The following is a 144,179-nucleotide window of genomic DNA, read 5'->3' on the forward strand; positions in this document are numbered from 1 at the left end:
TAGGTCTTACTTCAAAAGTCTATATGCCACAAAGTTGGAAAATATAAAAGAAATGGACTTGTTTTTTACATAAATACCATATATCAAAATTGAGTCAAGACTAGGTGAACAATCTAAATAGACCTATAAATCATGAGGAAATAACATCTGTCATAAAAAAAAACCTCCCAACCAAAACAAGCTGAGGATCAGATGGTTGTAATTCTACCAGAACGTGCAAGAGGAGATGATACCTATACTCCTTAATGTGTTTCACATAATAGAAATGGAAGAGTCATTGCCAAACTCTTTTTTTATGAAGCTAAAGTTACCCTGATACCAAAGCCAAACAAAGACTAAACCAAGAAAGAGAATTACAGACCAATCTTGCTCATGAACATCGATGCAAAAACCCTTAATAAAATACTGGCAAGCCAAATTCAAGAACACTTAAAAAAATATTCATTATGATCAAGTAGGCTTCATTCCAGAGATGCAGGGCTGGTTAAACATATGAAAATCTATCAATGTAATCCGTCATATAAATAAAGTGAAAGAAAAAATACATAAAATCATTTCATTAGGTGCTGAAAAAGCATTTGACAAATTTCAACACCCCTTCATAATAAAGGTCTTGGAGAGGTTAGAGATACAAGGACCATATCTAAATATAATAAAAACAGTATACAGCAAGCAAACAGCAAATATCAAATTAAATGGAGGGAAACTCAAAATCCTTCCACTAAAATCAGGAACAAGACAAGGCTGTACACTCTCACCTTATCTCTTCAACATAGTGCTTGAAGTTCTACAATATCAATAAGACAACACAAGGAGATCAAGGAGATTTGAATTGGAAAGGAAGAAGTCAAACTTTTGTTATTTGCTGATGATATAATAGTGTACATCAGTGATGCCAAAAACGCTACCAAAGATCTCCTACAGCTAATAAATACCTTCAGCGATGTGGCAGGATACAAGATCAACTCAAAAAAAATCGACTTCCTGTACAGAAAAGATAGAGAAACAGACAGAGAGATCTTTCTAGCCACCAAGAACTAAATATTCACAAAGAAAGTATACTAAATATAACACTCTTTGGCCAATGTGTCAGGCATGTTTTTGGATAGCTCTTACATCTTAAATAACCCTATTTATTAGTCTATGTTTTGCCACATGGCCACGGAGTTACTTCATTTTCTACATGTCTTGTTTCCTTGGCTCCTGGCTGGTGTCTGCTTAACTCTCCCTACACTCTCTATCTCTGTTCAGTTTTCCTGCTTGAAATTACTCTGTGAAACCTTTGGTCAAAACAGCTTTATTCATCAACCAATAAAAGTAACACATACAGAAGGACATCCCATGTTTCCTCACCGCTTGTGAATGTGAATGTTTTGTTCTTAAATTTACTGTCTGATATCTGGTGGTGACAACATCTTTACAGAATCCTTACCAAAAAAATATTGGGGTAAATTGTCAAATCCTGAAGAATGAGCTGTTTTGTTTGTTGTTCACTTTCTGTGTAATGGGAGAGTGCAGGGTTTATCTTATGTTCTGGCTAGAGTAATCCGTGAGACTGGGTCATATCAGCTAGCCACCTTGAAATCCTGCGGATCAATTTACATTTCAAATCCTATCTTAAGGTAGTGTTTTTTTTCTGGTTAGTGGTGTTAGTCCTGGTGGTATCATTATTGTGGAGACCCACCTTCTTTTTGGAGACTTTAAGTTTACTGTTAGGCATGGACATGATTCACTGCAGAAATTTTGATATCATGAAGAGGAAGGCAGATGAAGTGTTTTCCTAGAATAGGTTAGCCTTCAATATGACCATTAATATTATGACAAAAAGTTTAAAACATGTATGTGTGTGTGTGTGTGTGTGTACATTAGTCTCATCAATTTTGAGATATTTATCCCTTAAGAACTGCTTTAACTAGGTAAAATAAAATCAGAATCATAAAATTAGTGTCAATAAGATAATACATAAATTTTCATTTTCTTCTATCCCATGTCTTACCTCTGTCTATTTTACTTTTGTTCACACACTGATCTTCAGGCAAGTTTTATTTCATAGATCATGAAGAAAATATAATTTTGTGTTATTTTACTTTGAAAATGTAAAATAATTTAGAAATCTTCAATACACAATCTCTACTATGTTCTCTCTCACAAACAAAGCTTGTTATTATTGTTTTATTATTTATATTCTATATTATTTATACTATTATTTATTATTGTTAATAAATATTCACTGATCTTTTATGTTTTCAGTCTGAAATATTTACTATATCTGGAATTTTTCATGTGCATAAATTTATACTTGTTTTTATTTACTCTTTGAAGACCCACACCCAGTTCCCAAATAAATACACAGAGACTTATTTTTAATTATGTATTTCCAGCATTAACTTGGTTTGTTAGTAGGCAAATTTTCTAAACTAAATTATCCCATTTCTTTTTAACTACATTTTACCTTTGAGATGTTTTACTTTTACTTTTTTAATATATCTCTTTCCTTCTAACTCTGTAGCTGACTGGAAGGCTGAATAGCTTGCTCATGGACTCTTATTCTCCTTCATTTCTCACTCCTCTGCCTTTTTAGATAAATCTTCCTCTTTATTTTCTCTGCCCACTAACCCCACATATTTTTCTCTCTTATCTAGCTATTGGCTACTAAGCTCTATATTTGATTAATCAGGTGTTTTAGGCAGGCACATAGAACTTTATAGTGTTAAACAAACTTAAAAAATGAATGCAATACATCTTTGCATCACTGAACAAACATTTCACAGCATAAATGCATGTAGCACATCTCAAAATTATATTCCATTACATAAATGAATTCATCGTATACTGTAAGCAAGATCTGTGATTTCCATAAACTTTAGAGTAACTGAGCTCTGCCTATGTAAAGATACATACGTCTTACTGTGATTTGAAAATCAGAGTCTCCAGTCCCCCTCCCCCCACAAAAAAAACCCAAGGCCAAATGAGTTCAGAGCAGAATTCTACCAGAATTTCAAAGAAGAGTCAACACCTATACTGCTCAAATTGACTTGGTAGATCAAGGAATATATTTTGGGAGGGGATAGGAGCCCATGGCATTCAATCTGAGTATTCATTGAGACAGGATTATGCCCACTTTTATCTGAGGATTCAGTAGGCATAAAAGATCTTTATAGTGTTTGACCACTTTACGTCTCTGATCTTCAGAATTCATCTCAATATCTGACTCTGTCTTTTTATAATTAAGAACAATTATTCTTTGTACTACAGTGATATGTAAAATAAATTTCATTAAACCATTTATTTTCAAAAATCCCACAAAAGTTTCTTGTGTATATACTTTTTTTGGAGTCTACATCATTATTAACACTTACTTTGAGAGTATTTTATTCCAATTTTATACCTTCAGGTTTAGCAACTGAAGCATGCACATATACCTCTGAAAATACATTAAGTATGGATAATACTAGCATGAGACCTCCATTTAGAAACTAATGGTAAATTTCATTCTGTATGTTAAATGTATTTATTTTTACGTTATGTACATTCCTGATTTGCATTCTTGGATGTCTGTGTGACAGTGCTATGTTCTCTAGAACTGGAGCTATAGACAGTTGTGAGCTTCCATGTGGGTGCTGAGAATTGAGCCAAGTTTCTCTAGAAGAGCAAGCAGTGCTCTTAACCACAGTACCATCTCTCCAGTGACATCATTCAAGTACAATTCTAAATGTGGCTTTAGAACTGGAGACAGAGTTTACTTTCCCATTCTTTGGTGGTATGAACTTTGATGGTGGTATTTTCCTTTTAAACATGAATTTACTTAATTTTTGAATTTTAGTAAACTTAAGGAATGTGCGACTGCAAGAATAAACTAATAGATAAACAGCTTTCTGCTAACAAGTACCCATCAACTTGATTGAAACAAATAACCAAATCTTGCCATGGATCTAATGCCTCATACTGTTTTATATTTTTTGTCAGAAGTAGCACTCAATCCTTTGCTTCACTGTTTCACATATTTTTATCTTATTGCAGTATAAAGGGTTATTATCTTAAAATGTTTGTAATGTGATACTAAACTTTTTGCTAAAAGTATTTCTGATGTGTAGTTTGAGCATTAGCAGAAAAATTAGAAACTAAAATTTTAAATTTTTAATTGAATGAAAATCACAGTCAGGGTTCTCTAGGGTCATAGAACTCATGGACTAAGTCTCTCTCCATTGATCTATGTATGTATGTATGTATGTATGTATGTATGTATCTCTCTCTCTATCTACAAATCTGTCTATCTCTAGTCCAAAACTTCTCTGTCAGTGAATGGAAAGTTCAAGAATCTAGCTCAGACCCACCAGACTGGGTATCTCAGCTGTTTTGTGTATATGCTGGAATCCCAAAGAAGTAGAGTTCAAAGACAATAAACGAATATCTGTGCTGACAAGGTGAGGGAATGCGGGGATGTTGGAACCCACACAACTATACAGTGAATGCACAGCTGACAGAGCACTAGGCAGATTCACAGGAAGTGTATACATCCACCTCTACATGGAGCAACCCATTTTGCTCCACTGGGGGAACACTTCTCTTTTGGAAAAATCACTGTCGTACCTGTGTTAACTTTGTGAAGCCATGATTCTTCCCTTTGAAATGGGATTTGTTCCCAAAACACCTCAGCAGTGTGACTTCTGCAGGGCAATGGTGTGACCTTGCTTCCCAACACCAGGGGGCTTTAGAGTGATACTATTCATTCCTTTTTCTAACAGTCAAATTTACATTTGTCAATCCAACAAAGAAATTTCTATAAAAGACAGGCACTGAGCAGTAAGGCAGCATGCCCCACCTTTGCTATAAAACAAATCTTGACATTCCTAAAACTGGTTATAACAAAGAGATTAGATAAGGAGAATGGGTGAATCCAGGACTCAGGTGTGTTTATTAATGTTTTCTAATGGTTTGGAATGTCAGGTACTTCCCCTTGAATGCTGGTTTTTTCCTGGGTCAGGTCACCTGTTCAGGAGTACTGCTTTGTTTGGTTCTACCTGCCTGTTTTTGTCATTCTGACATGCCTATTATCATTGTCCTTGCCTGTGGAATATTCCTACTATGTCAGTAAAAACTAGAAACCTCCTGGAGATAGGTTCTTATTGTTCCCTTCTCACTACTTCTATTTCTTCCCCTTACTCTCCTTTGTTCTACATTTTCTTCCACTTAGTCTCTTCCACTCCTCCTTCTTCTCTGTGATCCTTCACTTTATTTCTTTCCCCTTGCATGAAAAATAAAGAAGATGCAGGGGTAATGTACTTTTTAACTTTATACTAAGATCCTTGCCTGCTGTAGATGTCCAATTTTGAGCACTGAGGGGGTACTGAGGCTGGTACTCAAGGTGCCCCGGTAGAGAGAAATACTACCCCATCTTTCTTCTTCCATTGTCCTTCCAGCACAAGGTGTGCCACAAATTAAAGCTGTGCTTTCTAGCTTCAAGGTCTAGATCAAAGTCGAGTGTCACCCGTTCTTACTATTTGGATCAATGGCATGTTGTCCTCTTCCCTGAAGGTCCAGATCACAACTGTGCCCTCCAATTTTGAATTATAGTTCATTCCTTATATAATAAAGTTGACAACCAAGATCAACTATCACAATCAATCCATTGTTAACTTGGCATACAATCATATCACCTTATTAATTTCCAAATGAAAATCAATAAGTGGGTTGCAATTATGAGTAAACATGACATAAGTATGTCAAATACAAATGACTGTATATTTAGAATATTGGCAACATCTCTTGGAGGATATCTTTCTAGTATCTCAAACTTACTTCTGATAACCGCAAATATCCTCTTAATTAATGTTGCAACATGCGATGAGGAAATTTAAAGGGCATAGAAATAACTTTACATACAGATTTTCAATAAAACACAACAGAAGCACTCATATCCATTAGAGTTCTCATTGCTGCAATAGTCACATGGCCTTAGATGGTATTTAGAACTGCCATACACTGCTGCCCATTCTGTATTTCTCACAACCTTTGCAAGCACTTCACAAGATCTTGGGTATATTCCTAGAGAAGTGACACATGCCTTCATTCCTGATGGATATGTGACCTTTGTCATACTTATTGGATTATACTGTTCTTCTTTCTCATTTATCTTAATGACAAGACCTGTTATCACAAGCAGATGCCCTAAAAGATCTCCTGCATTCCAGACATATTATACTTCTTATCTCTATACTGAAATACCATCCAATTTCCCCATGATAATCTGGATATATCACCCTGCCTAAGGTTGTTATTCTTTCTTTAGTCTGTTGAAAAATGTCCTTTTAGTCAATGAAGTTTTCCAATGTAGTCAACCTGCCAGTAGGATGGTGGCTGGTGATTCTAGTAATGGTGTCATATATGGGGCTAAGTTTTGGTCTCTGCTGGTGGGTGATATGGTAACTCAGCAGAAGTTGTAGCCAAGTCAGCCATGATGAGAGCAACTCCATGTTGTTGAACCCATGCCTATCTCCTATTTTGGTAATATGGCCACTTTTGTCATGGGCCCATTGGACACTGACAGGAATAACTGGGAAAAGAGGCTGACTGTACACAGAAGCACAGAAGAGTCACCCTGTCTACTTGAGTACTGAACTCCTCCTCAGCTGAATTCACCTTTCGATCAGCATTTACATGAAATACAAGGATCTTTATCCTCTTTTCCCATTTACAGAGATTATTCACATTTTCCTACCTCAGATGTCTTTTTTTTAAAGATTTATTTATTTATTATGTATACAACATTCCTTTCCTTCCATGTATGCTTGCATGCCAGAAGAGGGCCCCAGATCTCATTGTAGATGGCTGTGAGCCACCATGTGGTTGCTGGGAATTGAACTCATGACCTCTGGAAGAACAGTCAGCGCTCTTAACCTCTGAGCCATCTCTCCAGCTCCCTACCTCAGATGTCTTATCTCACCAATTTTCTAATCATGGCGTTTACTAGTCCCTCAGCATCCAGTCAAACCACTGGATAAAGTTCATCAATCAGTGCATTGCTAGTTGTAGATTAGGCCATTTCTCCTTCCAAATAAACCACATTAAAATGTTTATTGTTTGAATTTCAGCCCACTGTGAGCACTTCCTTTCACAAGCATTTTTCATGGTTGTCCCAGACAGGGATTGTAATCCTGCAGCTGCCTAATTCTGGGTGGTTCATGCATGATGTATTGAACCAACAGCCAGGGCCTACTCATCTCTTTTTCATTCAACCAATCACAGGGAATAGACTATAAGTGTATGCTTGACAGCAGAAGGCATTGTAACAGGAGCAGAAACTATTGGAAGTTGGCCATTTCTTCATGTAGCTTCCTTTTGTCTTCAGGACCTACATGGTCCTGATCTCTAATATACCACTTCCATTTGATAACAGGTTGCAGCTGTAAATGTTCTACTTTATAACTTGATAAATCCAGTAATACCCAGCTCATAATGGACATTTCACATCACTTGGTAAGGTGGTGACTGTAATGATTTAAGGCACATATGGTTGATACTCCTAGGTTCTAGGGGTCATGCAGGGGCAGACAAACACTCAGGCACCCGGGGATGTTAAAAGCACACTCCTGAATGATCTGTATATGTCTCAGCTAAGGCCTTGTCTGCTTGCATGAGCCCCATCTGCATGTGATGTAGCCATGTCAACCCCTGTGTGCATGCACTAGGCAGCTTTTAAAAGCTTGGTGAACCATCTTCCTCCTTTTCTCTGCACACTGACCTTCCAGGCCTGTGCACACCCCCTCTAATAAACTCCTAAGAGTGTTTGTTTTGTATTCTGTGTTTCTTTCTTGTTAAGAAAAAAAATCCCAAGAATGCGCAGCTCTGTCAGAAAAGAGTCCAATTAGGTGAAATCAAACCAAATCAAAAAAAAAAAAACAACAAAATTCCCATCATTTTATTAAGTAGAACACTATCTGGTTTCAGATCCCATGTGGGGGCGAGAGGACAGCAGAGAGCCCATGCAAATCCAGAACAACCTGTTTCTCCTCTAGGATCCCACCTAAATAAGCTGTGGAGGGGGGTCAGGACCTGGCATGCTGGTATTTGGAGTCCAGGCTAATGCAACTCCCAGGCCCAGGGGACTGGGATGGATGCCAGGGGCTGTAGGCTAAGCTCCAGACTTAACACTTGTCTCTTGTACCAAGTAATTTCAGTGACCCACTGTCAAATCTTCAGTTTTCCCAGTGAATTGAATTAATAGCATGTGCTTGCATTTTTTTATTGATATTTATTGAGCTCTACATTTTTCTCTGCTCCTCTTCCTGCCTCTCCCCACCACCTCCAAGCCTCCCCTCAAGGTCCCCATGCTCCCAATTTACACAAAAGATTTTTTCTTTTTATACTTTCTGCTTCCCATGTAGATTATATCTATGTAAGTCTCTTTTAGCATCCATGTTTTTGTCTAAGTTCTCTGGGATTGTGGTTTGTAGGCTGGTTTTCTTTGCTTTATTTTTAAAACCACCTATGAGTGAGTACATGTGAAACTCTTCCTGTGTCTTCCTATGTCTGGGTATGTTATTCAGATTTCTTATTTTCCTGAGTTGTGTGATTTTGTTTTGTTTGTGGACTATGTGGCAGCTGTGGTCTTCTGCCTAGTCAGCCTGCTCAGAGCAAATGCAGCTTGGTCTGAGATTAATAGAGATCATCATAACTGTTCCTCCAGAAGCACTGTATAGAGGGCTGTTAGGTGACTTTTCCTTGAAGTTTTCTGGTTTTGTGTTCTCTATCTTTTGTGTTTGTGAAAATTATGGTGCTGGTAAAGTTATCTTTTAGAATAAGCATCAAGTTTGATAATTGACTTTTCACAGTGTCATCTACTTGATTTTCAAGCAAGACCTTATGGTACAATATGAACATGCCAGGGGCATTTCTTTCCAACATTTGTCTAATTTACATTTGTTCCTACATAATTTTGAGGTGAGAATGTCCCTAAATGTCATTGTGGTTAGAAGTGAATTTGTTAATTGAGCATGCTTATGGAAAGAGAGAACATGGCATGAGCATGTTCAGACTCCCTATGTAAAATCTCCATGCTTCCATTGTTGAGGTAAAACACTGTTTTGAAAACAACTCCCATGTTTTTTGTATCTCCTGCAGGAAAGAAATTTTTTTCACATTCTTCTGCCTTGACTGTTGAAATGGCTATTTTTGGTAGTCAAAACTGACTACCTCTGGGATCATCTAGTACACAAAGAATTGTTTATACCTGAGAGAGATTTTACTTAAAGGTTTTGAAATGGGAAAATCCACCATTAATCTCTATAATTTGAGATGATCAGACCCATCTTATACTGCTTGGTGTCTGTGCACACTTATAACACCATCACTAATAAGCAGATGTGAGATTTTTTGAGGTTGAGACCAGTCTGGCCTACAAAATGTGTTCCACAACTACACAGAAAAATTCTGTCTTGAAATCTCCAAAAAAATCTAAATCAAACAATGACTATGAACCAACTTTAATCAGCATCTTGCATTCTGGTAGCAGCAGTCACATATAAAGTATTTTGAAGAAGAAAAGTCTCTTTTTGCTCTAGCATGCGCATTTTCAGACACCCTAAGTAAAATCCCATTCTTCCTTTGTTTACAGAAAACACTGCTTTGAAAATTTCTTCCTGCATTCCGTGCCTCCTGCAAGCAATAATTTTTTCTCATTTCTTTTGTCTTGGCTGTTGAAATGGCTATTTTTGGTAGTCAGACTGACTACCTCTGGGATTAACTAATACACAAAGCATACCTGAGAGAGATTTCACTTAAAGGTTTTGAAATGGGAAAATCTTCCATTAATCTGGATAGTTTGAGATAATAGGACCCACCTTTAGCTGCACATGCACACTTTTAACACTGTGACTCAACAGCCAGAGGTATGGAATCCTCACCCCTTATTCTCAAAGGGGCAAGAAGAAATTTCTTAGCAGAATGTTTTCCCGGAAGATAGTGGCCTTCCCCTCTCCCACCAAAGAGATTCCGATCGCAAGGTCACTTAGTTCAACCCAGCCAGCCACCTGGTACAGGCTGATAAAGATGGCCTAACTCAAGAACAGAATGGGAGGGAGCAAAAGTCCTTGTACCCATGCCAAAATAGCTTCAAAGATTCTCTTTGTTGTTACGTCTTTAAAGGTTACCCCAAGAGGATGTACAACTCCTCTCTACCTTGCTGTAAGGGGGATGGAGATGAGTTCCAAACATGTTTGTATTATGCTGATTAAACCTTGCTGATTACAGTCTGGGCCTCTCTAGTGGTCTCTCTCTGGGGATCATAATCTGGGCACAACAAGAGGCACTGGGGTTTTCTGAGTTTGAGACCAGTCTGGCCGACAGAATGAGTTCCACAACTACACAGAATAATCCAGTCTTGAAATCACCAAAACAAGAAAATCTGAATCAAACAAGACTATGATCTAACTTTAATTTTCTTACCTTCTGGCAGCAGCACTTACATATAAAGTATATTGAAGTAGAAAAGTCTCCTTTTTGTCACCTTGCTCTGCCTACCAAGCTCATTCCTTTATGAGTACTAGAGACTACTTCTTTGAAACTTTGGTGAATACTTAAAACCAGCTGAGACATCAAGCCTTGTGAGCTGAAAAACTACTGAATTCTTCTCTTGATCTTTGGGAAAAGGCTGAGAAACAATCTACTGGATTCTTCAATTGTCATTTAAAAGAAGATGTTTTTAGACAACCTGAAACACAGCTTGTGAGACATAATAATAAGCTCACTTTTTACATACATGTTGAGATTCATTCTACCTCTCCTGTTCATGTATAGAATCTTGAATACTGCAGTTGTATGTTTTATTCACCTGACCATGGAGAAAGATGTGCTGGCTAACAGTAGTGCTCATGAAGATATTCCTTCTAGCTCCATTATTCTCTACATATTCACATTTCCATGAACACTACTATTTTTATTATTATTCATTTTCCTGAAGTTTGCTTCGAATTTCAGTAATAAAACCCACAAAGCAAAGGAGCCATCATCCAGCCTTCTGATGGAGGAAAGACCAATATTCTTGTTTGAGATCTGGCTCCTGCTTTTCTCTTTTCTGTTGTGTGAAATCTCTGTGAAAACCTTGTAAAAAGTACCTTCAGTTCATCTGACCTTAGCATGAAGCCACAGCACAAACATCTTCTTTTGTGACCTCAAAATTGTCTTTAGCTGTTAATATTCTGGGCATTCTTTCCCCTGTGGGACAGGGAATCCCTGCACCCACCTAGGACAGCACAGTGCACAGTACAAGCTAGCTGGCCACGTTGTGTCCTGGAGGAATAAGGGAAAGTTCCTATGGAGTGCAGGATTTTGATGGCTTCTGCTTTGTAGCCAGGGGCAAGTGCTATTGAAATGCATATCTCAGCCAATCAAAAAAAGATCTTTGACTCAGGTGGACGAGTCAAACCTCTGTGCTGTCTCTTTTTTTTAAGTAATTTTATTAAATTATAAAAGTTTCCATTTATGCCCCTCTTCCCAACACCTTCCCACTCCCCCCCTCCCTCTCCTCCTCCCTCTTTGTCCCTAAGGTCAGTCAGGGTTTCAAGCCCTGTGGGAAGTTCAAGATTGTCCCCCCTCCCTCCAGGTCCAGGAAGGTGAGTATCCAAACAGACTGGATCCCAAAAATCCAGTATATGCAGAGGAAACTAGTCCCAGTGACATTGTCAATGGCTTCTCAGAAAGACTCCGGGCCAGCCACATTCAGAAAATCCGGCGACATTCAGAGAATCTGGTTGGATCACGTGCTCGTTCAGTCGCAGTCCAACTGCCCTTGGTAAACTCTCATTAGATCCGACCCCTTGTATCAGTGGGTGATAGCATCCCTCGCAGTCCTTCGTCATTTTCTTCGTCCTTCTGCTCCTCATTTGGACCTTGGGGGGCTCAGTCCGGTGCTCCAATGTGGGTCTCCGTCTGTATCGCCATCCATCGCCAGATGAAGGATCTATGGTGATAAGCAAAATATTCATCAGTATGGTTATGGGCCAAGGCTGGTTCAGGCACCCTCTCCTCTGTCCAGAGAACAATCTGGGGATCTCTCCTTGGACCTGGGATCCCATATATAATCAAGTTGCTGTCTCTTTAACTAGACTTCAGCCCTACGGAGTTGTTCTTGTCACTCAGGCTGCACTAGCCAATCAGGCCCTCCAGGTGACCTGCCAGTCAGAAGTCACGCAGGGCTCTTCCGGGCTTCCGCATTCAGACCGGACTTTGCAGAGGAGTTGGCGCCAGTGGTTTCGTGTGCTGCCGTGAAGTTATTGCTGCAGGGAGATGATGAACTGAGAGTTTTGGCAAGATGAGGAACCACAGCTTGGTGATCGTGGGGAATGCTGTCTCCAGATGGGGAGGAGCAGAGGGTGAGGTGCGGGAGACAGGATTTTGTGTCCTTTTGGGATCCATGTGGGAAACTGCCGCCAGATTCCCTGCATTGTAAAGTCCCTTGTGGTCCTGTTAATTCCTCGACCTAGGGACAGGCCTCTGAATAACTTTGCGCTTTTGGCTTAATCGGCTTAGAGAATTGGGAGCAGGGTGCTGTGTGTACAAACGTCTTTCTTCTCAACTACAACATGCCAAAGTCGCAGAAGTCTAGTTTATACAAGTTTATATACACTTCTCGATATTGAGCACTTTGCATTTAACCTTACGTACAATCTCCATTTATCTTTAACTATGTGGATGATATCAAGGCATCTCACCTGTTGGGTAGCACAGCACTTCTAAGCTGCAACATAGAAGAGTAGAATTGCTGATACAAAGGATTTGCCAATGCCTTGGAAAGAGTTCATTCTCACAAAGTAGAATTTAGCTGAGGAAGGACTGCCTCTAAATCACCCAAAAGTTAAATGTATTTTAATCAGGGCTGTTAGAGTTTAGGATGCTAGGGTACACATTGTTCAACTGGATTGTTCAGATACTTGGCCCCAAACCATTACAAAGAAGCCACCACTGATTTAAAACCAGACACCAGGCACATCCCCGTATCAAAGAACAACCTCAAGCAAGCCTTTCAAGGAGGCATTACAGGTTGGCATCCTAAGTGTGTGAAGTGATTTCTCAATGGAAAGGTATATTAATTCTAGAACAGTTGTATTTCCATCCTGTTAAAAAAAATAGTTTCTGAGACAAGTTCTCTTATGTTGACTCAAGTGGCCTTGCTCTGTTGCTGTCCATGGCAATGATCTTGCTGTCCTGTACATTACACTTTCAAAATTCCACAAAAAATATGATATTACCACCTCACAGTTTTAAAATTATGCATTTGAGTCATGTAGTTAACTATGCAATGCAGTTGCAGGGAAAGGATTTGCATATGGAGAATTCCTTCTATCTTCAGACCACAATAGGAGGAAGACTTTATTGAAGCTGGTGGAGACACAGTGCAAAAAGGAGAGGCTGGACTGAGGATAAAAACTTTTCCCCTTCAACAGTAGTTGAAGTTAGCTATGTGGAATCAGGTAGTTAATTGTAGATGCTCTATCAGTGTCCTGATTGACCACTGTTTGCAGTCCACAGACCAGCGCAACAAGGAATCTGGGAAAGGGACTGACCTTATCTTTAAACCTAATTGTTATATTTATAGTAGTTCATCTTAAATAGAAGTTGTGGCGCTGCTTAACAGGACTTTTCTCTATTAAGACATTGATCTTTAGAGAAAATACATGAGAAATTTTTAATGTGCTCTAATACAAATCCCTATTCTCTGGAGTACATGACCCTAAAGTCTATTTTAAGTTTTCAAAGTAGTTTTTGAGATAACAACTACATCATATTTACATTCTCCTTGCTGCCTCCATGCCCTAATATGCCTGGATTGTTTTATAATTCCTGATCTGTTTTTCATTAACAACCGTTACAAAGTAACCATAGTTACACAGTAACAGTAGTTACTATATGAATGTGACCTGTGTCTTTAGGATTTCCCATCTCTGAGCCAATGAATGACTGCACTGGAAAGTAACTATGTAACAGAATGTGCACACAGAGGACCCTGTGCTTTAGATGAGGAAGAGGATGTGCTCTAGGAGAGTGGGAAAATGTGTACTAAATACAAACTGTCTAAACTGGGGCCCTGTCTGCTGGGCTGGAAGGGCAGACATGGAAGGCCTGTGCTGTCTGAGTCATTTGATCTCTGATCCTCCTGTAGAGGAGCTACTAATATTGAGAGACCCAGCTTGGTGTCCCTTGCCAATGAGGGATTCTGGGAAGGGTTAGCAATCAAGAGTACTAGTGGCAGACAGTTTGTGAGTTCTTTTCATAATTCTCTTCTGTCTCTGCTGTAGGGAGTGGTAAGGAAGACCATAAGCTATCCCGTAACGAGTGGGGGGTGTTCAGAGCAGGTCTGTTGAACTGTCATTTCTGGTGGGACTTGGAAGTACCATGAGCTAGACTGTAGTTATGTTGGTCCATGTGGTTCATGTTGGCAGTGGCCCTTATTCTCTGAGCTTCTTTGTGTATGGAAATATTGGGGAAGGGGAGACTCTGAAGGCCTGGAATGGAAGGATATGATGCTGGATGTATCTGTCCAGAGTACACACACAGGCACTGCTTTTGTTGTACAGTGGGAAGAGAGATTAGAAAACTGAGGGTTTAGTTTCTAGAACTTCTGAATACTGCATTCCTATTATTTGTGTTATAAAGATTACAAATAATTTAGGACCTGGTAGAGCGATAGTTGAGTAGAATGCTTTTAACCTGGTGCTGCCACTAGCTGCAATGGTGTGATCCAGTGAAGCTCAGTTCCAGCGGACAAAAGGAGTTTCTGATGTACATAGATTTCTCAGGTGTGCATTGTGTTAGAAGGTAGATAGGGCACAATCCACATGTTCTGCTCTATGCCATGTAGCAGGAAGCAGATGTTAAATCATGTTATAGGTTGTTTTGGGCTTGAAAAAGATTAATTAGATTAACCCTTCATCAGGCATCATAAAATATATGCTCAGTTAGCAAAAAGGGGTATTAAGGCTTGCAGAGATATGTTACAGAATAGATTATTAACTCTTAAATTTTTAAATGCTAATAAAAAGGAAACAACAGGTGTGGGTAAACACTAGATAATAAAAAAGCCCTGCTAAATTAAACCAACCTGTATGTCTTAAAGATACATTCCATTCTGAATAAAAACCAAGATATGTATTAAGTTGGGGAATAAAGTTATAGAGACCACTTAAATCCTTAAAGATTAGTTTCAAACAAAAACATCTCTTGAGTAAAAGAGACAATAGTTCATCAGAGAGTATTATCATTCAATCTTTACTAATTCATAAGACTAGCAGATGTTTTCCTTTTGATTAAATATAATTTCCAAAAATAAAATTCCATAAAGTTAGGGTTAATGAAGAGTTTTGTGTTGTCTTTACAAAAGTATGAAAACATTGAACTAAGGAATCTAAAAACCACTAGACAACTGAGATATTTAAAAAATAACCCATCATCCAAATAAAATATCCCCGTCCAAAAGAATAAATTGGCCTAACTGTCAATTATTATAATCATGCTAGTTGTGTTTTCAAGGTGAAACAGAAAGACATTTTCTTTTCTTTTTTTTTTTTTAAAGACAGATTCCTCTGTGTTCCTTTGGCTTTCCTGGAACTCACTTTGTAGAACAGGCTGGCCTCAAACACAGTGAGATATATCTGCCTCTGCAATGAAAGTGCTGGGATTAATGGCATGCACCACTACAGCCTGGCAAAATTTATTTTAAGTAGAGAGGTGGTGTTGTTTTTTCATTTTAAATGTTGTTTGCTTTATACTTCCTGTTTACTCAGGTAATATTATATCCTTCTGGGTTCTCTGATGGAGCTAAAGATTCGATAATTGTAATTATGCATGTTAACAAATTTAAACAAATGACATAAAATGTATAAAGTATATAAGGCTAAGAGACATAGAAAGATTATTTAAGGTTGGTAAGTTTAGGATAAAAAGTATTTAATGTACAACACCTTGGGCTTACTAAGATAGGATAGATGATCAAACATTTTCTCTAAATTTACCAAATGCAAATGGATTGGACATTGTTAGTATAATTCTTCAATGTATATATTATATATAGTTATTTTATTTAGTGTATATAGCTTTACTGTGTTAGTTAAAGCCTTCACTTTTTAATTAGACAAATAGGGAAATGTGTGATATTTTGATTATATTCTGATAATAAAGCTTGCTTAGAGTCACAGCATAGTTAATTGCTACCTGACCAAAAATTACCATAGAGGTTTGGAGGACTCCGGACAGATAGGAGTCAGGACTACTAAGGCAGGCCTGGGAGGACATTAACACTTTACTAACATGGAGAAATTGAAGAGGTGGTAGTCACTATTTGCTGGTCAACTGCTTCTCTGATCTTTCAGTTTCTCACCCTGCTGTCTGACTCCTGATTTCTCATATTTAATGTCAGTTGTATTAATGCTTCAGCATGAATAGAACTTTCTAAGCCCTTTGAAAATGAAGCCCATGTACCTGAGATAGAGCCACAGGATTTGTCATTTTACCCTGCTGAATTTTCATCTTTTCTTGATCCAATCTTCCCTCAGTTTTTCTCATTTCTCTCTTTCATTTGCCTTTTATTTATTCTTCTTTCATACTGACTGCAGTGTTTCCTCCCAGCTTTGCTCTCTGTCCCAACCTTCCCCCAAATCTCTCTTCTTTGTTTAACTTTTGAGAAGAGCAGGTCTCTCTTACATATCAACCAAACATGGTGTCTTAATTAGGGTTTCTTTTGTTGTGATGAAACACGATGGTCTATACGCAAGATTGGGAGAAAAGGATTAATTTGGCTTATACTGCCACATTGTTGTTCACTATTTCAGGATGTCAGCGAAGGAACTTAAAGAGGGCAGGATCCTTAATAGATTTTTGTATGTTGATCCATCCTTGCATCTATGGGATGAAGCTGGCTTCATCATGGTAGATGATTTTTTTGATGTGTTCTTGGATTTGATTTGCTGGTATTTTATTGAGTATTTTTTCATCTATGTTCATCAGTAAGATGGGTCTGGAATTCTCTTTCTTGGTTGAATCTTTGTGTGGTTTGGTATAAGGGTAACTGTAGCTTCATAAAAGGGGTTTGGCAATCTTACTTCTGTTTCCATTATGTGGAACCCTTTGAGGAGTATAGTTATTAGTTCTTAGTTCTGAAAGAATTCTGAACTGAAACTCTTTTGCCATAGGCTTTTTTAGTTGGTAGGCATCTGATGACTTCTTCTCTTTCCTTGCTAAATAAAGCTGATTTGAATTATTCATCTGGTCGTGATTTAATTTTGGTATTTTATTGACTTCTGCCCTCAATTTGATTATTTCCTATGCTCTACTCCTCCTGGGTGAGTCAGCTTGTTTTTGTTCTAGAGCTTTCAGGTGTGCTGTTTAAGTCACTGGTGTGAGTTTCCTCCACTTTCTTTATGTAGGCACTTAGTGCTGTGAACTTTCATCCTAGCACTGCTTTCATAGTGTCTCATAGATTTGAGTATTCTGTGCCATCATTTTTGTTGAATTCTACAAAGTCTTTAATTTCTTTCTTTATTTCTTCCTTGACCTAGGGGTGGTTTAATAGAGCACTGTTCAATTTCCATGAGATTTTAGGCTTTCTGTGATTAGTGCTGTTAAATCCTAACTTTAAAACATGGTGACCTGATCAGACACAGGGCGTTATTCCATTTCTTTGTGTGTGTCTAGGTTTGCTTTGTTACCACGTGTGTGGTCCATTTTAGAGAAGGTTCCACGAGGTGCTGAGAAGAAGGTATATTCTTCTGTGTTTGGGTGGAATGATCTGTAGATGTCTGTTGAGTCTATTTAAATCAAGACATCTGTTAGTTTTCTCATTTCTCTGTTAAGTTTCTGTCTGGATGACCTGTTCACTGGGGAGAGTGGGACATTGAAGTCTCCTACTATTCTTGTATGGAATTTGATGTGCAATTTAAGCTTTAGTAATGTTTCTTTTACATGTGTGGGTATTCTTATATTATGGGCTTAGATGTTCAGGATTGATACTTCATCTTGATGTATTGTTTCTGTTATGGGTATGAAGTGTCCTTCTTCATCTATTCTGATTGGTTTTACTTTGAAGTCTATTTTGTTCGCTATTAGGATACCTACACTTGTGTGCTGCTTAGGTCCATTTGATTTGAAAATCTTTTTCCAACACTTTATTCTTCAGCAATGTTTGTCTTTGAGGTTTAGGTGTGTTTCTTTTATAAAGCAAAAGGATGGATCCTGCTTTTGTATCCATTTTCTTAGCTTGTGCCATTTTATAGGTTAATCGAGTCTGTTGATATTAAGAGATGTAAATAACGAGTGATTGCTAGTTCCTGGTATTTTTCAGAAGTGGTGTTTGTGTGTTTCCCTTCTTTAGGGTTTGTGGGTGTGGAGATATCTCTTGCCTGTGTTTACAGTTAGCTTCCTTGGGTTGAAGTTTTCCCTCTAGTACTTTCTGTATGACTGGATTTGTGGATAGGTATTGTTTAAATCTGGTTTTGCCATGGAATATCTTGTTTTCTCCATTGATGGTGGTTGAAAGCTTTGGTGGATCTGGTGTTTGTGTCTTTTTTTTGTCTCCAGCACATATGTCCAGGGCATTCTTGGTTTCATGGTTTCCATGGAGAATTCGGGTGTTATTCTGATAGGTCTGCCTTCATATTATACTTGATCATTATCTTTTTCAGCTCTTAATATTCTTTCTTCATTCTCTATGTTTTGCATTTTGATCATTATATGTTCGGGGTGGGGGCTTCTTTTTGGTCCAGTCTATTTGGTGTTCTCTAAGCTTCTTGTACCTTCATAAGGATATTCTTTTTTGGTTTGGGAAAGTTTTTTTCTATGATTTTTTTAGTTTCTGTGCCTTTGAGTTGCTGTTGTTCTCTTTCTTCTATCCCTGTTATTCTTAGGGTTTAATGGTTTTCATGGTGTCCCAGATTTCCAGGATGTTTTGTGTAATGAATTTGTTGGAGTTATTGTTTTCTTTCACCAATGAATCTCTTTCCTCTATAGTATAATCAGCATCTGAGATCCTCTCTTCTATCTCTTGTATTCTGTTGGTTACACTTCCTGCTGTAGTTCCCGTTCGTTTACCCAGATTTTCCATATACAGAATTCTCTTCATTTGTGTTTACTTTATTGCCTCTATTTCAGTCAAGTCTTGAGCTGTTTGAATCATCTGTTTGATTGTTTTTTCTTGTTTTCTTTGAGAGATTTATTGATGTCTTCCAATTTTTTGTTTGTTTTTTCCTTGCTTTCATTAAGGGAATTTTTATTTCCTTCATCATCCTCCTATAGTTACATTGGGGACCCCATCATCCTCACAAAGTTACATTGAAAATCATTTTCTTTTGCTTCTCCAGGGTTAGGATGATTAAGTCTTCCTGTTGTTTGATCACTGGGTTCTGGTGTTACCATATTGCTTTCTATGTTGTTGGATGACTTCTTGCATTGACACCTACCCATCTCATCCTTCAATTGGTGACAGCAGTGTCTTTGCCTCTTGGTCCAATCCTTAACATGGTTGTTTGTGTCTTTGTGACCTGTTCTTGACCAACTCTGTGTTTCAGAGAGCCATGCCACTGAGGTCTGTCTTTGCACTCTCTCTTAGTCTGCACTTAGTCCAGTCTGTGAAGTTACATCTTGTGCTTCAGGGTCCCTGTCTTGGTCCACCCTGTGAAGCTGGATCTTGTGTTTTAATGTTCCTCTGAAGTTGCAAGGGGCTGGGAGGTAGCATGGGAGGTTTTGGTGGTGGAGTGAGGCTTGTTGCTTTCAGGGTCTGATGGATGGTGTGGGAGTGTTTGAGCAGCATACCTGGAGAAACTTGCCTGTTGGCAGGTAGTGTTTGTGCCCAGAGTTTTGACCCTGTATGGAGGTCCTAGAGAGGTTGTCTTGCTGGGCGGGTCATCACTCACCCCTTGGTCCTTTCTGTGTAATTGCAGGCTGTGTTTCAGAGTTCCATTGAGGTTGTGTCAGGGCTTAGTAGGGGTGTAATAGGAGATTTGGGGCAGAGTAGGACTTGTAGAATTCAGGGTCCAATGGATCATGAGTATATTTCTTAAATTTCAGTTTTTAAATTTCTTCACTAATTGTTTGTTTGCTTTCCAGTTTCTCAAGACAGGGATTTTCTGTATTTTTGAAGTCTTTTTGTTTTGTTGGGTCTTTTTTTGTTTTTTTTGGGGGGGGGATTTTCAAAACAGGTTTCAGGTAGTTTTACAGCCTGGCCTGGAACTAGCTCTTGTAGACCAGGTTGGCTTCAAACTCAAAGAGATCCACCTGTCTCTGCCTCCCAAGTGCTGGGATGAAAGGTGTACATCACCCTTCTCTGGCCAACAAGACTTTAGTGTGTTTTTCAAGAGAAGGTTTCTCTATATATATCTGGCTCTGCTGGGACTTAAACTATACAGCAGGTTGTTCTCAAACTCACAGAGATCTGCCTGTTTCTTTCTTCCAGGTGCAGGAGTTTAAAGCATGCACCACCACTTCCTGGCCAAACTTGCATTTCTTTATATCTTTTTTATTGTGGGAAAATATGGTAATATTTTATTGTGTGATTTCATACAATAGAAACTGTCTTTACACTTGCATAACCACACAGGAGAAATGGGGACAGTAAGTACTAGATATTCTAAGAAATTTATTCTGAATTAAAGGAGGATTGTTTTAACTGACTGAGTATTCAGATGTAATATTGCATTAGTTAGAATCAGTGTGTTCTCTTAAACTTCTGTATGAAACACAAAATCTAGGGAGAGTTGATGCATTGGTACTAGATTTGAAGAAAGTTTACAAACTTCCCATTCATTTCCTGTCTTTGCTGTCTCTGTCCCCTTCTATCACCCTGGTGAATTCCTCTCAGCTGCCATATCATTTTCAAAGGAAATTTCAGGTAAAACTGTGTGTCTTCTATGGAAAAGGACATATGGACATTCCCAATTTTTAAAATGTGTTTCTTTTTTTTGGCATAATAGACAAAAATACTAATAAGAGTTTAAACACCAAAATTCTGGTCTCTTTGAATCAAGAAGTATGATTAATTTACCAGGTCCCTTCAGGGACTATTATTTATACTTCTCTTGCTACCTTTTCTTCTAGACTGAAATCAGGTACAAATCTTTGATCATGTAATTTTGCTCCTTTTGAACTGTTCCTTACCTATTCTTTTTGATTTTAAACTAGAGGAAGTTTGCTGTGGGACAATGGTCATGAACTTTTTTAAAGATTTGTCAATTGTATTGTTTTAACAAAATGCTCATTGGCCAGTGGCCATGCGGGAAGTATACGCTGGATGACCAAGCAGGAAGTATAGGCAGGGCTGATCAGAGCAGGAGAATTCTGGGAAGAGGAAAGGTTCAGTTATCACCCAGAGGCAGAGGACATAAATGAGATTGCCTTGCTGATAAAAGGTACCAAGCCATGTGATGGACACAGACAAGACTTATGGGTGATTGTAGTGTGTAAGGGTTAACAGGAAGCATGAGCTAATAATAGACACACCAGTTTATAATCAATGTAGACCTCTGTTTGTTTTTTTGGGTCTAAATGTCTACTGGGCCAAGTGAAACTGAAACCTCTGTTAACAAATGTCAACATGGATAATTAAATCCAATTTAAACCTGAGAGAGCTTGGAAATTAATTCGAGACACAAAAGAACAGAGTTAAGCTTGGTTTCTTGGTATCAGCATTTTCCAAGCTGGGCTCTGTTTGATAGAGGCAAGTGTTTCTCAATTAAGAGAAGCTTCCTGAGTCAGTTTTTGCTGTAAAAACCTTGCAGCCCTTTTAAGGAGCACCACACCAAACACTTAAATGGTGTCTATGTACAGTCACCATCATGCTTCTTGGTGGTGCGAAGGACCTTGAAACTCCACAGAATTGTGGCAGTAAACATGGCTCCTGCCAGTACCTCAACCATGAGGCTAGACTCTCAGAAAGCTAAAGAATCAGGTGGATCCAGCTTTCAAAGCCAAGTCTTTATCCATAGCAATATTGCTTAGCAAATTATAGGGGTAAAGAGAAGATTCAATAATCTACACTTTTATCCTATCAATTCTTTGGGTGCCTTTTTTAGGTGGATATTCTGCTCCACCAAAAACTCTCAAATACACAGCAGCCACCTCATAACCAATTGACCCAGAAGCTTAATACAACTTATTAATGCTTGAATCATAGCTTAGGATTATTACTAACTCACTCTTAGACTGAATATTGACATTCATCAAAGCAATTATGCTACCCTTCAAAGCTTATTTTATTCTTTTTTTACTCTCATTCAATGATATGTCCTTTAAAATATATATTTCAGCTGGAATTATAGGTGTACGGCTCTAATCACTGTACACAGGAATGTGGGTGGGACCAATTTCAGTGAGTTTGAGAGTTTAAGACCAGCTTGTTCCCCATAATAAATTCCTGGCATCCATGTTTATGTAGACATATCCTGTCTCAAAAAAGTCCCAGAAGAAAGTCTACTTCAAATTATGGAACTATTCCTAATAAAATTTGCCTGGACTTAGACTGAATTCAACCATCCTTTTTTTAATATTTACTCACATAGAGAGAGCTGTCTTAACAATGAAAATAAGAAGGAATATACAAATTCCATTCACATTCTGTCCATTGGATCCTTTGACAACCATCCAGAGATGACTTTATATTTCTTTCTTTCTTTCTTTCTTTCTTTCTTCCTTTCTTTCTTTCTTTCTTTCTATTTTATATACATTGGTGTTTTGCCATCAGTGTTGGGTCTCCTGGAACTAGAATTATAGACAGTTGTGAGCTGCCATGTGGGTGCTGGGAATTGAACCCGGGTCCTCTGGAAGATCAGTCAGTGCTCTTAACCACCGAGCCATCTCCCCAGCCCCCAACTTTATCTTTCAAGTGATAAAAGACAGAAGGAAGAGTGGGTCACCTTTACCTTCAGCATTGTAATGACATATGTGGGACCCTGAAAGTTGTCTCACGAGTACTGGTCCTCTTGGGTACCCAAGTTTGATTCCTAGCACACACACCAGATGGGTCATGAAGGCGTAAGTCACAGACAATCCCACACCAGTTTGGAATTATGATTAATAGAATGGTTATTTATTCAAAGGGGAAAAAACTTACAGATTACCGTCCCAGACAACAGCCCCTCCGCGCGAACAGGAAAGGAGTCCAGGGGCCGGAAACGGAGCCGGAAGACAAAGACAGAGTGGAGGACAACCGTTGCTTTTTTTAAAGGGAGAGAGACCACGCCCCAATGGGCTGGTAACTCAGCGGCGATTGGCTGAAGGAGCTGAAGGAACTCCCACAGCATCTCCCCCTTTTGTTTAAGTAAGAGAGTTCTAAGCCTACTACACAATTATATACAATAAGTAAAAACCTACGAAATTATATACAATAAATACAAATATCCTATTCTAACTAGCTTAAGTCTTGTATAACAAATAACTTGGCCAAGTCATGAAAGGAAAGTAACTACATTTATATAATCTTCAATCCCATCGAAGATCTGAGAAGGGAAATAATGTTATCTGAGTAATTAGGAAGTGCAATCAAACAACTTCCAGAACATGTAACAAATTGCAGAGACAACTGGCTACCTGGACAAACACCCAAAGTCACATTTGCAGCGTTGAAGCAACCAACTTTGGCTAAGGCCTGATGTAACTGACATACCATTTTCAAAGGCAAGAAACTTCAAAACTATCTTACCCTGTCTTGGCAGGATATGACAGTCTTGTTTTATCCATTTACGGATATTCTGTAACTCTGTCAGTAGTTGAGGTATGAGCATTTCTTTACCCAAAGGCCAGTTCTGCCAAGAAGAAAGGCTCCAGGTGGAGTGTCTTTGGTGCTCAACATTCTCTCGGGCATAGATCAGTGTTGCCAGGAGTGATTGTGTCTCCCTACCATAGAACTCTGAATTAGATTAAAGGCCATTTTCTACAGCTCTTTGAAGAGGTTGAAGATTATCTATCTATACTGAATATAATCTCTATATATCTAAAGAACCTGATTAGTCTAATTATAAATGACAAACTTAGATGACTGTTGATCTATATAATTCTCAATATCTATCTAACTTAAAGACTGAGATAATAAACAACTGTGCAATAAATGAGGACAATGTGACCTCCAAATATAAACAATGTGCAAGTATACATTGCAATATGGTAAATATATATATCAATACATAAACAATATATAAGTATCTTAATCAGAGGTAGAAGTGTACAATGCAATATGGTAAATATACATATATCAATACAATATATATATATACAAATACATAAAAATGTTTTAAACAGAGGTAGAAGCGTGAAGCATGCATGCATAAAATAGTCAACATAATTTAACTTTGTATCAATATATAAGAATCGATACCAATATGTTTGTCTAAAAGCAATAACTCACAAGTACAAATCTATTTATCCCATAATCCAATTATCCCTCTTTTTTTTTAAGATTCCTGTGCTTATAAAATTCCTCCCCCAACCCTCAACCGTATACTAATTATAACCAACCCCTAAATGATGTCCCTAAACCCAAGGACAAACTTTATTGGGAGAGGGGACGTCGTTCTCTAGAATTACTTCCAGCTGTCATGGGGGCGACGTTCTTTCTGGGGGATCCTGTGAAAGTAAAATGATGGTTAAATTTCAAGATCAATGTCTTTTAAAATTGCAAATAGTCTCTGAGTATTTTGTGGAGGTCTGGCCAGAATGTTGTACAAGATGTGCACCATTTCAGCACGTTGGAACCGTCTTGTGCAGCTGGTACCCAAAACAGGTCTTGTAGTAGCGCTATCAGTATTATGACGTCATATCAACCAGGTGGAGTTGTTGTTATGGGGCCCCATCTTCTTCCTGGAAACTTCAAATGTCACTGTAGGAAAAACTCATTGTTCATTGTGGAAAACTTAAACATTAATTATATAGACATATACATGAATACCTATATTCAATGAGAGACATGATAGATATATTTAATGAAGGTATGATAGATATGAAGAAAAGTAAAGATGTTTTCTAAACTCATATCTCTTTCTGTCCCATATCATGGCTCTTGACATGAGACAGAAACTCCAGAAACTCTGGGTTTTTCTGTAAACAACAGGCTTGGAATTAGAGAGGGACTGAGCCAGAGTCCAACTCTAAAACCAGCTCTATAAATTTAGAAATATGATTTAGTATATGGTACTTACAGAACCTATTCAGTTTTCTTGATAGTCCCTATTGGGCCGTTATTTTCCATCTGTCAGTATTCAAATATCCAGGGTCCCTTGAACTTTTCAAAGATCAGTGTTTTCCTGTGGAGATAAGAACAGAACCCTGCCCCCATTCTATATGCTTTTCTTACCACCTGTATGGTTATCATCATTGTAGATGCTGTCATTTCTCCTTTCCAAGAGGTTTCTCCTCTTCAAATCAAACCTTTATTAATTTTGATGGTATCCACAATTTTTCTTCTCCTGTGGAAACAAGAGCAAAACCCCTTCCCCAACGTAGCACATCTCCTGGCTTCCATTGAGAGGTCAGCACGTCTTTGAAATAAACAGGTTGGTTTAGTTCAGAAGTTTTTTCCATTATCCAATGCCTCTCTGCTGCTGTTGTTCCTTTCTCATTAGCATTAAGAAAATTCAAGGTTAATAAAGCATTATGCAATCTATTTCTGGGGGTATCTTTCGTCCCTTTCTGTTTGTTTAGCATATCCTTTATAGTACAATTTGATCTTTCTATAACTGCCTGACCTGTAGGATTATTTGGTATACCTGTAACGTGTTTTATATTATAATAAGCAAAGAAGCGTTTCATTTTCTTAGATACATATGCTGGACCATTGTCTGTCTTTATTTGTGCAGGTATACCCATGATGGCCATAACTTCCAATAAATGTGTGATTACCGAATCAGCCTTTTCTGAGCTCAGGGCAGTTGCCCATTGAAAACCTGAATACGTGTCTATGGTGTGGTGTACATATTTTAATTTACCAAATTCCATAAAGTGGAACACATCCATCTGCCAGATTTCATTCCTTTGAGTACCCTTTGGGTTACTCCCTGCAGGCAACGGTGTTTGATTATAGAAAGAACAAGTAGGACATCTCTTTATAATGTCCTTAGCTTGTTGCCATGTAATGGAAAACTCTTTCTTTAAGCCTTTACTATTGACATGATGTTTTTTATGAAATTCTGAGGCCTGCAGAATGCTTCCAATCAATAATTGGTCAATTTCAGCTTTACCTTGTGCTAGAGGCCCAGGCAGACTGGTATGGGACCGGATGTGTGTTATGTACATTGGACAAAGCCTATTCCTAATTATGTCCTGTACCTCGATAAACAATGAAGTCAACTCTGTGTCATCTGGTATGAATTCAGCGGTTTCAATATGCAAGATAACTCTTTCTGCATATTGTGAATCTGTAACTATATTAAGAGGTTCTTTAAAATCCCTTAGCACCATAAGAATGGCATATAATTCTGCCTTCTGGACAGAATTATAAGGGCTTTGTTCCACCTTACTCAATTCTTCCGATTTATAACCTGCTTTCCCTGATTTATTTGCATCGGTATAAAATGTCCGAGCTCCAGTTATTGGAGCATCACGTACAATTCTAGGAAGAATCCAAGAAGTTCTCTTTATGAGGTTAAGTCTATCACTTTTGGGATAGTTGCGGCTAATTTCTCCCAAAAAATTAGCACAAGCTCTTTGCCATGGTTCATTATCTTCCCGTAACTTTCTTATTTCCTCAGTAGTAAAAGGCACTATAATTTCTGCTGGGTCTATACCTGCTAGTTGACGAAGTCTCAGTTTACCTTTTATAATTAATTCTGAAACCTTTTCTACATAAGTTTTTAATTTTTTACTTGGTTTATGAGGTATAAATATCCACTCTAAAATAATATCTTCCCTCTGCATTAAAATCCCTGTGGGAGAAATTCTGGAAGGCAGTATGACTAGGATGGAACTAAGATTCGGGTTGACCCTATCCACATGTGCCTCCTGTAATTTTTCCTCAATCATTGTCAGTTCCTTTTCTGCTTCAACTGTCAATTTTCTGGGACTATTCAAATCCTTATCACCATCTAAGGTTTTGTTTAAATGAACTATTAGATCAGGTGTTATCCCAACAGCTGGTCGTAGACTGGAAATATCTCCTAACAATCTTTGGAAGTCATTAAGAGTCCGTAACCGGTCTCTCCTAATTTGTGCCTTTTGTGTTCGAATTTTCTCTAACCCTATTCTGTAGCCTAGGTAATTAATAGAATCTCCTCTTTGAATCTTTTCAGGGGCAATTTGTAATCCCCACCTAGGCAAGACTTTCTTTACTTCTTCAAACATACTTTCCAAAATATCTTTATTTGAATCAGATAATAAAATGTCATCCATGTAATGATAAATTATGGACTTGGGAAATTGCTTACGAATTATTTCCAGTGGCTTATTAACAAAATATTGACACAATGTGGGACTATTGAGCATCCCCTGTGGGAGGACAGTCCATTGATATCTTCTAGTAGGCTGAGAATTATTATAAGTAGGCACTGTGAAGGCAAATTTTTCTCTATCCATTTTTTGCAAAGGTATAGTGAAAAAACAATCTTTCAAATCAATAACTATAAGAGGCCATCCTCTTGGTAATAGAGAAGGCAAAGGAATTCCAGATTGTAGCGGACCCATAGGCTGAATTACCTTGTTGACAGCTCTTAGATCTGTCACCATTCTCCATTTACCAGATTTCTTTTTTACAACAAACACAGGAGAATTCCAAGGGCTGGTTGATTCTTCAATATGGTTAGCATCTAGTTGCTCTTGTACCAGCTGTTCCAAAGCCTGTAACTTATCTTCAGCTAGAGGCCACTGCTTGATCCATATTGGCTTCTCAGTTAGCCATTTTAAAGGTAGGGCTGTTGGTACCTCTAAAGGTTTGCTATTGGCTGTGTGTTCTTGTACAGCCTGAATGGCTGGTGACCTTTTTCCATAATACCTCATTATATCCTTTCCAGAATTGTGAGTTCCTGGAACTACAGGAATGTTAATCTGGGTATTCCATTGCTGTAGCAGGTCACGGCCCCATAAATTTATTGCAATATTTGCTATATATGGCCTTAATCTTCCTATTTGCCCTTCAGGCCCTATGCATTCCACCCATCTTGTGCTTTGTTTTACACGAGATAGGGTTCCAATTCCCAGGAACTGAACATCTACCTCATGAAGAGGCCAATTCGGATGCCAGGATTCTGGAGTAATTATACTTACATCCGCACCTGTGTCTAATAAACCTTCAATAAAAATGCCATTTATACAGACTCTTAGCTTTGGTCTTTGATCGTTAATATACGTTTGCCAAAATATACGTTTACTCTGTCCTCCTGAATTTTTTGACTCATTCTCCACATGTAATTCATCATTTAGACCAGTATTACTTTTTACGGCAGACATTGGAGTTTTTAATTTTCTTGGTGAGACACATTTTCGACTGTAACTGGGAATGACTGGGCCACTTTTGGCTTGGGGGCCTGCGAGAGGCCCCTCAAGGAGTTTCCCGATGGTTCGGGTTGCCTTGTCTGTCTGTTGTTGACCTGCATTCGTTGGACCAATGTCGGCCTTTACCGCATCTCCTGCATATACCTGAAGGCTGAGATCTCCTACTTTTGTCATTCCCAGAGGAGATATTATTCCTAGGATTTCTTTGCCTGCAATCCCTTTTCAGATGTCCTAATTTACCACAATTAAAACACCTGGTAGTTTGATGTCTCCTCATAGCTTTGGAAATCGCTTCTCCTACCCAGGATTCATCATTATAGCTAAACATCTCAACATTCATTGTATGCTGTATCCATTCTTCCATTGGTGCTGATCTAGATCTTAAAGGCCCAATTATCTTTTTACATTCAGTATTTGCATTTTCAAAAGCTAGAGATTCAAGAAGTATTCGTCTAGCTTCTGGGTCTGTTACCCCTATGTCCAGAGCCTTAATTAATCTTTGCACAAAGTCAGTAAAGGGTTCTCTCTGTCCCTGCCTAACCCTGGTATATGATTCGACCCTTTTTGCTGGATCTTGTATTCTATTCAAAGCATTCAAGGCTGCTTTGTGACATAAGGACAGCACTTCTTCATCATAAAGAGCTTGGACCTGTGGATCAGCATATGCTCCTACACCAAGAATTTGATCTTGGGAAACCTCCACACCTTTTGCTCTTCCTTGCTGTTCCATATGTTTGGATTCTTCTCTGAAATAAATTCCAAACATCAAGGAAGGCCCATCATCTAAAACTGCAGACACTAGCTGAGAGAAATCATGGGGGGTAGCTCTGACATTAGAAGCCCAAGTCCTTATCATTTCCTTAACAAATGCAGAGTGCAAGCCAAAGTTAACGACAGCTTGCTTAATTTCTTTTAAATCATTCATTGCTATTGGTGTCCATCTAGCTTCTTTAACTCCCTTTGAGCCTTTGGAAGTTAACCCTTTGTCAGAATAAATTACAGGGTATGTTGTTAGGACCCTGAGTAAGCCAGTTCTAACAGCTGGTGGTGGCATTGTATCCTGTCCTTGTGCCTTCTTACTCTGTTCACCAGCTCCAATAGTTTCTTCAATCATTTCTAATCTTTTTATCATTGTATCCCTTAAATCCTGAATCTCCTGACCTACCCGTGTTTCTAGTAATTTCACTAAGGTATCAGTTTTTTGGTTCCCATTCTGGAGGTTCATTCTATCTGTTACCTTATCAAAACTTTGTGGTAACGTCTGAACGTCAAATTCAACAGCCTGTACCCTTTCAGGTAACTTCCTAGTACCCTTGGACATGGAGTCAATTTTGTCTATCATAGTATCCACTTGTTCAGATAACCCCTGATTTTCAATAATTTTAATCCTTTCAACTAGTTGTTCAATATTAGTCCGTAAAAATCGTATCTTTCTTAATGATAAAATATTGAAAAGAAAACTGAAACCTAGTAACAAGTAAATTAATATATTCCCATAGTCATATAAACCTTGCATGACATAATCCATTGTATTAATAAAGAAAACAGTAAAATTGGCGTTGGAAACAAAAACTGCCATATTACCTCTTGTCTAGTTGGCGGCGCTGTTGCCAAGTTGTGACTAGAACCACTGCAAAGGTGACTTAAACAGGTCCTGTTTCAGTGTCTGCCTTAGTATTTGTTAAAAACTAGGAAATATAAGTTGCTCAAGAAAGAAAGTTTAATTAAATCAATTCCATACATGGAACCAGAAACCCAGAATCCAGGGGTAGAAAAGAGCAACCCGGAAGCCGCATATGCCTCCACATGACCGAGTCATTCTGATTCACGCCACTAAAGCACCGCACTTACAAGGGAAATTTAAAAACAACTCAGAAAAGAGCAAACCAGGCTTGCAGAGATTGTCCCGAGCCTGTGGAGCTTGGGAGGCGTGGGGTTTAATTGAACTGCTGGCTCCACATACAGGGCACAGGCCGCAGCTGAGGGAGGTCTCGTGACTAGCCGAGCTGGTAGCAAGCAGTTGAGTGGGGGGGAAGGGGGGGTTCTACAACCAAACGTGGGGCGCCAGATGAAGGCGTAAGTCACAGACAATCCCACACCAGTTTGGAATTATGATTAATAGAATGGTTATTTATTCAAAGGGGAAAAAACTTACAGATTACCGTCCCAGACAACAGCCCCTCTGCGCGAACAGGAAAGGAGTCCAGGGGCCGGAAACGGAGCCGGAAGACAAAGACAGAGTGGAGGACAGCCGTTGCTTTTTTTAAAGGGAGAGAGACCACGCCCCAATGGGCTGGTAACTCAGCGGCGATTGGCTGAAGGAGCTGAAGGAACTCCCACAGCAGGATCAGTCCTCCCTGTAATTGTAGGTTCTGTAGATCTGGTGCATTCTTCTGGCCTTAGGGCACCAGATTGGCAAATGTTGAAGAAAAAGGTATGTAGGTGACTCTATGTTTTAAATAGGTTTTCTTCATGTTTACATATTCTTAATAATATTAAAAATACATAAATATTATTAAATACCCATAACATAGTTTTAATAATGTTTTCTGTCAAAGGCAGATCAGAATCATGTTGCTCAATAACAAGTAAATCTTTACTGCAAGTGGGTGAATTAGCTTCAGACATGGATGATCTTCGTATTTGCGTGTTCAAATGAGCATGTTCAGTCCTGAAACCTTAACACACAAGAAACAGAAATGGACCCAGCAGATTCTATTCACATATTTGTCCTTACTTATTAGTACATACTTAACAATGACGGAATTGGAAGAGAAATATTTGGAAAGGAATAGAGAGAGGACATGAGGGGAAAAGAGATGTAATATATTTTAATTAAAATGTGTAAAAATAAATTTTTAATAATGTGGCTTGAGAGATAGCTTAGAAATTAAAAGCAGTGGTTGTTTTTGAAGATGGCAGAGGTTATGTTGCTAGAACAGTACTGTTCATGGAAATTTGGATACATAGAGAATAATAGAGCTAGGAAGAATGTCTTCATGAGTACTATTTATTGTCAGCCAGCACATCCCCTATATACAACTGCAGTATTCAAGATTCTCTACATGAAGAGGACAAGTAGAATAAATCTCATTATTTATATAAAAAGTGGGCTTAGGGGCTGGAGAAATGGCTCAGTGGTTAAGAGCACTGACTGCTCTTCCAGAGGACCCGGGTTCAATTCCCAGCATCCATATGACAGCTCACAACTGTCTGAAAATCTGGTTCCAGGGGACATGACACCTTCACACCAATGCACATAAAATAAAAGATAAATAAACCATAAAACTTTTTTAAACAGTGGGCTTATTAGATTGTCTTACAAGCTGTGGTCCAGGTCATCTAAAAATAACAGCCTACCAATGGGAATTGAAGAATCCAATAGATTTCTTCTCAGCCTTTTCCCAAAGATCAAGAGAAGAATCCAGTAGTTGTTCAGCCCATAAGACTCAATGTCTCAGATTGCCCCGCCAGCACAGCCCTAAAGTCCAAGAATCGCAGCGGAGGGTCTCCAGGTTGAATGAATACACAGAGCATGAAGTTGAGGTGTAACAACTTCTTTATTGTTCTGCTGGGTGGGGCTGGCTTTTATACCATGGCCCCAAATGAGGAGGGGCCTGCGAAGGGACTGTAACGTGATCCCAGGAGGAATCAAAGAATAGCCATCCTGCACTTAAAATTCCTTCCCCCACTCCAGGAGCAGAGGGTATTCAAACATGTTTTCTTTGCAGATAAGCACCTCAAATGGGAGCAGGGATATTTTAACTCAGGGCTGCTGTTCCCACAGCAGATGGTTTTAAGTATTCACCAAAATTTCAAAGAAGTAGATTCTAATTCTGGTAAAGGAATGAGCTTGGTAGCCAGAGCTAGAGCAACGAGGCAAAAAAAGCAGACTTTTCTTCTTCAATATACTTTCTACATAACTGCTGCTATCAGAATGTAAGATCCTGGTTAAAGTTAGATCATAATTTCCGTTTGATTCAGATTTTTTTTCGGGGGGTAGTGATTTCAAGACTGGAGTTATCTGTGTAGTTGTGGAACTCATTCTGTAAGCCAGACTGATCTCAAACTCAGAAAAACCCACTGCTTCTGCCTCTTCAGTCACAATGTTAAAAGTGTGCACTGACAAACAGCTAAAGGTCGTTCCTGTTATCTGAAACTATCCAGATTAATGGAGGGTTTTCCCATTTCAAAACCTTTAAGTAAAATCTCTCTCAGATATAATCAATTCTGTGTGTATTAGTTAATCCTAGAGGTAGTCAGTTTGACTACCAAAAATAGCATCTCAAAAGCCAAGACAAACAAAATGAGAAAAAATTATTGCTTGTAGGAGCTCAACGTGCATGGGAGTAATTTTCAAAACAGTGGTTGTTGTCAACAAAGGAAGACTGGGGATTTTACTTGGGATGTCTGAACATGCTCATGGAATGTTTTCCCTTTTCTTAAGCATGCTCAGTTAATAAATCCACTACTGAACATGAGCACAATGTAAAAACAGATATTTAGGGATATTTTTACCTCAAAGTCATGTAGGAACATATGTGAATTAGACAACTGATGGAAAAAATGTCTCTGGCATGTTCATATGATATCATAAGGTCTTAGTTGAAAATCAAGTAGATGACGCTGTGAAAGTTGATTGTCAATCTTGATGTTTGACCTAAATGACAACTGTACCAAAACCATAATTTTCACAGACACAAAAGATGGAGAACACAAAACCAGAAAGCTTCAAGGAAAAGTCACCTACAGCCCTCTGTAGAGTACTTCTGAAAGAATGCTTATGATGATCTCTAGTAATCTCAGAACAAAGCTGCTTTTGCTCTGTGCAGGGTGGCAGTGCAGAAGGCCACAGCTGCTTTCATGGAAGACAAGGAGTCCATTTTAACTAGACCTGCCTTGCTGCCTCTCTCAGGGTTGTGACATTACTGTAGAGAATTTCATCCTTTATATTTTCTAACCTTAAAAATATTTAGTTGTATGGTGTTTTCCTTGAATATCCCTGTGCACAGTACCTACAGAGGGCAGAAGAAGGGATGAGATACCTGGGATTGGAATTAGAACAGATGGTGAGCTAGCATGCAGGGTCCAGGAATGGAATCAGCATCCTCTGTAAAAGCACCCAGTGCTCTAATTGCTGAGCCATCTATCTAGCTGCTCTTTTTAATTTCAAATTAAGCCTCAAAAATGTTAATTGAAAAAAATTACATCACTTTTTGGCTTTATTTGTACATTTCTTCCCTGCCACAAATCCCTTCCAACTCATCCTTGTTAAGTGTGGGTGAATACATATGCTGAAATAATACAATTCACTGCTTCCATTTTAGTTTGTTCTGTATGTAAGACTAATGGAATGATTACTTTCCATTGGATAAACTGTTAGGGAGCTGTTCCCTTCCTAAGACTAATTCTGTCAAATAGAGGAGAAATCTACTTTTTAATCAACATTAAGTTTCTGACCCTGACTAGACATCCTTGGACAGGAAACATAATCAAGAATAGAAAACTTAGAGTGGAAAATACTTCAGCCATTAAGAGCACTGAATATTTTTTCAGAGCATCCTGCTTCCATTACCAGTACAGATAGAATCTGACTAATAACTGTACCCAGTATCAGGGGTATTGAAATTTTCTCCATGATTCACTAGCCACCATAAGAAGCAAAGACTGGAAACACAAAGTTTCTCACAAAATTTCTCATACAATAAAAAGTTAGATCTGATGGGCCAAACAATGTTTTAATTAATACAGCTTCGGGTCTAAGCTAGGCGGAAAGAACAAGCAGCCCTCTTCTTGCAACAAACATGCCTGAATTCACCCATTTTCCTCATCTAATCTTTTTGGTGAATACCATCTTTGGGGATGCCCAGATTTGTTTGTTAGCAAACGTGGGGCATGCTGCCTTCCTGCTCAGGATCTATGTTCTGTAGAAATTCTATGTCATCTCTTAGTGGGTAGTTTTGTGGGATTGACTCTATGTAAATTTGACTGTTAGAACAAAGAATGAATATTATTGCTCTAAGGCCTTCTGGTGTGGGGAAATGAAGCAAGGTCACCCCATGGTCCTGAAGAAGTCACACTGCTGAGATGTTTTTCGTATAAATCCCATTTCAAAGGGAAGAATCATGGCTTTACAAGGTTTCCACAGAAATGACATTGACTTTTCTGAAGACAAATGTTCCCATAGCTCTACAAAATAGGTTGCTCCATGTGGATTGGGATGTATATTCTTCCCCTGGATATACCTCTTGAACTTTTCTTTCACTGACAGCCATTTTGGACTGCAGTCTTGAAGCTATTCCAATAAATTCCCAGTAAACACACATAGATAAAAAGATCGATCAATTGATTGATCGATCGATAGATAGATAGATAGATAGATAGATAGAGGGATAGATAATAGATAGATAGATAGATAGAGGTATAGATAGATAGATAGAGGTATAGATAGATAGATAGATAGATAGATAGATAGAGGGATAAATAGATTGATCAATCGACAGAAAGATCGATAGAAACATAGATAGATAGATAGATAGATAGATAGATAGATAGATAGATAGATAGATAGATAGATAGAAAGAAAGAAAGAAACATAGATAGATAGAGGGATAGATGCATGGACAAATGGAGAAGGATTTAATCCATAATTTCGGTGGACTCTAGAGGACCCTGACTAATATAGTGTGATTTTTCATTCAATTAAAATTTTAAACTTTTAGTTCCTAATTTTTTCTATTCATACTGCAACTACACATTTGAATCATTTTTAGCAAATACTTTGATATCACATTATATACATTTGAAGACAATAATCTTTCATAGTATAATAAGAAATAATATGGGAAGCAGTGACACATAGGGTTGAGTACTATTTCTGATGAAATATTTATAAAGTTATTAGATCCATAATAAGATTTGGTTATTTGTTTTGATCAAGATGATAGGTACTTTTTATTGGAAAGCTATTTTTCTACTAGTTTTATCTTGTAGTCATCTGTTCTTTAGGTGTATTAAAATTCAAAAATTAAGTAAATAGAAGCTTAAAAGAGAAATACCACCATCAAAGCTCCACCCACCAAAGAATAAGGAAGTAAACTCTGTTTCCAGTTCTAAAGCCATACTTTGAATTGTAGTTGAATGACGGGACTGGAGAGATGGTCCTGTGGTTTAGAGTACTGACTGCTCTTCTAGGGGACCTTGTTTCAATTCTCAGCACCCACATGGAAGCTCACAACTGTCTGTAGCTATAGCTCTAAAGGGTATGACACTATCACACAGATATACACGAATGGAAATAAATGCACATAAAATGAAAATAAATACATTTAACATACTGAATGAAATTCAACATTACCTTCTAAATGGAGATATCTTATGCTATTATCATCCTAACTTAATGGATTTTCAGAGGTATTTTTGCATGCTTCAGTTCATAAACTTGAAGCTATAAAATGGGAATTCAAAAGCTCTAAATGTAAGTGTTGATTATGATGTTAGACTCTAAAAAAACAATATACATGGGGCTGGAGAACACTCAGCAGTTAAGAACACTGGTTGCTCTTTCAGAGGTCCTGAGTTCAATTCCCAGCAATCACATGATGGCGCACAACCATCTGTAAAGTAATATGGTGCCCTCTTCTGGCTTGTAGGCATAACATTCAGGCAGGGCACAGTATACATAATAAATTAATCTCTTAAATATATAAAATAAAAATTTAAAAACTATATACAAAAATGTTTTGTAAGAATTTTGGAAGTAAATGAATTAATGAAATTTATTTTGTGTATCACTGTACCACAATGTCTAATTGTGCTTAATTATAAAAAGACACAGTCAGATATTGGGATAAATACTGAAAGATCAGAGAAATAAAGGAGTCAAACACTATACAGTTCTTTTATGTGAATCAAATCCTCAGAATAAGATGGGCAAGTTCCTGTCTCCATGAATACTCAGATAAAATGCCATGGGCTTCTGTCCTCTCCCACAATATATTCCTTACTCCACCAAGCCATATCCCTTCTTGTATCCATGTTCCTTGTGCTGGAATTAAATGTGTGTGACTGTCAAATCCTGGGATTAAAGGTATGAGAATGTGAGGCATCACCACCTGACTGTGTTCTGCTTTTAGACTGGATCAATAACATGTAGCCCAGGGTAGCTTAGAACACACAGAGATCCACTTGCCTCTACCACTCCAATTCTGGGATTAAAGGTGTGTGCCACCAATGTCTGGATTCTATGAACAACTAGATGTTTGGAACCATATTCTGATCTTCAGGCAAACTTTGTTAGATCACAAAAAAAAAATCCCGAAATTTTTCTTTTCTCCTAAAATAGCAAAAAAGAGTTTATAACTAATACAAAAAAAGCTATGTAAGTAAAATCACAATGTATAATATATACAGGCAATAAGTAAATCACAATGCCTAGTCCATTTTTGTTTGAAAATTCAGAGAAAATACACTACTATCTCTCCTATCTTTGGTGAATCCAAAATCTTATACCTCATTCACTTTATATCTTAACTAGCATTACTATCAAAAACAACCTTCGATGTCTTTAAAACTTATAGAATTTATACCACTGTAGTGATTTTCTTTTCTGAGTCTGATTTTAAAAAAATAGTAAACTATGATAATAACTATGTAGTCTTCAACCCCCTCAGAGTTACAGGAACGAAATAATGTTAATTAAGTAAACAGGAAGTGTAAGAATGCAACTTCCTAAAAGGCTGAGAAGAAATCTACTGGATCCTTCAATTGTCATTTATAAGTACCTATTTTTAGACAACCTGAAACACAGCTTGTGAGACATTGTAATAAGCCCACTTTTTAGGTACACGTTGACTTTCATTCTACCTGTCCTGTTCATGCAGAGAATCTTGAATATCGCAGTTGTATATTTTATTCACCTGACCATGGTGAAAGATGTGCTGGCTAACAATAGTGCTCATGAAGACATTCCTTCCAGCTCCATTATTCTCTACGTATACCCATTTCCATGAACATTACTCTTTTTATTATTATTCATTTTCCTGGAGTTTGCTTCAAGTTTCAGTAATAAAACTCATAAAGCAAAGGAGCCATCATGCAGCCTTCTGATGGGGGAAAGACCTACCATCTTGTTTGAGATGTGTCTCCTGATTTTCTCTTTTCTCTTGTGTGAAATATCTGTGAAAACCATGTACAAAGTTCCTTCAGTTCATCTGACCTCAGCCTGAAACCACAGAATAAACATCTCCTTTTGTCACCTCAAAATTCTCTTTAACTGTTCATATTCTGGCCATTCTTCCCCCTGTGGGACAGGGAATCCCTGCACTCACCTAGCACAGCACAGTGCACTGTACAAGCTAGCTGGCCACGTTGTTTCCTGGAGGGAAAAGGGAAAGTTCCTATGGAGTGCAAGATTGTGATGGTGTCTGCTTTTGTAGCCATGGGCAAGTGCTATTGAAATGCCTATCTTGGCCAATCAAGAAAAGATCTTTGACTCAGGTGGATGGAATAGCCAGAAACCTCTGTGTTGTCTCTTTAAGTACATTTCTGCCCTGTGGGAGGTGTTCTTTTCACTCAGGTCACACTAGCCAATTAGGCCCTCCAGGTGACCTGCCAGTCAGAAGTCATGCAGGGCTCTTCCCCTCACGATTTTGCAGAGGAGCTGGCACCAGTGGTTTTCTTTGTTGTGGTGAAGTTGCTGCTGCCCGGAGATGATACTGAGAGCTTTGTCAAGCTGAGAAACCATAACATGGTGAGCGGGGGAAATGCTGTCTCCAGATGGGGAGGAGCAGAGGGTGAGGTGCAGAAGACAGTATTGTGTCCTTCTGGGATCTGTGTGGGAACCTGCCACCATATTCCCATGCAGTCCTGTGAATTCCTAGACCTATAGACAGGCCTCTGAATAACTTTGGCCTTTGGGCTTAATCTGCTTAGAGAATTGGGAGCAGGGTGTTGTGTGTACAAACATCTTTCTTGTCAACTTTAATATGCCAAACTTGGAGAATCCTAGTTTCTCCAGTATCTTCTCAATATTGAGCACTTTGCATTTAACCTTCCGTGCAATCTCCATTTATATTTAACTATGTGGAGTTTATCAAGGCATCTCACCTGTTAGGTAGCACTGCACTTCTAAGATGCAACATAGACGAGTTGAATTGCTGATACAAAGGACTTGCCAATGCCTTGGAAAGAGTTCAGTCTCACAAAGTAGAATTTAGCTGAGGGGGACTGCCTCCAAAACATCCAAAAGATAAATGTGTTTTAATCAGGGCTGTTAGAGATTAGGATGCTAGGGCACACATTGTTCAACTGGATTATCCAGATATTTGGCTACAAACCATTACAAAGAAGCCACCACTGATTTAAAACCAGATACCAGTCATATCACCATATCAAAAAACAACCTCTGTCAAGCTTTTCAAGGAGGCATTACTGGTTGGCACCCTAAGTGTGTGACGTGATTTCTCAATCGAAAGTTATATTAATTCTAGAACAGCTGTATTTCCATCCTGTTAGAAAAATTGTTTCTGAGCCAAGTTCTCTTATGTTGACTCAGGTGGCCTTGGTATGCTGCTGTCCAGGGCAATGACCTTACTGTCCTGTACATTAGGCTTTCAAAATTCCTTTAAAAATGATTGTACCACCTCACAGTTTTAAAATTATGCATTATTGAGTCATGTATTTGACAATGCAATGCAGTTGCAGGGAAAGGATTTGCATATGGAGAATTCCTTCTGTCTTCAGACCACAATAGGAGGAAGACTTTATTGAAACTGGTGGAGACACGGTGCAGAAAGGGAGAGGTTGGACTGAGGGTGAGAGCTTTCCTCCTTCAACAGTAGTTGAGATTAGCTATTTGGAATCAGGTAGTCAATTGGAGATGTTTTATGAATGTCCTGATTGACTATTGCTTGCATTTCACAGACCAGGGCAATCAGGAATCTGGGAAAGGGACTGACCTTATCTTTCAACCTAATTTCTATATTTACAGTAGTTCATCTAAAATAGAAGTTGTGGCCCTGCTTAACAGGACTTTTCTCTATTAAGACATTGATCTTTAGAGAAAATACATGAGAAATTTTTAATGTGCTCTAATACAAATTCCTAGTGTCTGGAGTACATGACCATAAAGTCTGTCTTAAGTTTTCAAAATAGTTTTTGAGATGACAACTACATCATATTTACATTCTCCTTGCTGCCTCCAAGCCCTAAGATGTCTGTATTGTTTTATAATTCCTGGTCTGTTTTTCGTTAACAACAGTTACAAAGTAATCATAGTTACTCAGCAACAGTAGTTACTTTATGAATATGACCTCTTTATCTGCAGGATTTCCCATCTCTGATGCAATGGGATGGCTTCACTGCGAAGTGAATGTGTCATGAAATGTGCACACATAGGACCCTGTGCTTTGGAAGAGGAACTGGATGTGCTTAGGAGAGTGGGAAAATGTGTACTAAATATAAACTGTCTAAACTGGGGCCCTGTCTGCTGGGCTGGGAGGGCAGAACTGGAAGGACTGTGGTGTCTGAGTCATTTGATCTCCAATCCTCCTATAGAAGAACTGCTAATATTGAGAGTCCCAGCTGGTGTCTGTAGCCAGTGAGGGATTCTGGGAAGGGTTAGGAATCCAGAGTACTAGTGGCAGATAGTTTGTGAATTCTTTTCATGATTCTCTTCTGTCTCTGCTGTAGGGAGTGGAAAGAAAACCACAAGCTATCCCGTAATGAGTGGGGGTGTTCAGAGCATGTCTGTTGAAATGTCATCTCTGCTGGGATTTGGAAGTACCATGATCCAGTCTGTAGTTATGGTGCTCTATGTGGTTCATGTTGGCAGTGGCCCTTTTTCTCTGAGCCTCCTTGTGTATGGATTTACTGGGGAAGGGGTGACTCTGCATCCCTGGAATGGAAAGAAATGATACTGGTTGTATCTCTTGTCCACAATGCACACCTGAGCACTGCTTTTGTTGTACAGTGGGAACAGAGATTAGAAAATTGAAGGTTTAGTTTCTAGAAGTTCTGAATATTTCATTCCAATTTCAGTTTGGGTTATAAAGATTACAGATATTTTAGGACCTGGTAGTGCAATCGTTGAGTAGAATGCTTTTAACCTGGTGGTGCCACTTGCTGTAATGATGTTATCCAGTGAAGCTTAGTTCTAGGGGACAAAAGGAGTTTCTGATTTGCAGAGATTTCTCAGGTGTGCATTGTGTTAGACAGGTAGACAGGGCACAATCCACATATTCAGCTCTATGCCATGTAGCAGGAAGCAGATTTTAAATCATGTTATAGGTTGTTTTGGGCTTGAAAAAGATTAATTAGATTAACACTTCATCAGGCATCTTAAAATATATGCTCAGTTAACAAAAAGGGGTAATTAAGGCCCACAGAGATATGTTACAGAATAGATTATTAACTTTTAAATTTTTAAATGCTAATAAAAAGGAAACAACAGGTGTGGGTAAACATTCGGTAATAAAAATCCCTGCTAAATTAAACCAATCTGTATGCTTTAAAGGTACATTGCATTCAGAATAAAAACCAAGATATGTATTAAATTGGGGAATAAAGTTATAGAGACCACTTAAATCCTTAAAGATTAGTTTCAAAAAAAAATCTCTTGAGTAAAAGAGACAATAGTTCATCAGAGATCATTTTCATTCAATCTTAACTAATTTGTTAGACCAACAGATGTTTTCCTTTTGATTAACTATAATTTCCAAAACTAAAAGTCCATAAAGTTAGGGTTAAGGCAGAGTTTTTTTTCTTTTTGTCCTTACAAGGTCTGCCTTTTTATTGTACTTGACCATTATCCTTTGCAGCTCTTAATATTCTTTCTTCATTCTCTATGTTTTGCATTTTGATCATTATATGTTTGGGGAAATTTTTTTTGGTCCAGTCTATTTGGTGTTCTCTAAGCTTCTTGTACCTTCATAGATTTATTCTTCTTTGGGTTGGGAAAGGTTTTTTTCTATTATTTTTTTGTTGAGTATAGTTTCTGTGCCTTTGAGTTGGTGTTGTTCTCTTTCTTCTATCCCTATTATTCTTAGGTTTTAATTTTTTTCATGGTGTTCCAGATTTCCAGGATGTTTGGTGTAAGGTATTTGTTGGATTATTGTTTTCTTTGACCAATGATTTGATTTCCTCTATAGTATCTTCAGCACCTGAGATCCTCTCTTCTACCTCTTGTATTCTGTTGGTTACACTTCCTGCTGTAGGTCCCTTTTGTTTACCCAGAGTTTCCATATACAGAATTCTCTTCATTTGTTTCCTTTGTAGCCTCTAATTCAGTCAAGTCTTGAGTCATTTGTTTCAAGTGTTTGATTGTTTTTTCTTGTTTTCTTTGAGAGATTTATTGATGTCTTCCAATTTTTTGTTTGTCTTTTCCTTGATTTCATTAACGGAATTTTTATTTCCTTCATCATCCTCCTATACTTACGCTGGGAACCGCATCATCCTCACAAAGTTACATTGAAAATCATTTTTTTTTGCTTCTGCTGGGTTAGTATGATTACATCTTCCTGTAGTATGAGTTCTGGTGTTATGATGTTGGATGAATTCTTGCATTGGCACCTACCCATCTCATCCTTCAGTTGGTACCAGGTACTGTCTTTGCCTCTTGGTTCAAACCTTGAAGTGGTTGTTTTGTCTTTGTGACCTGTTCTTGTCCAACTCGGTGTTTCAGAGAGTCATGCCACTGAGGTCAGTCTTTGCACTCTCTCTTAGCCTGTTCTTTGGTCTGCATGTCTGGGTCACTCTCTTGATCCAGTCTGTCCAGTCACAGCTTGTGCTTCAGGGTCCATGTCTTTGTCCACCCTGTGAAGTTGCATCTTGTGTTTTAATGTTCCTCTGAAGTTGCAAGTGGCTGGGAGGTAGCATGGGGGGTTTTGGTGGTAGAGTTAGACTTGTAGCTTTCAGGGTCTGATGGATGGTGTGGGGGTGTTTGAGCAGCACTCCTGGAGGAAACTTCCCTGTGGCTGTCACATGAACCGAAGCAGGTGGTGTTTGAGCCCAGAGTTTTGCCCCAGTATGAAATTCCTAGGGAAGTTGTCCTCCTGGGCAGGTTATCACTCACCCCTTGGTCTTTTCTGTGTAATAGCAGGCTATGCTTCAGAGTTCCACTTAGGTTGGGGGTGCATGGATAGGAGGGCTTGGGGCAGAGTGGGACTTGTAGCTTTAAAGGTTCAATGGATGGGATGGAGGTGTTGGAGCAGCCTACTTTCAGGAAACTCACATGCTAGCTAGCTAGGGAAACTGAGGCCACTGGGGGGGTGTCCTGGGATTTTGCTCTGGTATGGAGAGCCTAGAGAGTGGGGTGTCCTGCTGCATGGTCCCCTCTGTGTAGTAGCAGGCTGTGTTTCAGAGTTCCATTGAGGTTATGGCAGGGGTTTGCAGGGGTGTAATGGAATATTTTGGCAGAGTGGGACTTGTAGAATTCAGGGTCCAATGGAACATGAGTATATTTCTTAAACTTCAGTTTTTAAGTTTCTTCACTTATTGCTTGTTTCTTTGCTTTTCATTTTCTCAAGACAGGGGTTTTCTGTATCTTTGAAGTCTTTTTGTTTTTTGTTTTTGTTGGGTTTTTTTTTTTTTGGTTTTTCAAGACAGGGCTTCAGGGAGTTTTAGAGCCTGGCCTGGAACTTGCTCTTGTAGACCAGGTTGACCTCAAACTCACAGAGCTCCACCTGTCTCTGCCTCCCGAGTGCTGCGATGAAAGGTGTACATCACCCTTCTCTGGCCAACTAGGCTTTTGTGGGTTTTTCAAGAGGAGGTTTCTCTGTGTATGTCAGGCTCTGCTGGGACTCAAACTATATAGCAGGTTGTTCTCAAACTCACAGAGATCTGCCTGTTTCTTCTGCCGAGGTACAGGAGTTTAAAGCATGCATCACCATTTCCTGGCCAAACATACATTTATTTATATCCTTTTTTGTGTGTGAAAATATGGTAATATTTATTGTTTAATTTCATACAATAGAAACTGTCTTTATACTTGTATAACCGCACAGGAGAAATGGGGCCAGTGTTGTACTAGATATTCTAAGATATTCATTCTGAATTAAAGGAGGATTGTTTTAACTGACTGAGTTTTCAGATGTAATATTGCATTAATTAGAATCAGTCATTTTCAAAGGAAATTTCAGGTAAAACTATATATCTTCTATGGAAAGGACATATGGATATTCCCAATTGCCACAAATGTGTTTCCTTTTTTTGGCATAATAGATAAAAATACTAAGAAGAGTTTGAAAACCAAAATTCTGATATCTTTGAATCAAGAACTAGGATCAATTTACCTGTTCCTTTCAGGGACTATTATTTATACTTCTCTTGCTACTTTTTCTCCTAGACTGAAATCAGGTACAAATATTTGATCATGTAATTCGGGTACTTTTGAACTGTTCCTTACCTATTATTTCTGATTGTAAATTAGAGGAAGTTTGCTGTGAGACAAGGGTCATGGACATTTTAAAGACTTGTCACTTGTATTGTTTTAACAAATGTTGTCAACATGGATAATTAAATCCAATTTAAACCTGAGAGAGCTTGGAAATTAATTTGAGACACAAAAGAACAGAGTTAAGCATGATTTCTTGATATCAACATTTTCCTAGCTGGGCTCTATTTGATAGAGGCAAGCGTTTCTCATTTAAGAGAAGCTTCCTGACTCAGATTTAGCAGTAAAAACCTTGCAGCCCTTTTAAGAAGCACCACACCAAACACTTAAATGGTGTCTATGTACAGTCAACATCATGCTTCTTGGTGATGCTAAGGAGCTTGAAACTCCATAGAATTGTGGCAATAACCATGGTTCCTGCCAGTACCTCAACCATGAGGCTAGACTCCCAGAAAGCTAAGGAATCAGGTGGATCCAGCTGTCAGAGCCAAGTCTTTATCCATAGCCATATTGCTTAACATATTATAAGGGTAAAGAAAAGATTCAATAATCTACACTTTTATCCTATCATTTCATTGGGTGCCTTTTTTAGATGGATGTTTCTGCCCCCACCAAAAACTCTCAAATACACAGCAGCCACTTCATAAACAATTGACCCAGAAGCTTAATACAACTTATTAATGCTTGTGCTGTGGCTTTGACTTATTACTTACTCACTCTTAGACTGATCATTGACATTCATCAAAGCAATCATGCTACCCTTTCAAACTCATTTTATTCTTTTTTTCTCTCATTCAATGATATGTCTTTTAAAATATATGTTTCAGCTGGAATTAGAGATGTACAGCTGTAATCACTGTACACAGGAGTGTGGGTGGGGCCAATCTCAGTGAGTTTGAGAGTTTGAGACCAGCTTGTTCCCCATAATAAATTCCTGGCATACATGTTTATGTAGACATATCCTGTCTCAAAAAAGTCCTAGAAGAAAGCCTACTTCAAATTATGGAACTTTTCCTAATGAAATTTGCCTGGACTTAGACTGAATTCAACCATCCTTTATATCTTTACTCACATAGAAAGAGAGCTGTCTTAACAATGAAAATAAGAAGGAATATATAAATTCCATTCACATTCTTTACAGTGGATCCTTTGCCAACCATCCAGAGGTGACTTTATCTTTCAAGTGATAAGAGACAGAAGGAAGAGTGGGTCACCTTCACCTGCAGCATTGTAATAACATATGTGGGACTCAGAGAGTTGTCTCACGAGTACTGGTCTTCTTGGATACCCATCTTTGATTCCTAGCACACACATCAGATTGGACAATCCTCCCTGTATTTGTAGGTTCTGAAGATTTGGTGCATTCTTCTGGCCTTAGGGCACCAGATTGGCAAATGTTAAGGAGAAAGGTTTGTGGGTGACTCTATGTTTTAAATAGGTTTTCTTCATGTGCACATATACGTAATAATATTCAAAATATATAAATATTAATAAATAATCATGACATAGTTTTAATAATGTTTTATGTCAAAGACAGATAAGACTCATATTGCTCAAAAGCAAGTAAAATTTTACTGCAAGTGGGTAAATTAGCTTCAGACATGGATGAACTCTGTATTTGTGTGTTTAAATGAACATGTTCAGTCCTGAAACCACAACACACAATGAATAGAAATGGACCCAGTAGATTCTATTCACATATTTGTCCAAACTCAATAGTACATACTTAACAATGAAGGAATTGGAAGAGAACTATTTGGAAAGGGATAGAGAGAGGACACAAGAGGGTAAAGAGATGTAATATATTTTAATTTAAATGTGTAAAAATAGATTTTTAATAAAAATGTGGCTTAAGAGATAGCTTAGAAATTAAGAACAATGGTTGTTTTTGAAGACAGCAGGGTCATGTTGCTAGAACTCCTGTAACTCAGGTTGAGGGGATCTGATTCCCTCTTCTGCCTCTGCAGGTCTTGACACAGACACATTTGGGCAAACATCCATACATATAAAATGAAACTTAAAGAATGCAATCCTGTAGAGTAAATTTCACAACCTTGAAACAGATAGTAGTCAGGCCTAGTTAAACTGAACTATTTTTGGTCCTTCTTAGAAGTATCTCTGGTCTTCTTTTGAACCACCATTTTCAGTGTCAAAAGAAGCCTTATTCTGAAGTTAAGCTATGCTGAAGAATAGCTCTTCTTTTAAGACAATCAATGGTTATCACTGATGACTTACTTAGCTGTACAGTAAAAAAAAAAAGAAGTAGGGCAGAAATAAATGAAAATAAAAAGGTAGTTTCAAAGGGCATTTATGTGTTAATACAGGCAGGGTTTTTCAAAGAGTTTATCATCATTACAGAAACAGCCATTGCTCTGAAATGGAAGCTTATCAAGGTGCCCTAAGGGTAAGACTCCATACACATAAACCTTCAATTTAAAGATGGTTGAGCAAAGTGACTCACTCTCAGGAAGCTACTTCATTCCAAACCTTGTACACTTGTGGTCCAAGCTCATTACTGTTCTTTGCAGTTAAAAAAAAAAAACCCTACTTCTCAGGATCACCAGTAATGTTGTTGGTCTTGGGAACAAGAAAGAATCAAAATTTAGGATCATGGATATTTAGTTTATGGTTACAGTTTATCATTGTTTCAGGCATCTGTGTTTGGCAGAGTCAGAAGCCCAATGAGGAGACAGTGAGAGTTCACTGCATGAAGCTGTGAATATTGAAGCTGGGTGTGGTGTTGTTGGTTGTTTCTTTTACTCCCTTGTTCCTTTAGGGCCTGCCACCCTGTTCACAATTAAATTTCACATATGAATGCTTTTTTTTTCTTATAAATACTTTACTTTGGCTTGTTTCAAGGCAGGTTCTTTTTAATTTAATTGTTCTCTCTACATTCCCCCCTGGCCTTTATCTTTATTCCTCTCCTTATTTCTTACTCCATGGCTTGCTGTGTAGCTGGATTAAAGGCTCCTGTTGTTCTCTCCTTATGCTGCCTCTTCTTTATTCCTCCCAGATTTTCCCTACCATTTATTCTCTTCTCCTTTGCCCTGCAATTGGTCATTCAATTCTTTTTTAGACCAACTAGGTATTTCAAATAGGCAAAGCATTACAATGGCACACAGCTAAACCAATGCAGCACTTCTTTGCGGGATTAAAACAAATGTTCCACAACATAAATAAATATATCACAGTTAAATATGTTATTTCACAACATACTGGGTTACATTAAGAGCCCAAAGATGTTAAGATACCTAACTTATGACACAACTTTTATGGAGACCTAGCTGGTTATAGTGAGTGGAAGATACTAAAGAGAAAAATGCATGAGAAGTTGCAAGGATAGGGCCTTTCAAGTCATTTGAAACTGAAGCCCATACATCTGACCAGAGAGCTACAGGATTTGACGTTTATCTTGCTCTGCTTCAGTCTTGCCTTGGTCCAATCATCCCTTACCATGTGTTTATTTTTCTCTTTTGGAATGTTAATGTTATTTTGTGCCATTGATGTTAGAAAGAGGTAACGTGTTTTCAGGTTTTATAAGATATTGTTGTCAACAGATTGTCCTGAGTGCCAGAGGGGACATAACACATTTGGACAGTGTAGGGACCATTGCAGATGATGATCATTAAATGTCTATTCTTGAAATGATTAAATGCAATTTTTCCATTGTTGACCATGAATCAATAATGGCTGGGGTCAAAATGTACTTATTGAATGAAAAACCTCCCAGAAAAGGTCATGTATTTGAAAAAGTTCCTCTCCTTGGTGACTTTCTTTCAATTTCCTGTGAATCTTTAGTAGGAGAAGCCTGTCTAGATGAAATTCCTCACTGTCTGTGGTGAGTCTCAATACCCTCAATTATTTCCTGACATTTATATTTACTGTCTTGTGTTTGTCATTAATTTGACAATTTCTTACTTATACTGACATGATTTTGCTATCATTATATGCTTGACCTATATATTCTATATCTTACCTATATTCTATAAGTAAAAATGAGATATAGCAGAAACAGTTGCTTTTACAGAGTTTGGCAACCTGCTATTTTAATTATTTTGTTTGCTTGTCTAAGTAACCCCTACTGTGTGGCTCCAAATTTCTGAAAGTAAAGGGGGATATCATTTCTGGCTCTATTCATTTTTATATTATAGGGTGATAGCCCTGGAATATAGGTTTTTTATATGTCAAGTATATGTTGCTGTGCTGAGCTTCATGTGTATCTTGAATTTTAAAATTTGAAAGAGGGTTTCACTCTGATTCCCAGGATGTCATGTATTTATGACATTAATACTGCCTGAGCATTCTGAGTCACTTAATTGCAAGTATATGAAATTCGTCTGGCTTGTTATTCTTGACTTGATTTTTCTTACATCAATATGACAATTTTACATGTCTGCATGGATATTCATTACATGTGTACCAGGTTATCAAGGTGATCAAAAGATCTCAGAATTCTTGATCATGGAACAATGGAAATTTGTGATCCCCATGTAAGTACTGAAATATGTGCTCACCGCCACTCAAGACCAGCAAGAACTCTAAATTACTCTGCCCTCTCACCAGCCCTGTGTTGATTATTAATTACCAACATTTATATTTCTAGTGTTTTCATCTGTCCATTTTAACTGCTATATACATGAAGTTTCATTCTACAAAATGTTATTGGAATTACAGTTAAAATTATGTCACTTAGATAACTGGAAGATGAATACACAACTGGAGTGAATGCAAAATTATTTGCAAGAACTTCAATAAATGTCTTTCAGTTCTTTCTGTTCCATTTGTCCGTTTCACTGATTTTGCAATGGAGACCGTGTCTGAATGTGTCCTTCTACCTGTCCTGGACCTGATTGCATCGGCTTGACTGGCATTCAACTTAGAGACAAATATATCCACCTCTGTTTTCTGAGTGTTGTGGTTGAAGACACAATAAACCCAGTGTGTCCATATTACTTTTTTTTGTGTGGTCTGTAACTCTTCATACAATTTTCTCATGCACACTATATACTCTTGATCTTTTTTGTTGTCTCTTCCTGTCACTAGACATAGCTCTTCTGAGGTGATAGCCCATATAAAGAGTACAGAAATGACAGAGTTTACTTTGCTTTTCAATTTCCTTCAAAAGTGACTGTCTATGTCATGGACTAAGAGTAAGGAACACCAGAATCCTATGTCTATACACTGAAAGAAGTATGCATTTCCAACTTTATCACTGTCATGCTTTCCATTTTACACATGTGTGGTATATTTTAGAAGGCAGTGACCTATGATGATGTGTATATCAACTTCACTCAGGAAGAGTGGGATTTGCTGAATCCTTCCCAGAAGAATCTCTATAAAGATGTAATGCTGGAGACCTACAGGAACCTCATTTCTATAGGTAAAATTGAATTTCCTTCATGTTTCAAAGTATGGAAACAACTTTTCCTTGGTTAAGGATGTTGTTCTGCAATTTGATTTAGAAAGAAGAATGAGGTGAATAAAGCAGTCATAGTTCTTAGGTGCACTTAAGATAATAAGCTAAATGTTGAACATTGTTAAATGATATGACATATATTCTGGTCCTGATTTCAGGTTACATTTGGGAAGACCATAACATTGAAGAACATTGGCAATGTTCTAGAAGACAGGAAAGGTAATTTTCATGTGCAAGTTGATAACAATGTGCCTCTGATAAAATTGCATTTTTTTCTAGAACTTTTAAATAAAAGCAGCAATGCAAATAAGCACAGCTTTAAGTGCATAGATGGTTATTAAATACTCACAAATCCATATACCTCAATTTCATATCTGTGAATTATTCTTCTTTTCCTATGTGTATATAAGCTTATGAGCATAGGGATATGAAAAGATTTAACTTACATCTCCTTGAGGACAAAAAGAAGATCAGCAGTAGTTCCCATGTAGAGTATACTTGTTGAATTTGATTCAAGTATACAATACTGATGGTTTTCTACCATCATTACTAATATATAAACATTACAAAAATGCCACATGAGTTCTAGGTTTGTGCAGATACTTCTGAATGTCCTAGTTCACTTTGCAAATACATATGATTCACAGTATAGTAAAATTTATGAATGCAGCAATCTTGGTAAATCTCTCAGTGTATTCAGTTGTCTTCAAAAATGTGAATAAAATAATATAAAATGTTTTTGTAAATGTGAAAAGGTAAACCATGAAACACAGGAATGTATCATTATACTCATATTCTAGATGCAACCTGACCATTAATTAAAAAGCAAACATGATTTTAAACACAGTTATGAAATGTTAGTACCTAATTCCTTTTAGAATTAGATCAACTTATAAAATTAATTCATATAGATATAAGGTTCAACAGTGTCTTGAATGTGGAAAATCTTTTAAATGTGACATCCTTGCAGGATTGAAAGGAATCAAAATGGAGAGAAGAAACTTTCAGTGTATACTCACTGTTTTAAAGCCTTGTCTTATGGCACTCACCTTCTACAGAATGAAAAAACACGTATAGGGCAAAAATGTTCTAAAAGTAAGCAGTGTGGAAAAGCTTTTGCTTATCACAGTCATATTCAAGTGCTTAAAAGAAAATACACTGGGAAAAAACCCTATGAATACAGTCAAGATGACAAAAACTTTGTTCTTTATGAAACTCATCAAAGTCATAAAAGAATACATCCTGGAGAGAAAGCCTATGAATGTAATCAGTGTGGTAAGGCCTTTGCTGAAAACAGTGATCTTCAAAAGCATAAAAGAACACATAATGAACAGAAACACTTTGAAGGTAATCAATGTGCTATGGCCTTTGCCCAGCAAAGTAATCTTCAAAAGCATAAAAGAACACATACTGGAGAGAAACCCTATGAATGTAATCAATGTGGTAAACACTTTTCAAACCACAGTAATCTTCAAAGTCATCAAAGAACACATACTGGAGAAAAACCCTATGAATGTAATCAGTGTGGTAAGGCCTTTGCCCAACACAGTAATCTTCAAAGTCATCAAAGAACACATACTGGAGAAAAACCCTATGAATGTAATCAATGTGGTAAGGCCTTTGCCCAACACAGTAGTCTTCAATATCATAAAAGAACACACACTGGAGAGAAACCCTATGAATGTAATCAGTGTGGTAAGGCCTTTTCCCAACACAGTCATCTTCAATTGCATAAAAGAACACATACTGGAGAGAAACCCTATGAATGTAATCAGTGTGGTAAGACCTTTTCCCAACACAGTCATCTTCAAAAGCATAAAAGAACACATACTGGAGAGAAACCCTATGAATGTAATCAATGTGGCAAGGTCTTTGCCCATCAAAATAGTCTTCAAAAGCATAAAAGAACACATACTGGAGAAAAACCCTATGAATGTAATCAATGTGGCAAGGTCTTTGCCCATCAAAATAGTCTTCAAAAGCATAAAAGAACACATACTGGAAAGAAGGAAACACTATGAATGTTATCATTGTTATAAGACTTTAACACCACACACTAATCTTCAATTGCTTAGAAGAACGCATACCGGAGAGAAACCCTTTGAATATAATCAGTGTGGGAAGGCCTTTGATAACATAGTAATCTTCGATTGCATAAAAGAACACATACTGGAGAAAAACCCTATGAATGTAATCAGTTTGGTCAGGCCTTTGCCCACCACAATAGTCTTCAATTGCATAAAAGAACACATACTGGAGAGAAACCCTATGAATGTAATCAGTGTGGTAAGGCCTTTGCCCAACACAGTCAACTTCAATTGCATAAAAGAACACATACTGGAGAGAAACCCTATGAATATAATCAGTGTGCTAAGGCCTTTGCCCACCATAGTAGTCTTAAAAATCATAAAAGAACACATACTGGAGAGAAACCTTATAAAGGTAATCAATGTGGCAAGGTCTTTGCCCATCAAAATAGTCTTCAATTGCATAAAAGAACACATATTGGAGAGAAGGAAACACTATGAATGTTATCAGTGTTGTAAGACTTTTGCACCACACCCTGATCTTCAATTGCTTTGAAGAACACATACCGGAGAGAAACCCTATGAATGTAATCAGTGTGGTAAGGCCTTTGCCCAACACAGTCAACTTCAATTACATAAAAGAACACATACTGGAGAGAAACCCTATGAATATAATCAATGTGGTAAGGCCTTTGCCCGACACAGTAGTCTTCGATTGCATAAAAGAACACATACTGGAGAAAAACCCTATGAATGTAATCAGTTTGGTAAGGCCTTTGCCCATCACAGTAGTCTTCAATTGCATAAAAGAACACATACTGGAGAGAAACCCTATGAATGTAATCTGTGTGGTAAGGCCTTTGCCTAACACAGTCAACTTCAATTGCATAAAAGAACACATACTGGAGAAAAACTCTATGAATGTAATCAGTGTGGTAAGGCCTTTGCCCACCACAGTAGTCTTCGATTGCATAAAAGAACACCTACCGGAGAGAAACCCTTTGAATGTAATCAGTGTGATAAGGCCTTTTCCCAACACAGTAATCTTCAATTGCATAAAAGAACACATTCTGGAGAGAAACCCTATGAATGTAATCAATGTGGCAAGGTCTTTGCCCATCAAAATATTCTTCAATTGCATAAAAGAACACATACTGGAGAAAAGGAAACACTATGAATGTTATCAGTGTTGTAAGACTTTTGCACCACACCCTGATCTTCAATTGCTTTGAAGAACACATACCGGAGAAAAACCCTATGAATGTAATCAATGTGGTAAGGGCTTTGCCCAACACAGTCAACTTTGATTGCATAAAAGAACACATACTGGAGAGAAACCCTATGACTGTAATCATTTTGGTATGGCCTTTGTAAAACACAGTCATCTTCAAATATACAAGAGATCACATAGGAGAGAGAACCGCTATGAATGTAGTCAGTGTGGTTAAGCCTTTGGTAACCACTGTGCTGTTCATGGTAATAAAATAACACACAGTGTAGGGAATTTTTATTAATGTATATCAGTTTAAGAAAGACTTTTTACATCTTACTCATTTTCAAATTCATAAAAGTACACAGACTTGATAGATAACAGTGAATGGAATCTGTGGTAAATCCTTTGTCACAATCATCTTCAAATCCATAAAATAAACCATCTTGCAGAAAAACCCTTTGACTTTAATGTATGTATTCTGCAAAACTATGAGAAAAATCATACTATAGTGAAACTCTATAAGTGAATTTAGTGTTTTAATGTTTTGTACTACTTACAGGAGTATGTAATCAATTTCGTGTGTAATCAATCTAATAAAATTTATGCATATTACCCTAATCATTTGGGCCTGTGGAAGAAATAGAGGGCTTTTCATAACTTACTTTAAAAGACCTTAAGCCAACACACATATAGTTAGTAAACCAACAGCAGTTATTGTTTAGAAAAAATGGATAGCGTAAAAATCTGTTCAAGCGCTATGATATCTCTTTTTATTTTATTTGAACCAGCAAGCTAATGGGCAAAACCATTTTTTGTGCCTATGGGTGAGAGAAAGGGCAGGTCAAAGAAACACACTTTGGACCTGAAAGCAGAGCCAAAAGAAAGCACTTTTTTTCTGAATCTAGAACTGGATAAAGAAACAATATCTCCCTGAAAACAGCCCAAACATTAAAAAGTGCCAGTGAAAGAAACACACATTCAAAACACAACCAAGTGATAAAGTCCCATATTCTACCCTTCTTGAAGTCAGCACAAATGTAACCAATCCCTTAGTATAAAATCCAGCCCATCTCTTATCTTGTTCAGGATCAGCGATTAAAATCTAACAATTCCCTCCTCAAAATCTCCGTTGATGCACTCTGGTTTTAAAAAGGCCTGTATGAGCCATATGCATATTCAGTATGCAGCTGCCCCATTCCACACTGGTAGGGGTACTTATGCTTTTGGTTTCTTCTCTCTCAAATGTGTTGATTGGAGATTTGAGTGAAGACATTCTTTCACTGGAAAGCTTCAAAAACTCTTCGAGTTGTGCCGACACACAATTGTTACTTTCATTTGGATCTGTACCAATGTGAGCATGAGCATGCACCCCTGCCCCCTGCAGGAACTGCTCACAGGCGGTGGTCCAGTCCAGAGTATAATGAAGGAAAGTGGTCAGTGTCACACCTCTCCTTAGAGAAGCTTTTCTTTTGGGACCCAAAGTTCTGGAATGATTCAATAAAAATTTCCAGAAGAATAAAGGCAGAGGCTGCCTGCCTCATTTCTTTCAGGATAAAAAAGAAGATAAATACACAAAAATATACAGTAATGACAGACAAACAGGTACTAGTACCACTTAACATTTTGGAAACATAGTCACATAAAACAGCAATGTAGTAATGGTCAAAACACAGACCAAGAAAATATGCACTCATTCATTCACATACACTTTTTAAAGCTCTAGATTTTTACTTCATTCTGGAGGAAACTGGGAGCACACATCTTTTATACATTTCAAAAACTGAAGCAATTATTGTTGTCCTTCCTTAGTACCCATGACCTTTAACTATTTCTAAGTAATATACAAACAGCTGTTTGCTATTTTCCTGGCCTATATTTAACTTTTTGAAAATTACATACATATTACTTTTTATTTTACTAGTACTTATTTTACAATCATACTCAAGTTACCCCTTACTTGTTTTTCATGCTGTACAGCTAACTTCTTTTTTATATTTACACTGTGCAACTGCTGATACTCCCAGGACATCCTTAATGCACCTCAGAGCACCCTTGGAATTTGCAGTGTCCCTATGAAGACACCCCTCCCAGAAAGCTGCACAGCTGGATGTCAGCTATAGGAGTAGCTCCTACAAGGTGAGCTAGGGTTCCTTGATAGGGTATCCTCGAGGCCAAAGAAAAGTCAGAAGAAACAGAAGACAGGATAGAATTGGGAGGTGTGTCCAGTCATGCTGAAGCAGTCAAACAGCCCAGGGTTTATTTCAGAAATTTTTTAAATACAAAAGCAGAAAAAGTACAACACAGATGGTCAGTCAGTATCTGACCACAAGGTCATTCCTGTCCTTGATATAGTAGCCTCCTCTCCACATTTATCTGAACCCAATTCCAATTTTCTATATCCATTTAATTCTCATCTGAGAGAACCCAAGGATTATATAACGTGATAGTTTCAAGACATTTCTAAGTCTGATATAAATATATGGGTGCCATGAGTTTCCAGCAAATTTTTAGGCATAGACAGAAAGAGAAAAGTTATCTTGTCCCATTACCCTGTAATTAATTTTCTTATTATCTGACATTCTTTCAGGGTCCCTGTTTCAGGCACCAATAGTTGGGGTCCCTTCCCAACTACCTCCATTATGGATGACTCTGGGTAGTTCCACAGAAATCAGAACACAAAAGATACAGGGTAGAAAATACAACTGCATACTTTATTGCAAAGTCAGTGCTCTCTAATTATTCTCAAATCAGAATCCAAGCTAGGTTCTCATAATACTTGAAATAGTTACAGAAACTATCAACTTTGATACAAGTTATTTCAATAGTTTTTTTGCCCTAGTTAATCTACACAAGAAGCCTGTTGTTATGAAAATAACTTTAGCTGTAATATAATATATACAAACACTTCATCAGGAGACAAAGCCCAACCTAATCATAGCGAGTGAACTCTAGAGCACTTCTGTGTACTCAAGGACTGACTATTGGTAGGGCATTCTACTGATAGAGGAGGTATGCTTCCTCCTTACTTGGCCTGGCAAGCCTGCCAGCAAGAGTGTGACCTCAAGTCACCCCTGCACAGAGTTACTATGAAGTTCAGAGATAGTCCTCCACAGTGGAATTATGTTGCTGCATTTGCATAATCTCTGACTGGACCTACTAAACCTCTGATTTCTTTCTGTTCTTGAGTTGTTCTCATGGGTATCTTTGTCACAGTCACTGGAATGTAACCACTACAGCTATTTATTGTAAATTCATCTCAAGGTTTTTTTTTCATACTTACACACCAAAGAAACAAATGAAAGAGAGGAATTTAAAAGAAAGAGAGAGAGTCAGCAAACCTGAAAGAAGACTAGGTAACTGGAAGAGTGGATAGGTAAGGAGAATCTTCAAATGTTGCCCAATATTGTAGCAATTAATAATATGATCAGTGAAAAGGCAGCTTGATTCAAATGAGATACTTAGAATACTTTATACTTTCTCTACTCCAAAGTTTAGTAATCAAAGTTAATACATGTAGTAAACAATGTATGATTGTGTTCACACATTGAAATTATTCATATTCTTTCTGCATTTCTGTTATGAATGCCAAATTGCTTGAAACATGACTTTAATCGCATTTTTATTTGTGCCCATTTGTTTTCTGTTGTTGATATCGATCAAAATGTCCTTAACAGCTTGAGGAGGAAAGGATTTATTTGACTTTCATTTCCCATTTGCCACCAGTCAATGAGGAAGTCACAGCAGTAGCTAAAGAAGAGAAATGTTGACTACTGCTTTGCTCCTCCTTCCTTGTTTAGCCTGCCCAGGGGTATCATAATGCATAGTGGTCTTTGTGCTCCCATTTAAATCATTAATAATAAATCATTCCTTATAGTTCAGATCTGATGGAGACATTTCTCTTTTGAGATTCACTATTTCCAGATGAAAATAATTTATATTACAGTGGTGAGAAAAACTAAATGACACATTATTGAGCAGAACAACTTCTCACTTTTCATTCTTCAAGCTGCGTTTTGATTTGGAGCAATCAGAGATGAGTCCAACATTGTCAGTGAAGTCAGAAAACTGAAAATTCAGGACCAAGATGAGTTGGACAAGAGAAGTCCAGGTGATTTCTGCTGTTGTGAATCACAGTGGCTGCCTTGCTGAAGATATAGTTTGATGCCTTTATATCAGGCATAGACACTTTCCTGGACAACATATTGAAATGTCAGTACTTTTTAACAGTGTTCAAGGATCACAGCTAGAAAGAATCACAGATAACTTTTATACTATAAAGGTGCAACTATGCAGAAGAAGGTAGACTAGTCCTCTCCTAAGTAACACTGGTTGAGATTCAGGTAGAGGAAAGCTAACACCCTCACTAGTACATTCTATTCATGGATGCTGAATCCTGTTCTACAACCTACACTGAGCTACAAGCTTTTATTTATTTTTGGTAAGGTCAGGAAATTCCCTGGAATTCAAATCATATGAGGCTTCCTATTCCTATGAGAAACACTGATAATTGTCAGAGAGCTTGCTTCTTAGCAGGACATGTGTATGATTATGAAGATCACCAAAAGCAAGCTTTAAATATACTGTCTAATTGAGCTTCTTGAAGGTGGTCTCTGGAGCTCAAAATAAATTGCATAACAGTAGCAATCATCAAGGGTCAGCACCCAGGGAATATAACATGGCCTTCCAGTTGACTCTTTGGGGATAGAGCTGTGGAACCTGATGGTTATGAGCTGGTCATCCTAAAAATTTTGGTTTATCTACTTGGATGTCCTCAAACTCATCAGACCACGGAAAGCCTTGTCTAAAGCACAGGTAAGTGTGTGAGCAATGAGAGGTACAGGAGGAATCACAGAGTGCAAAAAACACATGAAGAAGGACCTAGGAACTCACATCATGGCAATGACAGGAAAGAGAATTGGATTGGGGTCAGGAGTGATCTAAAAATCTAGTGACATGGAGCTCATGAGGTATTTTGAATTTCTTTGTGTGGAAAAGTATGTGGAACTGAGTATAACACCTATGCTTCTGACTGAACCTGCCATTGACGGTTCTACAACAGCAAGGAAAAAGATTGACACAGAAACTAATATAATACAGAATATGAATGAGAAATGCAATATAGTCATAATATGATTCTTTAGAAAATGGTAATCAAATTCTAAACTTTTAGAAACTAAGACTCATCTTTTTTAGAATCAGAAAAGAATGGGAGAAAATACTCCAAATTTGCAGAATAACAATTATAAAGTAATACTGAACATGTTGTAAAACATGAAAACCTAAAAATTCTAACAATGTTTTTAAGCCTGAAGGATACCATGAAGTGAAATATGACAGGCATGAAGAGTCAAATCTTACAAGAGTTCATTTGTATGTTTTCTTTAAAATTTCTGTTATAAGTTGGGGGTATAATTATGGTTACCAGAAGATTGTGAGTGGTCATCAGGATGGAAGATAGAAGGTGGTTATAAGGAATATTTTCTTGAAATAGGGAGATGGCTACAATTAATATATCATAAAACATCACCCTTAAGAATAGCCACAAATAAAATATAATATTGTGGAATAACTCTAAAGAACTGGAAGACCTGTATGACAAGAATTTTACACTCTGGAAGAAAGAAACTGAAGGAGAGACCAGAGAATGGGAAGATCTCCCATGCCATTGGTAGGTTGAAATTAATATAGTAAAAATGAAAATCTTTCCAAAAGCAATCAACTGGTTCAATACCATTCCCATGTAAATCTCAGCAAAATTTTTCAAAAACCTTAAAAAAATACTCAACTTCATATAAAAAAGCAATAAGCCCACATCATAAAACCAACCATATTGAATCACAAAAAAGGAGAATGTGGGAAGTATATTTGAGCTCATTTGCACAGGAGACCATTTTCTAAATATAACTCCAGCAGCACAGACACTGAGAGTAATAATAAATGGTACCTCCTGATACTGAGAAATTTCTGTGAACCAAAGGACATGATCAACAATACAAAAAAGATTGCCCATAGTATAGGAAAAAGATATTCATCTATCCCCCACTGTTCAGAGGACTGATCTCCAAACATACAAAGAACTGAAAAAATTGGTCATCAAAAGAACAAATAATCCAATAAAAAGTGGGATTTAGACCTAATCAGAGAACTCTCAATACATGAATCTAAATTGCCTGAGAGAATCTTAGGGAAATTTCCAACATCCTTAGCGTTTAGAGAAATGAAAATCAAAACAACTCCGAGATTCCATCTTACATCTGTAACAATAGCCAAGATAAAAAAAAACTGATGACAACTTAAACTGGAGAGGATGTTGGATTAAAGTAATGCTCCTCCATTGCTGATGGGAGTGCACACTTGTATAGCCACTTTGGATATCAATATGGTGATTTCTCAGATAATTAGGAGGCAAACCACCTGGTGACGGTACATGCGTTTAATCCCTGCACTTGGGAGGCAAAGACAGGCAGATCTCTGTGATTTTGAGGCTAGCCTGGTTTACAATAGCTACTTCAGTACACACTCCAAAGCTATAGAGAAACAATGTCTTAAAAAAACAAAAAATAAAAAAGAAAGAAAATAAGGTAACAAGCTATCTCAAAACATAACCATACAACTTTTGGTTATGTACCCAATGGATGCTAAACCATACTTCAAGGACAAGTGCTCAACTATGCTCACATCAACATTATTTTTCACAGCCAGAACCTGAAAACAATCCTTCCACTGAAGAATTGATAAAGAAATTATAGTATATTTGCACAATGGAGTACTACACAGTGGATAAACATAATGAATCTTGAAATTTATGGGCAAATTGATGGATCTAAAAATCATCACAAAAGAGTGAGTTGACCCAGACCTCGAAAGACAAATATAATATGTACTCACTCCTAAGTGGCTTTTAGATATAAAACAAAGGACGAACATCTTACAATTCACAATGCCAGAGAATATGGACAACAAAATGGAGCCTACGAGAGACATACATAGATCTATTCTACATAGGACATAGAGACAAACAATATCTGAATAAACATGCAGCTTGTGGATCATGAGAGAAGGGGAGTGGAGAAGAAAGGAAAGTAGTGGAAAAATATATAGTTGAATAAAAAAACAGTTAAAAAATCCTTGCTACACAGAAGATCATGGCTGAATTATCCAAAGTGATAGTAATAAATGAAAATCTGAAATATAGAACTTTGCTTAATTATGTAGTTGAATAAAATAACTCCTCATGCTAAGGAAAACTGATTTATGGCATCTAATCAGGAATAATCCACATATATTTTGCAACAGAAAATTGAAGATTCTGCTTTTGTTGTCACAGACTTTCCAGGCAAATATTATGTCTTTCTGGGTTCTTTGATTGAGTTCACAATTCTGTAATTATAGTTTTCCTTAGCTATGATGTGTGTAAATATAAAAGTTGAGACTTACTAAAGTAGGATAGATGATATACTTTACTTTGCCAAATGTAAGTTGACTAACTATTATAACTATAATTAAACCAATTTAAATGTCCATGTTTTATTAAGCACAGCACTCTTGGGTGGCTGAGAACATGGCAGGGGAGACAGAAAACCTGGGAGCACATGCAAAACTTGGACTATGGGTTCCTTTTCTAGAAGCCCATTTAATACCCTGTTGAAGTGGTCTTAACCTTCTCTTGAGAAGGGATCAGGACCCTGCATGCTGGGATTTGGAGTCCAAACCAATGAAACTCCCAGGCTGGGGTCTGGGATGGATGCCAGGGGCTAGGGTGTTCCTCCAAACTTAACATTCCAGACTCTTTGGATATAGGGGTCACAGAAAGTTGAGATGATAATTATGACTGATATTTTAGGCGCTCTTTGGAAAAGAGGTAAACTCAAGTCTGTTTACTTCCTGTGGGCATGGGAAGCCATGGGAGTGGCAGAGTTGAAAGTTGGTGGGTATAGAAGAAGCGGTGGACTGCTTGCCACCCTGCCCGGCTCCTGGCTGCCTAGCTAACTTTACCCGAAATAATTACACAGAAACTGTTTTCCTTTAAACACTGCCTGGTGCATCTCTCCAGCCCCTTGTTGGCTAACTTTCACATATTGATTCAACCCATTTTTAATAATCTATGTAGCACCATGACCTCATGGCGTACCGGGAAAGACTCAGCATGTCTGACCTGGCAGCTTCATGGCGGGCAGCTCTCCTGACCCTGCTTTCTTTCTCCCACAATTCTGTTCTGTTTTCCCTGCCTACCTATGTTCTGACCTATCAGGCCAAGCAGTTTCTTTATTAATTAACCTATGAAAGCAACATATAGAAAGAAGACTCTCCTACATCATGTTGGTATAGAAAGGCATTCTGTTCACTATCATCCCAGAAATTAGAGGCACCTGCTTCTTGAGGGAGGTAAGAAGGCAGGTGTCAAGGAGAAAAAATATTGTTATTACTGACTCTATGAAATGGAGCTATCCATGGGATTTGACACAATAGCAGGTGAAACTAGATTTTTGTTGGCAGGTGTTCTTAATCCAGAAGAACTGGCAGGTGTCCTTGATCTAAGAGAACTGGTACCAATGATAAGGTCCCAGGAGCTGGTACCGGTGCTTTTGGCATTGCCCTCAGAGTGCCCTGTAAGTTGATCTTAAGGTTAAGCAGCAGGAATGACCAACAAAATATGCTTAAAACTGGGTGGGGTTAGTGTAACATAAAACAACTAAAAAATTAAAAACCCTGGATTTTACCAGACATGATTCTGATGTAACAATAGAATCTTTCCAGGAAATTGTAAGAGAACTGGAACAGATTTTATATCTTGGTGTAATAGCAAAAGGCTAGTGCTTCAGGTTAGAAGGCAATTAAAGGAAATTGGGAACTATGAACCTCTGAAGATTGAAACCTGTTAATCCTGGACTCTGAGGCCTGTTAAAGAAGAGTATCTTGAGTTGTCAAATGCCTTTAGACATATCTGGGAGGAATTAAAGAGCAAAAATGAGACAGCATTTGCTAGCAAACAATCCCACATCCTCTCCATGTCCTTGGAGAACATCAGTCTTAGAAGCAGTGCTTGCTATTAACTGCTGTGTGAGAGAGGCCTAAAGATTTTCCTGTAAGGGGGAAGATTTAGTGTAACTGTCTTGCCAAGATGAGGGGATCAATTCCCTGGGTGAAGCATCCAGGAGATGAGTGGTACAGGCCTCTTTTTGCTTCTGTGTGGGTGACTTTGCCAAACCATGAGCAAGTCTGGAGACAGCAGGTCTTCTGTCTTCTTGAAGAAGTCATAGGGTGCTGCAAAATCTGGCATGTGTATGTGTGAGAAATTCTCGTTGTTCAAATGCCATGATCTCAGATCTCTAAAGACTCTCGAGAGCCAGGTACTATTACCTGGTATTTTAAACTGGGCATAAAAGTTAAATTTTTAGAGCTGTGGTAATTTGGAAGCACACATGTACATAAAACTTATGTTTAGAGTCCTTGTTATTCATGCCACAGCCGTGAATGACAAGGCTTGAGTGTCTGGCCTATTCTGTGGCTTAGGGAACAGGGCACATCCGAGTCATGCCAGAGCCCATCTTCTGGGCTTACCGGGTGGCATGAGAGAGCTGTCTGTAAACAAGCAGGAGGGGAGACAGGAAGTTGGGGCTCTTGAGAACCAGGTCCCAACTGCCAGGAGGCAGCCAAGTGGGAGGGGGCTAAATGGAAGTTAGGGCAGACCAAGAGATCTGTTCTTTACTAAGCACACAGAGAGAGATGGAAGTGGAGGCAGGATGAGAGAACTGTTTACAGAGCCTGAGCATCCAATCATAGGACAAGAGAGCTGTCAACTAATGAACAGACAAGGAAAGGCGGAAATAGGGGTGTGGCCAACCTCTTGGTTGCTTGGTTTCAAATAAACAGAGAGAGAAAAGTAGAGGGGGAGGGTGAGAATGAGGGTGCACTTAGAAAAGCTTGGATTTTGGAGCATAATTGCTTTAAGTTGGATAGTCTCAATTAAAAAAATTATAAATTCCTGCTTAAAGGCATTTTGAAATTGGCTAGGAATCACAAGAAACCCACTTTAAATGCAGGCCTGTGACTCAAGGACTTTGCAGTGCATCCACCGGAATGCCGTTGAGTCAGGAAACTGTGGTAATGAGAAATTGGCCAGGGAGATCTCCTTCCCAAATCACATCTCAGCAAGAGGCCAGGTGCCTGCGTGTGCCAGGCTTTTGGCATGTCTGAGCCTCAGCAAAAGCCTGAAATTAGAGTGGGTCACCTCAAATCCCTACCCGCATGCAGTTTAAAAAGGGGATCTCACCAAGTAAAGCCATCACGCTTGGTAGAGTACGTGCACAGGAAGGACAATTTCTAGCATTGTCCTGGGACCTGAGTCCACAGGAAAAACTGAACCTCCTTGGTGGTACCTCTATGTTAGGAAAAAATTCTATGACAAGCCACTTTGCTGGCACACAAACGTCCAAATAAAACAGATTAAATCTAATCAAAATGTCCATGGTTTATTAATTGCAATGATCTCAGGTGACTGAAAGCATGGCAGAAGAGACAGAAAATGGGCGAGCACATTTAAACCCAGAACCACTTGTTCCTTGCTGGAAGCCTATTCCACCCAAATCTGCACTTCCGTCCCGGTATGGTCCTGTGCCTCGTGCCTCCCACGAACTAGGGCAAGGGCCTGGGGATTGAGTAAGAGACACACACACAAGAGACCTGGGTCATTCAATAAGAGGTCACCGAATGCCGATTTATTTAACTTTATCCAGAGCTAATATACTTTGGCCTCAGTAAAGGAAATCCCTCCCAGCCAGGGGGGTGGAGGGAACTGGCGCCATGTGAGAACTCCATCTCAGGCAGGGAGTAGGGGGTGCAGCTACCCCGACAGACAGTGGAGAGGGAAACTGGCACAGTGAACTCTCCTGGGCAGGTGGGAAATTACCATACTAAAGATAGAACAAAGCCCTACAACTAAGTCACCAGGCTGTAGCAGAGTGGGCCCAGTAATTAGCAGGAAGCTGGTGGCTAACCAAAACAGTCCTTGATTTGCACATCAAGGAGCAAGGGAAGGCCTAGGCCCTACAGAAGCCCACTTAAATACCCTGTGAGAGGGGTCAGGACCTGGCATGCTGGGTTTGGGGTCCAGACCAAAGCAACTTCCAGGCCATGGGTCTGGGATGGATGTCAGAGGTTAGGATGACACTTCCAACTTAATATTGTAGAACTGTAGGATTCCTGATATAAAGGATTTACCAATGCTTAGGAAATAGTTAAATCTCATAAAGTAGAATGGAGCTCAGAAAAGAATGCACCTAAATCCTCAAAAGATAAGAATAGGTTACTCATGGCTGTTAGAGATAAGAATGCTTGGGTACACATGATTTACCAGGATTGTCCAGTGGCTCCAAACCATTATAAAGAAGCCATCACTGATTTAAAACTAGTTACTTTGCCAATCCCCATATCAAAGAACAGACCTCTAACAAGCTGCTCAATGAGGCATTATAGAGTTACAACCAATCTTAAGGCCGATTAGCCATAAAGTTATAATTTTCTTATTGAGAAAAATATAGTTCTGCCAGATGGAATATATGACAGCAGGTGACATGTGTTTGAAATGTAAAACACTATTGTGTGAAGGACTGGCCTGATTAATCAAAAATTTGATTTTCAACCTCAGTCAGGGAAGAGGTATAATCTTGGGAGACCTAGTATAATTTGGAACCTAAGCCTTATGAGTTTCACTAAGGACCTGATGTATTGATAATAAAACAGAGCTCCTTCAGTAAAATTAGGAATATACTTTGGAGAGCTGGTAATGGCCTGGTGTCGAGGCCTCTGTGGAGGAGTTGCTGCAGATCTTGAGAAAACAGTTCTTTCCCCTATATGGAGCTATGGTTGTCAGCTCAAGGCAACTATGCACTTAGTAAATATTTGAAAAAAAACACTGTGTACCTATTGTGTAGAGTTTCTGGACTAGCCTCCCCCTAAACTTGTCTCATTGTGTGATAGTTTCTACTGACTTCTTATAATTCATATATTTCTTCCATTTCCTTCTTGGAAGTATATGGTAATATTTTGTTTCTTTCTTCCTTCCTTCCTTTCTTCTTTGCCTTCTTCTTCTTCTTCTTCTTTTTCTTCTTCTTCTTCTACTTCTTCTTCATCTGCTGCTGCTGCTGCTTCTTCTTCTTCTTCTTCTTTGTTTTTTCAAGATAGATTCAATTCAATCCCCATCAAAATCCCATCAAACTTCTTCACAGACCTTGAGAGAACAATAATCACCTTTATATGGAAAAACAAAAAACCCAGGATAGCCAAAACTATCTTATACAATAAAGGAACCTCTGGAGGCATTACCATCCCTGACTTCAAACTCTATTACAGAGCTACAGTATTGAAAACACCTTGGTATTGTCATAGGAGCAGAGAAGTCGACCTATGGAATTGAATAGAAGACCCAGATATTAACCCACAAACCTATGAACATCTGATTTTCAACAAGGGAGCTAAAGGTATACAATTGAAGAAGGAAAGCATCTTTAACAAATGGTGCTGGCTTAACTGGATTTCAACCTGTAGAAGAATGAAAGTAGATCCATATTGATCACCCTGCACAAAACTCAAATTCAAATGGAGTAAAGACATTAACATTAATCTGACCACTTTGAACCTGATAGAAGAGAAAGTGGGAAGTAGTCTACAAGACATAGGCACAGGAGACAACTTCCTAGGTAGGACCCCAGTAGCACAGACAATAAGAGAAGCAATGAATAAATGGGACCTCCTGAAACTGAGAAGCTTCTGCAAAGCAAAGGGCACTGTCAGTAAAAATAAAAGGCTACCTTCTGACTGGGAGAAGATCTTCACCAACCCCTCATCAGACAGAGGTCTGATCTCCAAAATATACAAAGAATTCAAGAAACTAGACACTAAAACTCTAATTAACCCAATTTAAAAATGGGGTACTGAACTGAACAGAGAATTCACAACAGATGAACTTCGAATGGCCAAAAGACACTTAAGGTCATGCTCAACCTCCTTAGCGATCAGGGAAATGCAAATCAAAACAACTTTGAGATACCATTTTACACCTGTCAGAATAGCTAAACTTAAAAATAACAATGTTAGCCTATGCTGGAGAGGATGTGGAGTGAGGGGAATACTCATCTATTGTTGGTGGGAATGCAAACTTGTGCAGCCACTGTGGAAATCAGTGTGGCGGTTCCTCAGGAAACTAGAAATCAACCTCCCTCAGGACCCAGCAATTCCACTCTTGGGAATATACCCAAGAGATGCCCTATCATACTACAAAAGCATTTGTTCAACTATGTTCATAGCTGCACTATTTGTAATAGCCAGAACCTGGAAACAACCTAGGTGCTCCTCAATAGAAGAATGGTTAAAGAAGGTGTGGAACATATATACATTAAATTTTTATTCAGCGGTAAAAAACAATGACATCTTGAATTTTGCATACAAATGGATGGAAATAGAAAACACTTTACTGAGTGAGGTAACCCAGACCCAAAAAGAGGAATATGGTATGTACTCACCCATTAGTGGATTCTAGCCTTAATTAAAGGTCTTTGAGCTTATAATTTGTGTTTCTAGAGAAGCTAAATAAGAAGGTGAACCTGAGGAAAATCATGTAGTTATCCTCCTGAATATTGGAATTAAACAAGATTGTCAGGCAAACTTGGGTGCACAAGGCGTGGAGAGGTGGAAGTAAGGGGAGAGGGGGAGGATTGGGGATGGCTTGGGGGAGTGGGGTGGGGGAGAGAAGAAGGATGGATTTGGGAGCGGGGAGGTGTGCATCACAACTAAGGGAGCCATTTTGAGATTTGCAAGAGACTTGATTCTGGAGGGGTTCTTTGGCCCATGGAGAGGTTCCCAGATTGTTCCCTGGGTAGCAGAGGAGAGGGTACATGAACTGGCCTTAGCCCATGACCATACTGATGAATGTTTTGCATATCACCATATAACCTTCATCTGGCAATGGATGGAGATAGAGACAGAGACTCACATTGGAACATTGGACTTGACTCCCTGGGTCTGGATGGGAAGCGGATGGAGGGAGAGTGCAGGAAGTGTAGGCAGGATGGGAGGGAATCTTTATCAGACGATGGATGGAGATAGAGACGGAGACCCACATTGGAGCACTGGACTGAGCCCCCAAGGTCCAAATGAGTGGAAAGAGGGAGAACAAGAAAGAGGATGACAGGACCGTGAGGGGTGTGTTCACCCACCGATATAAGGGGACTGGTCTGGTGGGAGCTCACCAAAGCCAGCTGGACTGGGACTGAATGAGCGTGTGATCGGGCCGGATTCTCTGAATGTGGCTGACATAGGGGCTGACTGGGAGGCCATTGACAATGGCACTGGGTCTTGGTCTGCATGTACTGGCTTTCTGGGATCCTGTTCTGATTGGATGCTCACCTTCCTGGACTTGGGGGGGGAGAGGGGAGGAACTTGGACTTCCTGCGGGGCAGGAGGCCCTGACTGCTCTTGGGACTGTAAAGGGAGGAGGGGAGGAAGTGGGGGGAGTGGGAGGGTATTGGGAGGAGAGGAGGAACTTGGGCTTCCCACAGGGCGGGAGACCTGATTGCTCTTGGGACTGGAGAGGGAGGAGTAGAGGGAGTGGGGTGAATGGGAGGGTATTGGGAGGAGGGGAGGAAGTGGAAAGTTTTTAAAAATAAATGAATAAATAAATAATTTAATAAAAAGACTAGAGAGAGAGGGGGAGGTGGGGAGGGTGAGGAAAAAGAGAAGCGGGAGGTGGAAATTTTAATAAATAAATAAATAAACCAGTCTGTTAAGAATACTATTAAATTATTTTTATTAAATACACAATTATATATTATTTAGAGAAATTATGTGAGTAAAATCTATCTCAAAAATAATTTCAGATTGTAAATTCAGCACATCCAATACAAAGTCAGTGGTTTTTATTTTGCTGTGATTTCAGGATACTTTAAATTAAACCAGGTTGAAATTTTATTTTTTCACAATAACATAAAGAAAAATAAGGAATGAAATAAATCAAACAGTAGGAACCATGATATCTTTGTAAAAATATTTTTCGTTTGTGTACTTCATAATATTTTTCTATCCGATGTAAATTACACAAGTATTACAAAACAATTAGGCAGCAGAGTATGAACTCCTTTTTAATTAAGTACATGTGTACCCCCAAAACCAATCCTTGACATATAAGTTTCCATTCATGAATGCTTACATTTTATTGAAAGACACAATATAAGTTATCCTCCCAGATACTGCACTTAGTAGCAAAAGCATACTGAATACTCCACCTTATTCTAATTGAGTAACTACAGAGACAAGCCCAAATTCCTCACAGGTTGAATTCACCACAAACACTCTGGGAGCCAGCGCCATTTCATCTACTGATCCTGGGTACTCAATAAATCATTTCTGCAGTACATACTGTCCTTGCCACAAGCTATTAAATTTCCACTCAGAAGATATCCACAGTTTGCAGGACACATTCATCTTCACAGAAAAGAATAGAATGCCATTACAATTATTTATTAAGTTCTATTATTGTTTATCAATCATAGCATTCATTTGTAGTCAGCTCTTTCTGAGACTCTGATTTACAACTCACTGTATAACATATGTATCTTAACATTGTCAGAGCTCAGTCACTCCAAATTTTACTGAAACCACAGATCTTTCTTATACTACATTATGGATTAATTTATGTTACGTAATATAATTTTTATATGTGTTACATGCATTTATCATGTGGAATATTTGTTTAATGATGAAGACGTGTTATTTTCCTTCATATGTTTAAGTCTATAATGCTCTGTTAATTTGCCTGCCTGAAACACCTGATTAATCTAATATAGAGCTTATCAGTCAATAGCTATGCAAGAGAGATAAATATGTGGGGAAGGTGGGCAGAGAGAATAAAGAGGAAGAGATATCTGAAAGTTAGGAACAGAGAGAAATGAAGAAGACTCCTTGAGACAGCACCCCAATCATCCAGTCAGCAGCAGATTCAGAAGGAAAGATATATATATGAATAATAAAACTCCCAGTGAAAAAAAAAAGTTAAAGAGAAATGGAATGATTTAAGTTAGAAAATCTGCCTAGTAACAAGCAAAGCCAAGACTGGGAATTCACAAATAAATGTAAGTCTCTATGTATTTATTGGGGACCTGGGAGGTGGGTCCCCAAAGAGTAAATATAAAACAACTACAAATTTATGCACACACAAAAAATCCTGGGAACAGCAAATATTTCAAACATTAAACAAAAGCAAATGTCAGTGAGTATCCATTAAATAACAAGCTTTGTGTATGAGAGATATCACAGTACAGATTGTGTGTTGAAGATGTCTAAGTTACTTTATATTTTCAAAGTGAAAATACACGACATGAGATTTTCTTTGTGATCTAAGAAATACAGCTTGCCTGAAGATGAGAATGTGGAAAATAATTAACTATAGAGGCCAGGTATGGGACAAAAGAAAAACAAAACTTTAGGGACTATTTTATTGTGACTGACTTCCTAATCTTCATCTTACTTTGATTCCTAAACTTGGTTCTTAAGGTTTGAATATTATATCAAAATTGTTGAGATTAGTATATACATGTATATATTTTAAATTTTTATCATGATATTAATAGTCATCTTGAGTGCTAACTGACTCTAGAAAAAGGCTTCATCTACCTCCCTGTACATGATTTTGAGTTTGAGTTTCTATCTTTATTCTCTAATGAACCATGTCTATGTCTAATAGCAAACTTTGAAGTCTTCAAAAGAATGATGACTCCCCACAAGGAAGATTCCACAAGGACTATGATAACAGCACAAAGCTGGAAAAAGCCACCTAAAGATCTTATTTGGAATATAAACTTCTCAGGAAGACTTTGAGCTACCTAGCTGAGATGACCCAGCCTCACAGACTACTTTAGCCAGGGCTTGAGACAAGTCCTGCACTGTCCCATTACACAGAGACTGAACATAAAGTGATATAGCTACCTCTCCCAAAATGTGAAGATTAACCCACATTTTTCTTTTAAGGATCCCATGAAAATGCAATCACCCCCAGGCAGCAGGAAATCAATTTATGAACAAAACAATCACATTCCCAAGTAGATGAGTGATGTGGAATTTCCTTTTGTATATGTGTTGCTTTAATTAGTTGATGAATAATGCTCTTTTGGCCAGTGGTTTTGCATAGTAAAACCAGGCAGGGAATCTAAACAGAAATATATAAAGAGAGAGTATGTGGAGTCAAGCAGACACCAGTCAGGTGCCAAGGAAAGAAGACATGTAGAAAATGAGGTAATGCCATGGTCAGGTGACAATACATAGTCTAATACAAATGGGTTGATTTAAGATGTGAGAGTTAAGAGAAATCTGCCTGAGCTATTGACCACACAGTGTTGAAATTAATATAGTCAGTGTGATTATTCAGTTGTAGGTGGCCTGAAATTGAAAGTGCAGTGCTGTTCACAGTGGGGCAGGTGGTTTTTGGTTTCCAATGGATTATGTATTATTAAAGTGGGAGGGAAATGGAACCCAAAGCACTCAGTCTGTGGATTCATGAAGACAGGTTTTTCCCATTTGTGTCTAAAAATTCTATAGACATAAAAGAGCTTTATAGTGATTGGCTCCTTTATTTCTCTGATGGTTCTCATTATCTATGGCTTTTTGTATTTGAGAACACTTGGAATTTGTGCTACAGTGATATGTAAAATAAATTTCATAAATCCATTAATTTCCAAAAAGCAAACAAAACTTTCTTGTTCATATTGTTTTTTAGAGTCTAATATAATTATTAACCCATCCTTAAAAGCTATTTATTTTAACCTGCCAAGATAGCTTTCTTTATTAAAATGGAAATTGAGACAACTGTTATTGCTAAATTATTTGGATATCTAATTGAATCACAGCCTAAAATCTGATTGGAAGATCTTTGGTAACTCCTATGGTTTACTCTGGATCTAATTTTATATGTTCAGCTTGAGCAACTAAAGCCTACACACATATCGTTATAAATCACTTTAGTTGAGGTAATACTAGAATAAGATACTTCCATTTAGCAAGTGATGTTGAATTTCATTCAGTATGTTTATTCAGTTAAGTTGATACACTTTTACTTTATGTGTATTTGTGTTACATGTGCATGTATGTCTCTGAGATGGTGCCATGTCCCCTAGAACTGGAGCTAAACACTGTTGTGAGGTTCCATGTGGGTGCTGACAATTAAACTTGGGTCCTCTAGAAGAACAGTCAGTATACTTACCCACAGTGTCATCTGTCCATCCCATCAATCAGCTACAATTCTAAATGTGGCTTTAGAAATGGGGCAGAAGTTACTTTCTCATTTCTTGATGGTTGGAACTTTAATGGTGGTATTTCCCTTTTAAGCATCAATTTGCTTAATTTTAAATTTTATTAGACGTGACCAAATGACTGCAAGATTAAATTAATAGATAAATATCTCTCCACTAACAAGTACCAGTTACCTTGATCAAAACTAAATCTTGTCATGGATCTAATGGTTGTTACTGTTTAATAAATTTTTCATCAGAAATAACACTCAACCCTATGCTTCATGGATTCCTGTATTCTTTAACTTATTGCAATACAAAAGGTTATTTTCTGTAAATGTAGATAATCTGGTATTGAAATATTTGCTAAAAGTGTTCAGATGTGTAGTTAGAGTATGAATTGAAAAACTAGGAACTAGCTGTATAGAAATTTAACTGACTGAAAGTCCCAGTGTATTAGTCAGGGTTCTCTAGAGTCACAGAAATTATGGACTAAATTTCTCTCTGTGTGTGTGTCTCTCTCTCTGTTTCTCTCTCTCTGTTTCTCTCTCTCTCTCTCTCTGCCTCTCTCTCTCTCCCTATCTCTCAGCTATGTATGTGTGTATAGATGGAGATTAATTTGAATAACTTACAGATTTTAGTTCTACAATCAGTGGCACTAAATGGTATGTCTAAGAATCTAGTAGTTTCTCGGTCCCACAAGACTGGGTTTCCCAGCTGTTTTGTGTATATGCTGGAATCTCAGAGAAGTGGACTTCAATGACAATGAAGAACCACATATGTTGAGAAGGTGAGGGAAAGCAGAGAGAGAAATGACAGCCCAACTTTATTTTTCTATCGCCTTACAGCTGAAGTTATGACACAGATTAAAGTGTGTCTTCTAGCCTCAAGGTCTAGTTTAAAGATATGTGTAATCCATGCTCATTATTTGCATCAAAGTCATGTTGTCTTCTTGCCTTGTGGTTCAGATGAGAACTCTGCCCTCTATTTCTGAATTATAGTTCATTCCGGATGTAGTAAAGTTGACAAGCAAGAACAGCTATCACAATGCATCCCTTGTCAACTTGTCATATAATTATATCAACTTATTAATTTCCAAATGGAAAGCAATAACCAGGTTGTAACTATGTCTAAACATAATGTAAGTATACCAAATTCAATCCCAAATGGATTATCTGTTTAGAATAGTGACAATGTCCCTTGGAGGACATCTTTCTAGTGTTTCAAACTTTCTTCTGATAACCACTGATATTCTCTTAATTGATGTTGCGCATGTGATAAAGAATTGAAATAATATAGAAATAACAGTAAAAATGCATTATCAACATAATAGAACAGGAGCATTCATTCAGTTAAAGTTCACATTTCTGCAATGGTCACAAGGCCTTGGATAGTATTTAGAATAGTCATTTTCTACTACACATTCTGCATTTCTTTCACCCTCTGCAAGCACATCACATGGTTTTAGGTCTTTTCCTAGAGAAGTGACTCATACCTTCATTTCTGATAGGTATGTGACTTTGTCATCCTTCCTGGATAAGACTGCTGTAGTTTCTCATTAACTTTGATCCCAAGGCACAGTACCACAAAGAGTAGTCCTAAAGGATCTGCTGCACTCCAGACATAATCCATCTTACCTCCATTGTGCAGAGATAGCCTAATTTCCCAATGGTAATTTGGATATATCACCTTGTTTATGCTATTATTCCTTTTTTTGTCTGTGGACTTAAGGGCATTCAAAGCACTTATTACCAGAGGGAAGTCTGCTTTTAAAGTTTAGTAGAATATTTGCTGAGTCTCTTGACAGGAGCCTTTCCCCTTTGGTACCAAAACCACCAAGCCATCAGAACTTATGGTGGCAGAAATAGGAAGCACAAACTTTCCTCAATGGACACTAGTCATAATATTGAGTATAAATATTCCCCTTTTAGCCCTAGAGTCCTGGGCCAATGGATCCTGGCTACAAAAGACACCATATCATATATTTTGTGCTGATTCAGAGCAAATAGGACTTTCTGGAGAAAACTGTCACAGTTCTAAATACGCTGAAACTTAATTGGTTCTGTAATTGTTTATTCAAATGAACAAAGTCCATTTCTATCAGTCCACCTTCTTCAGGATGCTGGATAACATAGTAAAAGCAAAAGATTTCATGATGCGGGACCACTCTCAGGCTTCTCTGGCTGGGAAGTGAGTTCCCTGATCAAAAGCAATACTGTGTGGAATACAATGTTCACTAATAAGACATTTTGTAAACACATCAATCAGGGTTTTATAGAGGCATTACATGTCAGAAAGGTAAATCCATAATCAAAATAAGTGTCCACTCTAATAAGGACAAAAACTTGTTGCTGAGGGGCAATTGTCTTCTACCCTGTAAAGTTTTGTTGCTTGTATCGCTTTAGTAGAATGCTTATTGGCCAGTAACCAGGCAGGAAGTATAGGTGGGGCAACCAGAACAGGAGAATTCTGGGAAGAGGAAAGGCTGAATCTGCAGTCTCATCCAGACTAAGAGGAAACAAGATGAGAAAGCCTCACTGATGAAAGGTACCAAGCCTCGTGGTTAACACAGCAATATTTGTCGGTTAATGTATGATGTAAGAGTTAATAAAAAGACTGAGCTAACCCTTGCCTTTGCCACTGTGAACACTATATTGTTCCAATTTCCCAGTGATTTGTTTCTTGTATGTTATTCAGTTTCTCTCTCTCTCTCTCTCTCTCTCTCTCTCTCTCTGTCTGTCTCTATCTCTGTCTCTCTCTGTCTCTCTCTCTGTGTGTGTGTGTGTGTGTGTGTGTGTTTATGTGTAGACTATGTAGTACAGGCTTTAAAACCCACAGTGATCTTCCTGTCTTTCTTGTGTTGCATGAAAGCAGCCATGTCCTCCCTAAACAGCTTGATCAGAGTTAAAGCAATATTGTTCTGAGGTTAAGAGAGATCATCATAGCTCTTCACCTATGAGCACAGTATACAGTGCTATTAGTGACTTTGTCTTAAAGTGTTCTCATTTCATGCTCTCTATCTTTTGTGTCTGTGAGAATTATTGTGTTGGTACAGTTACCTTTTAGATCAAACATCAAGGTTGACAATTGACTTTTCACATTGTCATTTACTGAATTTGGAACTAATAACTCATTGTAAAATATGAACATGCCAGAGGCATTTCTTTCCACCATTTTTATAATTTATATATGTTCCAGCATGACTGAGGTAAGAATGTTCCTAAATGTCCCTGCTTTTACATTGTGATCATGTTCAAAACTGGATTGGTTAACTGAGCATGCTTAAGAAGAGGGAGGATATTACGTGAGTATGTTCAGACTCCCTACATAATATCTCCATGCTTCCTTTGTTAGGAAAATGACTGCTTTGCAAAAAACTCCCATGGTTTCTACGCCTTCTACAGGGACAAAAATTTCCTAATTTCTCTTCTTGGCTCTTGAGATGACTATTCTTGGTAGACAAACTGACTAATTCTGGGATTATTGACTACACAAAGAATTGGTTATATCTGAGAGGGATTTTACTTCATTAAAGGTTTTGAAAAAGTAAACCGTTCATTCATGTGGATCATTTGAGGTGATAAGCTCCACATTTGCTTTTTTGTTTTTTGTTTTGTTTTGTTTTGTTTTTTAAGACAGGGTTTCACTGTAGATTTGGAGCCTGTTTTGGAAGTAGCTCTTGTAGAGTCAGTTGGCCTTGAACTCAAAGAGATCTGCCTGCCTCTTTACCCAACTGCTGGGATTAAAGGCATGCACCATCACCTCCCAGCAAGCTCCACTTTTAGCTGCTTGGTGGCAGTGCACACCTTTAACACTATCACTCAGGAGGCTGAGGCAGTGGGATTTTCTGAGCTTGAGACCAGTCTGGTCTACAGAATGAGTTTAAGGTCTACATAGACAAATTTGTATTAAAAAGACCAAGGAAAACAAAACAAAACAAAAACAGTAAAAGCAAACAAACAAAACAAAACAAACAAAGACTATGATCCACTTTTAACCTAGACCTCACCTTCTGGTAGCAGCTGACATATAGAAAGGATATTAAAGAAACAAGCTCTCTTTTTGCTCTTGTATCAAGCTCTGGAGTTCAAGTTCATTTCGTTACTAGCATTAGAGCCAACTTCTTTGGAATTTTGGTCTGTGCTGTAAACCAGTTGAGACATTGAGCCTCATGGACTAAACAACTACTGGGTTCTTCACTTGATCTTAGACCAAAGGATGTGAAGCAATCTACTGGATTCTTCCAGTTTTCATTGGTATGCAGCTATTTTTAAGACTACCTGGACCACAGCTTGTGAGACTTTCTAATAAACCCACTAAAATGGTGAGATTCATTCTACCAGCCCTGTTAATGTAGAGAATCTTGAATAATACAGCTGCATGATTTTTATGCACCAGCCCGTGGAGGAAGATGTGCTGGCTAACAGCAGTGTACATTAAGACATTCTTCCTGACTCCATTATTCTCTACATATTCAATTTTCCATGAACACTACTCTCTTTATTATTTTTTATTTGTCTCGAATTTGCTCTGAATTTCAGGAATAAAACCCAAAAATCAATGGAGCCATCACCCAGCCTTCTAGTGGGGAAAAGATCTTTTTTGAGATCTGGTTCCTTCTTTATTCTCACGGTTGTCTGAAATCCCTGTTAAACCTGGTAAAATGTACCTTCAGTTCATCTGACCTCAGCATGAAATCACACAACAAACATTTCCTTTTGTGATCTTAAAACTCTCTTTAGTTGTTAATATTCTGGGCTTCCTTCTGCATGTAGGACAGGAAATTACTGCACCAGCTAGCAGAGTGTACTGTACAAGCTAGCTAGCCATGTTATGTCCTGGAGGAAAAAGGCAAAGTTCCTATGGAGTGCAGGATTGTGGCAGTGTCTGCTACTGGAGACAGGCCAAAGTGCTATTGAGAAGCCTATCTTGACAGATCTAGAAAAGACCTTTGATGCAGGGCAGAAAGGAATGGCCAGGAGCACTTGTGCTGTCTCTTCAAGCACACTTATAGCCCTCTGGGAGGTGTTCTTGCCACCTAGGCCTCAGTAACCAATCAGAACCTCCAGGTGATCTGTCAGTCAGAAGGGGTGCAGGGCTCTTCCTGTGACCCACTTTCATGATTGGTTTTCCACAGGAGCTGGCACCAGTGGTTTCCTGTGCTGTGGTGCATTTGCTGCTACACAGAGATGAGGAACTGAGAGCTTTGGCGAGCTGGGAAACAACAATATGGTGAGCAAGGGAATGCAGGCTCCAGATGGGGAGGAGCAGAGGGTGAGGTGTGGGAGACAGTGTGGCGCATTCTCCCTGGATCTGGGTGGGAACCTGCCACGATATTCCCTGTGTTGTGAAGTTCCATGCGGTCCTTGCTAATTTGTGGGCCTGCAGGCAGGCCTCTGAATAACTGCTCTGTGGGCTTAATTTGTTTAGAGAGTTGGGAGCAGGGAGCTGTGTGTACGAACATATTAATAGTCAATTTCTGCAGGGTTGATACATTCATGGAAACAAGTTGACAAACTCGGAGAGGCCTAGTTTCTCCAGTATCTTCCTGACATTCAGTACTTTTCATTTAACCTTCACATATGGTCATCATTAATTTTAAATTTGTAGAGATTATCAAAGGCTTCTCATGTTTTGGGTAGCACTCCACTGCTATGCTGTAATGTGGAAGAGTAGAATTGGTGATATATAGAGTATTTACCATTGCTTAGGAAATAGGTAAGCCTCACAAAGTAGAATTTAGCTGAGGGACAGCTGCATCTAAAACACCCAAAATTTAAGTGTATGCTAATCAGTACTGGTAGAGATCAGGATGCTTGGGTATGCATTGTAAACCAGTATTTTGCAGGTATTTTTCTCAAAGCTATTACAAAGAAGCCATCTCTGGCTTAAAACCTGTCACTAGGCCCTTCTGCATATCAAAAGAGGCCTCTAACAAGCTGCTCAAGGAGGGATTACAGGGTCACAAACAACCTTAAGGTCTGGTGTGCCTTAAAGTTCCTGTTTTCTTTTTGAGAAAAGCTTAATTTTGCCAGATGGGCAATATGACATCAGGTGACAAATATTTGAACAGAAGTTTAGGGTTGTGGTAAGAACTGACCTGATCAATCGAGGCTTTCATTTAGGATCTCAGGCAGGGTGAAAGAACATTCTTGGGAGCATCCCCTAAGGGGCCAATGTATTGATAATAAAACACAACTACTTCTCTAAAACCAGGAATATGTTTGAAAGAACTGTAGCGATCAGGGGCTAATTCTTCCCACCATATTTAGCTATGGTTGTCACCCCAAGGCTACTCTGCACTTAGTAAAGGTCTTGAGATACCCTGTGTTCCCTTTGTGTAGAATTTTTTGAATAGGTTCCTCCTAAATTTGTGTGATTGTTTCTACTGACTTCTGATAATTCTCCCATTTCCTTCCATTTCCCCCCTGGACGTATACAAGATACAGGATGCTTTTCTTCTCTCTATTATTTTTGTTTTTGTTTATTGAACAGAGTTTCTCTGTAGGAGTGACCTGACTATCCTAGACTGTCCTGACTATTCTAGAACTCACTCTTTAGTCGAGGCTTCAAACTCACAGAGATTACTTGGCTCTGTCTCCTGAGTCTTGGGATTGAAGGTGTGTGCCAGCACTGCCTGGCAAGAGGCTATTTTTCTTAAGAAGCCTACAAAGCATAGGGCATATCTTCTACAAGACCTCCTCACCATAGCTTCTATCCTTTCTACATTTTACTTGTCCTGTCTTTCTCATCTCCTATGGCCTTCACCTCAGAACCCTGTCAATGAAGAATGCCCTGCTGTTTCAGGTCACCCCTGTACTTAAGAAATTATTCTGAGAATAACTTTGACGTGTAACTCTCCTGACTGCCCAGGTGTCTAGCCTGGCAAGTTGTCTGTTTATATTTCAATTGTTCAAGGTGTATCCTGGAGCCAGATCCTAAAGGACACTCAAGGATAATAGCATATGTGGAATTCAAAATCCATCTTAGCTCTCTCTCCTCTTTGAGCATTAGCCAGAGATGGATGCATGCCATCATTAAACAGATTTTTCTTTATTAATTTCCTAAGTGAGTGAAATGGTTTCTCAATGGAAAGCCATATTGAAAGACCCCAAAAGTCAGAAGGGTCTCACTTGGAGCCCTCTGCCCAAGGACCAGTCCACTGGATACAAGAGCAAGAGGCAGTCTATTGAATACACAGGCGCCTGCGATGCCTCAACAGCTTAGCTGGATGAGCATGCCAGGCTAGAGATACAACATGCATTTATAGGGGGTTCAAGGATTACATAAGAGGCTTCATAGCAACAAGCATTTCATTGATTCTCGTATGTTGGGCTGGGGTCAAGATTAGGATAAAGCAGTTTATCCAACTGCAGGTTATTGGAAAAACCATAAGATCTAGATAAAGCTAAGTTTGGCACTCTGGTTGTTTTGATAGACTGTCATAGTGACTTGCTGTTCCTGCTGTCTTCGTGTTGACCTAGTTTCTACATAGCTAGCTGACCACAGATATCCTGTTCAGTTGGGCCCCATCTGGTTTCTCTTTTTGTGCAAGAGGCCCATTTCCATTGGGTGGGGGTCTTTCAGTATCAGTTCTAGAACAGCTGCATTTCCATCTTGTTAGAAAAATTGTTTCTGGGACTACTTCTGTTATATTGACTTAGGGGGCCTTGATCTTTTGCTGTCCAGGCAATGACCTTGCTGTCCTCCATATTATACTTTCAAATTTCTCAAATAAAATGACTGTACCACCTCATAGCTTTAAAATTATGCATTTGTGTTATGTAGTTGAGTATCTAATGGAGTCACAGGAAGAGGATTTGCACATGGAACATTCCTTCTGTCTTCATATCAAAATAGGAGGAATAATTTAATGTGTACACTGCAGGGGACACAACATGGGCAATCAGCTCTTGATGCCACCTGTATGAAAAAAGGGCCCAACTGTGGTAGGGGGAGTGATTTTGTAATTTCCCAATATGTTTTATTTTAATTAATGCCCTGTTAATGAATATGCAGCAGATGGTGAGGGATGAACAGTGTGGGAAGGTTATTGTGAGCCAATGAATGATGAATTTGCAATTAGGGAACAATTCTATGAAGTATGAATGATCTTCCTTGACATAGTTGTGTCTTCTCAGAGATTTGGAAAACAGGCCATTGACTACAGTGGTGTCCCGACCCTGAGACAGACAGCAAGCCAGGTCTAGTTAAAATGAACTCCTTCTTGTCTTGTATGGGAGCAGCTGTGTCCTTCTGCCTTGCCACCCTGCTCAGAGCAAAACCAGCTTTGCTCTGAGAGCAATAGAGATCATCATAACTGTTCATCCAGCAGTACTGTATAGAGGGCTGTTAGGTGACTTTTCCTTGAAGTTTTCTGGTTTTGTGTTCTCTATCTTTTGTGTCTGTGAGATATATGGTGTTGGTACAGTTATCTTTTAGATCAAACATCAAGACTGACAATCAGTTTTTCACAGTGTCCTCTACTTGATTTTCAACTAAGACCTTATGGTACAATGTGGACATGCCAGAGGCATTTCTTTGCATCACTTGTCTAATTCACATATGTTCCTACATGACTTTGAGGTAACTTTGTCCCTAAATATCTTTGTTTTCATTTTGTGATCATGTTTAGAAGTGGATTTATTAACTGAGCATGCTTAAGAAAAGGGAAAACATTACATGCACATGTTCAGACACCCTAAGTAAAATCCCCATTCTTCCTTTGTTGACCAAAAAAACTCTTTTGAAAATTACTCCCGTGCACTTTGTGCCTCCTGCAAGCAATAATGTTTTTCTCATTTTGTTTGCCTTGGCTGTTGAAATGGCTATGTTTTGTAGTCAACCTGACTACCTCTGGAATTAACTAATACACCAAGAATTGATTATATCTGAGAGTGATTTTACTTAAAGGTTTTGAAATGGGAAAATCTTCCATTAATCTGGATAGTTTGAGATAATAGGACCCACCTTTAGCTGCCTGGTGGCCATGCACACTTTTATGACCATGACTCAAGAGTCAGAGGTGTCGTACCTTCACTCCTTATTCTCAAAGGGGCAAGAAGAAATTTCCTAGCTGAATGCTTTCCCAGGGAGATAGTGGCCTTCCCCTCTCCCACCTGGGCCAGCCAACCACCTGGTACAGGCTGATAAAGATGGCATAACTCAAGAACAGTGGCCTTGCTCTAAGAACAAGGAGAAAGCTGATTTAACAGAATGGAAGGGAGCAAAGTCCTTGTACCCATGTCAAAGTAGCTTCAAAAATTCTCTTTGTTGTTATGCCTTTAAAAGCTTACCCCACAGAGGAGATACAACTCCTCTCTACCTTGTTGTAACGGGGACGGAGATGAGTTCCAAACATGTTTGTATTATGCTGATTAAACCTTTTTTATGACAGTCTGGGCCTCTCTGGTGGTCTCTCTCTGAGGGTCATAATCTGTGTACAACATTGGTGCATTGGCGAGGAACCCCAGAGATTCCACCAGGATGATGAAAGTCCGGAGGTTTGTTAGCATCAACCAGTGAGAGAGCGCTCTTTGTCTTTTGTCTCTTTGTCTTTTGTCTCTTGTCTCTTTTTCTCTGTCATTTTGTCTTGTCTGTCTGACTATGGCTGCTTTGGTTTTGTACCAGTCAACTGATTTGGGATTTTGGTAATGACAGGTGTTCTCTGAAGTGTACGAGTTTGTATAGAGACCCTGGAGAAGCAAGGAATGCCTTGTCTTCCATTTCCAGACAGGGGCCTTTCTGGCCCCAGGTAATTTCCAGACAGGGATGGGAATTCTCCCAGTCCCGGGTCATTTCTAGACAGGGGCCTTTTGGGCCCCTGGTCAGTTTTAGACAGGGAGTTTGGCTCCTGTATGGGAATTCTCCCAGTCCAGGGTCAATAGACAGGGGCCAGCTTTCTCCTGTCCCTAGGTCATTTGCAGCTACCTCAAAGACAGCTGTTTGGGTTTCTCCAACCATGGGAGAAAATGTCACTATGTGTCTAGTCCCAGGAATTTGTAAAAGTCTCTTTGTGTTATGTTATGTTAATTGTTGCTTTGTTTTCTTTCTCTCTCAACTTCTATCCTTGAGGGTCCCTCAGCTCCTCTGGAGCACCAGCAGCCACAGCCCTTAGGAATGGAGAGGAGAGAGGCAAAATCTTGGAGAGCATGCAAAAGGAATTGGGTGAGGAGAGGGTAGGGAGTGCATGCCTACAATTTGGAATGTCTTTGGGGCCACTACATCGGGTGGATGATGATCCCCTGGAGTTCTGGAAAACTGTTGTTCTTTGCTTATATGTTTAAAACTGCACTGATGAGGACAAAAAAAAGACAAAACTTAAATGTAAAAATACAGGTGACTTGACAGCTGCCCATCTAGGGTCTGTATCCCTAGCCCTGAGCCAGGTCTGATGGCAGAGAATACACTGCCTGGATGCTGAGAGCTAAGCCTTGAGACTGGAAAATGCAACATGGCAGAGGATCTTTTGGGCCTTCAGGGCTTCAAGGCCAGGGAGCAGAGGCACCTGGGACAGAGCAGGAGGCAAAGTCATCATGCACCTGGCTCAGGGCAGGGGAATGCCTCTTCAGAAGGCAGGCGATGCAGCTAGTGATTGAGAGAGGCTGGCTGCAGCAGAACAAGGCAGCCCCCTCTCCCTTGTTCTCTCTCTCTGAATCTTTAGGCTCTTTGCCTTAGACAGGTGCCACACCAACTCCAGTGTCGTCTGTGTGACATGATATATGTCATTATGCCGGACAGGAGCTACATGTCTCATGGGACTAGGCTTCCTGGAGGTCAATGGCAGACAGCCTGGTTTTGGCCACCCTTGGGGCAGAGACAGGTTTCTTGATTAGCTGGCTATGCAGGATATGGGCTTTGCACAATCTCTTCTATAATAATGATAGTCTTTATATATACATAAGACAAGGATTATCTCTTCTGGAACAGCTCCAGGATAGGGAAGCACAGTATGGCAATGTATAAGGCTACAGCAGAACCTTTGTCATACATGGGTTGTATGAAGAGCAAGGTAATAGATGGATTAATATTGATGGACAATGAGTGTTATATTATACTTTGAACTTTATGGATAGGCTTGCTAGATGCCAACCCCCATGATGTCTGCTGCACTAGAAGATACTAAAAAGTATATTTCAGCAGGTGATTAGGTATTTTTGGTCACTAGATGAAATGAAGGAAGGGTTAGAAAGAGGATAGGCCATGATAGCGATAATGAGACAGAAACTTTCTATTCATAAGAAAAAACGACTTGTCTGAGGCTTAGGTTCCCAAGGACAAGATTTCCTCTTCTAAGGATGCTTTATGTCTAACACCTGTCCCTGATAATATGCTTTTCTTATAATATTGCTGATGTGACTAAAAGAAGCTTTCATACTGTGCCAACCAATGATACATGCATGACCTGATTTGTTTTTTTTGTTTGAATACTATATAATGAAAACATGAATTCAGTAAAATCGCAGCAGATTCCAACCACTCTCTTGTGTGTTCTTCCTGTCTGTCATTCACCGAACTTGTGCCTTCCTGTGTACCAAGACCCTGCTTTATGCAAGGTCTGAGTGGCTCCCCTGAGTAGGTCCATGGCAGAGAGGAGAGAGAGACATGCATGCCGGTGACAGGGAATTGACTGCTTGCAATTAAAAAACAGGGTAAATGTAAAACAGAGAATCTGAAATCATGGGCAAAAAAACATGTTAACAAAAACTCTTTTAAAAAAGCTTTGGCAGCCAAGGACACTGTCTGGGCCTCTTTTCTTTTCTAAGCCAAGTCATTCAGTATGATAACACTCAAGGTCTCTTCTTCTGGCCAGCAGCTTCCCATTTTAACCCTTTCCTGTCTGGATAGTGCTTATGAGAAGTTTTAAATTATACTAACCTGTAACTTTAAAAAACGTTGATTTTAAAATAAATGTCAAAGATACATTATGTCTAAAAACGCTTTTGTTTCCCCAGGAAAAAATATGGGTTATAAAAAATACAGAAGGTGTATAAAAAGTAACAAAAGATATAGAAAAAAATTATAAAAGGCCAAAAGATGTTTGCAGTAATATCTTGTACCTAAATGTTTAATGATTAATTCAGTTTTTTTAAAAACTCATTTGGTTCGTTAAAAAGTCATGTTTATTTCTTAAGAAAATTTGTATGATTGTTTTGTTAAAGAATTAGCCTTTACATGTTCCGGCTTTTTGGGACCCTAGTCTATATGGATACACAGCTCCCTAGGCCTGGATGTGGGGGGAGGGCCTCGGACTTCCTAAAGTGCAGGGTTCCCTACCCTCTCAAAGCAGGGTGGGAGAGCTAGGAGGGGGTGTGAGGAGTGGGAGGGGATTGGGAAGAGGGAAGGAAATGTAAATAATTGAATGGAAAGATAAAAATTATAAAAAGAATTAGCGTTTGATAATTATAAGTTTTGTACTTGTAATTTTTCTCCGAACTCTGATCATTACATTCAGATTTGCAAAAATTTAAATGTCTTTTTGATATAAATAATACTAAAGACTGTTTCATGCTGTTCTTTATTGATATACAAGAATGTCAGTTACCACCAGGAATAGCTGGGACTAGATGCCCCAGAAAAAGTTACAAGAAAAGAAATACCAATGCCAAGTGATAGTCACCAAAAGCATCAGCTACAATAAATTAGATTATAAAACATATGTGCTTATAAAATGTTTTTTTTAAGATTTATTTATTTATTATGTATACAGCATTCTGTCTGGATATTTGCCTACAGGCCAGAAGGGGCAGCCAGATCTCATTATAGATGGTTGTGAGCCATCATGTGGTTGCTGGGAATTGAACTCAGGACCTCTGGAAGAGCAGCCTGTACTCTTAACCGCTGAGCCATCGCTCCAGCCCAAAATGTTTCATATTGTTAATATTTAGATTTTAGTCTCATTGTCTCTGCTAAAACCATTAATTTAAAGGTTCAATCTGACAAAAATGTTGTATTTAATTCTCGTCTGTTAAAAATACAAGTTAATAATCAGCCATCCTCAAAGTACTAATATAAATGCAGGGATAAGCCTTATTTAGTCTCCTATATGTGTTTCAAAGCTTAACACAAGTAATTTAAAATAAAGTCTGTCTAATCAGAGATACCTAAACAGCCCTAAACACTTCAGAGATCTATAAAAATGGCATTTGAAATAAAATTTAAAAAGCTTGTATCCTAACAGTGACCCAAGGTCTCCAAAGAAGACTATGGGACACCACAATGTCTCCACCTGGATAACAATGACCCTGATCACTGGGAAAGATGACCCCCAGTGCAACACTGACTGCCAGGACCCAGCCCAGACTGTGGACAAACAGTCAGACCTTGGAGAATTGATTGCACCGCTTCTGCCTAGACAAAATAAAGTCAGTCTTTTCCATGTCCCTCTTCCACCGAAACCAATTACCGTATGGGTCTGGTAAAGTCTGCTGTTCTGATACTGCTGCCTCCAATGCTATAGAGACCTGGGTATGACTGTCTATGGGCTGGTCTCTGTCATTTTTCTGTTTTGTCTGTACTTAAGTATAATTTATTTATCCTTCTAAGATCTCTGATTGTATTAATGGCTAGGCCAGCTATAATATCAATTTAAGAGAAAAAAGAATATCCAGATCCTTACACAAAGCCATAGCCAGCTTGTTAGCTCATTATATATAAAGGTCTGAGGATATAAACGTTCATAAACAATAAAACAATGACAATATACTATTTGGGTTACAAACTCATGATTTTCTGTGTTTTTGCTGAGACTCAAAGGTATAAGTCTATTTTTACTGCTTTGTAGATATCTGTTATTTGCTATTTTTATAATATGAATTTTAATATGGGCCTAAAAGTTTCAAATGTATTAACTCCTGTTCCTAGTTTAAATTTGTCTCAACAGGTTTTGCTTTGGCTTGTGGACAAAAACAAGCATCAATTGCTGACTACAACCTGCTCTAAATGACTATGGACCGTGGACTTATTAAAAACTGATGTGGACCAGTCTAGTCGATGTAAATGCTCCCTGGCTCTTCAACAAAGTCCACAAACCAAATGTTCCTAAAATTTTCTGGTTTTGACTAGCATTTCACCTTTGTCAACCCTTGACAATGACACCCTAAAGTCAGCTAGAAGCAGTTAAAGGAATACATTGTCCAATAATCCCTGGTTAAAATGCTAAGTCAAAAAATCCTAAAATACAACTCTGTTATTGTAAAAGACAATTTGGCTAAAGGTAGCAAAACCAGCTCATGATTGATCTTAGGATCAAGAGAAGTGGGGAATGTGGAACCCTCACCCCTTATTCTTAAAGGGGTAAGAAGAAATTTCCTAGCAGAATGTTTTCCCAGGAAGATAGTGGCCTTCCTCTGTCCTACCTGGCAGATTCCTAGCACAAGGTTACTTAGCTCAGCCCAGCCAGCCACCTGGTACTTGCTGATGAAGATGTCCTACCTCAAGAACAGTGACTTTGCCCTAAGAACATGGAGAAAGCAGACTTAACAGAATGGGAAAGAGCAAAAGTCCTTGTTCCCATGCCAAAGCAGCTTCAAAGATTCTCTTTGTAGTTATGTCTTTAAAAGCTTACCCCACAGAGGATATACAACTCCTCCCTAACTTGCTGTAAGGGGATGGAGATGAATTACAAACATGTCTGTATTAGACTGATTAAACCTTGCTTCTTACATACAGTCTGTGCCACTCTGGGGGTCTCTCTCTGGGGGTCATAATCTGGGCCCAACATGAGGCACTGGAATTTTCTGAGTTTGAGACCAGTCAGGCCTACAGAATGAGTTCCACAACTACACAGAAAAATCCTGTCTTGAAATCACCAAAACAAGAAAATCTGAATCAAACAAGACTATGATCTAACTTTAATTTTCTTACCTTCTGGTAGCAGCAATTACATATAAAGTATATTGAAGTAGAATAGTCTCTTTTTTGTAACCTTGCTCTGCCTACCAAGCTCATTCCTTTGTTAGTACTAGAGACTACTTCTTTGAAATTTTGGTGAATACTTAAAACCAGCTGAGACATCAAGCCTCATGGGCTGAACAACTACTGGATTTTTCACTTGATCTTTAGGAAAAGGCTGAGAAGCAATCTACTGGGTTCTTCAATTGTCATTTATAAGTAGATGTTTTTAGACAACCTGAAACACAGCTTGTGAGACATTCTAATAAGTCCACTTTTTATGTACCTGTTGAGCTTCATTCTACCTGTCCTGTTCATGTAGAGAATATTGAATACTGCAGTTGCATATTTTATTCACCGGACCATGGAGGATGATGTGCTGGCTAACAATAGTGTTCATGAAGACATTCCTACCAGCTCCATAATTCTCTACGTATTCACATTTCCATGAACACTGCTCTTTTTATTATTATTCATTTTCCTGGAGTTTGCTTCAAGTTTCAGTAATAAAACCCACAAAGCAAAGGAGCCATCATCCAGCCTTCTGATGGGGGAAAGGCCAATCATCTTGTTTGAGATCTGGCTCCTGCTTTTCTCTTTTCTGTTGTGTGAAATATCTGTGAAAACCATGTACAAAGTTCCGTAAGTTCATCCGACCTTAGCATGAAGCCACAGCACAAACATCTCCTTTTGTGACCTCAAAATTGTCTTTAGCTGTTAATATTCTGGGCATTCTTTCCCCTGTGGGACAGGGAATCCCTGCACTCACCTAGCACAGCACAGTGCACTGTACAAGCTAGCTGGTCCTGGAGGAATAAGGTAAAGTTCCTAAGGAGTGCAAGATTTTGATGGCTTCTGCTTTTATAGCCAGGGGCAAGTGCTATTGAAATGCATATCTCGGCCAATCAAGAAAAGATCTTTGACTCAGGTGGATGGAATGGCCAGAAACCTCTGTGCTGTCTCTTTAAGTACACTTCAGCCCTGCGGAGTTGTTATTTTCACTCATGCAGTACCAGCCAATCAGACCTCCAGGTGACCTGCCATTCAGAAGTGCAGGGCTCTTCTGGGCTTCAGCATTCAGAAGGGACTTTACAGAGGAGTTGGCACCCCTGGTTTCTTGTGCTGCCATGAAGTTATTGCTGCAGGGAGATGAAGAACTGAAAGTTTTGGCGAGATGAGGAACCACAGCTTGGTGAGCGGGGGGGGGGGGGGGGGGGGGGGGGGGGGCTGTCTCCAGATGGGGAGGAGCAGAGGGTGAGGTGCGGGAGACAGGATTTTGTGTCCTTCTGGGATTCGTGTGGGAAGCTGCTGCCAGATTCCCTGCATTGTTAAGTCCCATGCGGTCCTGTTAATTCCTAGACCTAAGGACAGGCCTCTGAATAACTTTGCGCTTTTGGCTTAATCTGCTTAGAGAATTGGGAGCAGGGTGCTGTGTGTACAAACATCTTTCTTCTCAACTACAATATGCCAAAGTCGCAGAAGTCTAGTTTATACAAGTTTATATACACTTCTCGATATTGAGCACTTTGCATTTAACCTTACGTACAATCTCCATTTATCTTTAACTATGTGGACGATATCAAGGCATCTCACCTGTTGGGTAGCACAGCACTTCTAAGCTGCAACGTAGAAGAGTAGAATTGATGATACAAAGGATTTGCCAATGACTTGGAAATAGTTCGGTCTCACAAAGTAGAATTTAGCTGAGGGAGGACTGTCTCTAAGACATCCAAAAGATAAATATATTTTAATCAGGGCTGTTAGAGTTTAGGATGCTAGGGTACACGTTGTTCAACTGGATTGTCCAGATACTTGGCTCCAAACCATTACAAAGAAGCCACCACTGATTTAAAACCAGACCCAGGCACATCACCATATCATAGAACAACCTCTATTAAGCCTTTCAAGGAGGGATTACAGGTTGGCACCCTAAGTGTGTGAAGTGATTTCTCAATGGAGAGGTATATTAATTCTTTAACAGCTGCATTTCCATCCTGTTAGAAAAATCGTTTCTGAGACAAGTTCCTTTATATTGACTCAGGTGGCCTTGCTCTGTTGCTGTCCAGGGCAATGACTTTGCTGTCCTGTACATTAGACTTTCAAAATTCCTAAAAAAATGATATTACCACCTCACAGTTTAAAATTATGCATTTGAGTCATGTAGTTTACGATGCAATGCAGTTGCAAGGAAAGGATTTGCATATGGAGCATTCCTTCTGTCTTCAGACCACAATAGGAGGAAGAGTTTATTGAAGCTGGTGGAGACACAGTGCAGAAAAGGAGAGGCTGGACTGAGGGTAAAAACTTTCCTCCTTCATAAGTAGTTGAGATTAACTATGTGAAATCAGGTAGTCAATTGTAGATGTTTTAGGAATGTCCTGATTGACAATTGTTTGCAGTCCACAGAGTGAAACAAGGAATCTGGGAAAGGGACTGACCTTATCTTTAAACCTATATTTATAGTAGTTCATCTAAAATAGAAGTTGTGGCCCTGCTTAACAGGACTTTTCTCTATTAAGACATTGATCTTTAGAGAAAATACATGAGAAATTTTTAATGTGCTCTAATATAAATCTATAGTCTCTGGAATACATGACCATAACGTTTGTCTTAAGTTTTCAAAATACTTTTTGAGATGACAACTACATCATATTTCCATTCTCCTTGCTGTCTTCAAGCCCTAAGATGCCTGTATTGTTTTATAATTCCTGGTCTGTTTTTCTGTAACAACAGTTACAAGTAACCATAGTTACACAGTAACAGTAGTTACTTTATGAATGTGACATGTGTCTTTAGGATTTCTCATCTCTGAGGCAATGGGATGGCTGCACTGGAAAGTGAGTGTGTAATGGAATGTGCACACAGAGGACCCTGTGCTTTGGATGAGGAACTGGATGTGCTCTAGGAGTAAAAGGAACAACTTATACTCAATACAAACTGTCTAAACTGGGGCCCTGTCTGCTGAGCTGGGAGGGCAGAGCTGGAAGGACTGTGGTGTCTGAGTCCTTTGATCTCTGATCCTGCTGTAGAGGAGCTGCTAATATTGTGAGGCCCAGCTGGGTGGCCCTAGCCAGTGAGGGATTCTGGGAAGGGTTAGCAATCAAGAGTATTAGTGGCAGACAGTTTGTGAGTTCTTTTCATGATTCTCTTCTGTCTCTGCTGTAGGGAGTCATAAGGAAGACCATAAACTATCCCGTAATGAGTGGGGGTGTTCAGAGCAGGTCTGTTGAACTGTCATTTCTGGTGGGACTTGGAAGTACCATGAGCTAGACTGTAGTTATGGTGGTCCATGTGGTTTATGTTGGCAGTGGCCCATGTTCTCTGAGCCTCTTTGTGTATGGAAATACTGGAGAAGGGGAGACTCCTCTGCCCTGGAATGGAAGAATATGATGATGCTGGTTTTATCTCTGTCCAGAGTATACACCTGGGCAATGCTTTTGTTGTACAGTGGGAAGAGAGATTAGAAAACTGAGGGTTTAGTTTCTAGAATTTCTGAATACTGTGGTCCTATTATTTGTGTTATAAAGATTACAAATAGTTTAGGACCTGGTAGAGCGATTGTTGAGTAGAATGCTTGCTTTTAACCTGGTGGTGCCACTAGCTGCAATGGTGTGATCCAGTGAAGCTTAGTTCCAGGGGATAAAAGTAGTTTCTGATTTGCAGAGATTTCTCAGGTGTGCATTGTATTAGACAGGGAGATAGGGAACAATCCACATATTCAGCTCTATGCCATGTAGCAGGAAGCAGATTTTAAATCATTTTATAGGTTGTTTTGGGGTTGAAAAAGACTAATTAGATTAACCCTTCATCAGGCATCTTAAAATATATGCCCAGTTAGCAAAAAGGGGTAATTAAGGCCTGCAGAGATATGTTACAGAATAGATTATTAACTCTTAAATTTTTAAATGCTAATAAAAAGGAAACAATAGGTGTGGGTAAACATTAGATAATAAAAAAGCCCTGCTAAATTAAACCAGTCTGTATGTTTTAAAGATACATTGCATTCTGAATAAAAACCAAGATATGTATTAAATTGGGGAATAAAGTTATAGAGACCACTGAAATCCTTAAAGATTAGTTTCAAACAAAAAGATCTCTTGAGTAAAAGAGACAATAGTTCATTAGAGAGCCTTATCATTCAATCTTTACTAATTTGTAAGACTAGCAGATGTTTTCCTTTTAATTAAATATAATTTCCAAAAATAAAATTCCATAAAGTTAGGGTTAAGGCCGAGTTTTGTGTTGTCTTTACAAAAGCATGAAAACATTGAACTAAGGAATCTAAAAACCACTAGACGACTGAGATATCTAAAAAATAACACATCGTCCAAATAAAATATCCCCATCCAAAAGAATAAATCGGCTTAACTGTCAATTATTATAATCATGTTAGGTGTGTTTTCAAGGTGAAACAAAAGACATTTTCTTTCCTGTTTATTTTCTTAAAGACAGATTCCTCTGTGTTCCTCTGACTTTCCTGGAACTCACTTTGTAGAACAGGCTTGCCTCGAACTCAGTGCGATATATCTGCCTCTGCTATGAAAGTGCTGGGATTAATGGCATGCACCACTACAGCCTGGAAAAATTTATTTTAAATAGAGAGGTGGTGTTGTTTCTTCATTTCAAATGTTGTTTGCTTGATATTTCCTATTTACTCAGGTAATATTATATCTTTCTGGGTTTTCTGATGGAGCTAAAGACTCAACAATTGTAATTATGCATGTTAACAAATTGAAAAAATGACATAAAATTGTACAAAGTATATAAGTCTAAGAGACATAGAAAGATTATTTAGGTTGGTAAGGTTAGGATAAAAAGTAATTTATGTACAACACCTTGGGTTTACTAGGATAGGATAGATGATCAAACATTTTCTCTAAATTTACCAAATGCAAATGGATTGGATATTTTTAGTATAATTCTTCAATGTATATATTATATATAGTTATTTTATTTAGTGTATATAGCTTTACTGTGTTAGTTAAAACCTTCACTTTCTAATTAGACAAATAGGTAAATGTGTGATATTTTGATTATATTCTCATAATAAAGCTTGCTTAGAGTCACAGCATTGTTAATCACTACTTGACAAAAAATTACCATAGAGGTTTGGAGGATTCCGGACAGATAGGAGTCAGGATTACATTGAAAATCATGTTTTTTGCTTCTCCTGGATTAGTTGATTACATCTTCCTGTAGTATGACCACTGGGTTCTGGTGTTACCATGTTGCTTTTTATGTTGTTGGATGAAATCTTGCATTGGCACCTACCCATCTCATTCTTCAGTTGGTACCAGCACTGTCTTTGCCTCTTGGTCCAATCCTTGAAGTGGTTGTTTTTGTCTTTGAGACCTGTTCTTGGCCAACTCTGTGTTTCAGAGACCCATGCCACTGAGGCCTGTCTTTGCACTCTATCTTGGCCTACTCTTTTGGTCTGCATTTCTGGGTCACTCTCTTGGTCCAGTCTGTGCAGTCACAGCTGGTGATTCAGGGTCCCTGTCTTGGTCCACACTGTGAAGCTGCATCTTGTGTTTTAATGTTCCTCTGAAGTTGCAAGGGGCTGGGAGGTAGCATGGGAAGTTTTGGTGGTGGAGTGAGACTTGTAGCTTTCAGAGTCTGATGGATGGTGTGGGGGTGTTTGAGCAGCATACCTGGAGAAAACTTGCCTGTTGGCAGGTAGTGTTTGGGCCCAGAGTTTTTCCCCAGTATGGAGGTCCTAGAGAGGTTGTTTGCTGGGTGGGTCATCACTCACCTCTTGGTCCTTTCTGTGTAATGGCAGTCTGTGCTTCAGAGTTCCACTTAGGTTGGGGGTGCATGGATAGGAGGGCTTGGGGCAGAGTGGGACTTGTAGCTTTCAAGGTTCAATGGATGGAATGGAGGTATTGGAGCAGCCTACTTTCAGGAAACTCACATGCTAGCTGGCTAGGGCAGCTGAGACCACTGGTGGGTGTCCTGGGGATTTGCTCTGGTATGGCGGGCCTAAAGAGTGGGGTGTCCTGCTGCATGTGTAATCACTCCCCTCTTGGTCCCCTCTGAGAAGTAGCAGGCTGTGTTTCATAGTTCCATTGAAGTTGTGGCAGGGGTTTGTAGGGGTGTAATAGGAGATTGGGGCAGAATGGGACTTGTAGAATTCAGTATCCAATGGATCATGAGTACATTTCTTAAACTTCAGTTTTTAAGTTTCTTCACTTATTGCTTGTTTCTTTGCTTTTCATTTTCTCAAGACAGGGGTTTTCTGTATCTTTGAAGTCTTTTTATTTTGTTGTTTTTTGTTTTTTTTTTTTTTTCGTTTCTCAACACAGGGTTTCAGGTAGTTTTAGAGCCTGGCCTGGAACTAGCTCTTGTAGACCAGGTTGGCCTCAAACTCACAGAGATTCACCTGTCTCTGCCTCCTGAGTGCTGGGATTAAAGGTGTACATCACCCTTCTCTGGCCAACAAGGCTTTAGTGGATTTTTCAAGAAAAGGTTTCTCTGTGTATGTCAGGCTCTGCTGGCACTCAACGATACAGCAGGTTGTTCTCAAACTCACAAAGATCTGCCTGTCTCTTCCTCCCTGGTGCAGGAGTTTAAAGCATGCACCACCACTTCCTGGCCAAACTTGCATTTCTTTATATCCTTTTTTGTGTGTGAAAATATGGTAATATTTATTGTGTGATTCCATACAATAGAAACTGTCTTTACACTTGCATAACCACACAGGAGAAATGGGACCAGTGTTGTACTAGATATTCTAAGAAATACATTCTGAATTAAAGGAGGATATTTTTTAACTGACTGAGTTTTCAGATGTAATTTTGCATGAATTAGAATTCATGTGTTCTCTTAAACTTCTGTATGAAACACAAAATCTAGAGAGAGTTGATGCATTGGTACTAGATTTGAAGAAAGTTTATAAACATCCCATTCATTTCATGTCTTTGCTGTCTCTGTCCCCTTCTATCATCATGGTGAATTCCTCTAAGCTTCCATATCATTTCCAAAGGAAATTTCAGGTAAAACTATGTGTCTTCTATGGAAAAGGACATATGGGCATTCCCAATTGGCCCGACTCCATCCTGTTGTTTTTTTTTTTTTTTTGAAATGTGTTTCTTTTTTTTTGGCATAATAGATAAAAATACTAATAAGAGTTTAAAAACCAAAATTCTGATCTCTTTGAATCAAGAACTATGATTAATTTACCAGGTCCCTTCAGGAAGTATTATTTATACTTCTCTTGCAACTTTTTCTTCTAAACTGAAATCAGGTACAAATATTTGATCATGTAATTTGGGTCCTTTTGAACTGTTCCTTACCTATTATTTTGATTGTAAAATAGAGGAAGTTTGCTGTGGGACAGTGGTCCTGAACTTTTTAAAGATTTGTCAATTGTATTTTTAACAAAATGCTCATTGGCCAGTGGCCATGCGGGAAGTATATGCTGGATGACCAGGCAGGACGTATAGGCAGGGCTGATCAGAGCAGGAGAATTCTGGGAAGAGGAAAGGTTCAGCCTGCAGTTATCACCCAGAGGCAGAGGACATAAATGAGATTGCCTTGTTGATAAAAGGTACCAAGCCATGTCACTGACACAGATAAGACTTATGGGTGATTATAAGATGCAAGGGTTAATAGGAAGCATGAGCTAATAGACACACCAGTTTATAATTAATGTAGACCTTTGTTTCTGTTCCTGCCCAGGACAATGACCTAGCTGTCCTCCATATTACACTTTCAAAATTCTTAGATAAAAAGTGTGTACCACCTCATAGCTTTAAAATTGTGCATTTGAGTCATGTAGTTGACTATCCAATGGAGTCACAGGGAAAGGATTTGCATATGGAGCATTTCTTCTGTGTTCAGACCACAATAGGAGGAATAGATTATTGTGTACACTGCAGGGGACACAGCATAGGCAATCAGGTGTTGGTGCCACCATTATGAAAAAGGGGCCGACTGTGGTAGGGGGAGTGATTTTGTAATTTACCATTATGGTTTATTTTAATTAGTGACCTGTTAATGAATACGGAGCAGATGGTGAGTGATGAACACTTTGCGAAGGTTATCGTGAGCCAATGAACATTGAATTTGCAATTAGGAAACAATACTATGAAGATATGAATGATCTTGCTTGGCACAATTATGTCAGTTCAGACGTTTGGGAAGCAGACCACTGATTGTAACTCTACTTTTCACATTGTACATCTTAGCAGCCAACATATGCATATTGGCAACATCAATCTATCCCCTATTAATGATGTCCTGTCTCTTAGGGAAGGGCCTACTCTTTTTCAAAGTCAATATAGAAAAGTTTTATTTAATCCTAAAAGTGTATTATTTTTATCACTTTAGAAATCACTTATTGAAATCATTTGGAAATATTTAATTTAAGGGTATTGCTGCTCTTACCTCTATTTGTTTCTGTTCTCCAATGTTTCTAAGTCATTAATAGTTTCATTTCATTTCTCTCATGATATTGACTGTAGATTTCTGTGTAGAGAAATGTCTCCTATAGTTTAGCTTTGCCTCATGCTACATAACTGAGAATCATTTGAAGACCTAATTCTTCCACTGCTGCTCAGTGCTGGGAAAACAAACCTGCAACTTTTTCCATGTGATCCTTTGGCCCCAAATCTTTCTTAATATTTCCATGTGCCAAGAAGGTTGTTAAGGCAGAATTGAAAAGTAATAGACTGATATCTGAAAAAAATATTATTTCTGTTGGATAGTTATTACTGCTGACTCCTTTAGATCTACAGTGAAAAAAAACACATAGAAAGGATTGAAAGAAAAGAAAAGTATTAGCTAATTTCAGATGGCAATACAGTGGTGGAAAATTGGGCTTTTCAAGGATTTTGCACCATTAAAGAGAAGAGCCTTGCTCTTCATTGAAAGCCAAGCAATGTACCTTACAGTGTAGAATGTATCCAGCTAATCTCTTAATTTCTGGAAGGCATATGCAAGAAAATTCCTTATCTCAGGGCAACATCATACAGAACCTGTAGTCATTTTTGTTCAAGCTTGGTAGAATACCCCATATGGTCTGTCCAGCAGAATTCAGTTGGGGTTCCCTAGGAAGGGACACTGAGTGGGAGGAAAATTTAGATCAAGAGAAATGAAGACACAAACATAGGTTGAACCAGGAGGACTGAAGGCCACTACGAACCAGCTCCAAGTTTATTTCTCAGACAACATATATACTGTTTTCAAGTAAAGTTCACTCTCTGAATCTCTTAAATCTCAGTTGTCATTAACTAGGAAACAAAATCTTGAAACAATTCATTAGGTTTTACTTTTATCTTAGACAAATTTTTTGTTTTTTTTCCAATGCAAGGTAATTTATACCAGGCCTGTTTTTGCTGGAATATTGAGCATATACTGCCATATCAAATTTCAACTGATGATCTGAATTTTTATAATCACCTTCTCCTGCTAGCATGTCAAACTTAATAGGCACCTTTAAATTTTTTATGATTTATTTAACTTTATTTTATGTGCATTGGTGTGAAGGTGTCAGATCCCCTGCAACTGGATCTTCAGACAGTTGTGAGCTGCCATGTGGGGGCTGGGAATTGAACCCAGGTCCTCTGGAAGAGCAGTCAGTGCTCCCAACTACTGAGCCATCTCTCCAGCCCCATACAGGCATATTTTGAGCTTTGTTAATATTAAGTATACGTTCACATACTCATGGAATTATGATTCCACAATACATAATCTCCTCCAGACAAACAAGCCCTAGCCAATTTTTTCCAATCCACAGGAGGCAAAGCTTTAACTGCTATTGTCTATAAAAATTGCTTGAATAAATAGAGTTTTTGGCACAATTTGAGAATCAGTATTTTTTAATTCTTTAAGTTGTGTAAAAGGTGAAGGCATGTGAACTTTCAGCACATTTCCTTGAGCATCCTGATGTTCTATAACTGAAAATAAATTAGATCCTTGAATGACTTTTTTCTTGGCTCCTCTCTTAATGCTTCCATATAATGGGCTAATAGTCAAAGTCTGTTAAGAATTTGCAGGCTTCTGGACCATAGAGATTATAGGAAATTTCTTTTCTTTAATAGTATAATCCTCAGGAGAATCTAAATCTGTCTCTGCTCTGGGGGAAGGCGAGGGAGTGCTCCTTCTTGAGCGTCTCCATGAACTCCTCTGTGAGATCTTTCATGAAGTTTTATTTTTTTTGCCAGGAAGGAATTTGGACTGCTTTCTGTTTTTTATTTAAAGAGTCTATTGGATTCCTCAGCCCCTTAGTCGCTGACTGTTTTTCAGCTGCCTTAATCATTTATATGACTGTTCTTCAACATTCATAGATAAATGTGGGAAATCTGAATCAGGACACTTAGAAGTCCCCTTCTTTTGATTTCACCTCTTTATCAGGAACCTCTCTTTTAAATTTTCCCTCATCATCATTATCTGATGTGATATCATCAGATGACTTTTCAGAAGCATTTGCATTAAACAGTTCCTTCACTGAAACAGAAACTTAGTTTTACTATTACTTCAGTTTGGGTACCATTTCTGTCTTTCAGGACAAAGATCTAAGCCATCATGAATAAGTGTTGAGAGTCTGAAAATATCTTCTGAAATGTTCTCTGGATCATGTACATCATAATATTGCTGTATTTTGACTCCAATACACCCCTCATCTGCACTCAAGGTTCTGTGCTCAGGAAACCAAGGACAAATTCTTTCAATAAATTCCAAAAATTTATACTGTTGTTGATACCCTACGTTAGCACTTATGGGTTTTAAAATATACCTAAATAAATGTACAAAGAATTCTTTACTGTTTTTTGTTCCATATTTACTTTTTACATTTATATAAAAGTTACTTCTTATTTAAGTTACTTCTTTCCTTATTTTACACTTACATGGCAGTTACTAAATTATTTTTTCATGCTGCATAGCTAACCTCTTTCATCTTGTATATACACTCCTGCATTAACTTTCCTTTGTATTTACGGCAATGGCTCCCTGAGGAAGCTCACTGCAGATCTCCCTTTAACTGAGTACTGAGTACACTCTTTCATCCTGAGGTGTCCTTGTGTTGTTCCTCCCACCCCCTGGCACATCACAGCATTTGGTGCCAATCTCTTGAAGACCACTCATTGGAATTTTCCTGGCGATTCCCTGTGAGTGGATACTGAGACTGAGAAAAAGTTAGATTAAGAGAAATGAAGACAGAAACATAAGATAGACTGGGAGGACTGAAGGCCAATACCAAACAGCCCTTAGTTTATTTCTCAGCCAGTATATAAACTATATACAGTCAATAGGCAGAACAAAGAGCAGTTAAGTCAGGTAACCATTTTTCTGCACTCTCCTTGTAATACAGTTCAATGAGGTGCATTATCTTATCCAGCTAAGCAGCTTCTAATCTCTGATGACTTGCTGTTGCTGGCCTGCACCAGCCCCAATCTCAATTTACAAAGTGTGCTCTTTGAACTGGGCAAAATGTTCTTTCTATGGGCTAACACAGACATTACTCATAGCCCTCAAGATTACTGGAAAATGCAGGGCAGGCAAGCTTGAACTCAAATGACTTCTTTAAGACAGAAAGGCCTCTAAATAAAAACTGAGATATGTGGACTCCTGCATTGGTCTCAGGATTTCATAGAGCTAAGAACTAGTGGCTGGCTGCTCTGCTTCTCTGATCTTTTAGCTTTCACCCTAGTATTTGACTCCAGGTTTTATGAATAAGACCAATTAGGATTTGCGCTATAACTACTAATTCTAAAACAAGTCTTCTTCTTACTTCCTATCCATTATTTTGTGCTTAAGTTTTTATCAAGTAAGTTAAAATTAAGTTTTTGAATTCTGTACATGCTGCACATATTTTGGTCTTTTAACCTTTGAACTTTACTACATATAACATTTTCATTATCTGCTCTTTGGTTAAGGGGCATCTAGGTTTTATTCAGGTTTGGGCTTTTACTAATAATGCTGCTATGAACATAGTTGAACAAATATTCATGTAGAATTATTTGGTTGTGCATCTTTTATGTATATGCCCAAGAATTGTATTTCTTTGTCCTGAGGTAGGTTGATTCCCAATTCTCTGAGAAACGTCAATAAATTCCAGAGTTGTACAAGTTATCAATCCTCAGAATATTGGGAATCAATATACCACAAGACCCAGGTATACCACCCTGTGCATATTCCCAAAGCTTTCTCTTCCATCCTACTACATGGACACTTGTTCGACTCTGTTCATGAGCCAGAAACTGCTGTGTCTGTGAGAGATTGTGTTGATTGATGATTGATATAGGAAGTCCCTAAGAAGGTGGATCTGTGCTGGGATGTGGAACATTCTGAGCATGAGGTAGTGACTAGACAAGAGAGAAAGGCTGTAAACTGTCTTTGCAATTGGGTTTTGCCTTCAACTGTTACCTTGCAGTTTTTCCTACTCTTCCAAAATAATTGAGTGTGATTTGACACAATCAATGAAATAATCCCATTTACTGCCTGGGATGCTTTCAGTTTGAGGATTTAATCACAATAGCATAAAAGCAGGTTAGTACAAACAATTACAACACTAAAGTTGATTTTGTTTCTCAGTAGAATATAGGAATGATGACTTTTGCAAGAATGTGGAAGATATCAAAATTTTTATGTGACAAAAAATAGAAACCTGAACATAATTCATGTGGGACCAGGAAAATGAAAATGTAATGGCAGAAAGTGGGTATTGAGATCATAGGATTTCAGTTGAAAATAAACTTGATTAAAATAAAGAAGCCTGAGGTCTTTTGTCTGATATATATATATATATATATATATATATATATATATATATATATATCTTTGGTATTCCTAGACAGGGTTTCCCAGTGCAACAGTGTGGCCTCAAACTCAGAGGAATTCACCTGCCTCTGTCTCCCCAGTGCTGGGCGTAAAGGCATGTGTCACCACCATCCAGACTTTTTTGTGATATTTTGGCTCCAAAATTTTTCTTATTCTGCCTATGCTCTAGAAATTTGGTAATGCCAAATTAAAAAGTAATTGGCTAATATCTTAAATGGAATATTTAAACCGTTCAATAGTTATCACTGAAAACTATTTATCATTTAGGCGTCCAGTAAAAAAAAACAAGTAGGGCAATATAAAATAAAGAGTTAGTTTTTAAGGACATTTTGGGTTAAAACAGGCAGGAATTTTCAAAGAGTTTATTATCAGTACAGAAAAGCGATTATTGTGCAGTGGAAGCTTATCAAGATACCCTAAGGGTAAGACTCCATACACATAAACCTTCAATTTAGGGAAGGTTGAGCAATGTGATTCATAGTCTCAGGAAGCTACTTCATTCAAAACCTTCTGCACCTGTGGTCCAAGCTCATTAGTTTTCTTTGCAGTTAAAAAAAAAAACCTACTTCTCAGCATCACCACTAATGTGTTGGTCTTGGGAACATGAAAGAATTAAAATTTAAGAACATGGCTTTTTAGTTTATGGTTACAGTTTTCCATTGTTGCAGGCATCTGTGTTTGACAGTCAAAAGCCCAGTGAGGAGACAGTGAGAGTTCATTGCATGAAGCTGTGAGGATTGAAGCTGGGTGTGTTGTTGTTGGTTGTTTCTTTTACTCTCTTGTTCCTTTAGGGCCTGCCACCCAGGTCTCAATTAAATTTCACACATTGAGGTTTTTTTTTATATAAATGCTTGACTTTTGGTTGTTTCAAAGCAGGTTGTTTTTAACTTAATTGTTCTCTCTACATTTCCCCCTGGCCTTTATCTTTATTCTGTATTCCTCTCTTTATTTCTTACCCCATGGCTTGCTGTGTAGCTGGATTAAAGCCTCCTGTTTTTCTCTCCTTGTTGTCTTTTCTTTCTTTTTTTCTCCCAGATTTCCCCTCCCATTTATTCTCTTTTCCTCACAGACCTGCCTATCCTTTCTTGTCATGTGATAGGTCATTTAAATGTTTTTTTAGACCAACCAGGTATTTTAAGTAGGCAAAGCATCACAACTTGACAGAGCTAAACCAATGACGCACTTCTTTTCATCATTAAAACAAATGTTCCACAGCATAAATAAATATAACACATTTAAATATATTATTTCACAACATACTGAGTTACATTAAGAGCCCAAAGATGTTAAGATACCTAAGTTATGACATAACTTTTATGGAGAGCTAGCTGGTTATAGTGAGTGGAAGTTACCAAAGAGAGAAATGCATGAAAAGTTGCAAGCATAGGGCCACTTAAGTCATTTGAAACTGAAGCCCATACATCTGACCAGAGAGGTACTGACCAGGATTTGACGTTTGTCTTGCTCTGCTTCAGTCTTGTCTTGGTCCTATCTTCTCTTACTGTGTCTTTATTTTTATCTTTTGGAATGTTCATGGTTTTTTGTGCCAATGATGTTAGAAAGAGGTAAAGTGTTTTCAGGTTTTATAAGATGTTGCTGTCAACAGATTGTCTTGAGTGCCAGAGGAGACATTACACATTTGGACAGTGTAGGGACCATTGCAGATGAGGGTCATTAAATATCTATCCTTGAAATGACTAAATGCATTTTTCCATTGTTGACCTTGAACCAATAGTGGCCCGGGTCAGAACGTACTTGATTGAATGAACAATCTCCCAGAGAAGATCATGTATTTGAACAAGTTTCTCTCTTTGGTGGTTTTCTTTCACTGTCCTGTGAATCTTTAGTAGAAGAAGCCTGTCTAGATGAAATTCCTCATTTTATGTGATGAGTCTCAATACTCTCAACTAATTTCCTGATTTTTATATCTACTGTTTTATGCTTGTCATTAATTAGACAATTTCCTACTTATACTGAAATGCTTTTGCTATCATTATAGGCTTGATCTCTACATTCTATATCTTACCTATATTCTATAAGTAAAAATGAGATATAGCAGAAACAGTTGCTAGTAAGGAGTTTTGCAACCTGCTATATTAAATGTTTGGTTTGCTTGTCTAAGTAGCCCTTACTGTGTGGCTCCAAAGTAAAGGGGGGACTCATTTCTGGCTCTATTCTTTTTTATATTATTGAGTGATAGCCCTGCTATATAAGTTTTTTTTACGTCAAGTATATGCTGCTGTGCTGAGCTTTACACATATCTTGAATTTTAAAATTTGAAAGAGGGTATCACTCTGACTCCCAGGATGCCATGTATTTATGACACTAATACTGACTGAGCATTCTGAGCCAGTTAATTGCCAGTGCATGAACTTCTTCTGTCTTGTTATGTTTGATTTGATTTTTTAAAAATCAATAGGACTATTTTATATGTCTGAATGGATATTCATTACATGGGTACCTGGTCATCAAAGTTTTCAAAAGATCTCAGAATTCCTGATCATAGAACAATGGAAAGTTGTGATCCCCATGTAAGCCCTGGAAAATGTGCCCACCTCCATTTAAGACCAGTAAAAACTCTGAATTACTCTGCCCTCTCTCCAGCTCTGTGTTGATTATATATGACCAACATTTATATTTCTAGTGCTTTCATCTCTCTATTTTAACTGCTTTATATATGATGTTCCTTTCTACAAAATGTTATTGGAATTACAGTTTTAATTATGACACTTTAGATGTCTGGAAGGTGAATTCAGAACTGGAGTGAATGCAAAATTATTTGTAAGAACTTCAATAAATATCTTTCAGTTCTTTCTATCCCATTTGTTTGTTTCACTGATTTTTGCAATGGAGACAGTGTCTTACTGTGGACTTCCACCTGTACTGGACCTGATTGCATAGCCTTGACTAGCATTCAAGTCTGAGACAAATATACCCACCTCTGTTTTCTGAGTGTTGTGGTTAAAGGCACAATATACCAGAACACCCAGTGTGCCCATATTACTTTCTTTGTGGTCTGTAATTCTTCATACAATTATTTCATGCACACTATGTACTATTGACCTATTTTTTGTCTCTTCCTCTCAATAGAGGTGGTATCCCATACAAAGGGTACAGAAATGATGGAGTTGACCCTGCATTTCAATTTTCATTTAAAGTGACTGTCTATGTCATGGAATAAGAGTAAGGAATACCAGAATTATATGTCTATACTCTGAAAGAAGTATGCATTTCCAACTTTGTCACTGTCATGCTTTTCATTTTACACATGTGTGGTGTATTTTAGAAGGCAGTGAATTATGATGATGTGTGTATCAACTTCACCTGGGAAGAGTGGGATTTGCTGAATCCTTTCCAGAAGAATCTCTATAAAGATGTAATGCTGGAGACCTACAGGAACCTCATTTCTATAGGTAAAAATGAATTTCCTTCTTGTTTCAAAATATGGAAACAACTTTTCCTTGGCTAAGAATGTTGTTCTGCAATTTGATTTAGAAAGAAGAATGAGGTGAATACAGCAGTCATTGTTTTTAGGTGTACTTAAGATGATAAGTTAAATGTTACACATTCTTAAATGATATAACATATATTCTGGTTCTGTATTTTAGGATACATTGGGGAAGACCATAACACTGAAGGACATTGGCAATATTCTAAAAGACATGCAAGATAATTTTCATGTGCAATATGATAACAATGTGCCTGTGATGACATTGCACTTTTTCCTAGAACTTTTAAATAAAAGCAGAAATGCAAATAAGCACAGCTTTAAGTGCATAGATGGTTATTAAATCCTCACAAATCCATATACCTCAATTTCATGTATGTGAATTATTCTTCCTTTCCTATGTGTATCATATACTACTCTTGATATAAGCCTATAAGCATAGGGATATGGAAATATTTAACATAGTTTTCCTTTGGAACAAACAGAAGATAAGCAGTAGTTCCCATGTAGAGTATACTTGTTGAATTTGATTCAAGTATACAATACTGATGGTTTTCTTCCATCATTATTAATATATAAATATTACAAAAATGCTCCATGAGTTCTAGGTCTGTGCAAATACTTCTGAATGTTCACTTAGCAAATATATATGATTCACAGTATAGTAAAATTTATGAATGCAGTAAAGTTGGTAAATCTCTCAGTATATTCAGTTGTCTTCAAAAATGTGAATACGATATAAAAATATTTTTGTAAATGTGAAAACCTAACCTATGAAGTAAAGGAATTTAGCATTATAATTATTTTCCTAGAGCAAACTGACCCCTAATTAAAAGCAAACGTGATTTTAAAGAGTTATAAAACATTAATAACTAATTTCTTTTTAGAATTGAAACAAGTTATGAATTAATTCATACACATATAAGATTCAACAATGTATTGAATGTGGTAAAGCTTTTAAATGTGCCAATTTTCCTTGCAGGATTGGAAGGAATCAAAATGGAGAAAAGAAACTTTCAGTGTATACTCACTGTGTTGAAGCCTTGTCTTATGACACTCACCTACTAAGGAATGAAAAAACACATACTGGAGAAAAATGGTGTAAAAGTAAGCAGCGTGGTAAAGCCTTTGCTTATCACAATTCTGTTCAAGTGCTTAAAAGAAAACACACTGGAAAAAAAACGCTATAAATGTAATCAAGATGATAAAGACTTAGTTCTTTATGAAACTCATAAAAATCGTAAAAGAACACATACTGGAGAGAAACCTTATGAATGCAATCATTGTGGTAAGGCCTTTGCATGGAACAGTGATCTTCAGAAACATAAAAGAACACATACTGGAGAGACACCATATGAATGCAATCATTGTGGTAAGGCCTTTGCATGGAACTGTGTTCTTCAAAAGCATAAAAGAACACATACTGGAGAGAAACCCTATGAATGTAATCAGTGTGGTAAGGCCTTTGCAGTTCAGAGTACTCTTCAAATACATAAAAGAACACATACTGGAGAGAAACCCTATGAATGTAATCAGTGTGGTAATTTCTTTGCTGCTCAGTGTAATCTTCAAAGGCATAAAAGAACTCATACTGGAGAAAAACCTTATGAATGTAATCAATGTGGTAAGGCCTTTGCCCTGCACAGTCATCTTCAAAGGCATAAAAGAACACATACTGGAGAAAAACCCTATGAATGTAATCAGTGTGGTAAGGCCTTTGCATCTCAGACTACTCTTCAAAATCATAAAAGTACTCATACTGGAGAGAAACCCTATGAATGTAATCTGTGTGGTAAGGCCTTTGCACGTAAGGATCATCTTCAATTGCATAAAAGAACACATACTGGAGAGAAACCCTATGAATGTAATCAGTGTGGTAAGGCCTTTGCATGTCACAGTAATCTTCAATTGCATAGAAGAACACATACTGGAGAGAAACCCTATGAATGTAATCAGTGTGGTAAGGCCTTTGGACATCTCAGTCATCTTAAAGTGCATAGAAGAATACATACTGGAGAAAAACCCTATGAATGTAATCAGTGTGGTAAGGTCTTTACACAGTAAAATGCTCTTAAATTCCATGAAAGAACACATACTGGAGAGAATCCCTATGAAGGTAATCAATGTGGTAAGGCCTTTGCCCAGCAAAGTAATCTTCAGAATCATAAAAGAACACATACTGGAGAGAAACCCTATGAATGTAATCAGTGTGGTAAGGCCTTTGCACAGTACAATGCTCTTAAATACCATGGAAGAACACATACTGGAGAGAAACCCTGTGAATGTAATCAGTGTGGTATGGCCTTTGCAGTTTAGAGTAACCTTAAAAGGCATAAAAGAACACATACTGGAGAGAAACCCTATGAATGTAATCAATGTGGTAAAGACTTTGCCCTGCACAGTCATCTTCAAGGGCATAAAAGAACACATAGTGGAGAGAATACTTATGAAGGTAATCAGTGTGGTAAGGCCTTTGCCCAGCAATGTAATCTTCAGAAGCATTAAAGAACACATACTGGAGAGAAACCCTATGAATGTAATTAGTGTGGTAAGGCCTTTACATCACTGTGTACTCTGCAAAATCATAAAAGACCACATACTGAAGAAAAACCCTATGAATGTAATCAGTGCGGTAAGGCCTTTGTTCGACACATTACTCTTCAAATACATAAAAGAACAGTTACTGGAGAGAAGGAAACCCTATGAATGTTATCGGTGTTGTAATGCCTTTGCATGTCACAGTAATCTTCAATTGCATAGAAGAACACATATTGGAGAGAAACACTATGAATGTAATCAGTGTCATCAGGCCACTGCAATTCTCAGTCTTCTTCAATTGCATAAAAAGCACAGTGTAGAGAGAAACGCTATGATTGTAATCATTTTGGTAAGGCCTTTGCAAAACACAGTCATCTTCAAATATACAAAAGATCACAGTAGAAAGAACCCGTATGAATGTACTCAGTGTGGTTAGGCTTTTGGAGACCACTGTACTCCTCAAGGCAATAAAAGAACACATTGTAGGGAAATTTTAGGAATGTGTATCAGTGTCAGAAACACTTTTCACATGTTATTCATCTTCAAAGGCATAAAAGAACACAGACTGGAGAGATAACTGTAAATGGAATCTGTGTTAAATCCTTTGTCACAATCATAAAATAAACCATCTTGCACAAAAACTCTATGAATTTAATATGTGTATTCTTCAAAATCTAGAGAAAAATCATAGTATAGTGAAACCATCTCTTATTGTGTAGACAAAAATGGATAGTGTAAAAATCTGTTCAAGCACTATGATATCTCTTTATTTTGTTCGAACCTGGAAACTAATGGACAAAACCTTTTTTGGAGCCTTATGGGTAGGAGAAAGGGCTAGTCAAGGAAACACAACTCTGAACTGAAAGCAGAGCCAAAAGCAAGCACATTTTATCTGAATCTAGAAGTAGCTCGAGAAACAATATCTCCCTGAAAGCAGCCCAAACATTAAAAAGTGCCAGTGAATGAAACACCTTCTCAAAACACAAACAAATAATAAAGCCCACTCTACCCTTTTCCAAGTCAGCTCAAATGTAACCAATCCTTCAGTATAAAATCCAGCCCATCCCTGATCTTTTTCAGGTTCCGGGATTAAAATCTAGCAAAATCCCTCTTTCAAAATCTTCTTTGATGCCCCCTGGTCCTAAGAATCCCTATATGAGCCATATGCAAATAAAGTATGCAGCTGCCCCATTCCACACTGGCAGGGGTATTTATACTCTTGGTTTCTTCCCTCTCAAATAAATCTCTTGATTCGAGATTTGTGTGAAGACATTCTTTGACTGGAATGCTTCAAAAACTCCTCAAGTTGTGCTGACATATAATTGTTACGTTTATTTGGAAACCCTTATGAGAACTGAACTCATCCCAGATGTGATGGATCACTTTTAACTTCTCTGGCCACAATAAATATTTTTTGTTTCTCATCTCTCAGCTCTTTAACTATAATCAGAGAGTTGTTTGCTGCTGCCCCATTTGCATGAGCATGTCTCCCTGTAGGATGTGTGCCCATGTGAGCATGCACGTGCACCGCTGCCCTGTGCCAAAGATGCTGGCAGGCTCTGGGCCAGAGAACAACAGAGGAAAGTGGTCAGTGTGTGCCTCTCCTTGGAGAAGCTTTTTTGAGACGCAAAGTTCTGGAACTGATCCAATAAAAATTTATAGGAGGCTAAAGGCAGAGGCTGTCTGCCTCATCTCTATCAGGATAAAAAAGAAGGTGAGTAGACAAAAATGTACAGTAATGACAGACAAACAGGTACTGGTACCGCTTACCATTTTTAGAAACATAATCACACAAAACAGCAATGTAGTAACAGTCAAAACCCAGATCAAGAAAACATGCACTCATTCCTTTACACCTTTTTAAAGCTCTTGATTTATACTTCATTCTGTAGGAAAGCAGGAGCACACATATACAAGTTATTTCTTATTTTATTCTTAATTATTTTACAATTATACTTGAGTTACTTCTTACTTGATTTTCATGCTACCCTGCTAACTTCTTTTTTATATTTACACTGTACAACTGCTGATGCTCCCAGGATATCCTTAATGCACCACAGAGCACCCTTGGAATTTGCGGTGTCCCTACGAAGATGCCGCTCCCCAAAAAGATGCACAGCTGGATGTCACCTGTAGGAGCTGATCCCACAAGGTCAGCTAGTGTTGCTGAATAGGGGATCCTCAATGCCAAAGAAAAGTCAGTAGAAACAAGACAGGATAGAATCAGGAGGTGTGTCCAGTCATGCTGAAGCAGTCACATAGGCCAGAGTTTATTTCAGAACTTTCTTAAATACAAAAGCAGAACAAAGCACAGCACAGATGGTCAATCAGTATCTGACCACAAGGTCATTCCTGTCCTTGAGTTCGCAGCCTCCTTTCCATATTTATCTGAACCCAATCCCAATTTTCCATATCCATTTAATTCTCATCTGAGGGAATCCAAGGATTATATTCCTTGAGAGTTTCAAGACACATCTCTAAGTCTGATAAAGATACATGGGTGCCATGAGTTTCCAGCAAATATTTAGGCATAGACAGAAACAGAGAAAAGTAATCTTGTCCCATTACCCTGTAATTAATTTTCTTATTATCTGGCACTCCTATCATTCTTTCAGGGTCCCTGTTTCAGGCACCAATAGTTGGGGTCCCTTTCCCAACCACCTCCTTTATGGATGACCCTGGTTAGTACCACAGAAATCAGAACACAAGGGATGCAGGGTAGAAGATACAAGATATTGCAAAGCCAGTGCTCTCTAATAATACTCAAATCACAATCCAAGCTAGGTTCTCATAATACTTGAAATAGATTCAGAAACTAACAAATTTGTTACGAATTATATCAAGAGTTTTGTGCCCTAGTTAATCTAAGCAAGAAGTCTGTTGTTATGGAAATAACCTTAGCTGTAATATAATATATAAAAACATTTCATCAGGAGACAAACCACAACCTAATCATAGCGAGTGAACTATAGTGCACTTCTGTGTACTCAAGGACTGATTATTGGCAAGGTATTCCACTGATCAAGGAGGTATGCTTCCTCCTTACTTGGCCTGCCAAGTATGTCAGCAAGAGTGTCACCTCAAGCCACCCCTGCACAGAGTTTCTATGAAGTTCAAATATAGCCCTCCACAGTGGAGTTGTGTTTCTGCATTAGCATAATCTTTGACTGGACCTACTGAACCTCTGATTTCTTTCTGTTCTTGAGTTGTTCTCATGGGTATTTTTGTCAAAGTCACTGGAATCTAACCATTACATCTATTTATTGTAGATTTACCTCAAGGTTTTTTTTTTTCTGTATTTTAAAATTTTCATACCTACACCCCAAAGGAACAAATAAAAGAGAGGAATTTAAAAAGAAAGAAAGTTGGCAATACTCAAAGAAGACTAGGTAACTGGAATAGTGGATAGGTAAGGAGAAACTTCAAATGTTGCCTGATATTGCAGCAATTAATAACATGATCAGTGAAGAGGCAGCTTGATTCAATTGAGATACTTAGAGTACTATATACTTTCTCTACTCCAAAATTTAGGAATCAAGTTAATACTCTTAGTCAACAACGTATGACTGTATTCACACATTGAAGTTATTCATATTTCTTCTTTCTGCATTTCTGTTATGACTGCCAAATTGCTTGAAACATGGCTTTGATTGCATTTTTACTTGTGCCAGTTTGTTTTCTATTGTGATATTGACCACAATGTCCTTAGCAGCTTGAGGAGGAAAGGGTTTATTTGACTTACGTTTCCCAATTACAACCTGTCAATGAGGAAGTCACTGCAGGAGCTAAAGAAGAGGAATGTTGACTAGTGCTTTGCTCCTCATTTCTTGCTTAGCCTGCCCAGCAATGCATAGTGGTCTGGGTGATCCCACTTAAATCATTAATCAGAAAACATTCCTTATAGGTCAGATCTGATAGAGACATTTCTCTTTTGAGATTCACTATTTCCAGAAGTCAATTAAGTTATATCACAGTGGTGAAAAACTAAATGACACATTATTGAGCAGAACCATTTCTCACTTTTAGTACTTCAAGCTGCGTTTTGATTTAGAGCAATCAGAGATGAGTCCAACATTGTTGGTGAAGTCAGAAAGCTGAAAATTCAGGACCAAGACGAGGTGGACAAGAGAAGTTCATGTGATTTCTGCTGTTGTGAATCACAGAGACTGCCTTGCTGAAGATATGGTTTGATGCCTTTATATCAGGCATAGACACCTTCCTGGAAAACATATTGAAATGTCAGTACTCTTGAACATGTCAGTAAAATAGAGTACACAGTGTTCAAGAATCACAGTTACAAAGAATCAGATAACTTTGCATTCTATAAAGGTGCAACTGTGCAGAAGAAGGTTGACTAGTCCTCTCTAACATAACACTGGTTGAGCGTCAAAGAAACTATAAGGTAGATGAAAGCTACACCCTCAGTAGTGCCATCTACTCATGGATGCTGAATCCTGTTCTACAATCTATACTGAGCAATAAGCTTTTATTTATTTTTTGTAAGGTCATGAATTTCCCTGGATTTCAAATCATATGAGGCTTCTTTTCCTATGAGAAACACTGATGACTATCAGGGAGCTTGCTTCTTAGCAGGATATCTGTATGATTTTGAAGATTACCAAAAGCAATGTTTAATTACCACAGCTTAATTGAGCTTCTTGAAAGTGGTCCCTGGAAATCAATATAAATTGCCATAATGGGAGAAGTCATCAAGGGTCAGCACCCAGGAAATATAACGTGGCCTTCCAGTTGACTCTTTGGGGATGTAGCTGTGGGAACTGATGACAAGTTGGTCATCCTAAAAATTTTGGTTTATCTGCTTGGATGTCCTCAAACTCATCAGACCATGGAAAGCCTTGTCTAAAGCACAGGTAAGGGTGTGAGCAATGAGAGGTACAGGTGGAACTATTGACTGCAGAAAAGACAGGAAGATGGACCTAGGAATTCACATCATGGCAATGAAAGGAAAGAGAATTAGATTGGGGGCAGGAGTGTTCTAAAAAATTTAGTGACATGGAGTTCATGAGGTATTTTAAATTTCTTCATGTGGAAAAGTATGGAGGAACCAAGTATTACACCTCTGCTTCTGGTTGAACCTGCCATCAACAGTTTTACAACAGCAAGGAAACAGATTGGCACAGAAACTAATGATGTAAAAGAGAAAATGAATAAGAAATGCAATAAAGTCCTAATATGATTCTTTAGAAAATGGTATTGAAATTTTAAACTTTTAAAAAAATATTTATTTAATTATTTATTCTGTATACAATATTCTATTTGTGTGTATGCCTGCAGGCCAGACCTTATTACAGATTGCTGTGAGCCACCATGTGGTTGCTGGGAATCAAACTCAGAACCTTTGGAAGAGCAGGCAGTGCTCTTAACTGCTGAGTCAACTCTCCAGCCCCCTCAAATTCTAAACTTTTTTGAAAATATGATGCATGTTCTTAGAATCAGAAAAGGAATGGGAGAAAATACTCCAAATTTTCAGAATAACAATCATAAAGAAATACTGAAACCTGCTGTAAAAGATGAAAACCTAAAAATTTTAACAATGTTTCTAAGCCTGAAGGATACGATGAAGTGAAATATGACAGGCATGAAGAGTCAAATCTCCGGTGAGTTCACTTGTATGTTCTCTTTAAAATTTCCCTTAGAAGTATACTTATGGTTATACTTATGGTATACTTATGGTTATCAGAAGATTGTGAGTGGTCATCAAGAAGGAGGATAGAAGGTGGTTACAAGGATTATTTTTTTTAAAGATTTATTTATTATGTATACAGCATTCTGTCTCTCTGTATGCTTGCTGGCCAGAAGAGGGCACCAGATCTCATTACAGATGGCTGTGAGCCACCATGTCATTGCTGGGAATTGAACTCAGGATCTCTGGAAGAACAGTCAGTGCTCTTAACTTCTGAGCCATCTCTCCAGCCCAAGTAATATTTTTTGTAATAGAAAGATGGCTACAATTAATATATCATGGAAATATCAGTCTTAACAATAACCACAAATAAAATAAAATATTGTGGAATAACTCTCAAGAAGTGGAAGGGCTGTATGACAAGAAATTTACACTTTGGAAGAAAGAAGTTGAAGGAGAGACCAGAGAATGGGAAGATCTCTCATGCCCTTGGGTAGGTAAAAATTAATATAGTAAAAATGATAATCTTTCCAAAAGCAATCACCTGTATGTAAATCTCAGCAAAATTTTTCACAGACCTTAAAAGAAAAATACTCAACTTCATATAGAAAAGCAAAAAACACACAGCATAAAACCAACCACAGTGAATCACAAAAAATGAGAATGTGGGAAGTATATTTGAGCTCATTCACACAGGAGAACATTTTCTAAATATAACCCCAGCAGCACAGCATAACATTTTCTAAATATAACCCAGCAGCACAGACACTGAGAGTAATAATTAATAAATGGGAACTCCTGATACTGAAAAATTTCTGTGAACCAAATGACATGATCAAGAATACAAAAAAGGCAGCCTATAGTATGGGAAAAGATCTTCACCTACCCCCCCCCCCACTGTACAGAGGCATGATCTGCAAAACATACAAAGATCTAAAAAAAAAATGGTTATCAAAAGAACAAATAATCCAATAAAAAATGGGGTACAGATTAAACAGAGAAATCTCAACACATGAATCTAAATTGCCTGAGAGACACTTAGGGAAATTGCCAACATCCTTAGCCATGAGAGAAATGAAAATCAAAACAACTCTGAGATTCCATCTTACATCTGTAACAATGGCCAAGATCAAAATTGCTGTTGACAATTTAAACTGGAGAGGATGTGGGATTAAGGGAACGCTCCTCCATTGCTGATGGGAGTACAAGCTTGTACAGCCACTTTGGATATCAGTATGGTGATTTCTCATAAGATTAGGAAGCAAATCGCCTGATGACGGTGCATGTCTTTAATCGCTGCACTTGGGAGGCAGAGACAGGCAGATCATTGTGATTTTTGAGGCCAGCTTGGTTTACAAGAGCTAATTCCAGGACACGCTCCAAAGCTACAAGAAACTGCATCTTAAAAAAACAAAAAAAACCAAAAAACAAAAAAAAAAAAAACAAAAAATAAAAAAAAAGAAATAAGGAAAATAAGATAACAACCAATTCATTTTACCTGGATTCATTTTACCCGGACTAGGACTTCTGTCCTAGAAGGCCTGCTTGACTTTCCACAGCTATCTCTTTCCTGTCTCACCTCTGTCAGGAAATTCAGATCCCATCATTCCCTGATGAACCTCCTTTCTGGCATTCATCAGGGATGTCTAGAGTGAAAGAGGGTCTTTAAATTGCACAAGCAACAATTAACAGAGTCCTAAAGCTTCTACCTTCCCTTCTCTGAGAATTGAATTTTCTTGTGTTTCTGATATGTGAGTCCAGATTTCAATGTTGACAAGATTTTTGGTGCTACATAGATTTTTTAAATTCATAGTTATTAATTCTATCCACTCCCACCATGTGTATTTATATTGTATGTGAGTCTATACATCTGGATTTGTGGGCATAAGAGTAGAACAGCACATGTGTGGAGGTCAAAACACAACCTTATGGAGCTCTCCTGACAACTGCATGGATATGGGAAATAGAACTGAGATCATCCTTTTGGCAGTGAGTGATTTTATCCTCTCAGCAATCTCCCCAGCCCAAGGCTGAGGGCTATAAAGCATATCAGAGCTTGACAAATGAGACAGATTTCTGCTGGGCACATTGTTCCCCACCTATAATCCCAACACATTGAGTAGGGGCACAGGAGGATTTTGACTGTCAGGTCAGGCTAGTCTACACAGCAAGAACCTGTCTCAAAAGAAAGCATTAAACAAACATCATGCATGCCCATTTTGATGGTTCATACCTTAAATCTCAGTACATAGCAAGCTGATGCAGAAGTATCACCAATAGTTTCAAGCCAGGCTAGGTTTCCTATGAGACCCTGTGTCAAATAATTTTCCTTTCCCAAAAGATTTAGATTGGTGTTCCTTTTACTATTTCTTAAATCTAACAATGGTTCACCCATTTGTTTAGAAATGCTGAAACAAATACATAAAATAAAAATAAAGGGCTGGTTAACACTTATTGTAGGTTCTATCTCCAGAATTCTCAAGGGGAAAATTTATCTGAGCACTTTTTATTCCTTTAAATAAGCCAGCCTGTTAAAAATACTATTAAATTCTTTTTATTAAATACACAATTATTTACTATTTAGAGAAATTATTTGAGTAAAATCCATCTCAGAAATAATTTCAAATTGTGAATACATCGCATCCAACACAAAAAGTCAGTGGTTTTTACTTTGCTGTGATTTCGGGATAATTTAAATTAAATCAGGTTGAAATTTCATATTTTCCACAATAACATAAATAAAAATAGGAATGAAATAAATCAAACAGTAGGAACCATGATATCTTGGTAAAAATATTTTTCATTTGTGTACTTCATAATATTTTTCTAACTGATGTAAATTACACAAGTATTACAAAACAATTAGGCAGTAGAGTATGAACCCCTTTTTAAATAAATGCATGTTTACCCTCAAAACTAATCCTTGACACATAAGTTTTCATTCATGAATGCTTACATTTTATTGAAAGACACAATATAAGTTATCCTCCCAAATACTGCACTTAGTAGCAAAAGCATTCTGAATACTCTACCTTATTCTAATTAAGTCACCACAGAGAGAAGCCCAAATTCCTCACAGGTTGAATTCTCCACACTCACTCTGGGAGCCAGCACCATCTCATCTGCTGATACTGGGTACTCAATAAATCATTTCTGCAATACATACTGTCCTTGCCACAAGCTATTAAATTTCCACTTAGAAGATATCAACCATTTGCAGGACACATTCATCTTCACAGAAAAGAGTAGCATGTCATTGCAATTATTTTTTTAAGTTCTATTATTGTTTATCAATCATTGAATTCATTTATAGTCAGCTCTTTCTGAGACTCTGATTTACAACTCAGAGTCTTAACATTGGCATATGTATCTTAACATATGGATCTTAACATTGGCAGAGTTCAGTCACTCAAAATTTTACAGAAATCACAGATCTTGCTTATACTACATTATGGATTAATTTATGTTATGAAATATGATTTTGAGATGTGTTACATGCATTTATGATGTGGAATATTTGTTTAATGATGAGGACATGTGTTCTTTTCCTTCATATGTTTAAGTCTATAGTGCTGTGTTAATTTGCCTGCCTGAAACACCTGATTAATCTAATATAGAGCTTATCAGTCAATAGCTATGCAAGAGAGAAATATGGGGGGATGGTGGGCAGAAAGAATAAAGAGGAAGAGATATCTAAAATTTCAGAACAGAGAGAAATGAGGAAGACTCCACAGGACAGCACCCTAACCATCCAGTCAGCTGCAGATTCAGAAGGAAAGAGAGATATATAGAACAAGGAAAAGTAAAACTTCCAGTGAAAAAAGGAGTTAAAGAGAAATGGGATAATTTAAGTTAGAAAATCTGCCTAGTAACAAGCAAAGCCAAGACTGGGAATTCATAATTAAATGTAAGTCTCTATGTATTTATTGGGGAGCTGGGTGGTGGGTCCCCGAAGAGTAAATAGAAAGCAACTACAACTTTATGCACACCCAAAAAATCCTGGGAACAGCAAACATTTCAAACATTGAACAAAAGCAAATGTCAGTGAGTATCCATTAAATAACAAGCTTTGTGTATGAGAGATATCACAGTACAGATTGTGTGTTGAAGATGTCTAAGTTACTTTATATTTTCAAAGTGAAAATACATGACATAAGATTTTCTTTGTGATCTAAGAAATAAAGCTTGCCTGAAGATGAGAATGTGGGAAAAAAATTAACTATAGAGGCCAGGTATGGGACGAAAGAAAAACAAAAATTTAGGGACTATTTTATTGTGACTGATTTCCTAATCTTCGTCTTATGTTGATTCTTAAACGTGGTTCTTAAGGTTTGAATATTATCTCAAAATTGTTGAGATTAGTATATAAATGTATATATTTTAAATTTTTATCATGCTATTAATTGTCATCTTGAGTGCTAACTGACTCTAGAAAAAGGCTTCATCTACCTCCCTGTACATGATTTTGAGTTTGAGTTTCTATCTTTATTCTCTAATGAACCATGTCTATGTCTAACAGCAAACTTTGAAGTCTTCAAAAGAATGATGACTCCCCACAAGGAAAGTTCCACAAGGACTATGATAACAGCACAAAGCTGGAAAAAGCCACCTAAAGATCTTATTTGGAATACAAACTTCTCAGGAAGACTTTGAGCTACCTAGCTGAGATGACCCAGCCTCACAGACTACTTTAGCCAGGGCTTGAGACAAGTCCTGCACTGTCCCATTACACAGAGACTGAACATAAAGTGATATAGCTACCTCTCCCAAAATGTGAAGATTAACCCACATTTTTCTTTTAAGGATCCCATGAAAATGCAATCACCCCCAGGCAGCAGGAAATCAATTTATGAACAAAACAATCACATTCCCAAGTAGATGAGTGATGTGGAATTTCCTTTTGTATATGTGTTGCTTTAATTAGTTGATGAATAATGCTCTTTTGGCCAGTGGTTTTGCATAGTAAAACCAGGCAGGGAATCTAAACAGAAATATATAAAGAGAGAGTATGTGGAGTCAAGCAGACACCAGTCAGGTGCCAAGGAAAGAAGGCATGTAGAAAATGAGGTAATGCCATGGTCAGGTGACAATACATAGTCTAATACAAATGGGTTGATTTAAGATGTGAGAGTTAAGAGAAATCTGCCTGAGCTATTGACCACACAGTGTTGAAATTAATATAGTCAGTGTGATTATTCAGTTGTAGGTGGCCTGAAATTGAAAGTGCAGTGCTGTTCACAGTGGGGCAGGTGGTTTTTGGTTTCCAATGGATTATGTATTATTAAAGTGGGAGGGAAATGGAACCCAAAGCACTCAGTCTGTGGATTCATGAAGACAGGTTTTTCCCATTTGTGTCTAAAAATTCTATAGACATAAAAGAGCTTTATAGTGATTGGCTCCTTTATTTCTCTGATGTTTCTCAATATCTATGACTTTTTATTATTGAGAACAATTGGAATTTGTATAACAGTGATATGTAAATTAAATTTCATTAATCCATTAACTTCCAGAAAGCCACTAAAAGCTTTCTTGTTCATATTGTTTTTTAGAGTCTAACATAATTATTAACCCATCCTTTAAAAGCTTTTTATTTTAACCTGCCAAGATAGCTTTATTAAAGGGAAAATCGAGACAACTGTTCTTGCTGAATTATTTGGATATCTGATTTAAACACACCCTAAAATCTGATTGGACGATCTTTGGTAACTCCTATGATCAACTCCTGATTAAATTTTATATCTTCAGCTTTAGTAACTAAAGCCTACACACATACCTCTAAAAATCACTTTAGTTGAGATGATACTAAAATAAGATACATCCATTTAGCAAGTGATGTTGAATTTCATTCAGTATATTTATTCAGTTAAGTTGATTTATTCTTATTTTATGTGCATTTGTGTTACATGGGCATGTATGTCTGTGTGATGGTGTCCTGTCCCCTAGAACTGGAGCTAAACACAGTTGTGAGGTTCCATGTGGTTGCTGGCAATTGAACTTGGTTGGGTCCTCTAGAAGAACAGTCAGTATTCTAACCCACAGTGTCATCACTCCAGCCCCATAAATCAACTACAATTCTAAATGTGGCTTTAGAAATGGGGACAGAAGTTACTTTCTCATTTCTTGGTGGTTGGAGCTTTAATGGTGGTATTTTTCTTTTAAGCATCAATTTGCGTAATTTTAAATTTTACTAGATGTGACCAAATGACTGCAAGATTAAATTAATAGATAAATATCTTTCCACAAACAAGTACCAGTTACCTTGATCAAAACAATTAACCAAATCTTGTCATGGATCTAATAGTTTTTACTGTTTAATAAATTTTTCATCAGAAATAACACTCAACCCTATGCTTCATGGTTTCCCATATTCTTTAACTTAATGCAATACAAAAGGTTATTCTCTGTAAATGTAGATAATTTGATATTGAAGTATTTGCTGAAAGAGTTCAGATGTGTAGTTAGAGTATAAATTGAAAAACTAGGAACTAGCTGTATAGAATGTTAACTGACTGAAAATCCCAATGTATTAGTCAGGGTTCTCTAGAGTCACAGAAATTATGGACTAAATCTCTCTCTCTCTCTCTCTCTCTCTCTCTCTCTCTCTCTCTCTCCCTCTCTCTCTCTTTCTCTCTCTGTCTCTCCCTCTCTTTCTCTTTCTCTCTCTCCCCCTATCTCTCAGCTATGTAAGTGTGTATATATGGGGATTAATTTGAATAGCTTACAGATTTCAGTTCTACAATGGCTGGCAATAAATGGTAAGGCTAAGAATCTACTAGTTACTCAGTCCCACAAGACTGGGTTTCCCAGCTGTTTTGTGTATATGCTGGAATCTCAAAGAAGTGGACGTCAATGACAATGAAGAACCACATATGTTGACAAAGTGAGGGAAAGCAGAGAGAGAAATGACAGCCCACCTTTATTTTCCCATCACCTTACAACAGTTATGACCCAGATTAAAGTGTGTCTTCTGGCCTCAAGGTCTAGTTTAAAGATATGTGTAATCCATGCTCATTATTTGGATCAAAGTCATGGTGCCTTCTTGCCTTGTGGTTCAGATGACAACTCTGCCTTCTATTTCTGAATTATAGTTCATTCCAGGTGTAGTAAAGTTGACAACCAAGAACAGCTATCACAATGCATCCCTTGTCAACTTGTCATATAATTATATCAACTTATTAATTTCCAAATGGAAAGCAATAACCAGTTTGTAATTATGTCTAAACATAATGTAAGTATACCAAATACAATTCCTAATGGATTATATGGTTAAAATAGTGACAATGTCCCTTGGAGGACATCTTTCTAGTGTTTCAAACTTACTTCTGATAACCACTGATATTCTCTTAAATGATGGTGCACCATGTGATAAGGAATTGAAATAATATAGAAATAACTGTACAAATGCATTATCAACAAAATAAAATGGAAGCAGTCATGTCAGTTAAAGTTCTCATTTCTGCAATGGTCACATTGCCTTGGGTGATATTTAGAACAGTCATTTTCTACTACACATTCTGCATGTCTTTCACCCTCTGCAAGCACATCACATGGTTTTGGGTCTTTTCCTAGAGAAGTGACTCATACCTTCATTTCTGATAGGTATGTGACTTTGTCATCCTTCCTGAATAAGACTGTTGTAGTTTCTCATTAACTTTGATCTCAGGCACTGTACCACAAAGAGTAGTCCTACAGGATCTCCTGCACTCCAGACATAATCCTTCTTTTTCCATTGTGCAGAGATAACCTAATTTCCCCATGGTAATTTGGATATATCACCCTGATTATGTTGTTACTCCCTTCTTTGTCTGTGGATTTAAGGGCATTCAAAGCTCATATTACCAGAGGGAAGTCTGCTTTTAAAGTTTAATAGAAGATTTATGTGTTTCTTGACAGGAGCCCTTCTCCCTTGGTACCAAAACCACCAGGCCATCAGAATTTATGGTGGCAGAAATAGGAAGCACAAACTTTCCTAAATGGATACTAGTCATAATATTGAGAAGAAATATTCCCCTTTCAGTCCTAGATTCCTGGGACAATTGATCCTGGCTACAGGAGACACCATATCATATGTTGTGTGCTGATTCAGAGCACATAGGACTTTCTGGAGAAAATTGTCACAGCTCTAAATATGCTGAAACCTAGTTGGTGCTGTAATTGTTTTTTCAAATGAACAAAGTCCATTCAACCTTTCTATAAGTCCACCTTCTTCAGGATGCTGGAGAACATGGTAATAGCAGAGGATTCCATGATTGTAGGACCATTCTCAGGCTTCTCTGCCTGGGAAGTGAGTTCCCTGATCAGAAGCAATGCTGTGTGGAATACAATGTTCATGGATAAGACATTCTGTAAATACATCGATCATGGTTTTATAGAAGCAGTACATGGAGGAAAGGCAAATCCATAACAAGAATAAGTATCCATTCCACTAAGGACAAAAACTTGTTGCTGAGGAGCAATTGTCTTCTACCCTGTAAAGTTTTGTTGCTTGTATTGCTTTAATAGAATGTTTATTGGCCAGTAACCAGGCAGGAAGTATAGGTGGGGCAACCAGAACAGGAGAGTTCTGGGAAGAGGAAAGGCTGAATCTGCAGTCTCATCCAGACTAAGAGGAAACAGGATGAGAAAGCCTCACTGATGAAAGGTACCAGGCCATGTGGTTAACACAGAAATATTTATGGGTTAATGTATGATGTGAGAGTTACTAAGAAGACTGAGCTAACCCCTGCCTTTGCCACTATGAATACTATATTGTCAAAATTTTCCAGTGATTTGTTTCTTGTATGTTATTCAGTCTCTCTCTGTGTCTGTCTCTGTCTCTGTCTCTGTCTCTCCCTCTCTCTCTCTCTGTGTGTGTAGAATATGTAGTACAGGCTTTAAAACCCACAGAGATCGTCCTGTCTTTCTTGTGTTTCATGAAAGCAGCCATGTCCTCCCTAAACAGCTTGATCAGAGTGAAAGCAATGTTGTTCTGAGGTTAAGAGAGATCATCATTGTTATTCCTTTTGATCTCAGGTCCCTTTATGGGGCAAGCCACGCCCACTCCCAGCCACTTCTGACCTCTCCATCGCCATCTTAACTCCTTCCTTTTGTTCCCTCTTTTGGCGTGTGCATAGGTGTCTTTTCTAAGTTTCTATGTTTCTCTGTCTCTTCTTTAAGTAAAAAATGTTTAGCTTTATGTTTAGCCTTATGTTTATTTACTCTGCCCTCTGCTCACCCACCTGCCTGACTCTCCTGGCTGCATGGCTGGCATCAGCCTGTCCAGGATGCGCTCCTGCCAGCTCTGCTGCTCACCGTGGGGAGCCTGCACTGCTCTGGCAACAGCCTCTGCCTGGCTTGCAGGACGCTCGGGGAACATGACAACACTATATTTTTAAAGAACAAAAATCATAACTCTTCATCTATGAGCACAGTATACAGTGCAGTTAGGTGACTTTATCTTGAAGTTTTCTGGTTTTACGCTCTCTGTCTTTTGTGTCTGTGAGAATTATTGTGTTGGTACTGTTACCTTTTAGATCAAACATCAAGGTTGACAATTGACTTTTCACATTGTCATTTGCTGAATTTTCAACTAAGACCTTATTGTAAAATATGAACATGCCAGAGGCATTTCTTTCCACCATTTTTATAATTTATATATGTTCCAGCATGACTGAGGTAAGAATGTCCCTAAATGTCCCTGCTTTTACAATGTGATCATGTTCAGAACTGGATTTGTTAACTGAGCATGCTAAGAAGAGGGAGGATATTACACGAGTATGTTCAGACTCCCTACATAAAATCTCCATGCTTCCTTTGTTAGGAAAATGACTGCTTTTGGAAAAACTCCCTTGGTTTCTAAGCCTCCTGCAGGGACAAAAATTTCCTAATTTCTCTGTCTTGGCTCTTGAGATGACTATTCTTTGTAGTCAAACTGACTAATTCTGGGATTATTGACAACACAAAGAATTGGTTATATCTGAGAGGGATTTTACTTCATTAAAGGTTTTGAGAAGGTAAGACCTTCTTTCATGTGGTTCATCTGAGGTGATATGCTCCACATTTGTTTTTTTTTTTTTTTGAGACAGGGTTTTATTGTAGATTTAGAGCCTGTTTTGGAACTAGCTCTTATGGAGTCAGTTGGCCTTGAACTCGAAGAGATCTGCCTGCCTCTTTACCCAACTGCTGGGATTAAAGGCATGCACCATCACCTCTCAGCAAGCTCCACTTTTAGCTGCTTGGTGGCAGTGCACATCTTTAACACTATCACTCAGGAGGCTGAGGCAGTGGGATTTTCTGAGTTTGAGACCAGACTGGCCTACAGAATGAGTTAAAGAGCTACATAGACAAATTTGTCTTAAAAAAAACAAGGAAAACAAAACAAAACCAAAACAGAGAAAGCAAACAAACAAAATAAAGACTATGATCCACTTTTAACCTAGATCTCACCTTCTGGTAGCAGCTGACATATAGAAAGGATATTAAAGAAAGAAACTCTTCTTTTGCTCTGGTATCCAGCTCTGGCGATCGTGTTCATTCCATTACCAGCGTTAGAGCTGACTTCTTTGGAATTTTGGTGTATACTGAAAACCAGCTGAGACATTGAGCCTCGTGAACTGAACAACTACTGGGTTCTTCACTTGATCTTAGACCAAAGGCTGTGAAGCAATCTACTGGATTCTTCCAATTTCCGTTGGTGGGCACCTATTTTTATAATGACCTGGACCACAGCTTGTGAGACTTTCTAATAAGATGGTGAGATTCATTCTACCAGTTCTGTTTATGTAGAGAATCTTGAATAATGCAACTACCTGTTTTTATGCACCAGTCCATGGAGGAAGATCTGCTGGCTAACAGCAGTGCACATAAAGACATTCTTCCTTGCTCCATTATTCTCTATGTATTCAAATTTCCATGAACACTACTCTCTTTATTATTTTTCACTTGTCTAGAATTTGCTCTGAATTTCAGGAATAAAACTCAAACAGCCATGGAGGCATCATGCAGCCTTCTAGTGGGGGGAAAGATCTTTTTTGAGATCTGGTTTCTGCTTTTTTCTCACAGTTGTCTGAAATCCCTTTGACAACCAGGTAAAATGTCCCTTCTGTTCATCTGACCTCAGCATTAAATCACACAACAAACATGTCCTTTTATGATCTTAAAACTCTTTTAGGTTTTAATAGTCTGGGCTTCCTTCTACATGTAGGACAGGAAATCACTGCACCCACCTAGCATAGTGTACTGTACAAGCTTGCTAGTCACGCTGTGTCCTGGAGGAAAAAGGCAAAGTTCCTATGAAGTGCAAGATTGTGATAGTGTCTGCTACTGGAGACAGGCACAAGTGATATTGAAATGTTTATCTTGGGCAGATCTAGAAAAGACCTTTGTTGGGGGGCAGAAAAGAATGGCCAGAAACCCTTGTGCTGTGTCTTTAAGTACACTGTAGCCCTTTGGAAGGTGTTCTTGCTATTTGGGCCTTGTTAACCAATCAGGCCCTCCAGGTGACCTGCCAGTCATAAGTGGCGATTTTTGGTAGTCAAACTGACTCCCTCTGGAATTAACTAATATGCAAAGAATTGATTTTACTTAAAGGATTTGAAATGGGAAAATGGATAGTTTGAGATAATAGGACCCACCTTTAGCAGCCTGGTGGCCATGTACACTTTTATCACCATGAGTCAAGAGCCAGACTCATGAGTCATGAGTCAAGAGCCAGACTCATGAGTCATGAGTCAAGAGCTGTGGTACCCTCATCCCTTATTCTCAAAGGTGGCAGAAGAAATTTCCTAGCTGAATGCTTTCTCAGGGAGATAGTGGCCTTCCCCTCTCCCACCTTGGCCAGCCAGCCATCTGATACAAGCTGATAAAGACGCCATAACTTAAGAATAGTGGTCTCCCTGTGACCCACTTCCATGTCAGGTTTTCCAGAGCAGCTGGCGCCAGCAGTTTCCTGTGCTGTGGTACATTTGCTGCTGCACAGAGATGATGAACTGAGAGCTTTGGCGAGCTGGGAAACAACAATAAGGTGAGGGAGTGAATGCAGGCTCCAGATGGGGAGGAGCAGAGTGTGAGGTGTGGGAGACAGTATGGTGCCTTCTTCCTGGATCTGGGTGGGAACCTGCCACAACATTCCCTGTGTTGTGAAGTCCCATGCGGTCCTTGCTAATTTGTGGACCTACGGGCAGGCCTCTGAATAACTCAGCTCTGTGGGCTTAATCTGTTTATAGAGAGTTGCGAGCAGAGAGCTCTGTGTTCAAACATCTTTCTAGTCAATTTCTGCATGCTTGATATATTCATGGAAACAAGTTGACAAACTCAGAGAGGCCTAGTTTCTCCAGTATCTTCCTGACACTCAGTACTTTTCATTTAACCTTCACATATAGTCATCATTAATTTTAAATGTGTGGAGGTTATCAAAGGATTTTCCTGTTTTGGGTAGCACTCCACTTCTATGCTGTAATGTGGAAGAGCAGAATAGGTGATATATAGAGTATTTACCAATGCTGAGGAAATATGTAAGTCTCACAAAATAGAATTTAGCTGAGGGACAGCTGTGTCTAAAACACCCAAAATTTAAGTATATGCTAATCAGTACTGGTAGAGATTTGGATGCTTGGGTATGCATTGTAAACCAGTATTTTGCAGGTATTTGTCTCAAAGCTATTACAAAGAAGCCATCACTGACTTAAAACCTGTAACTAGGTCCTTGTGCATATCAAAAGAGGCCTCTAACAAGCTGCTCAAGGAGGCATTACAGAGTTACAAACAAGCTTAAGGCCTGGTGTGCCTTAAAGTTCCTGTTTTCCTTTTGAAAAAAAGCATAGTTTTGCCAGATGGGCAATAAGACATCAGGTGACAAATATTTGAAAAGTAAAATAGGGTTGTGGTAAGAACTGACCTGATCAATCAAGGCTTTTATTTAGGATCTCAGGCAGGGAGAAAGAACATTCTTGGGAGCATTCCCTAAGGGGCCAATGTATTGATAATAAAACACAACTACTTCTCTAAAACCAGGAACATGTTTGAAAGAGCTGTAGTGATCAGGGACTAATTCTTCCCACCACATAGAGCTATGGTTGTCACCCCAAGGCCACTCTGCACTTAGTAAAGGTCTTTAGATACCCTATTTTCTGCTGTGTAGAATTGTTTGACTAGCTTTCTCCTAAATTTGTGTGATTATTTCTACTGACTTCTGATAATTCTCCCATTTTCTTCCATTCCCCCCCTGGAAGTATACAAGATACAGGATGCTTTTCTTCTCTCTATTTTTTTTGTTTTTGTTTTTTGAAAAGAGTTTCTCTGTAGGACTGACCTGACTATCCTAGACTGTCCTGACTATTCGAGAACTCACTCTGTAGACCAGGCTTCAAACTCACAGAGATTACTTGGCTCTGCCTCCTGAGTCTTGGGTTTGAAGGCATGTGCCAGCACTGCCTGGCAAGAGGCTATTTTTCTTAAGAAGCTTACAAAGCATAGGACATATCTTCTACAAGCTCTCCTCACCAAAGCTTCTATCCTTTTTACATTTTACTTGTCCTGTCTTTCTCATCCCCTGTGACCTTCACCTCAGAACACTGTCAGTAAAGAATGCCCTGCTGTTTCAGGTCACCCTGGTACTTAAGAAATTATTCTGAGAATAACTTTGACGTGTAACTCTCCTGACTGCCCAGTTGTCTAGCCTGGCAAGTTGTCTGTTTTTATTCCAATTGTTCAAGGTGTATCCTGGAGCCGGATCCGAAAGGACACTCAAGGATAATAGCATATGTGGAACTCAAAATCTATCTTAGCTCTCTCCTCCTTGAGCATTAGCCAGAGATGGATGCATGCCATCATTAAACAGAGTTTTCTTTTTTAATTTCCTAAGTGAGTGAAATGGTTTCTCAATGGAAAGCCGTATTGAAAGACCACAAAAGTCAGAGGGGTCTCACTTGGAGCCCTCTGCCCAAGGACCAGTCCACTGGATGTAAGAGCAAGAGGCAGTCTATTGAGTACACAGGTGCCTGCAGATGCCTAAACAGCATAGCTGAATGAGCATGCCGAGCTAGAGATACAGCATGCATTTATAGGGGGTTCAGGGGTTACATAAGAGGCTGCATAGCAACAAGCATTTCATTGGTTCTCACATGGTGGACTGGGTCAAGCTTAGGATAGGGCAGTTTATCCACCTGCAGGTTATCGGAAAAACCATAAGATCTAGATAAAGCTAAGTTTGACACTTTGGTTGTTTTGATAGAATGTCATAGTGACTTGCTGTTCTTGCTATCTTCCTGTTGGCCTAGTTTCTACATAGCTACCTGATGCAGATATCCTATTCAGGGCCCCACCTGGTTGCTCTTTTTGTGCAAGAGGCCAGTTTCATTTGGTTGGGGGATCTTTCAGTATCAGTTCTAGAAGAGCTGCGTTTCCATCTTGTTAGAAAAATTGTTTCTGGGACAACTTCTGTTATATTGGCTCAGGGGCAAAACCCAAAGACAGCTGTTTTTGTTTCTCCCACCTTGGGAGTAAATGTCACTATGTGTCTTGTCCCAGGAATTTGTCAAAGTCTCTTGGTGTTATGATATGGTAATTCTTGCTTTGTTTTCTTTCTCTCTAAACTTCTATCCTCAGTCCTTCAACTCCTCTGGAGTCCCAGCCTCCTCCCAGCAGCCACAGCCCTTAGGGATGGAGAGGAGAGAGGCAAAATCTTGGAGAGCATGCAAAAGGAACTGGGTGAGGAGAGGGTAGGGAGTACTTGCCTATAACTTGGAATGTCTTTGGGGCTACTACATAGGGTGGATGGTGATCCCCTGGAGTGCCAGAAACTGTTGTCTCTTTGCTTATTATGTTTAAGACTGGACTGTCAAGGACTGAAAAAAGAAATAAGCCAAAACTTTAATGTAAAAATGCAAATGACTTGACAGCAGCCCATCTAGGGTCTGTATCCCTAGCCCTGAGCCAGGTCTGATGGCAGAGAATACACTGCCTGGATGCTGAGAGCTAAGCCTTGATACTGGAAAATGCAATGTGGCAGAGGATCTTTGGGGCCTGCAGGGCTCCAAGGCCAGGGAGCAGAGGCACCTGGGACAGAGCAGGAGGCAAAGTCATCATGCACCAGGCTCAGGGCAGGGGAATGCCTCTTCAGAAGGCAGGTGGTGGAGCTAGTGACTGAGAGAGGCTGACTGCAGCAGAACAGGACAGCCTCCTCTCCCTTGTTCTCTCTTGGGATCTTTAGGCTCTTTGTCTTGGACAGGTCCCACACCAACTCCAGTGTCGTCTGTGTGACATGATATATGTCATTATTCCGGACAGGAGCTATGTGTCCCATGGGACTAGGCTTCCTGGAGGTCAATGGCAGACAGCCCAGTATTAGCCACCCTTGGTGCATAGACGGGTTTCTTGATTAGCTGGCTATGCAGGAGATGGGCTTTGCATAATCTCTTCTATAATAATGATAGTCTTTATATATATAAGACAAGAATTATCTCTTCTGGAACTGCTCCAAGATAGGGAAGCACAGTATGGGAATGTATAAGACTACAGCAGAACCTTTGTCATACATGGGGTGTATGATGAGCAAGGGAATAGATGGGTTAATATTGACGGACAAAGAGTGTTATATTATACTTTGAACTTTATGGATAGGCTTGCTAGATCCCAACCCCCACGATGTCTGCTGCACTAGAAGGTACTAAAAAGTATATTTTAGCAGGTGATTAGGTATTTTTGGTCACTAAATGAAATGAAGAATGGGTTAGAAAGAGGAAAGGCCATGATAGCGGTAATGAGACAGAAACTTTCTATTCATAAGAAGAAATGACTTGTCTGAGATTTAGGTTCCCAAGGACAAGATTTCCTCTTCTAAAGATGCTTTATGTCTAACACCTGTCCCTGATAATATGCTTTTCTTATAATATTGCTGATGTGACTAAAAGAAGCTTTCATACTGTGCCAACCAATGATACATACATGACCTTCTGATTTGTTCTTTGTTTGAATACTATATAATAAAAACATGAATTCAGTAAAATCGCAGCAGATTCCAACCACTCTCTTTTGTGTTCTTCCTGTCTGTCATTCACCGAACTTGTGCCTTCCTGTGTACCAAGACCCTGCTTTACCTATGGTCTGAGTGGCTCCCCTGAGTCGGTCCATGGCAGACAGGAGAGACAGACATGCATGCAGGTGACAGAGATTTGACTGCATGCAATTAAAAAACTGGGTAAATGTGAAACAGAGAATCTGAAATCATGGGCAAAAAAAAATGTTAATAAAAACTCTTTTAAAAGCTTTGGCAGCCAAGGACACTCTCTGGGCCTTTTTTTCTTCTAAGCCAAGTTCTTCAGTATGATAATACTCAAGGTCTCTTCTGCTGGCCAGCAGCTTCCCATTTTAACCCTTTCCTGTCCGGATACTGCTTATAAGAAGTTTTAAATTATACTAACCTGTAACTTTAAAAAATGTTGATTTTAAAATAAATGTCAAAGATACATTATGTCTAAAAATGCTTTTGTTTCCCCAGGAAAAAATATGGGTTATAAAAAATTAGAGAAGGTACATAAAAAGTCACAAAAGATATAGAAAAAAAATTTTAAAAGGCCAAAAGATGTTTGCTGTAATTTCTTGTACCTAAATGTTTAATGATTAATTCAGACTTTTAAAAACTTATTTGTTTTGTTAAAAAGTCACTTTATTTCTTAAGAAAATTTGTATGATTGTTTTGTTAAAGAATTAGCCTTTGCATGTTCTGGCTTTTTGGAACCCTAGTCTATATGGATGCACAGCTCCGTAGACCTGGATGTAGTGGGGAGGGCCTTGGACTTCCTAAAGTGCAGGGTTCCCTGCCCTCTCAAAGCAGGGTGGGAGAGGGAGAAGGGGGTATGGGGGAGCAGGAGAAGATTGGGAAGAGGGAAGGAAATGTAAATAATTGAATGGAAAAATAAAAATTAAAAAAAAAAGAATTAGAGTTTGATAATTATAAGTTTTGTACTTGTAATTTTTCTCTGCGCTCTGGTCATTAGATTAGGGTTTGCAAAAATTTAAATATCTTTTTGTTATAGATAATATTAAAGACTGTTTTATACTGTTCTTTATTGATATACGAGAATGTCAGTTACCACCAGGAATAGCTGGGACTAGACTCCCCCCAAAAAAGTTACAAGAAAAAAACACCAATGCCAAGTGATAGTCACCAAAAGCATCAGCTACAATAAATTAGGTTATAAAACATATATGCTTATAAAATGTTTCATATCGTTAATGTTTAGATTTTAGTCTCATTGTCTCTACTAAAACCATTAATTTAAAGGTTCAATCTGACAAAAATGTTGTATATAATTCCGGTCTATTAAAAATACAAGTTAATAACCAGTCATCCTCAAAGTACTAATATAAATGCAGGGATAAGCCTTATTTAGTGCCCTACATATGTTTCAAAGCTTAACACAAGTAATGTAAAATAAAGTGTGTCTAATCAGAGATACCTAAACAGCCCTAAATACTTCAGAGAGCTATAAAAAATGGCATTTGAAATAAAATTTAAAAAGCTTGTATCGTACAGAGACTCTGAGATCCTAACAGTCACCCAAGGTCTCCAAAGAAGACTATGGGACACCACAATGTCTTCACCTGAATAACAACGATGCTGACCACTGGGAAAAATGACCCCCAGTGCAACACTGGCTGCCAGGACCCAGCCCAGACTATTAATAAAGAGTTGGATCTTGGAGAATTGATTGCACCGCTTTTGCCTAGACAAAATAAGGTCAGTCTTTCCCATGTCCTTCTTCCACAGAAACCAATCACCATATGGGTCTGGTAAAGCCTGCTGTTCTGATACTGCTGCCTCCAATGCTATGGAGACCTGGGTATGACTGTCTATGGGCTGGTCTCTGTCATTTTTCTGTTTTGTCTGTACTTAAGTATAATTTATTTATCTTTCTAAGATCTCTGATTGTATTAATGGCTAGGCCAGCTATAATATCAATGTAAGAGCATAAAGGATATTCAGATCCTTACACAAAGCTATAGCCAGCTTGTTAGCTCATTATATATAAAGGTTTGAGGATATAAACATTCATAAACAATAAAACAATGACTATATACTATTTGGGCTACAAGCTCAGGATTTTCTGTGTTTTTGCTGAAGCTCAAAGATATATGTCTATTTTTACTGTTTTATAGATATCTGTTATTTGCTATTTTTATAATATGAATTTTAATATGGGCCTAAAAGTTTCAAATGTATTAACTCCTGTTCCTAGTTTAAATTTGTCTCAACAGGTTTTGCTTTGGCTTGCGGACAAAAACAAGCATCAGTTGCTGACTACAACCTGTTCCAAATGACTGTGGACCGTGGACTTATTAAAAACTGATGTGGACCAGTCTAGTCAATGTAAATTCTCCCCGGCTCTTCAACAAAGTCCACAAACCAAATGTTCCTAAAATTTTCTCTTTTTGACTAGCAGTTCACCTTTGTTAACACTTGACAATGACACCCTAAAGTCAGCTAGAAGCAGTTAATGGAATACATCGTCCAATAATCCCTGGTTAAAATGCTAAGTCAAAAAACCTAAAAAACCGACTCTGTTATTGTAAAAGACAATTTGACCAAAGGTAGCAAAGCCAGTTCATGATTGATCTTAGGACCAAGAGAAGTGGGGAATGTGGAACCCTCACCCCTTATTCTCAAAGGGGTAAGAAGAAATTTCCTAACAGAATGTCTTCCCAGGAAGATAGTGACCTTCCCCTGTCCCACCTGGGAGATTCCTAGCACAAGGTCACTTAGCTCAGCCCAGCCAGCCACCTGGTACTGGCTGATGAAGATGGCCTAACTCAAGATCAGTGACTTTGCCCTAACAACAAGGAGAAAGCTGACTTAACAGGATGGGAGAGAGCTAAAGTCCTTGTTTGCATGCCAAAGTAGCTTCAAAGATTCTCTTTGTAGTTATGTCTTTAAAAGCTTACCACACAGAGGATATACAACTCCTCTCTACCTTGCTGTCAGGGCATGGAGATGAGTTACAAACATGTCTGTATTAGACTGATTAAACCTTGCTTATTACATACAGTCTGTGTCTCTCTGGTGGTCTCTCTCTGGGGGTCATAATCTGGGCCCAACCCGAGGCACTGGAATTTTCTGAGTTTGAGACCAGTCTGGTCTACAGAATGAGTTCCACAACTACACAGAAAAATCCTGTATTGAAATCACCAAAACAAGAAAATCTGAATCAAACAAGACTATGATCTAACTTTAATTTTTTACCTTCTGGTAGCAGCAATTACATATAAAGTATATTGAAGTAGAATAGTCTCTTTTTTGTAACCTTGCTCTGCCTACCAAGCTCATTCCTTTATTCGTACTAGAGACTATTTCTTTGAAATTTTGGTGAATACTTAAAACCAGCTGAGACATCAAGCCTCATGGGCTGAACAACTCCTGGATTCTTCACTTGATCTTTAAGAAAAGGCTGAGAAGCAATCTACTGGGTTCTTCAATTGTCATTTATAAGTAGATGTTTTTAGACAACCTAAAACACAGCTTGTGAGACATTCTATTAAGCCCACTTTTTATGTACATGTTGAGCTTCATTCTACCTGTCTGTTCATTTAGGGAATCTTGAATACTGCAGTTGTATATTTTATGCACCTGACCATGGAGGATGATGTGCTGGCTAACAATAGTGCTCATGACGACATTCCTTCCACCTCCATGATTCTCTATATATTCACAATTCCATGAACACTACCCTTTTTATTATTATTCATTTTCCTGGAGTTTGCTTCGAATTTCAGTAATAAAACCCGTAAAGCAATGGAGCCATCATCCAGCCTTCTGATGGGGGAAAGACCTATCATCTTGTTTCAGATCTGGCTCCTACTTTTCTCTTTTCTGTTGTGTGAAATATCTGTGAAAACTTTGTAAAAGTATCTTTAGTTCATCCAACCCCAGCAAGAAGCATGAACAATCATCTCCTTTTGTGACCTTAAAATTCTCTTAACTGTTCATATTCTGGGCATTCTTCCCCCTGTGGGACAGGGAATCCCTGCACCCACCTAGCACAGCACAGTGCACAGTACAAGCCAGCTAGCCACATTGTGTCCTGGAGGAAAAAGGTAAAGTTCCTATGGAGTGCAAGAATTTGATGGCTTCTGCTTTTATATCCAGGGGCAAGTTCTCTTGAAATGCATATCTCGGCCAATCAAGAAAAGATCTTTGACTCAGGAGGGTGGAATGACCAGAAACCTGTGTGATGTCTCTTTAAGTACACTTCAGTCCAGTGGGAGTTGTTCTTGTCACTCAGGCCGCACTAGCCAATCAGGCCCTCCAGATGACCTGCCAGTCAGAAGTCATGCAGGGTTCTTCCGGGCATCCGCATTCCATCTCGATTTTGCCGATTTTGTCGAGGAGCTGGCACCAGTGGTTTCCTGTGTTGCGGTCAAGTTGCTGCTGCTGGGAGACAATGAACTGAAAGCTTTGGTGAGCTGAGAAACGACAGCATGGTGAGCGGGGGAATGCTGTCTCCAGATGGGTAGGAGCAGAGGGTGAGGTGCGGGAGTCAGGATGTTGTGTTCTTCCGGGATCCGTGTGAGAACCTGCAACCAGATTCGCTGCTTTGTGAAGTTCCATGCGGTCCTGTGAATTCCTAGACTGAAGGGCAGGCCTCTAAACAACTTTTCGCTTTGGGCTTAATCGGCTTAGAGATTAATTGGGAGCAGGGTTCTGTGTGTACAAACATCTTTCTCGTCAACTTCATAATGCCAAAGTTAGAGAATCCTAGTTTCTCCAGTATCTTCTCGATATTGAGCACTTTTCACTTAACCTTACGTACAATCTCCATTTATATTTAACTATGCGGACGTTATCAAGGCATCTCACCTGTTGGGTAGATTCTAACACTTCTTAGACTGCACTTAGATTCTTAGACTGCACTTCTAAGCTGCAATGTAGAAGAGTAGAATTTCTGATATGAAGGATTTGCCAATGCCTTGGAAATAGTTCAGTCTCACAAAGTAGAATTTAGCTGAAGGAGGACTGCCTCTAAGTCACCCAAAAGATAAATGTGTTTTAATCAGGACTGTTAGAGTTTAGGATACTAAGGAACACATTGTTCAGCTGGATTGTCCAGATACTTGGCTTCAAACCATTCCGAAGAAGCCACCACTCATTTTAAACCAGACACCAGGCACATCCCCATATCAAAGAACAACCTCTATCAATCCTTTCAAGGAGGCATTACAAGTTGGCATCCTACGTGTGTGAAGTGATTTCTCAATGGAAAGGCATATTATTTCTTGAACAGCTGCATTTTCTTCCTGTTAGAAAAAATGTTTTTGAGACAAGTTCTCTTATGTTGACTCACGTGGCCTTGGTCTGCTGCTGTCCAGGGCAATGACCTTGCTGTCCTGTATATTAGTCTTTCAAAATTCCTTTAAAAAAATATTGTACCACCTCTCAGAATTAAAATTATGCATTTGAGTTATGCGGTTGACTATGCAATATAGTTGCAGATAAAGGATTTGCATATGGAGCATTCCTTCTGTCTTCAGAACACAATAAGAGGAAGAGTTTATTGAAGCTGGTGGAGACACTGTGCAGAAAAGGAGAGGCTGGACTGAGGGTGAAAACTTTCCCCCTTCATAAGTAGTTGAGATTATCTATGTGGAATCAGGTAGTCAATTGGTGATGCTCTATTAGTGTCCTGATTGACCATTGTTTGCTGTCCACAGACCAGCGCAAAAAGGAATCTGGGAAAGGGACTGACCTTATCTTTAAACCTAATTACTATATTTACTGTAGTTCATCTATAATAGAAGATCTGGGTAAAATGTTGTGGTCCTACTTAACAGAACTTTTCTGTATTAAGACATTGATCTTTCGAGAAAATACATGAGAAATTTTTAATGTGCTCTAATACAAATCCCTAGTCTCTGGAGTACATGACCATAAAGTCTGTCTCAAGTTTACAAAATAGTTTTAGAGATGACAACTACATCATATTTGCATTCTCCTTGCTTCCTCCAAGCCCTAATATGCCTGTATTGTTTTATAATTCCTGGTCTGTCTTTCTTTAACAACAGTTACAAAGTAACCATAGTTACACAGTAACAGTAGTTATTTTATGAAGGTGACCTATGTCTTTAGGATTTCTCATCTCTGAGCCAATGGGTTGGCTGCACTGGAAAGTAAGTGTGTAATAGAATGTGCACACAAAGGACCCTGTGCTTTGGATGAGGAACAGCATGTGCTCTAGGAGAGTGGGATAATGTGTACTTATTACAAGGTGAACTAGGGAACTGCCTGCTAGTCTGGGAGGGCAGAACTGAAAAGCCTGTGCTGTCTGAGTCTTTAAATCTCTAATCATCTTGTAGGGGAGCTGCTAATATCCTGAGGCCCAACTAGGTGATCCTAGACAATTAGGGATTCTGGGTAGGGTTTGCAATCAGAAGAACTAGTGGCAGGTTAGTGGGTTTCCATGTTTCTCTTCTGTCTCTGTTGTAGGAAGACAAAAAGGTATACCATGTTGCATGGAAGGTGTTCAGAGAAGGCCTGTTGAACTGTCATTTCTACTGTGACTTGAATGGACCAGACTGTAGTCATGTTGGTCCATTTGGTTCATGTTGGCAGGGGTCCTTCTTCTTTGAGCCTCCTTTTGTAGAGATTTACAGGGTAAAGGGAGACTCTAGAGCCCTTGAAATGAAGAATATGATGCAGGTTGTATCACTCTCCAGAGTATCCATATGGGTACTGATTTTGTTGTTCAGTCATAAGGGAGATTAGGAAACTGAATGTCTAGATTCCAGTTTTGAATATCTAATTCTAATTTCAGGTTTGTGTTATAAAGGTTTTAAATAGTTTGGTAACTGGTAGGAAAATGATGATATCAAATTTCTTACAGCAATACATGTTTAGAAGGCTTTTAATGTGATGTTGCTGCTAGCCACAATGATGTCATACAGTGAAGCTTAGTTCCAGAAGACAAAAGGAGTTTCTGATGTGCAGAGACGTCTCAGTTGTGCATTGTGTTAGACAGGTAGATAGGGCACAATCCACATCTCCAGCCATATTCCATGTAGCAGGAAGCAAATTTTAAATAACTTTATGCTTGTTTTGGGATTGCTCATCAGTGGGGCTGCATTTCCCAGAAACCACAAGAAAGCATGGTGGGCAGGAGAGCCATTGAAAGAAATCTCCTCCATTTGAAAGACAGCATCTGTATCATGAGGCTTCTTTTTTTTGGAAGACATCAGTAAGTTGGGGAGTCAGAAATATCAGTTTAAGGATCACGTTGAAATCTTTGTGAAAGGTGTGAAGTTTGTGATTATTTAATTTCTGTTCACCTATTACCAAAGGTAGCTGAATAACATTGGCCAAGTTCACAGTTTTCCTTAAATAAGTTTTCTTTGGCCTTTTGATTTAAACGTGACAATTTTTCACCGTTTTATTCTTTATTTCTTTCCAACCTCTTTATTCTTTCACAAATGTTGTACACATTCTTGATTGATGTGCATTTGTGGAAAGTAAAGAAGTCATATCAATTTGTTCTTTCTGTAACATATGACTGCAATTTAACTATATTTTTCATTTTTCTTTAAAATGGTAGACCTTCTATTCAGAATGTCTTTTATGTGATCAGTTTCTTTCTCTTTTCTTTTTTTTTGGTTCCTTTTCCTCCTGGTGAATGTCTTTTTGTGTGTGATCAGTTTCTTAAGTTTTGTTTTTTGGTACAGTTTATGTGGAGAGACTCATTTTTTTTTATCTTAGATGCCTGCCTGTGTCCATTTATTGGCATATCTGTGTGTTCCAGTTGTTGTTATCTTCATATTTGAATCTTTGCTACTAAAATCTTAATTTTGATGCATCATCTTCCTAAGGATCATTTCTTTACTTCTTTATTTATTTATGATTTGTTTTTCTTGTTTTTATTAATCTTAGATAGACTTGACTTATTGGATAGAAGGTTTTATGTGTCTTGGTAGGTGGCTCAGCACATATTCTTTTTGTGGGTGACCTGAGTTCAGATAGTTACACTCAACTTGGGAGGTTAATAAATCTCTACTAGTAACAATCCAGCAGATCTGACAACCTCCTTTTCTGTATGTCACCTGTATACATATGCAAGACATTCTCTCTCATACACAAACATACACAAGAAATAGCAGTAACCTTGTTTTCAAAGGTGCCTGTGACTTATAAAGTCGGATCAAAGCAAGTTGCTTTACATGTACCCTGACACTTCAAAAATTCGTTCTTTTGAAATTTCTTTTCAAAAGTTTCCATTTCCTCACTCTAATGCAGACTTAGATTCAATCACCACTGGTAGGTAACAAAATGTTATCTAAGTGATCCTAAGACACATTACTTTTTTTATCATAGGCGAATGAGATGCTTTAGTGATGAAAAATATTTTCTACAAAATAAAAACATCAGAAGACTTCAGAAGTGAAGCTTCTGAATTATTTAGAACAGCCCTTCTCTCCCAGCCCATTTTCTATCATTGGTAAAGGAGAGAACTGGAGTGTATAGGATGCCAGTGATTTCTTGGAGTTTGATTTTGAGGAGTATCTTGTAGTTCTTGTTTAATGGGGCAGAACATATATTTGTAGATTTGTGTTTGTGTCTTGTTCTGTAATGGTGCCATCTATATTATTGACTTTTTGAACACTAATCTTATTACATCATTCATTTTCTTGAACATTATAGACCTTCACCAATTTGTATTCAGAATATTGCTTATGCTATTTGATTCTTAATTGTTCATTTATAATAGTTTGTCGCATGAATAGTTTTAGTTTTCTCTTAAGGATCTTAGATGCTTGTCCCTTTCCATTTTCTGTGCTTCCTAGTTGTTGTTATCTTCATGTTTGAGTCTTTGCTGCTTAGCTCATTGGCAAGATTAACACATTGTCTTTGGTTCTCTAAAACATCATATATTATTGTGTCTGTGTGCTGATTAGCCTTAGCTCTCAACATGATAGAGTCAAGGTTCATCTGAGGGAACATCGACTAAGCATGTGTTTAGATCAGAATGTCTGATTTCCATCTGAAAGACATTGTGTTGATTGACAATTGATGTTGGAAGATCTTCCACTGAGTTGGCAATGTCTCTAAGCAAGTGGGCCTGGGCTGATTAATAGAGCTAGCTGAGCATAAAACAGTGACAAGGCAAAAGAGAAAATCAGGTAACAATGGTTCTGCAAGTTTTGCCTTCAATGATTAACTTGAGTTTCAATCCAAAGCTCCCACAGTGGTGGACTCTGACTTAGGCATAACAACCCAATAAACCTGTTCATTTCCAGAGTTCCTTTTGGTTAGGAAATTCAATCACAGCAACAGAGATGAAATTAGGAACAGAAAATGGTACCTCAAAAGTGATTTTGTTGCTGCAATGGACTTGGAAATATGGACTTTGGACGAATTTTGAAGATATTGAGACTTTAGATGGCAAAAGTCATGGAAAGCATTACACAGAGCATAATAACTGACTGTTCTTGTAGGACCTGAAAGCCTGGAATGTTGACAGTGCTGGCAGGCAGTGGAGGTCAAGGTCATAGGATTTTAGTGGGCAAAATGCCCTACAGGGAAACAAGGAGTTGATCTGGCCTATCAGTCCTGAGAGATCTGTGTCTCAAGGTTTTCAGGTTAAGTCAACGGCTACTGGGGCACAGTGTGACTTCCAGTTCCTGACAGATTGATGGACTCACTCAGGCAGAGGCATTCAGGCTTATTTGTGTTTCTTTTTTTAATCCCTTAGTAGTCAAGGAAGCTCTGAAGCTTTACAGGGCAACTGGTCTGAGACAATGAACTTGTGTTCCCTGTATAGCTTACAATCTTCATGGAATCCAGTGATCTAAAACTGTATTGAGCCCAGGAATTGCCATTAACTTCTGTTCCGGATAAATATATAAAAATTCTGATTGCTCTCAATAAGCTTTCATAGCCTCATCTAGCTCTGGACCCTCCAGCCCAAGCCTGGCCTCATTCCTTGTGGCTCTATTAGGTGATATTGATCTGGTAGGTAAGTACAGGTGCTTAGAAGACTTTACAAAAATGTTCCTGAAGATTATTTTTGTGATCCTTTGACGCCAAATCTTTCTTAATATTTTCATGTGCCAAGAAGGTTATTAAGGCAGAATTAAAAAGTAATAGATGGATATCTTAGAAAAAATATCATTTCTGTTGGGTAGTTATTACTGCTGACTCCTTATGTCTACAGTGAAAAAGAAACACATAGAAAGGAGTGAAAAGAAAGGAAAGCTCTAGGTAATTTCAGATGGCAGTCCAGTGGGGAAAGAGAGGGATTTTCAAAGGTTTTGCACCATTACAGGGAAGACCCTTGCACTGCATTTAAAGCCAAGCAATGTACCCTACAGTGTAAGACTGTATCCAGCTATTCTCTTAATTCATGGAAGGCATATGCAACAAAATTCCTTATCTAGGGCAACATCACACAGAACCTATAGTCAATTTTGTTCGAGCTTGGTAGGATACACCATTTGGTCTGTCCAGCAGAATTAAGTTGGGTTCCCTGGGTAGGGACACGGAGCCTGAGGAAAATTTAGATTAAGAGAAATGAAGACAGAAATAAATCAAAAATTGTGGAATGTTATTCTTCTGGGGAACTACATTTCCCAGGAAGCCCCTGTGCACAGGCACAGAGTAAATCATAGTCCTCCTGACTGGGAAGACTTCATTTCCCAGAAACACATGCACCCACAATCCAACACAAAAGCCCCCCCCATGCAGGGACACAAAACACAGAGTCTGATGTGCATAAGCTGGGGTGGCCTTTAAAAGGCTAAGCCGTGGTGCCATCACGTGCCTGGATGCCCTTCCCTGTAATAAAGTTATAAGTGGGTTCGTTTTTACCTCGTGATTTCCTTTCTTACAGGCAGAAAAAAACATCACCGAGGAAATTCAGAGAATCATTAGGTCTTACTACAAAAGCCTATATGCCAAAAAGTTGGAAAATGTAAAAGAAATGGACTTGTTTTTACCTAAATGCCATATATCAAAATTGAATCAAGACCAGGTGAACAATCTAAATAGACCTATAAGTCATGAGGAAATAACAGCTGTCATTAAAAAAACCTTCCAACCTAAACAATCTGGGGACCAGATGGTTTTAATTCTACCAGAACTTCCAAGAAAAGATGATACCTATACTCCTTAATGTGTTTCACATAATAGAAACAGACGAGTCATTGCCAAACTCCTTTTTATGAAGCTACAGTTACCCTGATACCAAAGTCAAACAAAGACTCAACCAAGAGGATTACAGACCACTTTTGCTCATGAACATTCATGCAAAAACCCTTAATATAATACTTGCAAGCCAAATTTAAGAACACATCAAAAAATTATCCATTATGATTAAGTAGGCTTCATCCCAGAGATGCAGGGCTGGTTCAACATATAAAAATCTATCAATGTAATCCATCATATAAATAAGCTGAAAGAAAAAAAAAACATGATCATTTCATTAGATGCTGAAAAAGCATTGGACAAAATTCAACACCCCTTTATGATAAAGGTCTTGGAGAGGTTAGAGATACAACGATCATATCTAAATATAATAAAAACAATATACAGCAAGCCAACAGCAAATATCAAATTAAATGAAGAGAAACTCAAAGCCCTTCCATTAAAATCAGGAACACGACAAGACTGTCCACTCTCACCATATCTCTTCAACATTGTGCTTGAAGTTCTAGCAATAGCAATAAGACAACATAAGGAGATTAAGGGGATTCGAATTGGAAAGGAAGAAGTCAAACTTTTGTTATCTGCAGATGATATAATAGTGTACATCACTGACGCCCAAAACTCTACCAAAGAACTCCTACAACTGATAAATACCTTCAGTGATGTGGCAGGATACAAGATCAACTCAAACAAATCAGTAGACTTCCTATACGGAAAAGATAGAGAAGCAGACAGAGAGATCTTACTAGCCACCAAAAACTAAATATTCACACAGAAAGTTTACTAAATATAACACTGTTTGCCCAAAGTGTGAGGCATATTTTTGGATAGCTCTTACATCTTAAATAATCCTCTTTATTAGTCTATGTTTTGCCATATGGCCACGGAGTTACTTCATTTTCTACATGTCTTGTTTCCTTGGCTCCTGACTGGTGTCTGCTTAACTCTTCCTACACTCTCTATCTCTGTTCAGTTTTCCTGCTTGAAATTACTCTGCTAAACCTTTGGTCAAAACAGCTTTATTCAACAACCAATAAAAATAACACATATAGAAGGACATCTGATGTTTCCTCACCGCTTGGGAATGTGAATTTTTTGTTTTTAAATTTACTGTCTGATATCTGGGGGTGACAACATCTTTACAGAATCCTGAGCAAAAAAATTGTGGTAAATTGTCAAGTCCTGAAGAGGGAGCTATTTTGTTTGTTGTTCACTCTCTGTGTAATGGGACAGTGTAGGGCTTATCTTATGTTCTATCCCTGAGACTGGGTCCTATCAGCTAGCCACCTTGAAATCCTCTGGATCAATTTACATTTCAAATCCTATCTTAAGGTAATGTTTTTTTCAGGTTAGTGGTATTATCATACATAATACTGATGGTATCATCATTATGGAACCCACCTTCTTTTTGGAGACTTTAAGTTTACTGTTAGGCGTGGACATGATTCACTGCAGAAAACTTGATATCATGAGCAGGAAGGTAGATGAAGTGTTTTCCTAGAATAAGTTAGCCTTCAATATGACCATTAATATCATGACAAAAAGTTTAAAACATGTATGTGTGTGTGTGTGTATGTACATTAATCTCATCAATTTTGAGATATTTATCCCTTAAGAACTGCTTTAAATAGTCAAAATAAAATCAGAATCATAAAATTAGTGGCAATAAGATAATACATAAATTTTCATTTTCTTCTATCCCAAGCCTTACCTCTGTGTCTATTGGATGTTTGTTCACACGCTGATCTTCAGGCAAGTTTTGTTTCATAGATCACGAAGAAAATATAATTTTGTGCTTTTTTACTTAAAAAGTGTGAAATAATTTAGACATCTTCAACACACAATCTCTGCTATGTTCTCTCTCACAAACAAAGCTTGTTATTATGGTTTTATTATTTATATTTGTATTTTATATTATTTATATTATTATTTATTATTGTTAATAAATATTCACTGATTTTTTATGTTTTAAGTCTGAAATATTTACTATTTCTGGAATATTTCATGTGCATAAATTTATACTTGTTTTTATTTACTCTTTGAAGACCCATACTCAGTTCCCAAATAAATACACAGAGACTTATTTTTAATTATCTATTTCCAACCTTAACTTGGCTTGTTAGTAGGCAAATTTTCTAAACTAAATTATTCCATTTCTGTTTAACTACATTTTACCTCTAAGATTTTTTACTTTTACTTCTTTTAATATATATATCTTTCCTTCTGACTCTGTAGCTGACTGGGTGCATTAATAGCTTGCGCATGGACTCTTATTCTCCTTCATTTCTCACTCCTCTGCCTTTTTAGATAAATCTTCCTCTTTTTTCTCTCTGCCCACTAACCCCACATATTTTTCTCTTTTATCTAGCTATTGGCTACTAAGCTCTATATTTGATTAATCAGGTGTTTTAGGCAGGCACATATAACTTTATAGTATTAAGCAAATAAAAAGATGAATACAATACATCTTCGCATCACTGAACAAATATATTACAGCATAAATGCATGTAGCACATCTCAAAATTATATTACATTACATAAATTAATTCATCAAGTACTATAAGCAAGATCTGTGATTTCAGTAAACTTTAGAGTAACTGAGCTCTGCCTATGTAAAGATACATATGTCTTACTGTGATTTAAAAATCAGAGTCTCCTTCCCAGTCCCCCAGCCAAAAAAAAACCCAGGGCCAAATGGCCCACCAAAAAAAAAACCCAGGGCCAAATGAGTTCAGAGCAGAATTCTACCAGAATTTCAAAGAAGAGTCAACACTTATCCTGCTCAAATTGACTTGGAAGATCAAGGAATATATTGTGGGAGGGGATGGGAGCCCATGGCATTCAATCTGAGTATTCATTGAGACAGGATTATGCCCACTTTTATCTGAGGATTCAGTATGCATAAAAGATCTTTATAGTGTTTGACTCCTTTACTTCTCTGATCTTTCAGATTTTATCTCAATATCTGACTTTGTCTTTTTATAATTAAAAACAATTAGACTTTGTACTACAGTGATATGTAAAATAAATTTCTTTAAACCATTTATTTCCAAAAATTCCACAAAAGTTTCTTGTGTATATTCATTTTTTGGAGTCGACATCAATATTAACACTTACTTTTAGAGCGTTTTATTCCAATTTTATACCTTCAGGTTTAGCAACTGAAGCATGCACACACACCTCTGAAAATCCACTAAGTATGGATGATACTAGCATGAGACCTCCATTTAGAAATTAATGGTGTATTTCATTCTGTACGTTAAATGTATTTATTTTTATGTTATGTGCATTCCTGATTTGCATTCTTGGATGTCTGTGTGACAGTGTTATGTTCTCTAGAACTGGAGCTATAGACAGTTGTGAGCTTCCATGTTGGTGCTAAGAATTGAGCCAAGTTCCTCTAGAAGAGCAGGCAGTGCTCTTAACCACAGTACCATCTCTCCAGTGCCATCATTCAAGTACAAATCTAAATATGGATTTAGAACTTGGGACAGAGTTTACTATCTCATGCTTTGGTGGTCCAAGCTTTGGTTTTCCTTTTAAGTGTCAATTTATTTAATTTTTCAATTTTAATAGACAAATGAATGCAAAAATAAACTAATGGATAAATAGCTTTCCACTAACAAGTACCTATCAACTTGATTAAAATAAATAACCAAATATTTCCATGGATCTAATGCCTCATACTCTTTTATATTTTTTTTGTCAGAAGTAGCACTCAATCCTTAACTTCACTGTTTGACTTTTTTTTACCTTATTACAGTATAAAGAGTTATTGTCTTAAAATGTTCAAAATGTGATACTAAACTTTTTGCTAAGATATTTCTGATTCATAGTTAGAGTATAAATAGAAAAATTACAAACTAAAAGTTTAAAAATTTAATTGACTGAAAATCACAGGGTATTAATTAGGGTTCTCTAGAGTCATAGAACTTATGAACTAAATCTCTCTCAATTCTTCTATCTCTCTCTCTCTCTCTCTCTCTCTCTCTCTCTCTATCTATCTATGCATATATGAAAATTTATTGGAATAATTTACAGAGTGCAGTCCAATAATAGCTGTTAGTGAATGGAAAATTCAGGAAAATTTTAGATGCTCAGTACCACAAGAATCAATGTCTCAACTGCTTTATGTATATGCTAGAATCCCTAAGAAGTAAACTTCAATGACAATGAAGTAATACCTGTGCTGACAAGATGAGGCAACACAGAGAGATGTTGGAGTCCACAAGACTATTCAGTGAATGCACAGCTGATAGACCAATAGGCAGTTCCACAGGAAGTGTATAAATACATGTCCACATGGAGCAATCATATTTGCAGAGCTGCAGGAACACTTCTATTTTGAAAATGTCACTGTCATATCTGTGGAAACCTTGGGAAGCAGGATTCTTCACTTTAAAATAAGATTTTTTTCTAAAACACCTCAGCAGTGTAACTTAGGCTGGGCACTGAGTGAACTTGTTCCATAACCCCATACCAGGAGGCCTTAGAGGGATAACTTTCATTCTAGCAGTCAAATTTACATAGAGTTAATCCCATAAAATTACCCACTGACAGAGTACAGAAATTTTTATAGAAGACAGGCCCTTGCAGGAAGGCAGCAAGTCCCACATTTGTTGACAAACAAATTTTGGCATTCCCAAAACTGGTTATCTCCAAAGAGATTAGATAAAAAGAATGGGTGAATCCAGGACTCAGGTGTGTTTATTAACTTTATCTAGTTGTTTGGAATGTCAGGAACTTCCCCTGGAATGCGGGCTCTTTCCTGGGTTGGGTCACCTGTTCTGGAGTACTGCTTTGTCAGGTTAAACCTGTCCCTTTTGTGGTTTTGATATGCATATTATCATTGTCCTTACCTGTGAAATATCCCAACTATGTCTGTAAAGACTAAAAGCCTCCTGGAGGGGTCTAGAGAGATGGCTCAGAGGTTAAGAGCATTGCCTGCTCTTCCAAAGGTCCTGAGTTCAATTCCCAGCAACCACATGGTGGCTCACAACCATCTGTAATGGGATCTGGTGCCCTCTTCTGGCCTGCAAACATACACACAGACAGAATATTGTATACATAACAAATAAATAAATATTAAAAAAAAAGCCTCCTGGAGATCAGCCCTTACTCTTCCTCTTATTCTTCTCCTCACTACTTCTACTTCTTCCCCTGACTCTCCTTTCTTCTCCTTATTCTTTCCTTTCTTTTCTGCTTATTGTTTTTCTCCACTTGCTGCCCCCTTCACTTCATTTTCCCCTTGCATAAAAATAAAGAAGTTGCTGAGTTAATGAACTTAAGGTTAATTTTTACACTCAGATCCTTGCCTGCCATAGACATCCAGTTCTGAGACCCAAGGGGTTACTGAGGCTGGTACACAAGGCTCCTGATAGAGAGACAAATAACACCCCACTTTTCTTCTTCAATTGTGCTTCCAGCAGAAAGTGTGACATATATTAAAGGTGTGTCCTCCAGCTTCCAGATCTAGATTAAAGACGTGTGTCATCATTCCTCCATATTTGGATCAAAGTTATGTTATCTTCTTACCTTAAGGTCCAGATCACAACTGTGACCTCCATTTCTGAATTGTAGTTATCCCAGATATAGTAAAGTCGACAAACAGGAACAGCTGTCATAATCCACACCTTACCAATTGGCATACAATCATAATACCTTATTAATTTCCAAATGAAAATCAATAAGCCAGATGTAATTATTCCTAAACCTAAGTAAATAAAATACAAATGCATTATAAATTTATGATAGTGGTAATGTTCCTCAGAAGACAGCTTTTTAGTATCTCAATCTTACTTCTGATAACCACAGATATTCTCTTAATGATGTTGCAACATATAATAAGAAAATTCAAAGATTATATAAATAACATTACAAATGCATTATCAACAAAATACAATACAAGCCCTCATATCAGTCAAAACTCTCATTTCCGCAATGGTCACGTGGCCTTAGATGGTATTTAGACCTGCCATCCTCTGCTACACATTCTGTATTTCTTCCAACATCTGCAAGCACTTCTCAAAAGTTTTGCATCTTTTCGTAGAGAAGTGGCCCTTATTGTCATTCCTGAGAGATATGTGACCTTTGTCATACTTATTGGATTATAGTGTTCTTGTTTCTGATTAGTTTTAGTCACAAGGCATAATATCACAAAGAGATGCCCTAAAAGCTCTCTTGCAGTTCAGACATAATCCTTCTTATCTCTGTTGTGCAGAGACAATCAAATTTCTCCATTCTAATCTGGATATATCACCCTGCAGAAAAATTCTGTCTGAAAAACCACTAAAAAAAAGGGCAGTTGTGGCACATGCCTTTAATCCCAGCACTCGAGAGGCAGAGGCAGGAGGATCTCTGTGACTTAGAGGCTAGCCTCTCTAGGATCATGAACTATAGGCTCAGTATTTATTCACCCACTCTTAACAAGGATAAAGTTAGAAGGGAATTGTGGAATGGAAGGAATGAACAGATAAAAAGAAAAAGTTATATTATGTCTTTTTATTGACAATTTTTGAATATTAATTTTAAATTAAAAAGAGGAACTAGATAGATGACTCAACATTAAGAGTGCTGAATGCTTTTACAGAGGACCTTGATTCCATTCCAGGACCCTGCAAGCTAGCTAACCATTTGCTCTAATTTTAGCCCCAGCTATCTCCTCTCTTCATCTGCCCTCTGTAAATATTGTGCACAGGCACATGCAGGCAAAACACCATATAACTAACTATGTTGTAAAGATAGAAGAAAGAATGAAATTGCCTACTGTGTTGTCAAACCCTGAGACAACAAGCCAGGGTTAGTTAAAATGGACTCCTATTTGTCTGCATGAGAGCAGTTGTGACCTTTTGCCTAGTCAGCCTGCTGAGAGCAAAAGCAGCTTTGCTCTGATATTAATAAAGATCATCATAACTGTTCTTCCAGGAGTGCTGTTTGGAGGACTGTTAGG

At 38.3% G+C, this 144,179-nt stretch overlaps 2 protein-coding genes and 1 pseudogene across 3 annotated transcripts; all 3 read left to right on the forward strand.

Moving 5' to 3' along the window:
- Positions 1-12,223: 12,223 nt before the first annotated feature.
- On the forward strand, positions 12,224-51,399 carry LOC148117648 (uncharacterized). The gene is made up of 4 exons (XM_087902263.1): positions 12,224-12,325; positions 49,094-49,220; positions 49,415-49,475; positions 50,227-51,399. Exons 1-4 carry the CDS (start codon positions 12,308-12,310, stop codon positions 51,275-51,277), a joined length of 1,257 nt encoding a protein of 418 aa, XP_087758389.1. The 5' UTR covers positions 12,224-12,307; the 3' UTR covers positions 51,278-51,399.
- A 392-nt stretch (positions 51,400-51,791) lies between these two features.
- LOC148117649 (uncharacterized) lies at positions 51,792-52,941 on the forward strand (annotated as a pseudogene).
- A 33,777-nt stretch (positions 52,942-86,718) lies between these two features.
- On the forward strand, positions 86,719-105,070 carry LOC148117650 (zinc finger protein 120-like). Of its 2 annotated transcripts, XM_087902266.1 has the most exons (3): positions 86,719-86,855; positions 101,730-101,856; positions 102,874-103,097. In XM_087902266.1, exons 1-3 carry the CDS (start codon positions 86,838-86,840, stop codon positions 102,957-102,959), a joined length of 231 nt encoding a protein of 76 aa, XP_087758392.1. In that variant the 5' UTR covers positions 86,719-86,837; the 3' UTR covers positions 102,960-103,097. The 2 variants fall into 2 exon arrangements, with proteins under 2 accessions (XP_087758392.1, XP_087758391.1); XM_087902265.1 differs by lacking the exon at positions 86,719-86,855 and having other exon boundaries at positions 102,874-105,070.
- The last annotated feature ends 39,109 nt before the right edge of the window (positions 105,071-144,179 follow it).

Source organism: Myodes glareolus, chromosome 27, assembly GCF_982192425.1.
Source record: "Myodes glareolus chromosome 27, mMyoGla1.1, whole genome shotgun sequence".
Lineage (NCBI taxonomy): Eukaryota > Metazoa > Chordata > Mammalia > Rodentia > Cricetidae > Myodes > Myodes glareolus.

Excerpts from the sequence above, each read along its gene's own strand:
- LOC148117648 (XM_087902263.1), top strand. Across the intron at positions 49,221-49,414 it reads CAGGAACCTCATTTCTATAG|GTTACATTTGGGAAGACCAT; the intron begins GTAAAATTGAAT and ends TCCTGATTTCAG. Across the intron at positions 49,476-50,226 it reads TGTTCTAGAAGACAGGAAAG|GATTGAAAGGAATCAAAATG; the intron begins GTAATTTTCATG and ends ACATCCTTGCAG.
- LOC148117650 (XM_087902265.1), top strand. The coding sequence starts at position 102,963 with ATGAAAAAACACATACTGGAGAAAAATGGTGTAAAAGTAAGCAGCGTG.